This window comes from Pipistrellus hanaki (genome assembly GCF_964339955.1).
Source record: "Pipistrellus hanaki genome assembly, chromosome: 6".
In the NCBI taxonomy this organism is placed as follows: Eukaryota; Metazoa; Chordata; class Mammalia; order Chiroptera; family Vespertilionidae; genus Pipistrellus; species Pipistrellus hanaki.
The window spans coordinates 85685940-85829205 of NC_140508.1; the positions used below are offsets into that span (position 1 = coordinate 85685940).

Here is a 143266-nt window from a genome sequence, read left to right on the forward strand (position 1 = left end):
GATTTAAGAGAAGAAGGGAGAGGGAGAGATAGAAACATCAATAATGAGGTAATGAGAGAGAATCATTGATTGGCTGCCTCCTACATACCCCACGCTGGGGATGGAGCCCACAACCTGGGCATGTGACCTTGACCGGGAATCGAACCATGACCTCCGGTTAATAGGTCAACCCTCAACCACTGAGCCACCACGTCCAGGCTAGATTACTATGTATGGTCATGCTGAAAAGGTTCCAACCACTGAAAACAGTTGGGTTCAGGGTAGGTTTGTCTTGAGCCCCTCTAAATGAGGAATAAAATGTTTGTCCTATTTCCCAAAGAAATGATTAAGCAATGAGTCTTGAACAAGCCTTTTGCTGTAGTTTGCAGTCCTTTGCCAAGGTTAGTTCTAGAACCTACCTGTCCTGTGAAGAAATGTTTTCCAAATGTCATAAAGTGGCCTCTCAAACCTAGTGAACATATGCTCCAGATGGGAGCCATCTTGAACATGGGGCAGTGCTGGGTAGTTAGTGTGCTCACTGGCCGTTGGCTTTGCTTTGCACAGTGCAGGTCCCTGACTTGAGGTTTACTTCAAACATGGCTGCCTTGAATCAATATGTTGCCAGCCAGGCGGCTTCCCCACTCCTCATTCTTTACATCCCTGCGCTTATGTTTTAAATTTACCAATAAAGAATGAGCTTGGGAGCCCCTCAGGTCCCCCTCACCCTGACCTCAGGCTTTCCTTCTCCACCTAACCCCACCCCACCCACTCCACTGCACCCTGTGAGCCATGGAATTTCTTATTTTTAAAAACAACTAAAAAACTTGTTTCCCCCCCCCCCCCCGAGTTTCCTGAGGGCATTTTGCAATCCTAATGAGAACCATGGTGGCTGTCTAGCCATAACATTGGTCAGTCATAGGTGGAGACGGGCTCACCTACTTTTAATGTAGTTCTTTCAATATAGGAAAACAAAACAAAACAAACAAACAAACAAACAAAAAGCTACCAGAGAATGGGGAGACCATTAATTGAGAGACAGAACTAATGTTGCCATCATTCTGTAATCTTGGGTGAACTTCTGCTCCTGGATAAGTAAAAGTGAAATCTGAATTGTTCAAAACCACAATTATGCTGTCAAACAAGAATTTATATCTACTCATTTATTCCACAAGCGTTGATTGTCTAGATAAGTTACAATAGAAACTAGAATTTATAAGTCAAGGTCAAACTCTCACATGATATTGTCTGGCTGGAGTGGTTCAGTATATTGAGTGTTGTCCAGTGCACAGAATGGTTGACTGCTCAATTCCCGGTCAGGGCACATAGATAGGTTTCAGGTTCGATCCCTTTTGGGACACATACAGAAGCACGTGGTGGATGTTTCTTTCTCTTCTCCTCACATCAATGTTTCTCTCTCTCCCTCCCTCTGGATCCACCCCCATTTCCTCTCTCCAAGCATGTCCTTGGGTGAAGATTTTTTTTTAAATTCACATGATATCAATTAAAAGATTAGTATATTTTCATAGTAGGTTCCATGGTATAAAAGAAAGTATGGATATCATCAAAAGTGTAAATCAGTTAAGAGCTACCTGGATTAAAAGATAAAAGTAGATTTCACACAAATACAGAAGCTTGGTGAATGCAGTACTCTTTGGAGAGCTGGAAAACATGGAGAACAGAGATATAATATGTTAAATTTGTCTATAGTGTTAACACAAAAAATGACATGGCAAATCTAAAATGTAGAAATCTATGTACCAGCCTCATGGAAAACCCAGGTGTGCTCAGATGTATAAAAATATTAAGTGAATTCTGTTTGGTGTGTTAGTATTAAGTTATATGTTAGCCAGGACACACCAGGCATCTCACCAGGCTGTCCTGGGGAATATGACTGAGCTCCGAGGATGACCGATGCTCACAGTTCAGCGAGTCAGTGACCAGCCAGTGAGAAATGAGAGGGGAATGTGACTGCCATACCCAAGTTGAGGCAGTTAGTAGAAAGCAGCCACGCGTGTGTCACGGAGATGGTGGGAAACACATTGGTTAGTGAAGACATGCCTTGTTCTGACTCTCCTCAGGTGGCAGATCTTGCACTGGAACACTAGTGGTTCTTTTGGAAGACAACAATGACCACCCGCCACAGGTTGACAAGGACGTGACCATTTGTCAGCATGCTCAGGATTTTGCTGTTCTCTCACCGAATGATGCAGATGGGCCTGAGAATGGCCCACCTTTTGTATTCCTTCTGGATAATTCTGCCAACAAACAATGGACCTTAGGATCAAAGGATGGTGTGTAATTATGCTAAATCTTGTCATCAACAGAAACTTAAGATGGCGGCTGGTCTTAACTTTTACCTAATATCATGATAATAAATAAATATTCATTTTAGGAAGGTTTTTTTTTTAATTGATCCCCCCCCCCCCTCCAAAGAATAATACCTTGCTTTCCTTAAAGCAATAAGTAATGTATTTATGAAGTTTAGGATATATTTTGTTTTGGATATATTTTAAGAAAACATAAATTAATCTTAATATAATAGTTGAATAACATGTTAAGTATGGATTGTTCTAATATAAGCATAAACAATATCAATTATCCTTTTTATTTCAAGAATTCAAGTCATTTTTAAGAAAGAAAGAGGAATCACTAGAATTTTTCGTCTAAGCTAAATTCTGTGCCTCCTATTCCTCTTCCCTGCCCTAAGAACTCCAAGGCAGAATAATACTGCGGTCACATTAACAGATACTCTCTATCTTCTTTCCCCCCATTAGGTAAAACGGCCATTCTTCGTGCCAAGCAACACATGGATTATAACTATTACAGTGTGCCCATCACCATAAAAGACAGACACGGTCTTGCTGCAAAGCACGTGCTGTCGGTCAGAGTGTGTGACTGCACGACTCCGTCTGACTGCAGAATGACCAGCAAAGTGCGGGACCGAGATGCCAAGCTCCCCAATGTGATCCTCGGGAAATGGGCAATTCTCGCCATGGTGTTGGGTTCCGCACTGTTGTTATGTGAGTACACTTACCTACATTGTGTTAGCTGCGCGTTTTCTTACTATTTAGAAAATACATGCAGTTCTTTATATCGGTGACATGCATAGCCTTTGCTAAATGTACCCTTTTTATAATCTTGTATGTACTAGATAAGTTAGGGTTCTGAGTCACGGAAGAAAAAAAATGTGTCAATAAAAGCAGATTAGAATGATTTTCAGAGGGATAGCCACAGTTCTTCTAGTACTGTCTGTGAGACACTGGATAACCATTTCTTCTTCTTTGAGCTCTTTTTTCCAGATGTAAAACGAGAGGTTGGATACAATTAATGTTAAGATTCCCTCTCATATATAATATTAGTCTTTTAACCAACTAAGTGTACATAGTAGTGAGTGCACAAAAAGAATTCCTGAAAAGCGAATTATGAGTGTTCTTAGTGAAGCGATATAGCATACTCCAATGAGTGGAATGCGTGGAAATGGTCATATGGTGAGCCACTGAGGAAGACCAATACATGGAAAGATGCTAAGACATTGCCTTCTGCCAACTATTTTTAGAGCTATAAAAGCAATGGAAATTCCTGCCCACACTGCCCTCCCTCCCACCTCCCACCTCCCTTTTGTCCTTTTCTATAACTATACACAATCTATCTGCATTTATTAATATTCTGTTTTAATTTTATGACCCAAGGGTATCTCAGTTTATGAAATAAAAACCCTGATAGGTTGGTGTGTGTTTTTTTAAGTTCTGGAAAGAGAATTTTGAACAGCTGTATGATTCAAATGATTTAATATATATCAGCCTGAGAAATGATATTACTTACCTAAATATTTTTATTTTTTAGGTGCTCTGTTTACATGTTTCTGTGTTGCTACTAAGAGAACAGTGAAGAAATGCATTCCAGAAGACGTAGCCCAGCAAAACTTAATTGTGTCAAATACTGAGGGGCCTGGCGAGGAAGTAATGGTGAGCCATATTTCAGGGTTTTCACGTGTACGGTGATGCACTGATGACAGCTGATTACATAACAATCCTTTCTAATAAAAGAGTGATATGCACATTGACCATCACCCCAACACACAAGATGGCTGCCCCCATGTGGTCAAAGATCCTGCCCCCGTGTGGACACAAGATGGCCACCACAAGATGGCCAGCAGGGGAGGGCATTTGGGAGGGACTAGGCCTGCAAGGGAGGGCTTTTGGGGGCGATCAAGCTTGCAGGGGAGGCCAGTTAGGGGTGGCCAGGCCTGCAGGGGAGGGCACTTAGGGGCAATCGGGCTGGCAGGAGAGCAGTTAGGCATCAATCAGGCTGGCAGGGGAGTGGTTAGGGAGTGATCGGGCTGGCAGGTAGAAGCAGTTAGGGGCAATCAGGAAGGCAGGCAGGCGAGCAGTTGGGAGCCAGCAGTCCTGGATTGTGAGAGGGATATAGAGCCTAAACGGGCAGGCGGACATCCCTCGAGGGGTCCCATATTAGAGAGGGTGCAGGCTGGGCTGAGGGACACCTGGCCTCTAGTAGCAATAATACGACAACTGCTATTTATTGAGCGCTTGCTGTGCTAAGCGGAGCACCACGTGCCTTGCATGTATTAAGTCATTTAAACCCCATAGTTCTACTGCATTCACTTCCTGGGGCTGCCATAACCAAGTACCACAAATTGAGTGACAAACACGTTAGGAATTTATGGTTTCACAGTTCTGATTAGCAGTTAGGGTGCTGGCAGGGACACGTTCCCTCTGACGGAGCCTGAGAATTGCTGTCTTGGGCCTTTCAACGCCATTCTCCTTGTGTGCATGCGTGTCTCTGTCCAGATTTCACCTTAGAAGGGCCCTGCCCTCATGGAGGATGGCCTCACCTCAATTTAACCACCGTAGTGACACCCGAGTAGCCCCGCCTTCAGCTAGATCCTGTTCTGAGGCACTAAGAGTTAGGGCTTCAACATAAACATATTGGGGGCCACCACTCACCCCTAACCCCTACGCTAGGGGGTCCGTGATGGTCTTGGCTTAATGTATGGGGAGCTGAGAGGCCCAGGAGGAAGTGGCTTGCCTGGGGTGGGAGAGACATGAGCGTGAGCTGTTAGCTTCCATCAGAGTCACTCCTGTTCTAACCCTCCCTCTGTCTGTAGGAGGCAAACATCAGGCTCCCCACACAGACCTCCAACGTCTGCGACACCAGCATGTCTGTGGGCACTCTCGGGGGCCAGGGAGTCAAAACACAGCAGAGCTTTGAGATGGTCAAAGGCGGAAGCGGACACCAGACCTTGGACTCTGTCAAGGGGGCGGGGCAGGGCGTGCTGGAGCCTGGCAGATACACGTACACCGACTGGCACAGCTTTACCCAGCCCCGGCTTGGCGAGGTGAGTGCCGTGTCTTCGGTTCACGTTCCGTGAAGTTCACACAGCTTGTCAATCAGGACGTCCCCAAAGTTTTACTCTTCGCCCACCCTGAATTCATCGTCTCTTAGATGTTGAGTTATTAGAGACATGATGTCAAGTCCAATCCCAAAGGAAAAAAAGGATTTCGTGAAGTTTCCTTTTTTAAAATGAGGTTTGCAAAACTTTTATCTAGGAGTGGCTTATGCAGACACGTGTGGGAAGTGTACAAAGACCGATAGCATCTCCCCTAAATGTCACAAGGAAGGCCACCCGAGCGAGGCGTTTGTTGGAGAGCAGTGCCCACATCGTAAATGGTGACCATTTCTTAGCGTGCTGAGTCCTTCGCATGGTTATAAAGTCCTGGCTGTCAACATCAGTCGGATAAACTGTTAAACTTTTGTTTGGGGTTTTCAGTTTCTTGTTTTAGGTCCAGATTAATCAGCTGGTTAATATTAGCCAGTTTAATAGAATACTCAAAGTTACGGAGACCCATTTCAATGATACAAATGTTAAGTTCAAACGGAGCTAGTAGGTCGGATTGTGATAATGTGCAGCCTTAGTTTTTCCTCAATGTCTTCCCTGGCAGCAGTGATGTATTTGCTATATTTTGAGAATGACTGTAATACAGACCAACCATGTGCATTTTTTATATGTAGGAATCCATTAGAGGACACACTCTGATTAAAAATTAAACAGTAAAAGGTAAATCCAAGACATTCTTTTTTACGCTAATATGTTCAGGTGTCTTTAAAAAATAATAAACTGTGCTCTTCCCGCCGCAGAAGGTGTACCTGTGCGGACAAGACGAGGAGCACAGGCTCTGCGAGGACCAGGTGCGCGCCTACCACTACGAGGGCAGGGGCTCGGCGGCCGGCTCGGTGGGCTGCTGCAGCGACCGGCAGGAGGAGGAGGGGCTGGAGTTCCTGGACCACCTGGAGCCCAAGTTCCGCACGCTGGCCAAGACGTGTGTAAGGAAGTGAGGGGCCTGGCCCGGGTGCCCCCAAGGGTGCCGAGGAGGCGTTCGCTGGATGTGAACGTGACCCCGCACCTGCCGAGGCATCCATGTGTCTATCAGGGTAACTCCGATGCGTGATTGAGAACTTATTACACGTGCCACGCTCCCTCCCCGCCTTGTCTGACAGCCTCCCTCCCTCCGCCTTCTCTAGACGTCACCGCTTCCCGGGCCGCTGTCTCCCGTGGCCTGTACATTCCCCGCAGCATCTTTCCTTCCCTGTGTCCCGGGAGGGTGTGGGAGAGACAGCTGGGTACCTCGGAGTCCAATAAAAATGAGTTTTTATTTTAGATGACAATTAAACACTTTCTATCAAACCTGGGGAGACTTCTGCTTTCAGAGATGTTGTCTTTGGTGCCAGCGCGCTGCTGCTGGGCCCGGGGCTGGTGGTGGTGGGGTGGGTGGTGGGTGCAGCCTTCACTGGGGCACAGTGGCTGCCGGCGCTGTGCACTTGCAGGGTCTGGGCGTGGGGCCTTGGTCTCTGCCCTGTGAGTGCCTTCCAGCTTCCACAGCTCCTGGGGTGAGGGCAGTGGTCCGCAAACTCATTAGTCCACAGAGCCAAATATCAACAGCACAGTGATTGGAATTTCTTTTAAGAGCCACATTTTTTAACTTGAACTTCTTCTAACGCCACTTCTTCCAAATAGACTCACCCAGGCCGTGGTGTTTTGTGGAAGAGCCACACTGAAGGGGCCAAAGAGCTGCATGTGGCTCGAGAGCCGCAGTTTGCAGACCACGGGTTAGGGGGAGGGCGTGGAGCAGAACAAGTTCACAGCATCCGAACCACAGAGTTGACAGGGATCACACGAGAGAGTTTCCTGAAAGACTTGCAGCCTTGAGGCCGGGGGTGGGCTTAGACCCACACATCCATTCTGCCTGCTCGTCAGGACAGTCTAGTTGCCTCTAAGAATACAATCACCTTGGCAGAAGGCGCCCTCCCGTGTGGGCCACAGGCCCCGCTCTCAGGCCTGTGGGGGACAAGCCCTGCGGGCACTAGGCCTGCAGCTCGGACCCCCCGATATGCTGTGGACCGAGCAGCCATTCATTCCTGTTGGAGCGCGATGCTCAGCTCCATTGGCAATGACCTCTAGGGAGAGGGAAACCAGGAAGAAGGCATGTCCGGTGATTGCATGTTAAAAACGGAGATCCGTTAAAGCAACACCTACCAGACATTCATTGAATGATAGATGAGTGAACATGTAAATTAATAACTTATTTTAAATGCCTAATATTTTAATAGGATACTATATATTATTAATTTAGAAAGAAACCATGTATTTAAGTAGTATTTTAAAAGTTTTCTGTGCCAAACCATACATTTATAAGCAATAACAGCATACATCACACAGACATTTCTCAGTCAATAAAAACTGGTTTTTCATAAAACTCTAAACTAGGTAACTATTAATAACTGAGTGGTTAGTTTGTAAAATGTTTGTGATTAATTTCCTTACTCTCAGCAGTTCCTAATTAAAGGTGTTTCTTGGCATGAAATTGGATATTAGAGCAGAATAAAAAAGTAGTTTTAATAAGTAAGATCTTATTTCATAAGCTGTCCACACTCTATGATTTTATAGTCATTGGGAGGAAAATAATTTTGGAGGGAAATACAATTTCTGTAGTCTGACATACATGTTACTCTGACAATGATACCAGTTTTGAAATCCTAAAATGTAATATTAAAATTTTGGAAATATATCATATTATCATGATAAGTAATGCTCTTTAATGTAGGTGAGAATGTTTTCTGAACGGTTAAAATTTGCTAACCAAACATTAACTTATATGTGTTTGTCTATGTCTTCTTATTTCTTAACTTTGCTTCAATATGGACGAGAAAACTTATAGCTGAACATAAAGTACAGTTAAAGGCCAAAGAAAGATTGCTTGGTCACTGAAAGTATTGCCAGAATTATTAGAAAGTGTGGGAAATGAATTTGTACTAAGAAGTTTTGGCTACTAAAAATGTTCACAAATATCAGTGAAATTTATCTCACAGAGAAACTGTGACTGTTTTTTGATTTATGTAGGAAATTCATAGTCATTCTCTGTTTACACTCAAAATGAAATATTAATTGTATGATTGATGAAAATTTTGAAACTCTACTGGACTGTTTACAAATTTATTAAAACATTGTATTTTATGTATTATTTCATATAAATTAATTGTCAATAATTGAATCATTATCAATTATTTTTCTATAACTAACTCTATAGTTAGGTAAAATTAAATTTTCTTTTTCTTGATTCATGTAAAGAATTCCATGGAAACATCAAAATAGATGAAAATTCATATAATTATTATACATGAGCTTCGTTAAATACTGTCTTAACTTTACTGAGTTTTTAATTCCTCCTGAGTTTATTAAAATATTTTATAACACTGATATGTAGGCATATACCTACTTTTTAAAAATGGAATGTGCTATGCTATTTGGAAAATGTACACAATAGATATTTTGGAGTTGAGGTTTTTTATTATCCTAGAAAGGAAAAGCTGACTGCCTGTCTGTGGTGCGTTAGTTGTAAAGTCCTTTACTCGTTAAAAATCACCAGTTAGGTGAGGCAGTCAGGTAAACAATGTATGTCACTTCATATCTCTGGTCTCTTTTATCTGCTTTTCTAATAAATCTAAAGGAACTTGGCATTTGGCCAGACATTACATTTGTCTTTCTAATTATGTAGGAGAAAGAAAATATAACTACAGCAGGAGAAAGCATCACTAAGAATGGATAGACTCTTCTATACTATGGAAGGCCCAATAAAATTGAGCAAATACCATTTAAAAAAAAACAAAACTCTTTGAGAAGGATAATGTTGCATTAAAAAAACACAAAAAAACACACACCCTGACCTCAAATTCTTACTAACAATAAAATAATGACATTTTCTTTTTTTTTTTTTTAATATATTTTTATTGATTTTTTACAGAGAGGAGGAGAGAGGGATAGAGATCTAGAAACGTCAATGAGAGAGAAACACCGACCAGCTGCCTCTTGCACACCCCCTACCAGGGATGTGCCCGCAACCCATGTACATTCCCTTGACCGGAATCGAACCCGGGACCCTTCAGTCCGCAGACCGACGCTCTACCACTGAGCCAAACCGGTTTCGGCAATAATAACATTTTCAAATACATAGACTAATTTAAGTATATAAGAAACATTATAAAAACAAATGTGTAAAGTAGATTCATAATGCACAATTTGCAAAGATAGATCAAATTATTTAAAAACCTCTACTTCTCACAGTAAGTTTTTTGAAAGGAATAAAATGTCCTTAAACAAAACCAATTTGTAGAGTTGAAAGTTGTGTATTTCATAACTTTAGAGGGAAAACAATGAACAAGGATGGATTTCCTCTGTATTTGACCTGAGACAATACAGGGTCTTAAACTTTTTTTTTTATATAATATATTTTATTGATTTTGTACAGAGAGGAAGGGAGAGAGATAGAGAGTTAGAAACATCGATGAGAGAGAGTCATCAATCAGCTGCCTCTTGCACACCCCCTACTGGGGATATGCCCGCAACCAAGGTACATGCCCTTGACCGGAATCAAACCCGGGACCTTTCGGTCCCCAAGCCGATGCTCTATCCATTGAGCCAAACCGGTTTCGGCGGGTCTTAAACTTTTAAAAAATGTAGTTGTTATTGTGCAACAGTTACCTATTTACAGTCTTTTAATTTGCCCATGTTTAGGGACCTTTAAATATAGTAACATTGAATTATTAATTTAAAAGGAACGTCAAAGTTTTACCTTGATTTCACTCTAAAAATTCATGCAGAATTGTTTCCTGCCAGCTATAGTTCAAGAAAAGGAACTCTAACGCACGGTGGAACTCTGGCTTCGCCTCTGCTATAAAGTACACAGAACATTTTGGAATTTGGGGTGGATGACATTTACATAGGTCACTTATAAAAACGTAAAACCCAAACTCAGGAAGGTATTGTATTTTGTCGATAGTAGGTATTCTACAAGAGGGATCGCTTGCTGTTCTACCTATTTGAGATACCTCTTACCTATGTGAGATCCATGCTGAAATTCTTGAAATACGATTCCTGGATTGGTAGCCACAGCACCACCTGGGAACTTGTTAGAAATGTTAAATTCTTGGGTTCCACCCCCCAGATGCACGAAACAGGAAACTGAGGGTAAGGTTCTGGAGGTGTTGGTGAGGTCTCTGTACCACAGGCTCTTTGCCGCTCAGTGTTGTCCACATCCCCTGAGAGCTTGCGAGGAAAGGGAGTTCAGGCCCCACCTCAGACCAACGGAGCCAGAATCTACCTTTCGACAAGACCACACATAGAACTCTGTACAGAGGGGCCCCTGAGAGGAACCTGCAGAGTCTAACAGGAAACAACACAATCAGCCAATGAGAGCTAGGAACAGGTGGCCTCGGGCCGCAGGTCTACGGCCACTGTGTAGAGTGACCCAAGTTCAAGACCATCCTGCCTTTCACCACGCACAGAGCAGAACCCCCCACTCTGTCTTCTTATGTAGCCGGATACTGACTCTGAACGTTGTTTTTAAGCATGCCATACATTGGAGGGTATGACACAGAAGGCAAGCAAATTTAAGTAAAAGGCATGTTCGTTGTCACCCACCGAAGTAGAGAGGCTGACGTTGCAGAGAGGAGGGCGCTAGGGAAAGGTGCGTTTACTGGTACCATCTGTGGGAGAACCCTTCTCTCAGGGGGCAGGCTCCGATTGCCCAATGGCAAATGGGGAGCCAGGGGCAGTGGCAGTGGGAAGATGGTCCTGATCACCAGCCAGGCCTAGGGACCGTACCCATGCATGAATTCTGTGCATCGGGCCTCTAGTATAATATAAATATACATATAAATAATTATCACTATAGAAAATATTGATTAATATTACATATTAATTTCATATTGGTGTTTTAATGTTGAAGTTAAGGTTAGGAGGACACCTGTCACTGACAAACACATGTTTCTTGGTATTTTGTGGGACGGCGGCCGAGACCACGGGTTATCTACCCATGACCCCTAAGCTAGCTCTTTCTTAGAGGGGCGCTCTGATTTGACTCAGCGTGGCTGTGTGACCATAACCCCCCCTCCCCTTGTAGAACTCGCATGCTCCCCTTCCAGCTGTCCTGGAGGGTCGCAGCCTCTCGAGCGGGGCTTCTTCTCAGAGGCCTGGAGTGAATTCCTGTCTTACCTATGGCGATCCCAGTGCAGCCCCTGACTGGTTAATAATTAGCCTGTGATTATACTCAGCAAACATTTACTGAGGCTCTGCGGTGACAGGCATGGCTGTGGGCACTAACAGTAGACACCAAGGTGAGACCTCATGAGAATTACACTGTAATGCAGAGGGACAGATTCAGAGAGAAAAACAAGTAAAAGTCAAGAGAGAGGGTAGGATGGAGAGCTTTGCCGATGCCCCTACCAGCAGAAGAGCTGGTAAAACAGAATCTGGCTGTTCGGGCCACCAGGACGCAGCAGCCCCCCAGAAGCAGAGAGGCTGACTTTGCAGAGAGGAGGGCGCCAGGGGAAGGGGCGTTTATGTCTGTGGAGGAACCCACTGCCCCCTCCCCCTGTCCCCGGGGAGCATTTGAAGACACAAGGCCCAGGCCACTGCGAGGATCAGCAGGACCACGCGGAGGCCTCCTCTTGGGAAGGGAGACGGCGGCGGACCTTCCAGCCACCATGCGGGGCTGGAGAGACGACCTCAGAGACGGTGGGGGAGGGGGGGGCGTAGGGAGTTCCTCCAAGAGCTCTTGAGCCCTACCCCTTCGTGGGGCTGGGAGTGAGACAAAGGCAGACCCTCTGCTCCACAGGAAGGCCTCCCCCAGCCTCGTGGTGCAGGAAGCCAAGGCCTAACCCAGAGGACCCGCGGTCGCCCCCTTCCAAAGCCCCTCCCGCAGGCTCTCTCTCAGTGCAGGGCCTCCGAGAGGAAGGCAGGTGTTGGCCATTTGAATCAGGGCCTCGGGAAGGGCCTCTCCAGAAGGAGCCGCAGGAGCCAGACGTGAGGAGGAGAGGAGCACCAGGCTGCCTGAGGAGAGGGGTGCCCGTGGGAGCAGGGGGTCTGAGGAGTGAGTCCAGCACGTTCCAGGGAAGGGAAAGGGCTGATGGATGTGCTGTGGCCAGTGTGTGACGGAGGGAGGGAAAGGCTGATGTGAGGGAGGGAGGGAGGAAAAGGGCTGGTGCTGTGGCCAGTGTGAGGGGGAGGGAGGTAAAACTGGGGTCAGCGAGATGCAGGTGGAGGAAGGCCCTGGCACCCCTGGAAATACTCCGGGTTTGGTCTCAATGAGAGGAGAGGCAGTGACAGGGCATATTTTAAAGCCTTATATATTTTTGGAATAGCTCTGGTGGAGTTTGGGTAGAGAAATGTCATGCTCCAACTTATTTATTACCAGGGACAAACTGGTTTCTGGGTTGAAAACTGACTGAAGTACATAGTGTTGGCAGCTGAAAGCAATGACGAGTTTGTTTGCTGGTTTTTAATAACTCAGTGAGAGATGAACGTGTGTGTGCTGGACTGGATGAAGATGGTGGGAAGGGAGTGGGTTCCACGTATATTTCAAAGGTGAAGCTTAGAGGGTTTACTGACAGGTTGGATTTCGAGAAGACCCAAGGAAGTCTGCAGGTATTTTGGCTTAAATGACTGGAAGGATGGAGCTGCCATTAACTGGAAGGGAAAAGACTGAGGGGCGGGCATTTTGATGGAGAAGATCAGGAGCTCGGAACTGGGAAGATTAACTATGCAATGCCCACTAGACACATAAGGTGGTCGGTAGGAGCCCGGAGGTCAAGGGAGAGGCCTGGGGTAGAGCTTTAGAATTGCCGGTGGGAGCCTGAAGACCAGATGAAATCAATAGGGAGAGAGGGATAGATGGAACCAGAATTGAGACTCAACTACGGAGTCCTGGGGCAGTGCACTAGCAAGAGGTAAAGGAAGGAGGAGGAGTCAATTGCTGAGGCAGAGAAGGAAAACCGGAAACGAATGGAGCATGTGTTTCTGGGATGGTGCCCAGGCCTCTGCCATTAAGACAAGATGGTGAGGAATGGAGGAATGGCCACCAGACTCAGCCATGTGGGCACCTCAGCAAACTCTCTAAGACTGCGTTCCGGGAGGTGGGAGGAGAGGGGACCTGACCAAAAAGGGTTCCGCAGCGAAAGAGGACAGAAACTGAAGACAGTCCCTATCGACCAGCTCTCCCCAGAATATTTTTCTGTAAAGGCGAGCAGAGAAAAGGGGTGTCGTAGCTGGGGAGATAAATGGGACAGAGAGAGAGAGCGATTTCTGGTGTTTTTCTTTCTAAGTTTAGTTTGGTTTATATGCGACTGGGGGAGACAGAGGTGGATCCAATTGATGTAGGAAGGAAGGAGCAGAGCTGAGAGAGCACGTCCTTGAGCAGGTGGGAGGGGATGGGAATGAATGCCACGTGGAGCAGTTGCCCTTGGCCGCAGGCAGAGGCAGTTCTTCCGGGGCACTGAAGAGAGCCCGTGGACGTGGGACAGAGGCGAGCAGGTGGGTAGTGGGGAAGCTCACAGCAGTTCTCCGTGGTCATTCTGTTTTTTCTGTGAAACAGAAAGCTCCGTCAGTAACGCGAGTGAGTGCAGAGAGGATGCCAGGAGGTCTGAGCAGAGAGAGGGAGGGATGAAGACAGGGCCCAGGAGAATGGGGGAGTGAGTGGGTTTGGCGAACAGGATGACTGCGGGGCAGCATGGGGATCTACTGAAGACATTGACCACGCCTGTCAAGTGAGACTGCTGATCTTTATCTCCAGCCACATTAAGTCTTAAATGGGTGGTGGCTGGGAGGGTGGAGAGTTAGGTTTAATCAGGGAATGACTGACAAGAGAGAGCTTTCTATTTTTTTTATTTTTATTTTTTTTGTCAAACAGCTACAAAGGGATAGTTCATGATTTTTAGTATGCGCTTCTCTGATTTTTAAAAATATGCCTTGTAGGTGCTGAAATTCCTCTGTGTAGAATGCCTGGCTGCACTCTGCAGCCTGTTTTTTTTCCTTTTGAGGTTCCTGTCATGTTCTTACTGTGTGGAGGAGTTCCTGGAAATTACAGATATTATCTCCATCTTGGTTTAGTCATAACCAAGCTATTCTCCCCATCTATCACCTATTCGATTTATTCCTGGTGTTCTTTGTTGAATAGAAAGCCTGGACTTCAATGTAACTAAATGGATCTTTTTGTACCTTTTTTGGTAAATGCTTTTTGAGTTTTATTTCAGAAACCTCTGTCTACATCTGGGTCCCATGGATGTTATTCTATCTTGTCTGCCATTGACTTTGTCTCTTTCTTCACATGGGAGGTTGACCCACTGGGAAAGCACTGGCCATGTGTGTGAAGCAGGGGACCGGTTTTACTTTTTCTCATGATGACTGTTGTCCCCGCTACCACTCACGATCTCTTCTTTTCTCAGTGGGGTGTGCCACCGCAGTTTTATAAGTTCCCATGTATTCAGTGGCCTCTCTCTGGGTTCTAAGTTAGAATCCACCAGCTTCGTTGTCCATTTTTGTGCAAAGCCCGCACTGGGAATCCTTGGTAAACCCACTTCACATTTTAACTCATGTCCCAGCACGTGCCCTCCGTGCTTGGGAGCAAGTGTGGAACTTACACCCGGCCAATTGACCTAAGACATCATTTTATTAGTCATTCAAAATAACATTAAAGACAGAAAAAGCAAAAGCAAAGAATTACCTGCCCCCAAATACTCAGAAATCATTCATTCATTTGCTCACTCATTCACAATACTGATGAGGTGCCTGCTGTGTGCCAGGACTCAGGATGGATGGTGTAGGGGCACGGGGGTGGGCCAGAAAGGGCAGGTCGCTGCATGCATGAACATGGTCGAGTCCTTGCTGAGAAGCAAACATGGATCCAGTCACTACTCTCACCAATTGAGCTTTGTAATTGTGACTAGAAGTCTAAAGAAGAGACGGCTGCTTTTAAAGAGTACGATTTGACCTGATTAGAGAGGGTCTGACCGGCTCGGGAAAAAATAACGGTTGATAGTTACAGGACAGAAGAGTGCAGGCAGGTAACAGAGCACCTAGGAGGGGAGGGGCCCCCGAGGGCGAAGGCCTGAGAAAGCACAGGTGTGTTAAGTGTGGCGACGTGAGAAGCCAGACGGAGGGAAGCCTAGGCAGAGGCAGCAAGGGAAGAGGAAAGCAGGAGACCAAAGCCGCCGAAAACCAGCATGATCTAGATCGGGCTGGCTCACAGGAGAGTGAGCTTCTTGCCCCGAGGCCCAGATAAGAAGGGGACATTTCATAATCCATGAGCAGATCTTGACACACGACTTTTGCGTTGGTAGTATTTCATCCTTTGCAGAATGCTTCTGAAATTTCATTTTGCACCTACCTTGAGATTAAGCTCCTCTTTCAGACAGGAGTCAGCTTGATGTAAATCTCAGGTGGTGGGCACTTGTCCTACCCAATCTTTTAACACTTCCTCAGGCGCCTCCCTTGAGCAAGGGCCCTCTGTGTCTGGTTTGCCCAAGGTCAAGAACCATGCTGGCACACAGTAGGTGCTCGTTAAACACACGCCAAATTAATTAATTAGTAAAGCAAACATTTTTTAAAAATTGTACTTCTAAGAATATATTCATTCAGAGCACTCCTGGAGGATATCAACAGCATCTTTTAAGGCAGATGTGACCCTGGAAACCATCTCTGGGCATGTTCTGCGCAACTATCTACTAATAGTCATTCATCCGCCTGTTTCTAATGGCGTGTTTCTGCAGATCTTATTTAAGTAAAAATATATTATAATAAGAATTGAGCCGAAACCGGTTTGGCTCAATGGATAGAGCGCCGGCTTGGGGACTGAAGGGACCCGGGTTCGATTCCGGTCAAGGGCATGTACCTTGGTTGCGGGCATATCCCCAGTAGGGGGTGTGCAAGAGGCAGCTGATCGATGACTCTCATCGATGTTTCTAACTCTCTATCTCTCTCCCTTCCTCTCTGTACAAAATCAATAAAATATATTTAAAAAAAAGAATTGATTTATAGTTTATTTCACACTTTATTCCTACATAGTTCAAAAATATACTTTGAAAAGCAATGGAAGCTGATTTTGATGAGTATACTATGTTGTATCAAGGCCAACTTTGAAAAAAGAACTTCATAGAAATATAGACAGCATTAAAAATAAATATTTTTTTTACTGATCAAGGCCCCTCTTCCCTCCTCCCCCTTTGTAAAAGGATTCGTTACAAAATATTTGTGTACGTTTCAGCACAAATGGTGGCACCTCATCTTAGTGGACAGGTCATGTGTTTTTGTGAGCCGAGGTGGGGGTTGTCTGGGGTTGAGGGGAAAGGGAGGAGAGGGTTTGAGAGAGATCAGTGAATTGACACTGGCGGCCAGTCCTGGGCCTGGGCCTGAGGAGAGGAACTGGGGGTCAGGACGAGGGAGCTGTCCGAGGGAGGAGGGGGTGGGGAGTGTGAGTGCGCTGTGGAGAGATGCGTCAGACCTGGGGGAGCGCTTAGACTGTGCCAGGCTGTTCTGCATGGCTCCCATGTTAACACATCATTCAGTCTCTGAGAGGGCCACCCTCTGTGCTCTCTGTGTTGCAGGCATCAGACAGTGCCCTGCCTCCTCTCCCCTCAAGGTAACCAGACCAGGTCCTTTCCTCTGCTTTCCTCCTTGAGGTCTGTGTCTCACTCGCTTTTGGGCTCCACTCATTGTCATAGACCGCCACCGAGACAGACTTGCCCTAAAGATACAATGTCTGTAGAGTCCTCCCTCTCCCCTGTGGAGATCTCCCTCTCCCCCCTCCCACCCCACATCCAGGTCCAGCCGTGGGAGGACGGGAGGAATCAGGGAGCCCAGGGAGAGCTGCCCAGTACACATCATCGAGGATGGGAGTTTTTATTGTCTTTGATATGTTTAATTTCTACTTTTCGGAACTGGAAGATTGTGAAGCTAGGCCATTGATGTGCCCCACGGGCCCTTGGTGGCCATTGGCTCATCTCTTGAAGGACAGCTCTGGTTCTGACTTGCTTTCAGAAATGAGCACCCTGTCCCGCCAACCTTCTCAAAAACTCAGTCCCGAGGAGACTCGCCAGCTTAGTTTGAGGTGTGGGAGGGCCGCAGGCTGCATGGAGCTTCGTTCCCCTTATCTCACTTCGGAACGGGCCGCACTGGGGTCCGACAGGTGTCCGCGCAGCTCCAGGCACCGAGGGCGTCGCTCCGGCTTTGGGTCCCAGAGCACAGGGGCAGCCACAGCAAGTCAGCAGAGTCCCCTCCCCTTCCCCGCCAGCAGCCGTTCTTCTAGAAAAGTCCCCGGCCCACATTTCATCCTTTCTTCACATTTGCACCCACTGTTTCTAAATTGGATTGTGGGGGACTCCAGTGACCAGACGGCCGAATGGAAACCCCTTAGATAATGGGGCCCATGTCTACAGAGTACGTAGTGTGTGTTTCATTGAAAAGCTTCAGAACGCAGCAACAGCAAACATCACCATTCGGACAGCCCCAGTCCCGTACCTCGTGGGAAAGAGGAAAGCAACTACCTGAGATGGATTCTCTCTAAGGGCTCCCCACCCTCTTTTGGAATGGGGAAAGCGGAGCCGCCCTGGAAGGCGTCAGAAGTCAAAGGGGAGGCAAGCATTGGGACCGTCCCATTGTCAAAGGCTGTGACGCCAGCCTGAGTAAATTTCTAGCACTGAAAAAAAAAAAAAACTGGTTTGCGTCTCTATTTTGAGGAAAGCTGCCATTGAGAGATCATGATGTCATCAATAGGATGATGTGTTCCGATGATTTATAGAAAGAGGTTGTCAACTAGAGTCTCATGCTGATGACCCAGGCTTGTGCTATTAGCAAAGATTCAGTGATAAACAGCTCAGTACGTGGTTACTCACTAATAAAATAAAGCATGGGAACCCTATGGATGCGGGCCTGAGCTGAGTGCCATTCCTCACGAACTGCAGTCACTGTGCTCGGCGCCGCCTGCTCCTGGTTTTGTGCTGTGAGGGTGGTTCATGGGTTCAGGGACTGGAACGGTGTGAGTGTTTGGTTGGCGCTTCAAACAGGTTTCTCCAAACATCCTGGAGGAGACAGGAGAGGAGCGAAATGAGGTGGAACAGACCAGTTTCTCCTCTGTGGTCAGCGTTTCCTGGTTTGCAGAAGGATGAGTCAGGCACCTGTCACTGCATGGAGGGCTGAGAGTACCGGCTTTTGTGTGTTAATCTCCCCTGCTAAGTGCGCCCTAAATCATCGGCATAAGCACACTTCACTTCAGAACACCAACGTGTTCCCATCCTTTCCTCCTCTCTCTCTCCTCACCACACTCTGGTTTCGGGGTGGGAAAGAAGGCTCCATCCCCACCAGCTGCCCGGAGCCCCATCTAGGCGGTGAATGAGAAGCTGGTGGGTGGCTCCTTACGCTTTAATTGCGGAAAGGGCCGATTTTGGAGAAAACCAGCAGCCCCCATGTAGCCACCATCTGGGGCCTCAAAACAGTCCTTTTCCGTAGTACCCCGGCCTCGTCTCATTTCCCTGTGGCCTGGGTAAAAAGACGGGGTGGGGAACGTCGGCTTACAGCTATTCCTATGGAAAATATTGCAATCACTAATAATAATAACAATACAGAAATGAACTGGGTTTCACCTGCTCACATTGGTGAACAGACTTTTGCCCAGCCCCGTATATAATATATAGTTGTCTTTAACTTAGGCTCATTTTTTTGGTATCACTGTCCTATTGGCCATGAGATTTCCCAAAAAAACAAAACAAAACGAACAAACAAAACCCCCAACCAAACAAAAATAGCAACACACTCAGCTGGAATGAATCCTTTACACATGAAAGGCGGTGGGCGGCAGGAGGTCTGCTGGACGTTTGCACAAAGTTTGTGAACTAGAACCCCGGGTCCCCTGGGTTTGGTCTGAAGTTGTTACTAAGTCTGGCTGGAGCGGCTGCGCCCCCGTGGCTGCCCCCTGACCCGGGCAGGGCCTGGCGGTCCGGGCCGGTGCCCATGGGCCCGATGGGGATGGGCAGGGCCCCGCTAATCCGGGGCGGGCTTATGGGTGCGGCGGGAGGGGGAGCCGGGCAGGGGCGAGGCCGGCGGGGACCCACCTGGATCTCCGAGGCTGGACTGGGCACGGAGGCGGGGCCGCCACCACCGGGGCCGCGTCCGGAGCCCCACCCCGGGCGGCGGTAAAGCCCCGGGACTCCAGGCCCGCGCCCCAGAGGCCCCAGAGGAAGTCTGCGCCCCGATCGCTCCGCCGCCGCCTGCGCCCCGCCGGCCGTGCACCCCCCGGACCCCGGACCCCGGACCCCGGACCCCGGACCCCGGACCCCGTGCCGCCCGCAGCGCCCATGACGGCCGCCCCCGCCCCGCGCGGAGCCCCCCGGCTGCTGCTGGCCCTGGCGGTGAGTGTGGCCCCACCCGCTCCATCGGTCCCGGGGCGCGGGGCTCCGATCCCATCCCGGGCGCGGGGCTCCGATCCCATCCCGGGCGCGGGGCTCCGATCCCATCCCGGGCGCGGGGCGGGGACCGGGGAGCGCGGCCGCGGGGAGGGCAGCGGGCCGGGCGGGAGGCGGTGACCCCGCCGCGATCCCGGAGCGGAGGCGGCTCCGCGATGCGATCAGCGATCAGCGGGCACCGGGCCCGCGGGGAGCAGGGAGCGTGGCCTCCGGCGGAGCCCGGCCGCCCCGCCCGCCGCCCGCCGCCTCCGCGCGGGCCGGGCCCGGGGTGAGGGGGGCGGGCGCCGGGAGGAGCGGGGGCAGGTGCGCGGGGTCTGGACCCCGGCCGCCCCGCTCCGCCCCGGGGCGCGCTCCGGAGCCGACGTTTCCGTTCCCATTTCCATTTCCCTTTCCCCTTTCTGGTCCCCGGGGTGACCTCCGCCTTCGGGTTGGAGAAAAGACCCCAGATCCCGCTCCCGGGGCACCGGTGCCCCCGCTCCGCCCGCCCGGCCCGCCCAGCCCGGAGGAGGGTGCCCTCGGGGAGGAGGGCGCCCCGCGGGGAGGAGGGTGCCCGCCCGGAGGAGGGTGCCCCGCGGGGAGGAGGGTGCCCGCGGGGAGGAGGGTGCCCGCGGGGAGGAGGGTGCCCGCGGGGAGGAGGGCGCCCGCCCGGAGGAGGCTCCCCACGGGCTGAGCGCCTGGGGCTCCTAGGGGGAGAAGGGGGAGGAGGGAAAAGAGGGGGAGGAGGGGGAGGAGGGGGAGGAGGGGAAGGAGGAGGGCTGGGTGCACGGGGTGCAGCAGGCCTGGGGCCGGGAGGAGAAGCGCTAACCAGGCCCCTGGGGGAGGCGCTCCTCCGGGCTCCTCGGAGGCTCTGGCTTTGGTCTGAAGTCAAACCCAATGAATGGCAGACGGACCCTGGGAAGGTTGGAGGGAACTGGGGGCTGAAATACTGGGGCGGCCACCGCTCTCACTTTACAGAGAATCCCTCAGACTGTTAGGTGCTGAGATAGTGGTTGTTACTATGGGAAGGTCTTTAGAAGTTGTTACTAAGTCTATATTAGTTGTTACTAAGGGATTTTCCTCACCCCCATGGACCCCAAACCCTTCCCTGAACTCCTGGGTCCTTGTTCGTTTGTTTTGTTTTGTTTTGTTTTGTTTTGTTTTAAGGAAAAGGGATGGTTAGTCACTGGCAATAAATAGCATCGCCTTGTATGTGCCCCCACACAGAGCTGTCTGCATGCATCTCAGAGCCTTTTAGAAGAAAATGTGCGGTGAATAGATACATGGAATAACACCCATGTGGGTCCACTTAGCTTCACAGCAGGATAGACCAGAGGTGGGGTGGGTGGGGAGAGGGCAGGGGCCTGGGTGCCCCTCATTCACTGCCCTCTGGGGGAGCAAGGCCTGGGGTGGGGCCCTAAGTGGACCCAGGTCAAGCGGACCCAGGTCCTGGGCATCTGCAGAGCCAGGCCTCAGTGGCGGCCGTGGCTGTGGGCCCCGTGGGGAAGGTGCACAGAGGCTATTGGAGTCGGAGACATTATTCAATAAGCGTGACTCTGGACGCCCTTGACATTTCACGATCAAGAAATCCTTCCCCATTCCACCCTCTCCCCCTTCAACTCTGGCTGCTGCCCAAACACCATGGCGCTTCTCTCTCAAACCATCAGGTGGTTCATTGCCAAGTCCAGTCACTCCTCGCACAGCTCCGCCTTGGAGATGGGGCCTTGATTCTTGAAACGCACTGGTCTCTTCCCGGCCACTCAGAATCAGACCCCCATTCTGGGTCTTGTCCCTAAGACGTCCCACAGGTGCCTCCGTAGACCACATGTATGTTGTTAGCGTGGGTATCTCCACCGAACAGCAGGCCTTTAGTACGATGGCGGCACGCCTTATCCCCCAGACAATGCTGCTTTCCTCCTGGTGGCCTGTGTTTCAAACACCTCGTTTTTCTTTCCCCGCTGTTCCCCTCCTTCCATCCATCTTTCGGTCCCTTTAAACCCACATCCAGAAGTGTCTCCTGGTGCCTTTCCCTCTCACCATCACCTCGGCTCCTTCTCTTTGCCTTTGCACATAACGCCACGATGAATAAACCTTCACAGACGTTATCTCCTCTGTGGGGAGTGGAGCATGTTCATGGGATGGTTACTAGAAATGGGATTGCCAGATAACAGTATGAGCGACTTTGTACTTCTCACAGGTGTCTCCAGCTCCCTCTCCCCTCCAGGGAGGTTGTAGATGACTAGCCAGGAAGCTATTTTATAGCATATCATATCAGTGAGGAGATATATACACAGTACACCACACTGTGTGGAGGTGGCCTGAGGCCACAGGTCTTAATCTAGGCAGGCATCTGCCAAAAAGATAAAGCTGAATCCATAACTCATGCAGGGCACCGAGAAAATTCCAAACAGATGAGGGATATAATTATAACACATCTACCATACAGATATCAGAAGAAAACAGAAAGGATTTCTACTGAAATCTGGAGTAGGAATTTATGGCTCGGACTTCAAAAGCCATGTATTAAAATTGAGAAAATCAATTCCATTAAGACACACAGACACCAACACTTGTCCATGGCAGTCCACTATGCCAATGTCAGAGGCAACTGACAGGGTGGAGAAACACATTTCACGTCACATCTTAAAGGTTTAACGTAATGTATCGAGTGCTCTTCTGAACCAAGAACATGGACATGGAAAATTCCTATAAAGTAACAAAAATGGCCCATAAAAATGTCTCAATCTCATTCATAAGAAGAAAAGGTGACGTATAGTGAATCTCTTCTGATTTGGCCCACCTCCAGAAGTTTGACAGCTTGCTGTGTAGGCAACAATGTGAAGAAATTGAAAGTCCCCTGGCTGTTGAATGGGACAAAAATTGCTGCCTTTATGGACTGTAGACATGCAAAACTGAAGGTGTTTTACTTCTCCCTTTCCAGATCGGATGCATTGAATACCTTTCAGTTCTTCATATACGAATATCACATTATTTTTAATTTTTGAGACTGTAGGATCTTTTAATATGTGCTGAGGCTAATATCCTTCCGTTGCTTTTCTTTTTCATAATTTTCCTGTCTGTTCCTAATTATTGGTATTTTCTTATGGCCTTTGAAATTATCTTGTCTAGTTCCAAATATATATATACTGTTGGGATTTTTATTAGGACGATGAAATTTATAACAGTGAAAACCGATAAGTTTATGTTGTTTATTTTCCTTTTCCAAATAAAGATGTATCTGTTGCAAGTCCACTTCTGTGCCCTTGGGAAATATTTTCAGATTTTCCTCAAGTAGGTTTTCCATGTTTCTTATTAAATTTATCCCTAGGATTCTATTTTATTGCTTTTGGAAATGGTTTATTCTCTTCCATTATATTTACTTAGCTGGTTTTATTTATGTGAATGAATACTGATGGCTTCCTTATTTTAATTGTTATGGCTGCTCCTTTACTGAAATCCTCTTATTGTTCATGGGAATTCATTGGTTGGTTTACTGGGGTTTTCCAAGGTAATAGTCATATAAAATGCAAATAGAGATTTCCTCTTTTACTTCTTCCTTTCCAATTCCTATGCCATCCCCTATCTTCCTCTTGCCTGATGTACTTTAACTAGAGGCCCTGGGTACAGATTCATGCTCCTGGAAAGGAACTGTGAGTCACGAGGCTGCAGCAGGCACAGGGGCAGGTCTCAGCCCATCCTCCATGCCCCTTCCTGGCCCTTCTCGCCGTGGCTCCCAGTCCCCGGTCTTCTGGCAGCCTCACTCCCGCCACTGCCACTCCCACATGCTGATGGCACCAGCCTGGCTCACACCCACTGATGGCACGAAGCAATTCGGGCTGGCGCCAGCAGTAGGTACAAGCAGGGCCGGTGCTGTCAGTGGGTGTGAGTGGCGGCTGCTGCCCTGATCGCCCCTCAGGAGCAGGGGGGAGGTGGAGAAGCCCTCATGGGCGATTGGGGCCAGCAGCCGCCACCCGCACCTGCTGACAGCACTGAGTGATTGGGACCAGCACCCACTGCCGGCAGCAGGTGCAAATGCCCAGTAGGACCCCAGTGCACTGGAACAAAGAATTTTCAGTAACCACCAGAGGCTCGCCCTGATGACAGCGACCAGTGCCCTGCCTTGGTCTGATGCCCCCCGCTCACCTGCTCTACCATCCCACTGTGGCTGATGACTTTCATGTTCTGTGCTCTGCTGCCTGCTGCCGACGCCTGCCATGGTCTGTGCATTCCCCCCTGGTGGTCAGTGCATGCATAGTGACTAGTTGTCTGGTTGTCTTGTTGTTCTGCCATTCGGCCTATTTGCATATTCAGGTTTTAAATATATAGATGTAACATTAATGGTATACAATGGTCTTCAAAAGTCTGTTTTGTGGCTGAGTTTAGTGTGGCTGCCATTTGTGCTTTCCTATTTATGCTGTGATTATAATCTCTCTATATAAAAGCCTAAATGAACATTACGACCAGATGACCGACCAGAACGACAGGTAGACCAGTTGCTATGACATGCACTGACCACCAGGGGGCAGATGCTCAACACAGGAGCTCCCCCTGGTGGTCAGTGGGCTCCCACAGCCCCTTCCCTAGCCAGCAAACCTCATGTCCCTCCCCCTATCCAGAGGCCCGATCCTACATGAGGTTTCGAGACCTCGTGACTCCTGGCATGAGGTTCCTAGACCAAGCCAGTGACAGGAGTGTGTAAACCAGACCCCTGCAAGGGTCACTTTACCTCCAGCTCACCTCTCCGATGAAGGCTTTGTGTTTGGGCCCAGGCTAATGTGGGCGACACTTGTCTTATTTCTAAGGTGGACCATGTTTTGCTTTCACTCTTTTCCAGGGAATTAAAAAAAAAAAGTCAAATCTTTTCAGATCAGAAGTCATATCTAGTTACCACTCCATGTCCCTCCTTTGCCCTGTCTTTGCCTAAAGACATTTATTTCTTGCTAAATGCTTTAGGATGTCTCCGAAACAACGTATCCGTCATTTTCATTTTTGGCATGGGGGGTTTGTCTGACTGTCCTGGCTGCCTTTATTGGAAATGAAAATGGTTTCCCGGTTCCAATCCTCACCCAGGTCAGACTTACTTAGTCCAATGGGGAGGTTCTTATGTAATTTATCTGCTTAAAACCAGTCTTTGTCTGAGTCTCTATAGGAAATAAGACCCATGTGCTTGGCTAATGCTTTCAGGACCTGTCCACACCCACTTGCCTGAATACATTTTAAACGTCTGTTCTCTCATGCTGTATGCATTGGCTCTTCCAGATTTTCATGTTCAGGTCTGTGTTGTCTCTGAGCCTCTACACATGCCATTCCTCTGCCTGGAACATACAAACCCTGCTCCTTGTTGGCATGGATAACCATGCCGCCACTCTTCAGTGACATCACCGGGCTCTGACCCGGGGCTAGTGTCCCCGCTCTCCCATGGTGCCCTGTGCTTCCCTGTCACAGCCCTTTCCCTGCTTCACTGAAACTGCAGATATGCCTTGCCCTTGACTCGCGTGTTTTGTGAGGATCATGTTTATTGCTCTGTGTCTGATGCATGGTAGGCATTCCTAAATATTTGCTGAATACATCGATGAATGGGTGTACAGGACACTTATCCAAAGTATTTTCTTCATTCATTCTTCCCTTTGCCCCCGTTTTTACGTAGTCCAGGTGACCATCCTCCCTCTCTTAGAATCCTGCGATAGCGTCCGAACTGGTCTCCGTGCTTCCATCTTTGCTTCTCTGTAGCCCATTGTCACATAGCCACCGGAATGAGTCTGTGCAAATGAAGGATGATTTTGTGTAAATACTTGCCGGAATAGGCCTCTGCAGCTCCTACTCCTGATGCTGCTCCTCTCTGCTCTCAGTGAAGCCTGCACTCCTTCGTGGGGCCTTTTAGACCCTGTGTGATGTGCCCTGTCTTTAATATCGTCTCCTGTCACTCTTCCCGCACTGTGGGCTACTACGAGTGCCTCTGTTTTGTCCCCATAAAACTCAACCAGTTCCTTCCAGGACACCTGCTCTGCTGTGTCCGCGCAAAAGGCTCTTCCATTGCTGCACTGGTTGGTTTGCTTCCTCATTTCATTCACGCGTAGGGTCCTTCCGTTGTCGCTCTCCATGTCTTGTTTTGCTCCTTACGTTTATATCTTGGCCTCATGTGACCTTTGTGCATTTGTGTATTAACCTGTGGAGTGTCATTATGATGTCACCTCCATGAGGTCAAGGACTTTGCCTTGTTCATTGCTGTAGCCTTTGAACTCTGCCCAGCAGCTGGCAAGCAGCCCCTGAAGGTTGGTTGAAGGAGACAGTGGATGCTTCTTGCAATCCCCTGAGCGGGAGCCCTCAGCCATCGGCCTGCACCCCGGTTCTCTCTGGACTGTGCGGCCGGGACAATTCCGCCCATATTCTAACTCCCAGCCCCAACACGCTCTTCCTGGTGTCTGTCCCCAGTTTCAAGTGAAATATAGTTCTGTGTTACCTGATTCTTCACATGTCATTAAAATTAGATAAAGATTCTTCAATGTGTGTTGGAAGTAAAATTTTTTTAAAATATATTTTTATTGATTTCAGAGAGGAAGGGAGAGGGAGTGAGAGATAGAAACACCAAGGATGAGAGAGAGTCATTGATTGGCTGCCTCCTGCACGCCCCTTACTGGGGATCCAGTCCTCCACACAGGCAGGTGCCCTGACCGGAAATGGAACTGTAAACTTCTGGTTCCTAGGTTGTTGCTCAACCACTGAGCCACACCTGCCCGGCAGAAGTAAAATTTTTATTCAAATTTTGCTGATTTTAATTTATGTTTATAGACTTTATAAGTAATGCTGTAAATGTTACTTTCACTTATCTTGCATTTGGTCAAACTATAGAAGAAAAACTGCGTTTTTCAGAAGCATCCATTGTAAAATCTCAGAGAAAATGTCATTAAGTTGCAGTGTGTTCAAATATACATTATATTGGAATTGGTTGGTTCACCATAAATCACTAACTCATTAAAAATTTTTTTAAGTGAAATATTTTCTAAAATGACCTTAACTCTCCTTTATGAGAAGATGGACTTTCAAAATAAGTTAGTTTTTCAAGGGTGTTTTACATGGAAATGGGCCACCCCCAGGGCAGTGAGTCAGTGCTCCTCTTTAAAAGCACTGCTTTTTTGTTTTTTGTTTAATACATTATTATTGATTTCAGGGAGGAAGGGAGAGGGAGAGAGAGAGAGAGAAACATCAATGGTGAGAGAAAAACATTGACTAGCTGCCTCCTGCATGGCCCCTACTGGGGATCAAGCCCACAACCCAGACATGCACCCTTGACCGGAATCAAACCCAGTACCTTTCAGTGCACAGGCCTATGCTCTAGCCACTGAGCAACACCAGCTAGGGCGAAGCACTGGGGTTTTATTTAGGCTGTTTTATTTGATTTGGTACCACAGCTCAATTAGGAAATTGGCAATTAATAGAAACATTTTGCTGGCTCATTAATTTGTTTTTGTTTCTCTTTCCTATTTACACACCTGTGCTGCCTTCCTAATGGTTTCAGTGCTTGCTTGCTTGCATAGGCTGTCTTTGGTTCCTCAGTATACCACTGAGTTTGGGAAATTATTACTAACTTTATTTTATAGGATAGGACAGTGGTCGGTAAACTGCAGCTCATGAGCCACATGAGGCTCTTTGGCCCCTTGAGTGTGGCTCTTCCACAAAATACCACGTGCGGGCGTGCATGTACAATGCAATTGAAACTTCGTGGCCCATGCGCAGAAGTCAGTTTTCGGCTCTCAAAAGAAATTTCAATCGTTGTACTGTTGATATTTAGCTCTGTTGGCTAATGAGTTTGCCGACCACTGGGATAGGAGACAAAGCCCAAGATGGGAGGGATTCTCTGAGTGTACATTCTCTGTGAAGGAGTGAGCAAAATACATTATTATTGATTTCAGGGAGGAAGGGATTGTTTTCCGATGTTTTACTCCAGTGTAATTATGACCTTATTTTGTTAATTATATAAACTGATTTATAATTGTGCAAATTTATAATTTATATAAACATATATATATATATATATATATATATATATATTATATGCATTAAAAGTATTTTTAACTCAAATGTTGTATTGATTTTTAGATCTTCACATATGCCTGTGATGCTTGCAAAACAGTGACACTCCATGTTCCCTCCCAACTGGATGCTGGGAAATTCGTGGGTAGAGGTAAGACACTGCCCAAGTAGGTAGAAGTCTCATTTGTACAATCTTGTAAAGTGAGTGTAACTTTCAGAAGAATAACTGTGTTGGAACCAAGAGTTAGAACTAATATAGCACATTATCATTTATAATGCTTATGGTATAATTCCAATGAAAGGAATATATTTTTTTATTTAAAAACATGATTATATGAAATAGATAAACTGTTTACTTTGAGTAATAAAAATTATTAATATTTGCATTAATTGAAGGAGATGGTATATGTGTTAAAATGGTTCTATGAAATTGAGAAATTGTATTGAAACTATTTCCTAAGTTTAATGGTATTGTTTTTGGATTTTTGTCCTAAAACATTTTGGCATCTATTGACACTGATTTTCACATATTGTTTTTCAGTAATAAATTTTTTATATAACTCAACTGTATAAGAAAAAAAAAATCAGACCAATGAGAACACAGAATATGATGACCATTTACTAATAGACACAAAGAGTTCAACACGAATACCTTAATTCAATAACTGCTGATTTTAATTCTCTAGATTCTACTTATTTCACGTAATAAAAAAGCTTTTTTTGGTGTTAATTTAAATGTTCAAACAATGGGGTTTACATGCTTTTATATCAAGACAAACAGTGTATGTGTTAGCAGTGATGTGTGTGCTAATTTGTGTTTAGCACAACTTAGTTAACCAGAGTTTTGCATGTTCTTTTAAAAACAAAACGTTTAAAGTGTCAGTGTAGTTAGTTTTCCGTTGTTGCCCCCATGCGCACGTTGCTGCTAACACCACGCGTTAGCGTGTCCCCTCACCCGGCCGCCCTGCCCGCTGTGTTGCAGTGAACCTGGAGGAGTGCTTGCAGTCCGCCCAGCGAATCCACTCCAGTGACGCCGATTTCCGGGTCTCAGAAGACGGATCCGTCTACACGGCCAGTGCTGTTCTCTTTTCCTCCGCGAAGAGACATTTCACCATCTCCCTCTCCAACGCGCAGGAGCACGGAGACAAGAAAATACAGGTCCTTTTGGAGCATCAGACACAGGTACCGGACTCCAGAGGGAGGCGGAGGGAGGGAGTCCTTCAGGTCGCCCATTTCCGGGAACATGTGCAGTCAGAGCAGCGGAGGGACAGTGTGGCTGCCAAGGACGAAGCCCATGACACAATGGGTCCGCATTCCCACAGGAAAGGACTGTGCGCAGGGTCGGGAGGGGCAGTGATTTGGGACAGCCGAGAGCTGAGCTGAGCTATGACATAGGAGTGTGAGATCAGACACGAAAGAGCACTTTCTGCCCTCTCCGTAGAATCGATTTTAAAAGACGAGAGTTGGAACTGTATCTGGAGGCCTCTCGGGGCCTTAGACGGCATGGTCTTGAGGGTTAGGAAGGAGACGGCTACCAGGTTGTGGTTTGGACCTGACCTGTGCCTCTGACATGGTGAGGCCCAACTCGCAGTGCCTCCTGTCCAGCCCGGGCCGCTCTCCCTCAGCAGCTGGAGTTGTCACCGGTCTCCCCTCTCTCTGACCGCTCTCCCTGGCTCCTGGCTCTCCCTCCTGCTGGGGAGGGGAAGAAGTTCACACTGAGCCAAAGGGCACACAGCCCGCTCCCTCTCTCGGCGACCTCTCCCTCCATGGATTTGCAGGACAGGATGGCGAGAGTGATTTATTTCTCAGTGTTGCCTCTCCGCTGACAGTCCCATCTCTCTCCTTTCCATCCGCCCATCCCGTTATTTTCCCCAGAGGGCTGCTGCGTTGTTGCTTCATGATCGTGTTGTGGGGGTGATGTTTCACTTTATTTTCAGGCACAGCCCCGGTCACACACGTCCCCGCTGTCCCTAGGAGGGCAGAGAGATGCGTCATCAGCACTCCTGTGCTTGGGAGTGAAACGGCCTTGACTTTCTCCTCTATTTTCTCTAAATCCAGGCACTGCAGCCAAGCCACCCCGAGGAGAAGGTGCTGAGGCGGGCCAAGAGAAGGTGGGCTCCGATCCCGTGCTCGATGATGGAGAACTCGCTGGGGCCCTTCCCAATGTTCCTTCAGCAGGTAGGGTCCCTCCTTCCTGCTGGGCAGGGCTGTGCTTGCCACCGTGTTTTAAGTTTAGACAGTGAGTATTTAACACATAATGGCGTGTGACAGATGAATGAATAGGTATGTATATCAGGTGTTTAAATATATGGGGATAAATATGTGTCTTTATACATACATGTACTGTTTGCAGTTTTAGTCGTGCAGCAGCCATCATTAAAACTGTGAAGTCCAGTTAAGACTTTCAGACACATGGTTCCCTAAGGGATTTTCCCATCAACAAGGGGATCGACAAGAGGTGTGGTCTAGAACACTCCCAAACATCTCTGGTAGGGGGGGAAAAAAAAAAAAAGGTGAATATTGCTTGTTGAGAAAAGGCCAAATGCTGTGAAGGAAAAACACATACCCCTTCCTACTGCTTATCCCCAGATCCACTGCTTCCTCCACTGGATCCACTTTCTCTCTTTCTCTCTTTCTCTCTTTCTCCCTCTCCCTCTCTCTCTCCCTCTTTCTCTCTCTCTCTCTCTCTCTCTCTCTCTCTCTCTCTCTCTCTCTCTCCCTCCCTCCCTCCCTCCCTCCCTCCCTCCCTCCCTCCCTCTCCCTCTCTCTCTCTCTCTCTCTCTCTCTCTCTCTCTCTCTCTCTCTCTCTCTCTCTCTCTCTCTCTCCTTCCCTTCCACTGTCTCTAAAAATAAATGGAAAAGATATCTGCAAGTGAAGATTAACAACAGCAAGGAGAAGCAGCAAGATAATTTTTCATGCTCAGGATACTTTCTAAGAAAGGCAAAGTTGTAGATGTTTCACCCCCCATTTCCCTTAGTTATTCTGGAAAAGTTAGATGCTACTATGTTGTTTTCTTCACGCTTTGCTCTTGAAATTTCTCAGTTATCAGATGTCCTTATTATCTTTTGCTTTTCATTCTTACATCATAATAGAGAACAGTTAGCAATTTCAGTAAAAGTGGCAACTTTTACAACATGATTGTATAAATATATAGATGAAGATTTTGCTGAAATAAAATGCTGTATCGCGTATCTAATATCTGCCTTCTAGGTCCAATCGGACACATCCAACACGTACACCATATACTATTCCATCAGCGGACCCGGCGTGGACAAGGTGCCTCTGAACCTGTTCTATGTGGAGCGGAACACCGGGAACCTATTCTGTACGGGGCCTGTGGACCGCGAGCAGTACGAGTCCTTTGAGGTAAGCCGAACGTGGGCCTGTTGTCTCAGTGACCATTAAACTGGTCCATTTTGTTTCTCTATTCGTTTACCCTTTCTATCTTCTGAGTTTATCATTGAGGCATCCGATAGTGCAGGCTTGGCTTGAGACAAAAAGAATTTCATGGATTCTCTTAGAGAGTTCTTGGTGTCATAGTTTTACTGTTTTTGTTGTTTGTTTTTCAAAAAGAAAAAGGAGCCGAAACCGGTTTGGCTCAATGGATAGAGCGTCGGCTTGGGGACTGAAGGGACCCAGGTTCGATTCCGGTCAAGGGCATGTACCTTGGTTGCTGGCATATCCCCAGTAGGGGGTGTGCAAGAGGCAGCTGATCGATGACTCTCTCTCATCGATGTTTCTAGCTCTCTATCTCTCTCCCTTCCTCTCTGTACAAAATCAATAAAATATATTTAAAAAAAAGAAAAGAAAGAAAAAAGAAAAAGGAGTACCACTTCAAAAACAGTCATTGAGGTGACAGAAAAGCTCTGTGAGCCTCTTTCTGCGGGGGAGAGAGAGGTGGGAGGTGAGTGAAGTTTAGAATTGGGCTCCGGACTTTTGCAATGGGAGAAAATTAACTTGTGGTGAGCAAGGAAGGACTACGGACAGATTAGTCAGTCATTTCATCATCTGGGTGAGCTCCCTTGGAGGAATGAGAGGTAATAATGTAAGAATTTAACTTAATGTATTGATTTTCCAGCAGGATCTGGTCATTAGCTTGAATAAATTTTAATTAGTTTATATCTATTTTTACTAGTTAATTATTCACTAGTAGACCAAATTAACTGAACAGGCATTTATACTTTGAATTAAATATTTAGGGATACAATTGCTACAGTATGGCCTTCTAAACACCTGTGTTGTTCTGTTCTTTCTATGATCGTTGTCGTGAGAAGAACGTGCGTTGAAATTCATATTATAAAATCAAGAGAAATAAAGTGTATTGTCCACACAGCTTATAGCCATTCATTTGTTCTATTTGACATGCCCCCTTTTTTAAATAAAAAAGTTTATATGAAGACAGTTATCTAAATATAACCATCAATATGCCTAAAACCAAAATTAGTAGAAAATAAGGTAATATCTAAGTTAACAGCACATGGGAAATTTGGAGTCCTAAAGATTCAAAGTTGAAAAAGATCCAGAAAATTGTATTTAAAATTAATGCACCTAAAACTTAAACAAAACAAAACATAATCTTTGTTAAGACTGTTTGGGGGAAATAATATTAATAAAAACCATTATACTCTTGTACAGCAATAGTGAGGAAACCAGAATTATCTGTTATTACAATTTAAACATAGAGTGCTAGGCTACGTCATGATATCAACCGCCTTTTGTGGCCTTAAGGGTATGTTCATGTCCAGATATAATAACAAGTGGTAAGCCTCACACTGCAGTGCTGAACAGTGTCCAACTTACAGCCAACACTAGTGTGAACCATATTTTGATGGATTATTTTTGCTCTTCTTCTTTTACTCTCTTCACAGTTAGTGGCCTTCGCAGCAACTCCAGATGGCTACCACCCAGAATTCCCGCTTCCATTGAAAATCAAAATTGAGGATGAAAATGATAATTACCCCATTTTTACAAATTCAACGTACATATTTACAGTTGCTGAACATTCCAGAGTTGGTGAGTACCCACCCACTTTGACAATGTTTGGCAGCTTGGTGTGTCAATTCCAAAGTTCAGTTTTCCCCTTGTTGGGAGGCAGTGTGTCCTACTGGTAGGGAAGAGGGACTTCTCCTCAGGCTGCTCGGGGTGCGACTCTCTCTGCCTTTCACTAGCTCGCTGTGTGCTGGGACCCTGGGCAATTGCTAAAATGTTGACAAGTCTTGGTTTCCTTGTCTGTAACAGGGGATATCAATATGCAGGTTTGTCATGTAGATTAATCCCATCTAATAAAAGAGTGATATGCAAATTGACCATCATGCCAATACACAAGATGGCCACTCCCATGTGGTCAAAGATGGCTGCCCCCATGTGGACACAAGATGGCTGCCACAAGATGGCCTGCACGGGAGTGCAGATGGGGGTGATCAGGCCTGAATAGAAGGGCAGGTAGGGGTGATAAGGCTAACAGAGGAGGGCTGGTGGGGGTGACCAGGCCTGAAGGGGAGGGCAGTTAGGGGTGATCAGGCCAGCAGGGGAGGGCAGTTAGGAGCAATATGACTGGCAGGAGAGCAGTTTGGAGTTGATCAGTCTGAGAGGGGAGTGGTTAGGGGGTGATCAGGCTGGTAGGCAGGTGAGTGGTTGGGAGCCAGCAGTCTTGGATTGGAGAGGGTGCAGACTGGTCTGAGGGACACACACACACACACACACACACACACGTGCACAAATTTTGTGCACCGGGCCTCTAGTTGGAGCGTTATACACATGGAATGCCAAGCACAGTGTCCGAAAAGTAGGAATTCCTCCATAAATGTTACTTTGCCTTCTGGTGTAACTAACATTGCCAGGGAAGATGTGGAATCAGAATGGATAGGGGACAGTTTGGCTTGAAGAAGAATGTGTGAAATTAAAGAATCCTGTTAAGAGAAAGTACACCAAAAATAGTAAAAATCTTAGCCTTGATGGGATCTACTGATGTTCTATAGTGATTAAATGATTGACACTATTCTGGGCACAATCCTAAAGGTCATTGATAATAATAGAGATACTTTCTCATCTTGTGGGAATGGACCATGCTAGCTGGAAGAATGCAGTCTTTGAGTCTTCCTCTAGAAAGATCCAACTAAACCGAGAATTTTCAGAGAAAATGGACCTGTATGATCAATTTAAGAACAAGCTTACAGATAGAAAAAAGACTAAAGAATAATTAAAACTCTTCAGTCTAGAAATACAAAGATCATGAAGGAATAGTGTCAACATTTATAAAATTATTCATTGAATGCAGTAAATATGGATATGGTCACTGAATTCCAAAATGTTAGGCCACTGGGATACTGAAACGGAAGGGATGCTTCACCTAGAAATCCACAAACTGTTATTATAATAAAAACGATTATTACTCTGATTTATAAGTAAGTGTTCCAAAGCATTTTTGAAGTACATGGAAAGGAATGACATAAAGGGAAAGTTGAGCCCAGCTGGTATGGCTCAGTGGTTGAGCATCGACCTTTGAACCAAGAGGTCACAGTTTGATTCCTGGTCAGGGCACATGGCCAGGTTGGGACTCCATCCCCAGTGTGGGGTGTGCAGAAGGCAGCCGATCAATGGTTCTCTCTCTCTCTCAATGATGTTTCTATTTCTCTTTCCCTCTCCCTTCCTCTCTGGAATCAACAATAATACGTATGTGAAGGGAAAGTTGAGAATGTAAAAGTCTGGGCAGTTACAGAGGCTTTTCCCCTGTGTAGGCACCACCGTGGGACAGGTGTGTGCGACCGACAACGACGAGCCTGGCTCGCTGCACACGATGCTCAAGTACTCCATCGTGCAGCAGCTGCCGGCGGCCCCCACCCTGTTTTTCATGAACCCAACCACAGGCGTGATCACCACCACCACGTCTCAGCTGGACAGAGAGGTAACGCCGACACTCACCACGTGTTGTTCGCCATGTTAGTTCATGGCACCTGTAGTCAATGTGTTTTTGAACGGTATGTCATGAATCCAGTTTTCCAAACATTACCATTTGAAGCATGTTAAACTTCATGGTTGACAAAATGTCTTTCAAATGTACCCATCTGAATAACCACTGATGTCTTTCATCTGAAGACGGTAGCTTTTAAACACAACAGCAGCAGCTAGTTCAGCTCATAAGTCAATCACACGAGCACTTTTCCTTGAGAGGAACCGCCGACTGTGTTACTCAGCAGATGTGCCCCGTTCACACTTCCCATTTCTTCACATGGACTGTGGACTGAAATTTAATAAATTAATCATTTTTTCCCACCGCATCCACAAAGAAATTCCGCAGTGAAATTGGCACTTATTTGTCTTATTATTTATAAATTCATCTATGTTATTGTGAGTATGTGCCAGCGAAGAACACAATATCATTTCCTAGATAAATGCATGAATTCGTGTTATAGCTTTGCATCGTATGCAGAGTTTTCACAGGATTGATGTACTCAGGAAAAGCAGATTGTAAATCAGTCTCTCGAGTAGATTCTTCTGACAGAATCGGCTGAAGACGAACCAAGGAGTCTTGGGGCGGTTTTATCCAGTGGCTCTGGGGCCATTTCAGGCTCCCAGATTCCAGCTTCCCTCTGCTGCCTTCCGCCCTGGAAGGCCTTTGAACCCCGGAGGACAGCACAATTCTCATTTAGGCCCACAACACTGCATGTCTTCTCTTATCAACCATCTGGTTATTTCCAATAAGGCTTAGTTCACTACGAATAAAATGTATATTTCCTCCTGGAAGTCTACTAGAATGAGGTCTTTAAAATGTTTAATACAATAGGGCTGTTCTTTTCAAGCCAACCTGTGTGATTGGGTATGAGAGAGAAGTAAATCAGAAAAAAAAATTATGTATAAAGAGCATAGAGATTGACAGAAATTTTAGTTTTTAAGGAAATAAATGAAGATAAGGAAGTTTAAGAGTGATAGAATTAAGGGAAGAAGGTGGATATTCTAAATAGAAGGTTAGGATGGTTTTTCACATATTATTTTTTGTCTTACGAAAAGAGGGGAATTATGTAGGAATTATGCATTGTTATCATCTCTCTATATGTAAAAGCAAATATAGAGATACAAATTGTCTGCTTGGGAGTTTGATGGGGAGACCAGGAGCTCGCTTGCTTGCTATGACATGTGCTGACCAACAGGGGGTGGTGCAGAATGAAGGAAGGCCCTGGCTGGCAGCCGGAAGGGCCTGATCGGCCCTTATCCCCAGCCAGGCCTAGGGACCTTACCCGTGCACAGATTTTGTGCACCGATCCTCTAGTTGCTTTATAAAAGAGGAAACCTAGGTAAGGCAGTTGAACCTAATGTTTCAACTGCCTGCGATTACATTTTGTTATTTTGGGAGTTGAGAATAGAACCCAGGTCTTCTCATGTTCAGTCTGGAGGCATTCTTCTCCATGTTTATAATCTATGCCTCAATTACTTACCATAAATAAAACCACCACAAGGAGAAGCACATTTTTAACTAGTGGTAAGCTTTCTGCAATCTCTAATGAATAGAGATTCCTAAGAGCCAGATTCTATTTTCCTTGGAGACAACAAATGACATAGTTCCGACCCCCCTTTTCATGCTAATTTAATGATATTTTTATCAATGTAAATTCTTAAATGTAAGTGTTTAAAATCTCTCTTTTTTACAAAATGATATTCACGTCATCTGGCATGAGTCACTGCTATCTGTTTTTGAACATACAAGAATGTGCTTTGGGTGGGAGATAAAGATTTTGATTGATTAATAGGCAGTGTTAAATGTACTAAGACAGTGGTCGGCAAACTGCGGCTCTTTGGCCCCTTTAGTGTGGCTCTTCCACAAAATTAGGAGAACTCTAATTAAGTTAATAACCATGTACCTACCTGTATAGTTTAAGTTTAAAAAATTTGGCTCTCAAAAGAAATTTCAATTATTATACTGTTGATATTCGGCTTTGTTGACAAATGAGTTTGCTGACCACTGTACTAGGACTATATCTTTTCTTTCCATTGAGTAAATTTAAAACCAATTGATTCCCCCATCTAGGAGTAGCACTTTAAACCTGCGGAAACTGCTCTGCTTTCACGAACTAAGTGAATATTACTAGGGGGAGGGGATTATTCTTCTGCCAGCATTTGAAAGCAATGAACTTTATCAGCATCCCTCTTACATTCTTCAATGCAGGGGTAATGGTAAAGTGTAGAATAAGACTTTGTGTCTAGCCAAAACTGGTTTGGCTCAATGGATAGAGCGTCAGCTTGGGGACTGAAAGGTCCCGGGTTCGATTCCGGTCAAGGGCATGTACCTTGGTTGCGGGCATATCCCCAGTAGGGGGTGTGCAAGAGGCAGTTGATCGATGACTCTCTCATTGATGTTTCTAACTCTCCATTCCTCACTCCATTCCTCACTGTACAAAATCAATAAAATATATTTTTTTAAAATAAAATATTTTAAAAAAAAAAAGACTTCGTGTCTAATGCTGCTTTCGCTCAGCCATTGAATTCTTACGTTCCTTCCAGGTCCTGGACAAATACCAGTTGAATATAAAAGTGCAAGACATGAATGGCCAACATTTTGGCTTGCAGACCACTGCCACCTGCGTCATTCACATCGAAGATGTCAATGACCACCTGCCGACCTTCACACGCTCTTCTGTAAGTACGTGGTCTCCGCGGGAGCCTGGTGTCCGTGGCTGACAAGGCCCATGTACGTCCATGATTTCCAATGGAGGGTCCCCTGATGGCCATGGAGTGGAGTTTAAAACCATGGAAACACAGACCTTCGGAAATGGGAGGCAGGCTCTCATCACACGGTGTTCTGTTTTATGGGAGTGGCTAACTCTTTGTTTTGCTTGTGTTATTTTAGTATGTGGCGTTCGTGGAAGAAAATACAGTGGACGTGGAAATCTTGCGTGTCAGCGTGGAGGATAAGGATTTAATTAACACCGCTAATTGGAGAGCTGTGTATACCATTTTATCGGGCAATGAAAATGGACATTTTAAAATTGTAACGGATCCCAAAACCAATGAAGGGGTGCTGTGTGTGGTTAAGGTAAGAATAAGTTAGCAAATTAGTTGTTCGTGGATTAGGATATGATAGATCAGATTACTAGAGTTAATGAAAAGGAAGGGATTTTGATAAATGTAGGAATAACATAGATATATAGATAAATGTAAATGCTATGTTCTTCATATATAATGGGATGGATATGTCATTTTAGGAGCCTTTTTCTTTCAATGGAGGTATGACATAGCATTGCATCAGTTTTAGGGATACAACAAGATACTTGTATGTGTTGCAAAATGATCACCACAATAAAGTCAAGTTAGTATCTGACACCACACATACAAGAAATTTTTTCCTTATAAATTTTTTCTTGAGGACTTTCAAGATCCATGCTCCTAGCTGCTTTCAAATATGCAGTATGGGATTATTAACTCCAGTCACCATGCTGTTCATGACATCCCCATGATCCCCATGACCTACTGACTTGATAACAGAAATTTGTTCCTTTTGGCCAATCGACTCGATGGCCCATAAATAGCACTTTACATTTCAGAAACAACTCGTATCTCCATAAATCAATTAAAAATTGTGTTCACCTGCAGCTGGGGAGCGGGGTTTTTGTTGGTTTGGTTTGGTTTTACCGGTTTCACCAGACACTGAGTGAGGTGGACTGCCCTCCCCCCCTCATTTCTGGGCACGTGTTTGATAGTCTCCTGACCCTTCCCAGCACCACGCCAACACGGCTCCACATGTAAGGAGTCACACGTGCCCGTTGGCACCGCCCAGCATCCCGTGTCGGGGACTGATCTCCAGCTCTATTGCGTTTGCAGCCGCTGAACTATGAGGAGCGGCAGCAGCTGACCCTGCAAATCTCCGTGGCTAACGAAGCCCCGTACTACCAAGAAACGACCTCCAGGTCGGCCGTGAGCACGGCCACGGTCACGGTGAACGTGAAGAACCAGGACGAGGGCCCCGAGTGCGTCCCCCCGGTGCAGACAGTGCGGATTAAGGAGAACGCGCCCGTGAACACGAAGAGCAGCGGCTACAAAGCCTACAACCCGGACACCAAGGGCAGCAGCGGCATCCGGTTCGTATGGGTCCGAGCTCCTTACGTCTATAACTCACTGGACGCCGGGATCGTCACTTGGCTCATGATACGCTCTGTTATTTTAACTCCTGATGGGCAGGTACAAGAAAATCAATGACCCGAAAGGCTGGATCACGGTGGATGAGAACACGGGATCAATCACCACGTTCAGGAGCTTGGACAGGGAGGCCGAGTCCATCAGGAACGGGCTCTACAACGTCACCATCCTGGCCTCGGACGAAGGTCAGAGCGGTGTTCGCAGGCCGGCCGCGCACAGTTCCCGGCAGCGGGATGCGTTCCCGGTGCATCTCCCCCCCCTCCCCCCGGTGGCACTGACCGTCATGCAGACGTTTGTTGTACCTCTTCACTCCTGTCTGCTTTCTGACAGCACCCTCTGGTTTAGGTGTCAGGATAAAATAACAGTCCCGGAAACGCTTGGAACTTGAGTCACTTTTAAAAGTTGAGTATCCAGCCGAAACCGGTTTGGGTCAGTGGATAGAGCATCGGCCTGCCAACTGGAAGGTCATGGGTTCAGTTCCGGTCAAGGGCATGAACCTTGGTTGTGGGCACATCCCCAGCGGGGAGCGTGCAGGAGGCGGCTGTTTCTCTCTCATCGATGTTTCTATCTCTCCCTTCCTCTCTGTAAAAAATCAATAAAATATATATATTTTTAAAAAAGAAAATAAAAGTTAAGTACCCAGCTCCAATCAGTTTGGCTCAGTGGATAGAGTGTTGGCCTATGGACTAAGGGTCCCAAGTTCAATTCTGGTCAAGGGCAAAAAAGTTAAGTATTCATTAAATATTGAGAAAATGAACTTCAAGTTATGTAGTCCTATCTCTTATAATATTTCATTTGGCAGAAAAATTAATTATTGAGAGAACGTACTTATTGCCCCACTGCAAAATAAAAAACATATATATATATATATATATATATATATATATATATATATATATGTGTGTGTGTATGTATATATATATATATATATATATTTTAATATATTTTTTATTGATTTTGTACAGAGAGGAAGGGAGAGAGATAGAGAGTTAGAAACATCGATGAGAGAGAGTCAACGATCAGCTGCTTCTTGCACATCCCCTACTGGGGATATGCCCGCAACCAAGGTACATGCCCTTGACCGGAATCCAACCCGGGAACTTTCAGTCCCCATGCTGACGCTCTATCCATTGAGCTAAACCGGTTTCGGCAAAAAAAACCCAACCATATATTTTTAAAAGCCCTGTTCGTACTCTCTTCCTTTCTCCTTTTAAAAATTAGTCAAGGCTCACGTCCATAAGAGTTCCCAGGTCTATGGTAGCTGTATAGGGAGTAAATGACAAATCTCGATAGCAGTTACTGTCTGTGCGGCCCGTTTGAAAGGTGCCCGATAAACATTTCAATAAAAATGTCCGTGCGTAATTTCCTGGTGGAAACCCGAACGTTCCGTGCTGTGTTTGTATCGGATCTCACAGTCGGGAGAACGTGCACCGGGACGCTGGGGATCGTCCTGGAGGATGTGAATGACAACGGCCCGGTCATTCTGAGGAAGACGGCGGTGATCTGCAAGCCCACCATGTCCTCCACGGAGATCGTGGCCTTCGACCCCGACGACCCCATAAACGGCCCGCCCTTCACCTTCAGCCTGGAGGAGGACTCCAATCGAGACGCCCGGAGAGCGTGGGGACTGACCACAATTAACGGTACGGACGCCTAGACACGTGGCCCTTTTCGCCAGGAGGGTGTCTGAGATATGTTTTCCTTTTTAGTTTTTGGATTAAATTTCTTGGGGTGACAGTATCTGTTTCCGGTGTGCAATCCTAGTCTGATCTCCTCCCCCATCCTAACATGTCATTACCCTGCTCACCGAGGTGGCAGTGGGAGCCGCCATGAGGAAGGCAGGCTTCTCAGCGGTCATGTGGCAGGAATTGTACCTCCCCAGGGCTCATCTCCAATCCGTCTCCTGCCAGGGTTCCCTTAGGCCAGCGGTTGGCAAACCAAGGCTCTCTGAGCCACATGCGGCTCTTTGACCCCTTGAATGTTCTAGCGCCACTTCTTCTAAACAGACTCGCCCAGGCCGAAAACCCACTTCTGCACATGGGCCACGAAGTGTCCATCCCACTCTACTTGCACGCCCGAATGTGGTATTGTGTGGAAGAGCCACACTCAAGGGGCTGAAGAGCTGCATGTGGCTCGTGAGTCCCAGTTTGCCGACCACAGCCTTAGGTGTTAACGTGGATTCTCACGTTCATTCCCCTCCACATCCACACACCGTAGGGTGGTCTGTGCCATCACTGTGGTCTTCTGCTTGGGGTTCTCCCTGAACTTGGCTCCTCGTCTGTGCCTCTGCTGTTAAGCACAGTCACCGCTCTGCGACAAGGATGGGGAGAATTAAAGGGACCCTCTCCGTGCCCATGGCATCGCTGCCTCTGGCAGCTCCTCACCCTCCCGCAGCCGCTCTGTCTGCTGGCTGTCCCGCCCAGGCCAGATGCCCCGTCTCCCTGGCTCCTCTTTCGGGATGCAGACCAATAAAGCTGAGTGGGGTTTGTGTATAAAACGCCCTGGAAAGATCTTCAATCCCATGCTTTCAGCAATTCCTCCTCAACTTCTCACTGAGGCGAATTAAAAGGAGAAAGGGCCTGAGTAAAGGGAAAGGGAAAACAGATTGGAGGAAGAAAAATAAGGTCGTACAGAAGCCGTAGTGGCAAGTCAAGGCCCTGTGTCTGGAATCGTGTATAAAAGAAACACCACAAATGCTTCTATTAAACTAGAGGCCCAGTGCACGAATCCTGCACCCCAGGGTCTGGTGGGCGGGGGGACTGGCTGGGAGGTTGGTGGGCTGGCCCTGCCCCCTGCTTGAACTCCTGGTCGAGGGGGCAATTTGCATATTACCCTTTCATTAGGTAGGATTTGTCAGAGCTGTGATAAAAACCAATCTCTTAACAAGTCCCCTAGTTAGGAGAGGAAGACGTTATCCATGGACAGATAACTATTATTACAAAAACCAGACCTTTTTAAAGAGGCGACAGAGACAAACATTTACCCGCAGTAGGCTTCCAACCAAGGGCTGTAGGTTAGAACCGTTCGGTCCATTCACATCTGCCATCTCACAGCAGCTGCGCCATCCACCGGGGACACCATGTGCAGGGCATTGTGAGGTCTGTCCCGTCATAGCGACCAAGCCGTGACATGTGGTGACGCTTGGTTTTATTTCCTTGTTTTTTTTCAGATACTGCAGCACGACTTTACAACCAGAACGACGCTCCGTTTGGGCCGTATACGGTCCGCGTCCGAGTCACCGACAGGCACGGCCTGTCCAGCGTCACGCCCTTGAACGTCATCGTGTGTGACTGCATCACCGAGGACGACTGCTCGCTCCGCGGGGTCGCCAGGACCGGCGCCGGGGACTTCCGGCTGGGGAAGTGGGCCATCCTGGCCATCCTGCTGGGCATCGCCCTGCTGTTCTGTGAGTCCTGCTCGCACCCGGATCACAGCTCTTCCAGTAACTCTCCGGGCACGCGGGGAGGGCAGCGCTGTGTCTGTGGCTGTTCCTTCGGCTGATAGCTGGATGCCTATTTAACACGCAGATTTTTAAAAAATATATATTTTATTGATTTTTTACAGAGAGGAAGGGAGAGGGATAGAGAGCTAGAAACATCAATGAGAGAGAAACATCGATCAGCTGCCTCCTGCACACCCCCTACTGGGGATGTGCCCGCAACCAAGGTACATGCCCTTGACCAGAATCGAACCTGGGACCTTTCAGTCCACAGGCCGAAGCTCTACCACTGAGCCAAACCGGTTTCAGCTTAGCGTGCAGATTGAATGCACCAGTGAATGGGCCTGTATTTGTACTTCCGCTGGCATCTCAGCGTAAACAAAACTCAGCCCGGACCACAGCCCGCGGCGGGCCTCTGCCCCGTCTGTCTGCGGGGGCAGGCGTGTCTGTCCTGCACCTGGAGACCGGCCGCCCTGCATGCGTTTCCCGGAAAGCCGCCTCCCGTCCACATCAGACGCCCATGCCTCCCGCCGCGGTGCTCACTCAGGGACTCTCGCCCGCAGGCATCCTCTTCACCCTGGTCTGCGGGGCCACGGGGGCGGCCAAGAAGCCCAAGCCCCTTCCCGACGACCTGACCCAGCAGAACCTCATCGTGTCCAACACCGAGGCCCCCGGCGAAGACAAAGTGGTGAGTGGTTTGTCTTTATTGTTTAATTTAAATACTTCATGGGTTTCGAGAGAGAGAGAAAGGGAGAGGGGGAGAGAGAGAGACAAACAGGGATGTGAGAGCGGGTGGATCGTCTGTCTCCTGCACGCCCCACCCTGGAGATCAGGCCTGCCACTCTGGCGTGTGCCCTAACTGGGAATCCGCCTGGCAACCTTTCAGTGCACAGGACGGCAGGGCCCAACCCACTGAGCAACACTGGCCAGGACTGTCTTTTTTAAATAAATCCAAGGGATAAGTTGGCCTAACCAACGATCGTCATCTTTTTCTGAACAAAGTTCTTTTGAAACCAGGTAACTTGCTGTATAGAAACGTCATCGGTCCCATGGAACATGTAACATGGCATGGATTCGCGTGGCAAGAGGTGGCATTTCCGGTGGCCACACAGCGTTACTCAATAGTAACAGTCCCTGAGCCTGCTAGCATTACTTCCTATTTCAAGTGTTTCATGATTTCAACATTACATATCTATCTATATATATATTGAAACCGCTGTTTGTGTTGTAAAAAGGTTTTGATTAATTATTCACAGGTCATTAGCATAATTATTTTAATCTTATTTTTTGGCAACAGCACTAACCTGACTATAAGCTTTGATCCCCACGGGAAGGACTCCAGTGGAGTCTCTCTGGCTCTCCTGTGGGCTGGGAAGGAGTCTCGGGTCTCGTACATGAAACAGCAAGGCCAGCGAGTGACTGCTGGGCCCCGACTTTGATTTCTCGCCTAATACGTCCATGAGGAACAAGTACATTCCCTGCCAAAGGCATAATCCGTGGTTGGAGCTGGAGAGATTTAGAAAACAAAAGGAGGGTGGTGTCAAGGAGGATGTGGGGGGAGATGAAACTTGGGGTTCTCTCTAACAACACAACGTAGCAAATCAGGGCAAGCTCTGGTGGCCTTCTTTTCCCGGCCGATGTAATTTTATTTATTTAGATTGCCAAGGTTCATGATTGCAGCTAAAATTCTTTTTGTTGTTAATCCTCACCCAAATATATTTTCCATTGATTTTTAGAGAGAGTGGAAGGGAGGGGGGGGAGAGAGAGAGAGAGAGAGAGAGAGAGAGAGAGAGAGAGAGACTTCCATGTGAGAGAGACACATAGAATGGTACCTGCCCACACGTGCCCAGGCCACAGCTAAGATTCCTCTAGGGCCACTTTAGCTCTGTCGTTCTTGTTTTGGTTGAAGGGGAAGCAGCTTTGAAACGGAATGAAAATCCCGGTCCTCGTCTCTGTTTCCCCAGTCTGGTGGCGGGAGTGGCGTAGACTAAGCAGGGGAAGCGTGTGTGAGACACAGTCCCGGCGTCCTGGCTGCAGGCAGGAGGCGCTGGGAGGCTTTAGCAGACGAAGCTGGGCAGCCTTGGACGAAGTGTCTAAGGACAGGACCCCGTCAGCTTTCTGATTTGTCTCAGGGTCCGGGCCGCTCAACCCCTGCATTGTGTGGCTTGCCTCGGACACCACTGAGCCTGTGATTGCAATAGCTGAGCCTCAGGGCTGCCAGGCAGGCTCAGCTCCTGCTCTCAGAGAGCTCACCTCCTGGCACAGAGACTCAGGCCTTATCCGCATGCTTCTTGTTCTTGTTCTTCTTCTTCTTGTTCTTGTTGTTGTTGTTGTTCTTCCTCCTCCTCCTCCTCCTCCTCCTCCTCCTCCTCCTCCTCCTCCTCCTCCTCCTCCTCCTCCTCTTCTTCTTCTTCTTCTTCTTCTTCTTCTTCTTCTTCTTCTTCTTCTTCGTCTCCTCTGTGGCCGCTGACGCAGTCTGTTTTGTTGCAGTATTCCACCAACGGCTTCACCCACACCGCGGGGACAGGGGTCTGTGGCACCATGGGACCCGGGCTGATCCACGGAGGGCAGGAGACCATCGAGATGGTGAAGGGGCACCAGACCTTGGACTCGTGCCGGGGGCAGCATCACGTGCTGGAGGCCTGCGGGCCGGGCCGCGTGGAGGTGGACACCTGCAGAGGTGCCCACTCCGAGTGGCGCAGCTTCACCCAGCCCCGCCTCGGCGAGGTGCGTTTCCCCGAGCCGCCCGCACGCCCACCGATTCCTCCGCAGCTTCCTACATGATTTCGATCCAATGGCCTGACTGAACCTAGTTCTTAACGATTAGTCTAAAGCGGAAAGCTGCTTTCCTTCATTTTGATTTCGTTCTGCCAAGTGGGTCCTGGTTTCACATGTTGCTTGGTTTTTAGTTCTTACCGAAATCATGTGAGATATAATATTTAAATTACCATCCTCACAGCATCGTGTTTATATTTCCCATGTGGGCGCTCGTGGCTTACAAATCAAAAGGGTGATCTCAGACGATCCCAGCCACACTGTCACCAGGCCTCTCTGGAAAGATCTGTTCATACGTCCATTGGGACCATTTAAGACTGTGGTCAGCAAACTGTGACTCTCAAGCCACATGCGGCTCTTTGGCCCCTTGAGTGTGGCTCTTCCACAAAATACCATGACCTGGGCGAGTCTATTTGGAAGAAGTGGTGTTAGAAGAAGTTTAAGTTTAAAAAATGTGGCTCTCCAAAGACATGTCAGTGGTTGTGCTGTTGCTCTTTGGCTCTGTGACTAATGAATTTGCCGACCACTGATTTAAGGGATGCATTTTGCGTGAGCCAACATTTTTAAAGGGAAAGTGAGGGTCCCTTGAAATGAGCTCTTGTATCCTTGTGTCCCCTGGGTGGCTTTTAGAAACATGCTATGTCATGACTGTACAGTGTGATGTGTGATAGAGACCAATCATGTGCATTTCTTACATGTAGGAATCGATTAGAGGACACACTCTGATTAAAAATTAAACAATCGAAGGTAAATCAAAGCCCTTTTTTCACGTTGGTAAGTCTTGGTGTTTAAAAAGCCAATACTAAGAGGCGTTGTGTCCCCCTTGGCAGAAAGTGCAGCTGTGCGACCAGGACGATGGTCAGGGGCACGCCCAGGACTACGTGCTCCCCTACCGCTACGAGGGCCAGGGCTCCGTGGCCGGCTCCGTGGGCTGCTGCAGCGACCGGCAGGAGGAGGACCGCCTGGACTTCCTGGACCACCTGGAGCCCAAATTTAGGACACTCGCAGAAGCATGCGTGAAGAGATGAGTGCATCCGACGCGTCTACCAACACCAGCGGCTGTATCACCTTTTCTGCCTTCCTTTTTTTAAAAATTAAGTTAAAGACCAGGGTTGGGGTTTTTGTTGGTTTTTTGTTTTTTGTTTTGTTTTTCAATAGAGGACACTGTGCTTGAGCTGGGGCTACCCTTTTGTTCTGATGTGATGTCTTGAGGAAAATGCGGTGAGGGAGAGATGCTGTGAGTGAGTGAGTGCACTCATTTCTCAGTTCTTCACGTGGTTTTTCAGTTACTTGTCTTCCACCCCAAGAGACCTACAGAGACAGAAATATTAAGGAAGTCTGTGTTATTGTTTACATGCTGGTGTAACGACAACAGCCAAGTTACAGTGCAATGAACACGAATGTAAGTCTTTATCGTAGGCTAACGTGTTACCTAACAGAAACACTGTGGAGGCCGTGCTTTAACGGGATCTCCTGTTACCTAGTTCATTCATTGTTGTGTGGTGCTGAAGACTGTGGTGCTCCTAACCACTCAAAGGCATATATATATATATATATATATATATATATATATATATATATATATATATACTGCATTATTGGTGTTTTTTCTTCTTACACCAAGACCTTTCTTCACGATGCAAAGGGAGATTCCCAACCAGGCGCTGACTGTTATATTCCGTTTTGGTGGAGTGGAGTTTCTAGGTTGTTTTCTATGTGAAATTTTGCACTGAGTCTGCGTTTGCCTCTGTTTCCTCCTTGTCAGCAAAAGTTAAGTTTAAAAAGTGCTTTAAGAATGTATTTTTATTCTTGCAAAGTTTTGTGTTCTCTCTCTCTCTCTCTCTCTCTCTCTCTCTCTCTCTCTTTCTCTTTCTCTCTTTTTCTCTCTCCTCCTTTCTCCTCCTCTCTTTCTCTCCCTCTCCTCCTCTCTTTTCCATTTCTTTCTCTTTTCCTCCTTTCTCTCTTTCTCTCCTCTTTTTTTTTTAATTATTTCTTGGGTTGGATAATTCAATATATTTTTAAAAGCTATCTCTTTCTTATTCTCTTGTAAAGTGAGTTATTCTGTTTCTGTTTTATGTGAAGACATGCATTCTTAGTTTTCCTTGAAATCAATGTTACGTTGACTTTATTGTTTCAAATATCTTGGTGATTACTTCATTATCTCTTCAACAAAGAACATTTAATTTTGTCTTTGAAATTGTAGAAATGTGTGTGTGTGTGTGTTTTATTAGATACAACTTTCTATGTTAACAAAAGGAATAGTGTAATTAAAATTGGGTTGTGGCCATTTTGTATATAATAGAATATTTATAGTTCTATATTTAGTGCGAGGATACTGTTTATAAATGCCAAATAGTGATGTTTTTTCAAATAAGCTTTGAAATACAGGGACTGGGAGAGCTCTGTGGGAACATATATTGTATAGCTTTTTGAATGACTTGGTTTGTCATAGCTATGTGCTTGTGTAGTTATTTTTTTACTATTTTAAGATTACAGTTCTTAATAATGTAGAGAAAACTATTTAAATTTTGAAATAATGAGACAAAGTTAAATTTTATAGTCAACCAAATTCCAGGCCAGGTTTCACAGGTTTCTATATATGCTAATCATGTGGACATTTTAAGTGCTTTTCTAACCTTTGTGACTGTGAAGTCATATGCCTATCTTGAATTCACAAGGTTGGCTTATAACAATTGTTTTTAAGGATTAACATTTGATAATTATTCAATAATTGGTTTACCTTTTCCATGGTTTCATTACTGCCAGTCAAATATACTATTTTTAATGAACTACATATGAATTTCTTGTATAGTATTGGTTATGATATAGTATTGGTTATGATAAATCAAGTAGTTTTGAAAATTAGCATGAGGTTGTTAATCACATGTGCGATATGAGAATTTACTTGCGGGGTTTTGTTTTCTTATTTAAAGAAATGAGTCGGTTTCTTTAGAATCCTGTTCTATATTTTTTAGAATTTTAGAGTTTGATTTGGAAATTCATTGTTATTATTTTCTAAAGACTGTGATACTATGGGCTATTGTTAAGTTGTATAATTTCTCTGTGTCTTTTTTTTTTCCATCATAAAATGGGGAATAATAATAGAACTTCTTTCTTAGAGTGACTGTAAGACATTTGAATAAAAAAAAAAAATGGGTTTTAAGCATGAATGTCGTACCCTTAAAAGACACTCCTAATAATATGAAATGATTTTAAGTAAGTCACATGTACAACCTGTGTCATGTTAACAAACATCGATTAGGAAAATAAGATAATGGGAAGGTTTGGGGTCAATGTTTTTTTGTTTTTCACTTTAGAATGTTGTCAGTTGAGTATGTCTCTCTTCATAGTGCTGGCTTGGTAACCTGGTATTACACGTTCAGTAGTTCCGAACATACTAGTACATTGCAGATTGCCGAGGCATGGGCAGGATTGGTGAGCCTCAACTACCATGGAACAAATAAGATGGGAAGAAGTGCCTCCCCTTCTTACATGGGCATGAATGCCAAGGCCCTAGGAAGGTGTGTGGTGAGGCTCCTCCAGCTGCCTGAGAGAGGGCTGGCCTCAGAGGCCAGCATGGGCCTGCCGGGAGTTTACCTCTCTTTGGCAGCCCCCCTGCGGGGTGCAGAGGCTCCGGGGAGAGTGCCTTATGCAGACCTCCCCTTCCCTGCCCCTCCCCGCTCCCCTTCCTAGCTTCCGGATTTCAGAAGTCCCTTCTGCTCTGAGTCTAGTTCCCTCCCTTGTCTGGCCTGTTGGAGGGAGGTGGAGGGGTCCGCTTCCTACTCTTGTTATCAGAGTGTGAAGAGTTGCACAGAGTCACCACTCTGTGTGTGTGTGTGTGTGTGTGTGTGTGTGTGGTGTGTGTGTGTGTGTGTGTGTGTGAGTGTGTGTGTATGTGGGGTGTGTGTGTGTGTGTGTGTGTGCTGCTGCTGCAGTGTGATGGGAGAGGGGCTGTGGTTGGGTAACCATCACTCCAGTCTCCACTTTGCTCTGCAGCTGACACCTGGCCTGATGCTGCATCCTCCAGAGGGCATCTTACTGCAATGGCCTTGGCCTTGGGAGCTCCAGGGCTGACTGGCTTCCAGGGACTCAGGAAGCTGTATCTTACCCACAAACCACCATCCTGAGGTTGTGGTAAATCTTGAGACTCAAAGGAAAAGCAGATAAAATTACTAATCAACCTTAGATCGCCTCAGGAGGCAAATAGCATTCAGACCCCTAGAGGCTTTGCCTGAGAAATGGGCGGTGCTGTTTCAGCAGGAAAGCGATAGGGATTGGCTGGTAGCTCAGTGCAGCCCGTCTTAGGATCTCCCTGTAATCGCCTTTTTTCTTTTCTTTCATTTTTTCTTTTTTTTTGGATCTGACTTTGACAACAGGGTTCCCCCAGTCTCCATTTCCAGCCTTTCCCTGGGCTCCGCATTGAACTCTTGACACCGGATGTTGCCCTGGTCAGCCCTTAGGCAGGTGACATCCTGAGGACAATGGACTTCCCCCTGCGTGTGGCTAGAGACATCGCATGTCCAACCTCCTAGTAAATGAAACTCTGAGGGTTACATGATGCCCGCTTAGACCTCGGTTCTGCTTTGGCCTGAACGACTACACCTGCCAGGATTGACCTGAACAGTCCGTTTTCCTGTAGAGCTTCATGAAATGTATAAATCAGGCCTTGCCTCCCTCTTCTAAGTGCTTCCATGGCTCTTTAGGAACAGATGGGGTTAACATAGAAGCCAAACTCTTTAACAAAGGCTGTGAGATTTTTTTAAAAATTGTTGCTTCTTTTTACCACTTCATGTGCCAGCACCTCTCGCTTCACTGCAGCTCCCCCGGCTTCCCTGTTCCCTGGACCCACTGAGCTGGTGCTCCCTGCCAGGGCTCACCCTTCTGTTCCCTCCGCCTGGACGGCTCTTCCTCCAGAGCACTGGTCCCCTCTGTCCTTCCCGTCTCCAACCAGAGGCCACGGCTGGGGAACGCTTTCCCGCCCGGCCTCTACAACATACCACTGCCCAGGCTACCTTGTTAGGGCAGAAATCAGGCTGGGGGTGGGTGGGTGGGGGGAGTAGGGTGGGGGGAGGAAGCATCAAACCAGACATACTCGGAGGTTCGGAAAAGAACGGTTTTATTTGCACTGGTGCCGGCTCAGTGGAGTCTCCTCCAGAGGCTGAACAAAGCGGGTTTGGCGTTTTCCCCCCCCAGGCTCTTTGTCTCCCATCGATGGCACATACATACGTGCTAGACATTCTTTCTATGTTGCATGGTAAGCTTCTGGGAATCGGTTGCAGTTTGGCGAGGAGGGCCGTCACTGGAGACAGGTTGACTGGCAGTGGCCCCAGGGCACTGGCACAGAGGCAGAGGCAGCCAGCGGATTGCAGCGGCTGAGGCGTGGCCATGGGGATGCCAGCAGGGAGGGGCCGGCCCTCTAACTGTAAACTACGTGGGTGTGGGATGGTGTGATCTTCCTGAAAGAGGCATGAAAGGAAACATGTAGCGTCAGGAATCATGTCTTCACCACGGTCAGTTACCTGTGGCGTAAGAACATTTACATCCTGTCAGCCAAGAGGGTGGGATGGGAAGGCAAACAAGGAGAGAAAGCATGAGCTAAAGGGAAAGATTCAAAAACAAAAAATAAAACACCAGCCCTAACTGGTTTGGCTCTGGATTAGAGCCTAGGCCTGCAGACTGAAGGGTCCCAGGTTCGATTCCGGGCAAGGGCATGTACCTTGGTTGGGGGCACATCCCCAGTGGGAGGTGTGCAGGAGTCAGCTGATGGATGTTTCTCTCTCATCAATGTTTCTAACTCTCTATCCCTCTCCCTTCCTCTCTGTAAAAAAATCAATAAAATATATTTAAATAAAATAAAATAAAATAAAATAAAAACACCAAGTAGAGGTAGCTACCGGTATCTGACAGAGAAGTAGGGCTTTTCCCCAACACTGGCATCAACTCCGGACTCATAAGCTCTTGCAGTGAGTACTTGCCAGAAGCCCCTGTCTTTGTGTCATGTTTCCTGGGCAGGGATGCGAAAAGCCTTCCCAAACAGCTAGCTCTTGCTACCCAAATGGGAAAAGAATCCCAAAATAATAGGGGATCTTTTCCTTTTCCCCAATAGCCGTGCCACCAAAGTAAATGGTGAGAACGGTGCCTATTGCCAACAGAGGGGAATCGGAGTAACATGGGTAGTTGATCTGGAAACAATCTAAAACGCCAAGCCCAAGGGTGAAATGTTCTTGTCCTTGAGATGGGAAAGTACGACCACTGGAAGCTTGCTAGCCATGAACATTTTGAACTTCACTGAGGACGGGAAACCTTGAGATATGAATGCGCGTGTGGGAGGAATACTTGCTTGACATATACTTCCACGGATTTATTGGAATCAAGGCATAAAAATCGACCATCATGGCCAGGAACTACAGTCTATATCCTTGTGCCCAGTAGGTACGAACCTAAGGAAATACACAAAAACCAGCCTTAAGCCGTTTTGTGAAAGTACATACTAGATGGCTCCTACAGATGCTATAACAAGGGCTCACCCACGGGGAATGGAGACATCACCTCTCACTCAAAAGGACACTTAACAAATGAAGAACCTGCATCTCTGGGAAACTTCAAGGTCTGAATTCTCCCAAATTGGTCTCCCGATTTCATTGTATCTCTGTCATCCTATTTCAAGATGAGTAAAGAACCCCCTAAAAGGAATGGAGGAGAGGAACATGTTAGAGGTTCTCGCTCAAATTTGGAGAGAAAGCCTGGCACAGGCCTGGCCAGTTGCCACCCCACATACCGCCTTCTGTGAGCAGGTGCGTTTGGAAAGCTGTCCCTGGGAGAGGCTGGAGGAGAAAGGCTCCGAGCACTTGGTTCCCAGGGGAGGATGTGGATGTTCCCATAGGGGATGTGGCAGAGAATAAGGTGTCCTATGACTCACCTTATGTCATGAGTTGTGCCTGCTCATCACTTTGCAGGGCCTCTCTGGAGAAAGAGAACCGGACTTCCAGTGCACCCCGTGGTGACAAAGGAGAAGGTGAGATTGGGCGACATATGTGTCCAGGATCCTGGGATTACTACAGGAAGGCCGGTCACCACGCGGGAGAAAAGATGCCGTAGCTGTACCCATGGTGCTTGCCATGCCCAGCTTCCTTTTGTCCACCCACCCTGGGCTGACGGGAGTGGGAGGAGGCAGTGCACAGACTCTGCTAGAGCTTTGGGACAAACAGTACAGCGGGTGAGATCAGATCATCGTTGGACGATGGAGAAGCCATTCCAGATAACATCTGGTTTGCATGTTGTCTTGAGCAGGAAGCAACCTTTCTGGAACATGCATGCCTACTGGGCGTGTTATCAGCACCTCATTTTTTTAAAGTTCAGGCAGGACCCCTCTATTTGGGCTGTTCAGCCGAACAGGTATCGGATGTCGCCTTACAGAGACATGCGCAAGTGGAGACGAAAGACCAGATTGCCAGGGAGGGAAGTGTGCAGCTTACGACACTGAAAGGTATACAAGGAAGTGTGGTGCTTGAGAGCAAAGCAAGAGAAGAGCCACCTGTGGAGGCACAGGCCTGCTCCACAGCTGATGGGAAGAAGCCACTCCGCAGAGAGGCAGAGGGCCTGGGCACAGGGCGGGCTGAAAGGACAAGATGCGTCAAGATGAGAAGTCTTATTTATTTGTTTGTTTATTTTTATTTATTTAAAAAAATCCTTTTTGCTGAAACCGGTTTGGCTCAGTGGATGGAGCGTCTGAAAGGCCCCAGGTTCGATTCCGGTCAAGGGCATGTACATTGGTTGCAGGCACATCCCTGGTAGGAGGTGTGCAGGAGGCAGCTGGCTGATGTTTCTCTCTCATAGACGTTTCTAGCTCTCTATCCCTCTCCCTTCCTCTCTATGGAAAATCAATAAAATATTTTTTTTAAAAAATTTTTTTGGTTAATATTATTATGTATATCCTGCCCCCCATTGACCTCATCCAGCCCACCCCGCCCCCGCCCCAGGCCTTCACCACCCTATTGTGTGTCCCTGGGCTGTCATTATATGCATACCAGGTCTTAGATTGATCACCTTCCCCACCCCCCTGCCCCCAACTCCCTCTGAGATTCCACAGTCAGAGGAGAGTGAGTCTTGAATAAATAAAATTAGTGAATAGTAACAATGAAATAATCAGCACACATACATTTCTAAATGCTGAATTAAATAACCCGTGCCCAGGAGGAGCTTGGGAAAGACTGCCTCTGCTGCTGAGCTGGTGGGTAGGCATGGGAGCAGCAGGAGCTGCCTCCTCCCCCGGCTGCTGGGGAGGGACGGCCCCCCAAACCCTGGACAGAAAGGAGGCTGAGGCGATAGGCAGTGAATCAGTGGGGGGGGGGGGGGGGGGTGAGTGGCACCTGGGATCTGGGAGGCAGCCCGCTCACACCTGTACCCTTGGCGCTTGCGCAAGGCCCTGGAGCAGACAGCTGGGCACAAACAGCTCTGGGACTTGAGAACATCAGGACAGAGGCCAGCCTCACCCTGTGGGAGGAGGCTCCCTCCCAGGGAGCCAGCGGGGAGGGTTGGAGATGATTCTGCGATGTGGAGGACTGAAAATTCTCCCTGTGGCAGGCCTGAACCAGAGGGGAGGGTTGGAGATGATGCTGAGATGTGGAGGACTGAAAATTCTCCCTGTGGCAGGCCTGAACCAGAGGGGAGGGTTGGAGATGATCTAAGAGGAGGAGGATTGAAAATTCACTGTCAGGCCTTTGTGACTCCCATACTGTAAGGAGTTATCACTCACACAATAACCTTTTGTTTCTGTGTGGAAATCACCATGCCCGCTGGGCCTGGGAGAAGTCACTGGGAGACAGACCACACCCCCCTCCTTAAAAGGCCCTTTTGGCAGAAGACAGCACTTGGGTGAGGGCACCTGAGGATCCTCATGGGGCAGAGGAGAGCTTGGTGACAGTTCTCACACCCCAGCGGGGGACAAGGACAGCCGGAGAGCTCCTTTCTCAGCCCACACACCCTGTCCGCATTAGACTGCTGTCAGGGTGTGACTCCAGGGGGATAATTCTGAATTTGAGAAGCTCACAAGGTCTGAATTTGGTATGGTGGTTGCCCAGGGGACAGGGACAGGCCACACCTCTGCGGAGGGAGGGAGTTTTCTCCTGAAGGGAATGGAAGGTCCCCCTGTCAATCACTCTGGGCAGACACTGCTCCCAGGTGAGAACTGGGGAAGCAGCCGGAGGGGGAGGGAGGAAAACTTCTCCTGCCTGAGAGGCCAGGGGTCATTTTGGCTAGACTTGTTCTCACTGTCTGGACCACTTCCCTGGGGGTGGGCATAGCCCTTCAGGGGGCGTGGGGGGGGGGGCTGGCCATGGGGCGGCGGGAGAGGGGAGGGGCGGGGATTCTGGCATGGCCTTGTTCTGGGCGGAATGCACTGACTAGTATAGGTTCCTCTTGACTTCCGCTTTCCTCTATCCCCAAGTTTCCAGCGGAGTTTTCAAATGGCCAAGACATGGCTGTTCTCGGGGTGCTCTGGGAAGGTGGCGGAGGGCCTCTAGTCACACCTGGGACAGGGGGACAGGGAGTGGCAGAGGCCCCCAAAGGAGGGAGCAGTGGTGGGTGAGAGAATCCAGCTGCCACCTAAGGGAGGAAGGGAGGGAGGGAGGGAGGGAGGAAGGGGGGGAGGGAGGGGGGGAGGGAGGCCTCTCTAAAGGGCACGTGGTTACCGCCAGGGCAGCCCAGGTCTGGAACCTGCAGCGCTCCTGGCATCTGAGTGCACATTGTACAGTGTGCCCCACTGTTGTCCCAAGTGAGTTGTTCCATGACTATTCCTTGTCCCGTGTGTCCTGAATAGCATCCTGAAGGTGGTTCTGCGCTGCCTTCTCGTGGCAGAACTCCTTTTGTGAAACAGGAACTGTTCAGTCTTTTCCTTGGTCTTAAGCTCCTTTTCATCCCGTTCCATTTTCATGACTGGCACCTTCCCGGCGAACACCATGAGCTGCTCTGGCTGTGTTTCTTAGGGGTCTGTGTGGATCACTGGCCACCCCCAGCGCAGGGGAGCGCTGAGGTGCGGGGGCGAGACCAGCACCTGCGGCCTCCTCGGGCCTGGCAGCTGCACTCAGTGGGCCAGGGGTCAGCCCCGCCTCCTGAGGCCCTGGCCCAGCTTCCTGCTGGGCACCCAGAACCTTCCTATGCGCCTGCTTGCTTCCTACTGAGCACTGTGCAACTCACCTGCACTCATTCCTGAGGTTCTGTACCTTCTCCTAAGATCACTTCCCATTTCTGATCCTTTATTGTTGCTGCCCTTTTGCCTCAAACTAAGAAAGTAACAGGGAAAATAAGATTTTTTTTTTACCTCTATCTTTTAGCAGTGATTTCAAGTGACTTTGCATTTGGGGGTTAGGGTATTAAAATAAAGAGATTTCAGAAAAACTTGTATGCTTTATGATGGCTCATAATGACTTAAAATTAATTCCAGTTTTAATTATGTTCAAACTGAAGTTCATGTTTGTTTGTTTGTTTTTAATACTTTTTCAATGATTTCAGAGAGGAAGGGAGAGGGAGTGCTGGAAACATCAATTATGAGACGGAATCATGGATCGGCTGCCTCCTGCACACCCCACACCGGGGATCGAGCCCACAGCCCGGGCATGCGCCCTGACCAGGAATCCACCTGTGACCTCCTGGGTCATAGGTCCACGCTCAACCACTGAGCCATGCCACATTGGCCCACCAGCCAGGCTGAAACTCGTGTTTTAAATAAATTTGCAAACACTCATTTAAAATTATAATTTACATGAGAAAAAGTAAAGCAATTTAAATTTATCTCCAAGTCATATTTATGTGATAATTTTAATTGCTTGTAAAAATTTTCTCTAAGTTATAAAAATGCCTTGCTTTTTATTAAGACTTAGACTAATATTCTCACGATGGGCAAACATGTGCTACAACACAGGCAATTTTAAGATAATTACTAATACTATGTCCAGTTATTATTTCTTATTTATACTGCAGCTAGAATCTTGCAGTACAAATAAAAGCACTCCGAATGTTCTTTGTAACATTATTTCTGGAGTATATGTTGATAACTTTTATTTTGTAGCAGCAAAAAATGAAAGCTTAGGGGACAGTCAGGAGGTTTAACCTGGAGCTAATGGGCTTAACTACCTTCCTCTTTCACGGCACAGATGAGACAAGCAGCTGCTAGCTATCTTAGAGTTTCAGTCTCTGGGAAGACAAAAATAACCAGGTCAGACTCGCTCTAGTAGAGAAGGTTAAAATCACTGAAAACTAGGACTGCTTAGAACGAAGAGAAACATTTCAAAGTAGCTTATTCCTTAAGCATTCAGGGAAAGCAGTGTCAATGCATACACAGGCTCATTGGTGAAACAGTTCATTACCTCACCCGGAGTGAAAATTCTCTCACTGTAGCTATGTAACAGGTATGCAGCTATGTATAGGGCAGTGGTCGGCAAACTCATTAGTCACCAGAGCCAAATGTCCACAGGACATTGAAATTTCTTTGGACAGCCAAAAACCAGTTTCTGTGCATGGGCCAGGAAGTTTAAATCGCACTGTATGTGCGTGCCCGAGTGCCCACACGTGGTATTTTGTGGAAGAGCCACACTCAAGGGGCCAAAGAGCCGCATGTGGCTCGTGAGCTGCAGTTTGCCGACCACTGGTATAGGGTATAAAACCCCCACACATTTAACTAGCTAACCAAGACTTAAAAGTAAGAATATACTAACACATGTTCTGCTCATTGACACACGATAGTCAATAGGTAGGTCTCCTTTAGGGTCCAGAGTTTTAGGCTGTAGAGTTTCCTTTGACCATACACGGAGTGATGCTAAATGTAATGACTAAACCACTGATTGGCATACTTTTGAGAAAAACGAGTTCTTTCTTAGAAGGCTCCTTGTAAGGTGACCAGACATCCGGATTTTTAACAATTTGTCCTGCGTCCCGCGGTGAAAATCGGGGCTTTTTAAAACTGCTGCGAATTTGGAAACAGCCTCGGTGATTGGATCAAAAAACTATGGTGCAGCTACACAATGGAATACTATGCTGCCATAAAAAAGAAGGAATTCTCATCATTTGCAGCAACCTGGATGGAATTGGAGAACATCATGCTGAGTGAAATAAGCCAATCAATGAAAGAGAAACACCACATGACCTCACTCACTTATGGATAATAAAGAACATTATAAACTGATGAACCAAAAGATGGATATAGAGACAGTAAAGCAACAAGCAGATTGTCAAATTACAGCGGGGAGGGGAGGGAGATCTGGGGGAGATAAGAGATCAACCGAAGGGCTTGTGTGCATGCATATAAGCAAAACCAATGGATGAAAAACTCTGGCGCGCGGGGGGGGGGGGGGGAGAGCATGTATGGGCGTGGGGGGGGGGGCAATGGAAAGATATGTACACATATAATACCTTAATAAAAAATAAATAAAAAAACCGCCGCGGGACGCAGGACAAATTGTTAAAAATCGGGACTGTCCCGCCAAAAGCGGGACGTCTGGTCACCTTATCCTTGGGCCCTAAGCAGCACCCCTGTGCGGGCGCTTGGGGTGGTCAGAGGGCAGAATCCCCTTTCTTTGGCACACGTGCCAGCCTCCTGTGCCACTGGGGACCCTGTGCCTCCATTAGGGGCAGCTGCTGGGGGAGAACATGGGGCATTCTGGAGGAGAAGCCAGCAGACGCGCCCAGAACCTCGCCCACCGGGAGGCCAGGGGAACCGTCCCGCACCCAGGGGGACCGTCCCGCACCCAGGGGAACCGTCCCGCACCCAGGGGGACCGTCCCGCACCCAGGGGAACCGTCCCGCACCCAGGGGAACCGTCCCCGCACCCCGGGGCGCCCGTCCTCGCCCCCAGGGGCACCGTCCCCGCACCCAGGGGGACCGTCCCGCACCCCGGGGCGCTGTGGGCGGACCCGCCCGGAACAGGGAAAGGGGCGGGAGGGGAGGAGGCGCCCGCCGGGGCGGAGGGCTGGGCGGCGATGACACTGGGAAGCGGGGCGGGGCGGGGCGGGGCGGCGGCTCTGTCCCACCCCGGCCCGGGCCCCGGGCCCCGCAGACACACCGCAGAGAGGAGCCGCTCACCCGCCTGCCGCTCCCGCCCGTCCCGCCGCCAATGGCCGCCGCCGCGCCCCCCATGGCCCTGCGCGGGGCGCCCCGCCGCCTGCTGCTGGCCCTGGCGGTGAGGGGGGGGGACCCGGAGGGGAGGGAGGGAAAGCGCCCCCCAAAGACCGGGAGCCGCCGAGCCCCGACCTCCGAGGCGGCGGGAGGGGGGGATGCGGTCCGGTGGACGGGCCGGGACCCGGTGCGGGGCGGATGGAGGGGGCGCGGGGCGGATGGAGGGGGCGCGGGGCGGACGGAGGGGCCGCGGGGCGGACGGAGGGGCCGCGGGGCGGACGGAGGGGCCGCGGGGCGGACGGAGGGGCCGCGGGGCGGACGGAGGGGACGCGGGGCGGACGGAGGGGACGCGGCCCCGCTCCTCCCCGCGCGCCGCCCCCGGGGCTGAGGCTCCCTCTCCGGTCCGGGCGGCGCTGGCTTCGGCCTGGGGTCTGGTCTGCGGTGGGCGGGGGCGTTGGGAGCGCGCCCAGGGCACAGGTCTGGGTGGGGTTAGAAGCCCAGACGCCCACCCTAGCCTGGGGTGTCCTGGGTCCTGGGCCCGGGAACCCTGAGACCCACCCAGCACGGGGTCTGCCTGGAGAGGCCTTGGGGCGCTGGGGGGACTGGGAGACATCCCCAAAACCCGGAGCCCCAGGGAGGCGGGTGCATGGGGACCTGCTGGGAGAGGGGCTGGGGAGCCATCCGAGGCTCCGGGCCCCACGGACTGATGGGCCCCGGGGAGAGCTCCCTGGCCCCCGGGTAGCTTGACTTTGGCTGCTCCCTGCCCCCCCGCAGGCAGAGGGGCCCCAGCTTTGCCCGCTCTTTGAAGGAATGAGCTATGAATATTGGGGTGATAGTTATGATCGCGAGCCACATGCGGCTCTTTGGCCTCTTGAGGGTGGCTCTTCCACAAAACACCACGGCCTGGGCGAGTCTATTTTGAAGACATGGTGTTAGAAGAAGTTTAAGTTTAAAACCTGTGGCTCTCCAAAGAGATGTCCATGGTGTGCTGTTGGTATTTGGCTCTGCTGAAGAATGAGTTTGCGGACCACGGATAAGGCACAGTTGTGGGCAAAGAATCATGCAAACGCGGGCATCGGCTGCCAGGCCGCTGTTCCAGCACATGCCCCAGCGACCCTGCCTCCTGACAGCGAACTGCGCGCAGCGTGTGCCTGTGGGCACAGCGGGCCCAGCCTCCTGTGTGGGCGCCATGGGGGCTCTGGGTGCTGGTGTCTGCTGAGAGGCAGGGCCCAGAGCGGGGCCAGCAGAGGAGGTTTCTGGTTCCCAGATTCCTCCGCTGGCCGGAGGGCAGGGCAGGGCGCAGGGCGCTGGCCCGGTGCAGGGTGGGGGGTATTGGGGCGCGGCAGGCAAGAAGATGCCTGCACCCGGAGATAGCATCAGCCGCGGGATAGACGCTCCGGAGGCTGCTGTGAGAACAGTTCGCTGCGTCCAGGGGAAGCGGGCGGCTGGGCTTCTCACAGGGAGTGCTGGGGAGAGCCTATGGGATCCTCCTTCCAAACCCGGGTCAGGAGCGCCCTCGCTCTGTCCAGGTGGGTCAGCGAAGACCTCTCCTGGCCACACCAGTCTGGACTTCCTTCTGACTCCTCCGATAGCAACTTTTCAGGCTATTACATTGCCATCACCCGGGAGAAGCAGTTTTCATTTAAAAATATATATATATATTTTATTGATTTTTTTTTACAGAGAGGAAGAGAGAGGAATAGAGAGTTAAGAAACATCGATGAGAGAGAATCATCGATCAGCTGCCTCCTGCACACCCCCCACTGGGGATGTGCCCTCAATCAAGATACATGCCCTTGACCGGAATCAAACGTGGGACCCTTCAGTCCTCAGGCCGAGGCTCTATCCACTGAGCCAAACCGGTCAGGGCCACAGTTTTCATTTTATGGCTTCCTTAATGGGGCGCTCACACAATCCCACGTTTGAAGTGAGCTCTTCAAAGCACCACACGGAGGCTTTGAACCTCAGCCTTCCCACCCAGCGGAGTCCCGGGCGGGGGAGTCTTTCCATGTGCACTGTCCTCCCGTGTCCCCTTGTCCTCCGCACACAAAGGAAAGAGGGAACACGGAGAGGGGGAGATTCCTCACGAAGCAAAAGGGATGGTGCACACGGATGTGCGTTAGTTCAGTTCTGAGATGTCTATCCAGTTGCAAATACTAACATTCTTTTAAATATGTGCTTACTATTGCTCACCGTATACAACCTGCCTTGGGCATTACATTGTTATCTTTTATCTATTAGAAATAGGGTGTAATGGGACACGGTTAACCCACCTTTTGGCTAACAACGGCTCTTCTTCAAAAGGAAGGGAACGTGTTGCTGTTTTATAGCACACCATGTTTTTACCTTGTTTTCCCCCGGAACTGTGAATTCTGCCCGAAGCCTGTGTTGACAAACTGGCATTCTACCTTTCCAGATTTTATAATGTTCATGAAAGAGAACGTGGACCGTGGCCCCTTTCCCAGAAAGACTTTTTTTTTTTTGTGGTTGTTGTTTACAACAATGGATATAGTCATCTTTTTAAAGTAAAAATGGGCATGATCCTGTTATTTTTTGCCCTAATGAAAAAAAGCTTAGGGCAAATAAAGGAAGCAAATGAGAACTGGTTCATAGTGAAGCCGAGATCTTAAGGAAGTCAAAGTTTCAGTGTGCATTCAGCTCTATATATTTAGATCAGTGCATTATCCGCTACCTTTTCCAAAGGAGGTTGTTGCTGTTCACACTGAGACACTGCGAGATCCTGAATCACTCTGAATCACAAATGCCCCTAAGCCCAGGCACATTTTGGGCTCTGTTGTAATTCCTTTGGCAGTTGACATTCCATATATGGCACCTGACTTGTGGTTAATCATCCTTCTCATTTAACTGGAATCCCATCTTAGAGTTTGCTAGAAAAAAATTCAGTAGAATCATCTCAGCCCTGAGATTACACAGGTAAACTTTACAAGTTACCTTTGATAGGATAAGAATCTGAAAGATGATGTTTTCACTTTGCAGAAGGTGCTATAACAGAAAAAGTTATGAACTTAAAATTCCATAACTATTCTGCTAAGTCAAGACAATATCTTTATTTATTTATTTTTAAACTACAAATCTTTTTTTAAAAAAAATATATGTTATTGATTTTTTTACAGAGAGGAAGGGAGAGGGATAGAGAGTTAGAAACATCAATGAGAGAGAATCATCGATCAGCTGCCTCTTGCACACCCCCTACCAAGGTACATGCCGTTGACCAGAATTGAACCTGGGACCTCTCAGTCTGAAGGCTGACGCTCTATCTACTGAGCCAAACTAGTCAGGGCTACTTAAACTGCTTTTTCCTTCATTAAAAAGGGTGTTCTTTTAGAAGCCCACCTTGTACATTCATTCACTGTAAAACTGAACAACATGCAAAAGTGGTACAATCTCAAATAGCATCTTTCGTCCTCACTCTCCTTTTGGCATTAGCTTTTCTATCAGTATTTAATGATTTGTATGATAAGCTTTTTATCATACGATTAATGAAATTGGACAGTACTGTAATATGAACCAAGGCGATTTATTTTCCCAGACTACAGTAGGTTAATCATTTTAAAACATTTAAATTGTTATATTTTGATTTAAAGTTGTTTGCAACTCTAGGGTATGTAAGTCAGATATTTAAAGTTGTCCTGAAGTTTCTCCATTAAAAGAGAGATTTTGTAATTCAAATAGCCAACCCATAATTCACCAATCTTTTAAAAAAAAGTCTTTTTGAATGCTGCAGTTTTTATTGGGAGTGCTTTTATATAAAAGTTATTTTTAAAAATTTCTTCAAAGGTCATTACTTCATCATTGCTAACCTAATTATGCCTTCGCATTTTTTACTTTATTTTCAATAACATATCCAGTCCCCATACATATAGTATCAAATCATTTTTATTTTCAAAAAGCAAGAAATAATTGAAATCTGTATATGAAATCTGTATATGGATTTCACCCCTTTACAAACGATATTAGTGAATTAATTGGATGTTCTTTCTCATGAGGTACTATACAACAGTGAAAATGAACTACTGCTATATACTCAGCATGCATACATTTCACAAACATAGTTTGAGCAAAGAAATCCACAATAAGCATGTGACTGCATATATTGAAAAGCCAAAAATTTGGCAAAATACACGTGTATCTTTTTGAAGGAGGGAAGGAAATGTAGATGGGAGAGGCCTTGAAGAGAACAGTAATGTTTTATTTTATAACAATGAAGGAGGGTGTTCTAGTTTTCATTTTATTGTTTTAAAAGGTGCCTATTTATGCTACATATAGTCTTCTGTATTTATATTTTAGAAAGAACATTAAAAAATAAACAAGCAATAGAGAGATAAACAAAGCCAAACATGCTTTGAAATATAAACCTTGCTATGATTGAGCAAGTGAAAAACAGGGAGGCACAAATCAAACAATATTGAGAATAAAAGGAGGCATACTCATCAAGAGGACACATGTTTTAAAAATTAAGTGAAAGTATTAATAGATGATTCCAATTAATTTGAAAACAGAGTTGGGCAATTTCTTACAGAATTCAAATAGCCAACATGGACTCCAGGGGTAAACAAAGTCTACACAGACTTAGAACCATTGAGACACTGAATTAGGAGCCACGCACATGCTTCCCTCCCATCCATCAGGCCCAGACCTGTGATCGGTGCATTCCTCCATAATTACTTGGAGCAGGTAATTTGTATCTTATATAAGCCATTTCAGAGGACAGAAAAAAGCTAACTCACTTTATGGGGATTGTATGAAGTTGAGAAGGTGTAGCTTGATCTTATTTATGGACATATACTTAAAATACTAAAATAGCAGGAAACGAAACCAATAATGTCTTAAAGATCACCATGCCCTATAAGGTTTGTCACAGGAGTGGAATGACGGTTTCACATCAGGACATCTATTATTGTATTTTAACATATAGTAATATATTCAGAGAGAGAGAAGATCATACATTTGTTTCAAAATAAGTGGGTCGCTATCTTTATTGTTATAAAAATCCTGAGCAAACTAGGGATCTAAGGGAATAACCCTTCTTAATATAGTGAAGCCTGCCTACCATGAATGAATGTGTGGATGACAGGAAAAGAGAAGTACTCAAAACTAATGGTGAGCTGCTAAAACCGTTCTCTTTGAAGTGAGAAACAATCCCATGTTGGTCCCTATAACTGCTTTTAGCCAGCCATCTCCTGAGGTCCTCACCGGCACAGTAAAAGTCTAATTGCCGTTTTTGCCTGCTGTAGGATTAGCTTCCTGGGACATCCAGCGCTGTCTGGACAAACTGCTAGAGCTAATAAAAGTAAGCACGTTTTGCCGAAACCGGTTTGGCTCAGTGGCTAGAGCTTTGGCCTGTGGACTGAAGGGTCCCAGGTTCGATTCCGGTCAAGGGCATGTACCTTGGTGGCAGGCACATCCCCAGAAGGGGGTGGGCAAGAGGCAGCTAATCAATGTTTCTCATCGGTGTGTCTAACTCTCTATCCCTCTCTCTTCCTCTCTGTAAAAAAATCAGTAAAATCTATTAAAAAAAAAAAAAAGTAACCTCGTTTTCTGGATGAAACAAATCTAAAAGGATTTTGATCAGCTGATCATGAAAAAGTTGTGGAAGAGTAGGAGGCTGAACAAAACAAACCAGATGAGAGGGATTGAGGTCACCGGAACACATACCATGTTTATTTTGGTCTTCGGGTCCTTTGCATTTCCACAAGGATTAATGTTTAATTGCTGCAAAATAGATAGGTAGATAGATAGATAGATAGATAGATAGATAGATAAAAATGAAGTAAAGCTATTTGGGATTTTGATGGAAATGGTGTTGCATCATAGGACTGTGTCTTCTGATGTATGAAGATGACACTGATGTATGAAGATGACATATCTGTTGTTTGCTTGCGCATTCAGATATTTTTATTGCTCGTGCACAGGAATGCCATTGGCTCGGGTACTTTGGTCTTACGTTCTGCAAACTTGCTCCACTCATTTGTTATTCATGTTATTGTGGGGTGGACTTCTTAGGATTTCCTATGCGCAAGGTCAGACCATCTGCAAACAGACGAGTTTACTTCCTTTCCAACCTGATGCCTTCAGTTTGTGTTCTCTGTAGTTCCCTGGCTGGCCGAGCTCCGCGCAGTGCTGAGTGGAGGGGTGAGAGGGGGCGTTCGATTGTCCCCCAGGTCAGAGGGCAGCGGCCCTCCGCAGAGTGGGTGTGATGGTAGCTGTAGGTTTTCCACAGATGCCCTTCTCCGGTAGAGCAAGGTCCCTTTTCTTCCTAGTTTGTTCATTATAAATGGGTGTCGAGTTTTGCCAATTGCTCGTTTTACATCTGTTGAGATGATCACGTCCTTTTATTCTGTTTTTAAAAAATCCTGTATTAAGGTAAGATTTCCATACACAAAGCTGTGTGTGTTTAATGGTGCCGCCTGATGAGTTAGATAAGTGTAAATCCGTGACCTCATCACCTCTGTCTGTGCCATAAACATAGCCAACACGTTCACAAGTTTCCTCCCACCCTCATCATTGTTATTTAATAGTGAGTGTACAGTACGGCATTGTTAGCTGTGAGCACTGTGCTATGAACATCTCTAGGACTTATTTCCATTGCGTAAGTAAAGCCTTGTTCTTTATTCTGCACCTTATTCATGCAGCCTTTTTACTTTATTTTCATTCTAGGTCTTCAGTTTTGCGTGTGAAGCCTGCGAAAAGGTGATTTTCCATACGCCTTCCACACTAGAGGCAGACAGACTGGTGGGCAGAGGTGAGTAGTGTGAAAACAGTGTTTTTAGGACAGAAATGTGGCTTACCTGCCCTGGAAAGAGCAGCTGGCCTGACCTGGGCATTGCGGGATCAGCCTGCATAGTTGTAACTAGAGACAATGGGAGATAATGTAAATACATGCTTCTGCTCTGCATGCCTGCACTGAGTTTGAGTTGAATGCTCAGGGTCCAAGCCTTGTGTCTGTGGTCATTCGGGCTTTGAGAGTCTAACACGTACATGCAGACTTACATGTAGAAAGAGCCCTGCATGGCTGTAGGACTGCAGCTCTGGAGAAGGAGAGGTAAGGCACTGGCGATCAGGGCAGGTTATCAATACCGGGCTGCCTCCCGGAGCACCGCAAGGGGAGCCACTCCATCAACACAGAACCCAGCCCTTGGCTTCTGAGGAGTTAGGGAGCCTCAGACGTTCCCAGTAGCTGAGAAGCTTGGCCCAGGCCGACATTCTCTGTGGTACAAGGAATATTGTAGGAAAGTGTCATGATAGGTTTTAAAATATATATTTTATTGATTTCAGAGAGGAAGAGAGAGATAGAAACATCAATGATGAGAGAATCATTGATCGGCTGCCTCCTGCACACCCCACACTGGGGATTGAGCCTGCAACCCAGGCATGTGCCCTGACCAGGAATTGAATTGTGACCTCCTGGTTCATGGGTCGATGTTCAACCACTGAGGCATGCCAGCCAGGCATGTCATGATGTCTTAAAAAAGAGAGATATGACTCTTTCTAGAGATACCAAATAATTTTTCAACAGAGTATACCATTTATGGTTATAGTGCCTCATTTAACTTTATTAAACAAACTAGAGACCCTGTGTACGGATTCATGCACCAGTGGGATCCCTCAGCCTGGCCTGCGAGATCAGGCTGAAACCGGCTCTCTGACATCCCCTGAGGGGTCAGAGAGAGATACAGGAGGTTGGCCAGTTGGGGAGGAACCCTAGGAGGACTCCAGGGCACATCTGGCCCATCTCACTCAGTCCTGATTGGCTAGACCCCAGCAGCAAGCTAAGCTACCAGTTGGAGCATCTACCGCCTGGTCGTCAGTGCACATCATAGCGAGCAGTTGGGTGAGCTTAGCATATCATTAACCTATCATACTTCAATTGGCTGAAGGGATGACTGGACACTTAGCATATTAGGCTTTTATTATATAGGATGTCCCTATTGTTCCTGTGGGGAGGAAGAAAGGCCCTGCTGTAGAGAGTGGCCAGGGGTGTTCCTCTCGGGAAAGAGACCAGAGCTTATCGTTGTGCTAAAAATGCTGAGATGAGAGAAAGAGGTCATTGCTCCTAAAGACGGGCACGTCTTTCTGACTGTGCACTCCCATTTAGGATGAGAGAGAGCGGGATGCCTGGGCAGCGTGGATTCTCTGTGAGGTTATCACTTCCGTGAGGAGCAGTGTGCCAGCCTGGTTCTGGGAAGGCAGGCAGCTGAAGAATGGGGTGGATTTGATATTTTGATCTCGGTATCCAAACACCTAAAGGAATAAATACTTCTCTTGCTTGCTCTTTATTAGAGGGCCACATTCCCAGAGAAAGAAGACCCCTTGTGGCCTTTTGGTGGGAGGTTTGCGAAACTACGAACACGGAGAGGACTGGGAGCTCTGGGGGTGGGGAGGTGATGGTGGGGGGCTGGGGAGAGTGCCCATGGGAAGAATTCGAAGGTACATTTGACTTTTCCTGACGTGACTGCTTTCCTAACTCACACCTGCCTGGCTGTGTAGGCTGAGCTTCTGTATATTGACTCAGGTGTGTGTGGGCGTGTAGGCCAGCTCTGTCAGACCGCAGACACACACCTGTTTCCTAGGAAGGTTCCTTTCATAGCCATGGGGAAGCATGGGAAGTCTTAAAAACCCCTCCCTCACACACATATACCATCAGGAGTGTTTTTAGCTGAAAGAACATTACCCTTTAAAAAATATGCAGGTGAAGAGATTGCTTATATGTTTGTTACATGCACGGTGGCTGGTCTGTCTCTGCTGTATGGCTTTGAAGATGACTTAGAAATCAGTTGCCACATTTCCTTCTGTTTGCGTGCCTTTCTGCTTTGCCACGTGACTGTGTCTACACGCAGTGAACTTGGTGGAGTGCCTCAGGTCTGCCGACCGTGTCCAGTCCAGCGATCCTGCCTTCAGAGTTTTCCGGGACGGCTCCGTCTACACGGCCGGCTCCGTGGTGGTAGTCGATGGGAGGTCCTTCACCATCTGGCTCTCCGACACGAGGACACAGGCCCAGGAGCAGATCACTGTGGTCCTGCAGCCGCAGAGGAAGGTATGGGTGCACTGAGATTCCCACGCACGGCTTCCTTTTCAGTAAATATACATGGTTTTCAAACCGCAAAGAGAACCAAAGGTTACATAGGATATTTCCTCTCCTTTGCTCTTTCTCCTCCTCCTCTTCCTTCTCCTCCTCCTCCTCCTCCTCCTCCTCTTCCTCCTCCTCCTCCTCCTCCTTCTTCTTCTTCTTCTCCTTCCCCTCCTCCTTCTTCTCCTTACCTTCCTCCTCCTTCTCCTTCCCCTCCTCCTCCTCCTCTTCCTAGTCCTCCTCCTCCTTCTCCTCCTTCTCTTCCTCCTTCTCCTCCTTCTCTTCCTCCTCCTCCTCCTCCTCCTTTTCCTCCTCCTCCTCTTCCTCCCACTCCTCCTCCTCCTGCTCCTCCTTCTTTTACATATTTTTATTGATGTCAGAAAAGAAGGAAAAGGGAGAGAAAGTTAGAAACAACAACGATGAGAGATAATCATTGACTGGCTGCCTCCTGCACCACCCCCTACTGAAGATCAAACCCACAACCCTGGCATGTGCCCTTGACTGGAATCAAACCTGGGACCCTTCAGTTCACAGGCTGATGATCTATCCACTGAGCCAAACCAACTAGGGCTGCTCTTTCTTCTAACGGTGTGTTTCCTTTCTCTCCCCCTCTCCCCTTTCCGAGCACTGCTAAAACGGGGGTTCTGCTTTGTTGAATCTAAATGACCCCTCCCCTGTGAAGACTTCTGCTGCTGCTAAGGCCGATTTGGGCTGAAGTATATTCTTTTTCCTTGCTCTGGTTCACCTAAGAGTTTGAAGTTTTAGCAGAAAGAACAACTAAGAGCTGCATAAGAACTAAGGGGAGCCCTAGCCAGTTTGGCTCAGTGGATAGAGTGTTGGCCTGTGGATTGAAGGGTCCCAGCCAAGGGCACATACCTGGGTTGTGGTCTGGATCTCCAGTAGGGGGCGTGCAGGAGGCAGCAGATCAAAGATTCTCTCTCATCAATAAAAATATACATATATTAAAAAAAAAAAAAGAACTAAGGGGCAGAGATGCTCCCTCACCTGAGCGGTGGGTGGTCAGCGTTAAGAAGGCATGCGCAGGGAAACTCCAGTTTCTGAAACCTGCACCACCTGGATACACTCTCTCTTCCCCTCCAAAGGAAGAGGCCTTATTGTCTGGTCTGCATGGAAATGTTTGAGCCTGACCCTCCAGGGAGGCGTCAGGAGTATGGGCTGTCCGTTATCTTACCCCAGCGCGGGTTGGGATGCTTTTGTTTATGAATTTTCTCTCTACATGCAGGGCCTGAGGAAAAGACACGCTAGAGAAACAGTGCTCCGGCGCGCCAAGAGGCGGTGGGCGCCCATCCCCTGCTCCATGCAGGAGAACTCCCTGGGCCCGTTCCCTCTGTTTCTTCAGCAGGTAGGTTTGCATGCCTCTCACTGGGCGTGTTTTAACTCCAAAATCTGTTTTATATATTCCAATTTAATCATTCTTTAAACATTTTTTTAAAAAAACAACAGGTTTGATTGAAGATATTCATAAAGCCGTAAGGGTAATAAAAGTGAGTAAAGTGAGAAAAATCACTAAAATCTATACTAATAAAAGCATGATATGCTAATTAGACCAGACAGCTGAACGACCTTCTGGATATCATTTTGGATGTCCTTCTGGACAAAGCCAGGGAGGCTAGGGCCGAGGCAGAAGTCGTTAGGGGCTGTCAGGCTCGCAGGGGAGTGGTTAGGGGCAATCAAGCAGGCAGAGGCAGTTGGGGCAAACAGGCAGGCAGGTGAGCGGTTAGGGGTGATGAGGCAGGCAGGAGTATGTTTCTACTGTGTTTGTTAGTTTGTTAAATTCTACATATGCGTGAATGTGTCTTTCTCTGACTGGCCTGTTTCACTTAGCATCATAATCTCCAGGTCCATCCACGCCACTGCAGAAGTGAGATTTCCTTCTGTTTTCACGGCTGAGCAGTATTTTATTGTGTCCACGTACTGCAGTGTTTTGTTCTTCCCCAAAGAGAGGAAAGGAGAGAGGGAGAGTTAGCCTCCCACACGCACTTCACAAGGAATCAAACACGTCACCTGGGCATGTGCCCTGACCGGGGATCAAACTTGACACCTTTCAGTGTCCGGGACTATGAGCCACAGTGCAGCCAGGACGATGGCAGCTTTCTATCCACTCACTGCTAAGTAGCCAGTGCAGGATACCAGCTTCCTCCGAGAAGCTGTCTCCTCAGCTCCCGCCTCTGCACGCACAGCCAGCCCCTGGCCGAGCCTGCTGGCTGGATCTTCAATTCTCTCCAGAGTCTAACACTCGTCACCACCTTGCTGCGGTGCCAGCCCAGCAAACTGTCACTCTCCTCTGAATTACCTCAGCAACTTCCTAAACCAGTGGTTCTCAACCTTCCTAACGCTGCTGCCCTTTCATACAGTTCTCACGTGGTGGTGACCCCCAACCATAACATTATTTTCGTTGCTACTTCATGACTAACTGTGATTTTGCTCCTGTTATGAATTATAATGTAAATATCTGTGTTTTCCCACGGTCTTAGGTGGCCCCTGTGAAAGGGGTCTCGGCCCACAGGTGGAGAACTGCTGTCAGGGGTCACATAAGACCATGGGAAAACACCGATATTTGCATTACGATTCATCACAGTAGCAAAATCACAGTTATGAAACAGCAACGAAAATAATTTTATGGTTGGGAGTCACCACCACATGAGGAGCTGTATTAAAGGGTCGAGGCATTGGGGAAGGTTGAGAACCACTGCTTTAAATGGCCTTCCTGTTTCTTCCCTGTGTATCTATCCAAGTCTAGTTTTAACAATGGTCAAGTATTATCTTTAAAAAATGTAAGTCAGATATCATCTCTTCATCTGACGCCAAGCAAGAGGGCCCCATGACTGCATCCCCCTCCATCTCCTCCTCTTCCCCAGTTTCCCCAGCCTCAGCGCCTTGTTCCTGCTCCTGGCACACCCCGCCCTGGTCCCACTGACTTCCTGCTCCCTCCACCGAGAATCTTCCCTGTTTATCCTAGAGCTCATTCTTTCCATCTTTGTCCCTCCTCTCCGCAGGGACATTGCAGGGGGCATCCCTTCTCTATGGATGAGAGTCCCAGGAGGCCTCACTCTTGCCAACAGTCAGCATTATTGTTCTTTTCCTTCTTTGCCAAATCACACAATATAAAGTTATGCCCATTGCGTGTAGTTAGATTTTCTTTGGTTTCTGTTTGTGCTGAACATTGTTTTCATTAAATTTGAGCCGTTAAAAAAACCTTTTGCCAAATGCTTTTTACGCTTTGTGTGTTGATGAAGTGACAAATGATGGTTTTATTAAAGTTGTCTCTTTAAAATAACAATATAGCCCTGACTGGTTTGGATCAGTGGATAGAGCATTGGCCTGCGGACTGAAGGGTCCCAGGTTTGATTTCGGTCAAGGGCATGTACCTTGGTTGCAGGCACATCACCAGTAGGAGGTGTGTGGGAGGCAGCTGATCAATGTTTCTCTCTCATCGATATTTCTGACTCTCTATCCCTCTCCCTTCCTCTCTGTAAAGAAATCAATAAAAGTATATTAAAAATAAAATGAAATAACAATATGAACACATAAGCTGAATTTTTAAAACACGAGCATTTTAACAGAATTTAACTTCTTATGTCTATATTTTTTCCTTCCAGGTTCAGTCCGATGCAGCCCAGAACTATACCATCTTCTACTCAATCAGTGGACGTGGCGTTGACCAAGAACCTTTAAACTTGTTTTTCATAGAAAAAGACACTGGAAATCTGTATTGTACTCGGCCGGTGGATCGGGAAGAATATGATGTTTTTGATGTAGGCATTTGATGGGTATACGTGACTTTAAATGACTGAACTATGTTTCTTCTGGTACTCTCCTCTTTCCTGTCTTCTGGCATTCTCTTCTTAGAGGGCATCTGAAGTAAAGGAGATAAATGATGCAGTATTTTGGAATATTTCTACTTTTTATGTCAGCTGCTGGTGGCGGTATGGTTTTCTCTCTCCGGGACTTGGCCACGGTCTGTCCTCTTCTGCTCTGATCACTTCTCTTGTCTTCCTTCCACTTATATGCTCTCTGACCATGTCTGAGTACTAGCTACAAAAGCAAAAGTCAGAGACTAAACTCAAACAAAGTTACTAAGCCAGCGTGCTGACGTGGATGAGCTTACAGTCGCTGGGGAATAACTGAGGCCATGTTCAGTGTAATGTGGTCAGTGCTGTGGGGTCCTGTGGTCATCCATGCGGTGCAGGGACTATGATTCCCCAAGAAAAAAGGGGTGTTCTTCCTAGAAGAAGGAAGAGATCTGGGTGAACAAATGTGACTGATGTCCACCACATGGCATTTATCAGTTTTTTGGTTAGAAAATTATCAACTCAGCGTTGTAGTCACATGCTGAATCGGAATACATTCTATTTGGCATTATAATGCCCTTAGTTTCATAGCAACACAGAAACTGGCAAATGGATTTTGTTGGAAAAACTCTTAAAGTATGTGATCCATGAGGTAAAACAGTGAAAGAGCATGGCATTGTCAGGATTGGAAACCACTGCTTTATTTGGGAGAAGTAGGGATTTTTCTCATTCCCCTGAGTTTGTCTTCTCAGCTTTCTGATGGTGGAGTGAATACAGATGATAATCCAAGCTTCTTATTCATATTGAACTTCTCAATCAAATCTACAGGGTTGCCCATGACTTCCTTGTACTCAAACTTTATTTGAAGTGCAGACATTTCTACCAATTGCTGAATAGTCTTTACTCTATTTAGAGCGTTTCTCCGTTTGATACTTGGATGATTAAAAGAGAAATTAAGTGGTTTATTCTTGAAAACATTTGTAAGGCAGGTGGTAGATAGAGCATAGTGTCTCTCTTGCTAGAACCTTATACCAATGGCCTCTGACCTCGCTTCTCCCTGTCTCCCAGCTGATTGCCTATGCGTCCACCGCAGACGGGTACTCAGCCGACTTACCTCTCCCGCTGCCCATCCGAGTGGAGGATGAGAATGACAACCACCCCGTTTTCACAGAGCAAGTTTATAGCTTTGAAGTTCCAGAAAGCACTAAACTGGGTAAGACAATATTTTTTTGGGAGAAACTTTTTTGTGAATGTTTTCTTTGGCCATTTATATTATCGTATATAATAAAAGGGTAATATGCAAATTGACCAAACAGCGAACGACCAGTCGCTATGACGCACACTGACCACCAGGGGGCAGATGCTCAATGCTGGAGCTGTCTCCTGGTGGTCAGTGCGCTCCCACAGGGGGAGTGTCGCAGGAGCCACTAAGCTGGCAGTCAGACAACCCTCAAGGGCTCTCTACAGAATGTTGTGCACCAGGCCTCTAGTTTTTTTATGAAATGTATGTTCATTTCCTTTGTTCTTTTCTTTCCTTTGGTGTTTGTATGTTTCCTAATTATTTATTTATCTACTTCAAAGTGTTCTTTACATATTAAGGATAGTAACTTGTCACTTTGCGAATATTTTCTGTCAATTGTTTCTTCTCAATTTTACTAACGCCCCTTTAGGCAGTAGAATAGTTCAGGTCTTTCATTTAGTTAAATTTACCCGTATTAGACCTAGACTAGCCTTTTCCCTTAAGGCTTTATGGTACATTTAAAAGTAAAATATATTATGTTAAATATGTTTGTGTACATTTTTTGAGATAACCAGTTTTTCATATTTAAGGCCAATCATCCGGAGATGATATTGGACCGGAATCTATTCACAGAATACATTTAATCCCATCAAACACTAACAGTGAATATCTTAGAGGACAGTAGAGAAGATTTATGCATTAACAATATGATACCAACTACTTCTAAAGGCAGATGACAGTTATTCACGCTATGTACCGTATTTGGTTTTCATACTTTATTTCATCTTATCATTATGGGGGTTTACCAATATTCTCCCCTCCAAGCAGAGAACATGCAGAACAGAATAGGCAATTTGCCTTTCAGCATAACCATTATTGCTTGTCTCATTTTTGGTTCTTATATTTCCAGTAGGACATGATCTCACTCATCTAGGGGAAATGGTGAACAACCTAGACTGATGAACAAGAACAGACCCAGAGACAAGGAACCGTGGGTCTGACTGTCGGACCTCAGGGGGAGGGTGGGGATAAAAGGGAGAGATCAGCTGAAACCAGTTTGGCTCAGTGGTAGAGCATTGGTCTGCGGACTGAAAGGTCCCGGGTTCGATTCCGGTCAAGGGCATGTACCTTGGTTATGGGCACATCCCCGGTGAAGGATGTGCAGGGGGCAGCTGGTCAATGTTTCTCTCTCATTGACGTTTACTGGCTCTCTAGCTCTCTCCCTTCCTCTCTGTAAAAAATCAATTATATATATATATATATATATATATATATATATATATATATATATATATATATATATATATAGGAGAGATCAACCAAAGGACCTGTGTGCACACATATGAGCCTAACCAGTGGTCAAGGACCACAGGGGGGTGGGGCATGTGTGGGGAGGGTTTTGGGATGGGAATGGGGGGATGAGGACAAATATGTGATACCTTAATCAGTAAAGAAATTTAAACAAAACAAAAAAACAAAACTAAAATCAGCATAGGTATTTTTATTAGGTTTTATTTAGGGAGGTGTTGAAGACAGCCACTGGTGGTACAGTTTTTTAAAGCTCTTCTTTCTATTGTTTCTTCTCTTAAAACTACCGCCTTCTGACTCCCACCGTCATTGTTAGCACGTGAGGAGGGCAGACACTCCGAAGCATACTTCACAAGGCTGCAAAGGGAACACTTCTTTGTTTTTTTTACACCAGGCACTTCTGTGGGGCAGGTTTGTGCCACAGACCGCGACGAGCCGGACACGATGCACACGCGCCTCAAGTACAGCATCCTGTCGCAGACGCCCCGCTCCCCCGGGCTCTTCGCCGTGCACCCCAGCACCGGGGCCCTCACTCTGGTGGCCCAGAATCTGGACCGAGAGGTAGTTTCCTCGCTGTGTGGGCGTCTTCCTCCAGGGCTGGAGGTCCCTCTGCTCCCCCGCCCACTGCCCTTGGCTCTTCCTGGGATTGAGTTCTCATGTTATTATTTTATTTCGGCGTAAGATAATAGGAATTCCCGGCCATTAATCTGGTGTGTATATGACTTCTGTTTCTTGAAGCAAGAGAAGCCATAGGGAATAGAAACACAGATCAACTGGCATTTAGAAGCGGGGCGGGGGCGGGGGGACACACACACAATCCATTTCTTATGGAAGTTATTATTATCAGTATATTTTTCTTGTGTGTGTCTAGTGGGTTCTAGCTCCATCACGGACCCAGTTCCTGGAAAGGACAATTTGTTTTTGTTTTATTCATGAGGATAGCCCATATCCAGTTAGAGAGATGTCTGTTTCTTTTTTCTTTTTAAAATTTGATTGTTGAAAATGTTATGAGCTTTTTATCTAGAAAGGATTAGTTGAGGTAAGGTTTATTAAAAATATGCAACATTATTTGGATAACAGTAATAGCATATTGTGATATATATAGTATGCTGTATTCAAATGCTTTGTGCATAATTTTATTTGATTTTAATAGTTTCCTTGTTTGACTAGACAGGTGTTACATTCAACCTGTAAGGAGAAATGTGACAGTCGGAAAGATTGTTTATTGAGTTGATTTTGTTAGCCTATATCTAACTAGGCCAACAAATTCATTATTTACTGAGCTGATTAATCAATTTCATATGTAAAGTAGTTTTATTGGAACACTCAAATGCTTCCCACTGCAACTAGAATAACATAAGGATCGATATGAGGGGGAGAGATATTAAAAAGAAGACATCAGCCAAAACCGGTTTGGCTCAGTGGATAGAGCATTGGCCTGTGGACTGAAAGGTCCCAGGTTCGATTCTGGTCAAGGGCATGTACCTTGGTTGGGGGGTGTGCAGGAGGCAGCTAATTAATGATTCTCTCTCATCGATGTTTCTAACTCTCTGTCCCTCTCTCTTCCTCTCTGTAAAAAATCAATAAAATATATTTTTTTTAAAAAAAGACATCAATGTGATATGACGCCAAAGAAAAAGGGAGGGATAGTGAGAACTTTTAAAAAGAAATCAAAAGTAGAACAGATATTTCATTATTTTTTAATGCATTTGTGGCATTAGAGATTTTATATAATAAAGCACATAATGGTAATAATAAATGGGAAAGTGTGAAGGGAACAATAGGAACATATTTTTTCTGTCTGTTTAATATGTAGAAATGATGTGATAATTAAGAGAAAACAAGGATTTCTCCTCATTGTTTCAGACTGAAAAATGAGACTCAGAAAAGATAATTTAAGGATACAAAGTTTATAAGATACAGCTTTGGGGGTGGGAGGGGAAGTAGAGGGGCAAACCCAGGTCTGCTTGCCTGATCAAAAAAATCCTCTAACAGAACTTTATGGGGAATAACAGGAAATAAAGAAATGAACAAGAGAGGTAAAGACACAGAGCCTCTGGGTGGAGCATTTTGGGGTGGGATGTTGAATAATGTAGAGGGAGATAAGTAAGAGGAACCTGAAAATGAGCCAGGGAAATAGCAAAAGAAGAAAACTTAAAACAATCAGTGGCTAAAGAATCGTTAGACAGGAGAGAAAGGCAACCGAGATGGTTGTGTCACAAACTCATGACTCCATCTCACCTTCAACACACCAGCTGTGAAATCCATTCCCAGAAGTCTCGGTGATTTCCTAATTGCCAAGTCCAACTTAAGTCTCTGTTGTCAATTCCTGAAACTCCCATTCCTTGGATTTCTTGTTTTTCTCCTGCTACTTTGGCTTTTTGTGTTTGGTGTCCTTTGCTTAGTCTTCTTCCCCTTTATTTCCTCAGCCCTTGAAATGCTATTGCTCCTTATATCCTCAAATCTCATATTCCACCTCTTCTAGCTATCTATTCCTGCCATAACTTCAACCACCGTCTACACACTGGTGATTCCAGATTGGTCCTTCTGACTGTGATCTCTCCCATGAGTAAGGGCCCCATACCACGGTGGCTTCTGGACCTCTTCCTTAGATCTCCCAGAGGCATGGAACGTTCAGTATATGCCAAAGAAAACTCCTTGCCCCTCCTTGCGAACTTGCTCGTCTTCACTTCCTCAGAGACCGGCCTCTTCTCCTGAATTTTCTGTTTGGGTTGGTGATACCCATGTCTGCCTATCCATCCAAGTAGGACATCTGTACATCATTGTCAACCCTTCTTTCCCTCTTCACTTGTGTACAGAATCTGCTCTCATTCTGACTCCCACCTAACTTCCCTGTTGCCTTTATTCTCTCTCCTCACTGCTCAGGCCTCCGATTAGGACCACACATGTTAGACTGTTTTAGGAGTTCTTTAACTGGGTTCTTTAGCTTCCAGATCAGCTTACTCGAAATTCTGCTCAATCTTCTTCAAAAATATTCTTTCAAAAACTCAAAATGCTCTTAAATTGTGCTACCTCTGTGACTTCAAGACAGTCTTTCTCTTACCACTTGCTATGTAAAGCATAAGACTGTGGTTATAGCTCCTTAGAGGGTCTTTAGGACACTAGGCCTTTTACTTTGAGGAAGAGGGGAGATACTGGAGGGTTTCAAAAAATAAAGCTTAAGTCTAGCATGGCTGGTATGGCTCAGTGGTTGAGTGTTGGCCTATGAACCAGGAAGTCATGGTTCAATTCCTAGTCAGGACACATGCCTGGATTGCTAGATCAGTCCCCAGTAGGGAGTGTGCTGGAGGCAGCCAATCAATGATTCTCTCTCATCGATGTTTCTATCTCTCCCTCCCTCTCCCTTCCTCTCTGAAATCAATTATAACATATTTTAAAGCATAAATCTAATTTCTTAGTATAACTCTTTGTAATTTAACCTCTGCTTACCTTTTCAGCTTTATCCCTGTCTACCAGATTCTTAGAGTATATGCACATATGGAAATAAAAGCATGAATACACACAAATAGAAGAGTATACAATTAAAATGTCATTTATAAATCTGAACAAAGTTGTAAAAAACTAATTAAATATTTGCTTTGTTTTAAGGTTGTTGACAAGTATGAATTGATAATGAAAGTACAAGACATGGATGGTCAATTTTTTGGATTGGTGGGTACCTCGACTTGCACTATAACAGTAACAGATTCAAATGACAATCCACCTGTTTTCAGACAAAATGCTGTAAGTATATTTCCAAAATCTATCTTTGTCCATTGGCACTTGTTATTTTATCTGAATTAATAAATATTTATCATGCCTTGAAATGTATATGCTTATTTTTTTAATAAAATTAAATAGTAGACATATAAATCTATCTTATTTGTTCATAGTATTATTTATATTACTGACCTTTTGTTAAAGATCTGTAACATTAGTCTTCATTTGTGATGAAATTCTTTTCATTCAAAAGATGTCTTCCTGAAACAATACTATTTGAGATTCATAGTTTTAAAATAACCTAAGGAAAAATGATAAGAACAAGTGCTTTTGGAGTAGAAGATATATTTTACTTTTTTTGTAAAGGTTTTCTTTTTTTTTTTTTTTTAAACATATTTATTGATTTTTTTACAGAGAGGAAGGGAGAGGGATAGAGAGTTAGAAACATCGATGAGAAAGAAACATCGATGAGCTGCCTGCCTCCTGCACACCCCCTGACTGGGGATGTGCCTATAACCAAGGTACATGCCCTTGCCCGGAATCCATCCAGGGACCCTTCAGTCCGCAGGCCAAGGCTCTATCCACTGAGGCAAACCGGTTAGGGCATAAAAGTTTTCTTTATTACAATATTTTTAATGCAGCCTCTCCGTTTCAGTATGAAGCATCAGTAGAGGAAAATACATACAACGTGGAAATCTTACGACTGTCCGTGGAAGATAAGGATTTAAAGAACAGTGCCAACTGGAGAGCCAACTTTACCATTTTAAAGGGCAATGAAAACGGGAATTTCAAAATCAGCACAGACAAGGACACTAACGAAGGCGTTCTGTGTGTTGTCAAGGTACAGTAATAATAGATAACGGACAACTTGGCAAGCTAACAGATTTTAACAAACTAACGGTTTAATCAGCTAAGTAGCTTCAGTTGAGGGAACGTAGTCCCTTTAGTCCTACTGTTCTCCCCTAATGCCCGCCTTTCTTCTATAATTTATGTGCCCGTTATTAGTCTCCTAACTTATGCTTGCACATGCTCACGTGTAAGGATCTCCATACCCCGATGGGCTGCTCATTCCATATGTAGAGAGCTCCGATTCCCAGAGGTCTTTGCTGGGCCTACGTTCCTCTCCTCATAGCCCACGTCTGTGTCCTGCGTTTTGATGCTAACCCTACACCGAACAGCATCATTCCCTTTCGAAGGCTGTTATGTCTACGTGAGACTTACCTTCTCCAAGATGAACATCCCCAGTGCCCTTTAAGTGTTCATCCCGTGGAACAAGTGAGCCTTTTATGATCAGTAAAAAGTACATACGGTAACAATGACCTCTGCCTCTGTAGTAGCTATTCAATATAATAATGAAAATGAAAACATTCAATAAACCCAAGGATATTATTAGTACATTTTAAAAGTATTAACATAGCTATAATTTTTCATAGAAAGATGGCTTTCGTCTTTAAAGAAAAAATAACTTTTCTGGAACCGTCGAGCATGAGTCGATACAGGATTTAGCAGAGTCCTGGGGGAGCGTCCCATCTCAGTTTGCTTGTTGGCCTCTGTTTCAGCAGCAGCAGGACATGTGGGCTTCACTTCATACAGAGGGCATTTCACTTCATACAACACTTTCTAGGGAGTTGTTAGCCTCTCAGTGCAGAATGGAGCTATTTTTGAACAATTTATTTCAATTGATGAAACAAAAAGACACCCCATGGTGGAAGAGAACTCATGCTTTTTTCATCAATCATTGGTTTCATCCCAGCAGATTTCTGACCTCGCAGAGTTTTAAGCCACTAAGATAATAGCCGTCTGAAGCCTTGAAAAATGACATAAAAGATTCGGAGGCTTTAGTGAGCAGGTGGCCCTGGCTGGACTAACTGCCCCTCCTCCCGGGCAGCGGCTGTTGCCTCAGTTTCCATCTACTTCCCGTTGTCAGCAGGTGCCCCGCCTGTCTGCACGCTCATCCCAGCGCACGTAATGTGTGAGACAGTGTTCATTAGCAACAAATAAACAGATATCAGCGCATTGTCCCTCTTGACTCTCTAGTTTCTGGGATAGATAAAAATCAAAAGCACTCCACAGGTTTTAAGATTCTGATATTCTCTTGAATTCTTAGTGGACTCATGATGAGGTTAGTTTCTCAGTCTAATACCTCGGAGTGGGGAAGATAGTACTCTTCAGTTTTGACTTTGTTCCATGTTCAGCCAGGATTTTTTTTCTTTTTTATTGAATTTATTAGGATGGCATTGGTTAATGAAATTGTATAGGCCTCATGGGTACAATTGTATAATACATCATCTCTATATTATATTGTATGTTTGCTACCCAAGTCAAGTCTCCTTCCCTCCCCTTTACTCAGCTATCTCCCTCCACTCCCTTCCCCTCAGGCAATCACTGTGCTGTGAACCGTGTCTATGAGTTTGTTTTCCTTAATCTCTTCACCCAGCCCCGAAACCCCCATACCCTCTGACAGCTGACAGTCTGTTCTCTGCACCTATGAGTCTGTTTCTATTATGTTACTTTATTTTGTTTATTAGTTTCCACATATGAGTGAAATCATAGGGTACTTGTCTTTCTCTGGCTGTCAGCCAGGATTATTTTTATAAATTGAAGATTATCAAAGGAAAAGTGTTTCAACTTTTTGTGTAGAATAGTGTGTTATTGGTTTTTCTTGATTTCTTATCTGAAAGTCAATTATAGTGAGAGGATTGATTTAAGCAATTTTAGAGGCTGGTGAACCAGTTAAGCAGCATAGAGTAGCAGAGCAAGTATAGTGTGGTGATTAAGGAAATGAACCCAAGCCAGACCACCTGGCATCAAACTCCAGCTCAGACGAGACTCTCTGAGCTGTGGGAAAATCAGTTCATCTCCTCTACTTTCTTGCTCTGAAAAAACGGGATAATTATAATAAAGCACCATTAAGCATGTTTTGTTACTCTTACTCAACTTTGTTTACACAGTGAGAATTTCTTGGAGTAAACTACAGACAGTGCCAAAGTACAATTCTCAAACTGTCAAAACATAATTTTTATAAAATTAGTGAGCGTGGGTAAAAAAGCTCTGCTTAGCTTTTAATGAAGGAACCAGCAAAAAGACAGCAGATTCCTAAGAAGAAATGAGATCCAGGGTGGGTTTTGAGAAAAGGAGAAGCTGAAAGACGATTGCTCAGTTATATGCCTGATAGAAATGATATTCATGCTTCAAAACACGTATTGCATCTTTTCAATTTTGTTTAAGTCGACATCTAATTTTATAAGAACTGTCAAGTGTCTGGGCCCAAGTCAATAGTAAATAGTAAGTCAAACAAGGTTCTATTCTTTATAGCTGAGTCAGATGACTGGTATGCTGGTCTGTCGGTGCACTAAAGCAAGGCCATACGACAATGTCATTTTTTTATTTTTTTTGCATTATCTCCCAGTTCAGAATACTATTTTTAGTGAGAACAAAGCATACAAGTATTTAAAGAATTGCTTTTTCATAATCCTAAAGCCCCTGCAAGAACTGTGGGCCTGCTCTGGCTAAAGGCCTGGTGTATAATTCCTCCCTCTTCAGCAAAGGGCAGAAGTCAATATTGACCAACCTGGAGGCAGGAGAATGTGGGCACTGTTCATGCTGACACAAGTCCCCATGCTGTTTGAGGCGCCAGATGTGTTGCCCACTCAGACTGAGACACGTGTGTTCCTTCCCAAAGCCCCTGGATTACGAAGAAAACCAGAAAGTGGTCCTGGAAATTGGGGTGGCCAACGAAGCCCCTTTCACCAGAGACCTGGCGCTCAGGACGCCCGCGAACAGAGCGGTGGTCACGGTCCACGTGCAGAACCAGGACGAGGGGCCCGAGTGCAAGCCCGCCGCCCAGCACGTGCGGATCCGGGAGAACTTGGCCGTGGGGTCCAGGATGAATGGCTACAAGGCCTACGACCCCGAGACCAAGAGCAGCAGCGGGATAAGGTACAGCGGCATCGGAGACCCCGTCCTGACACGCACCGGAAGCCATGGGGACAGGACTCATTCTAATACCCGTTAGACTGCCATCTAATGACGTTCTCTATTCACAGGTACAAAAAGCTGCACGATCCCAACGGGTGGATCGCCATTGATGAAATTTCGGGGTCCATCCAGACTTCCAAAATTCTGGACAGGGAGACCTCCGCCCCCAGGAATGAGCTATACAACGTCACAGTCCTGGCCATAGACCAAGGTAAACAAAGTCTGCCTCCCGTGTTTACTGAGAGAACCCGAGGGCAATGCGCCTTTCCCTGTGCAGCATTGTTCCTGTGATAAGTAGACCGAATGCTCGGAAATCGCCTTAAAGACTCTGTTCCAGCTCCTCTTAACCAACCAGGGGAACGCACTCGGAAACAGGAGCCGTGTCTGGTTAAAAACGTGTCCCCCACATGGCAGGCTGTGAGGGCCGACGGGCCATGTTAGGGGACACAAGTGCGACTGAGGCCCAGGGCCAAGGAAGAGGCCCCCAGGCTCTCCTGGAACGCTTCACGTCACTTTTGTGCACGTTTCAAATCTATCTTTCTTGTTGGAAGTATTACAGATGTCCCACTTTTCCCCCATTGACCCTTTCTCCCTCCTCCCGTCCCTTTCCCAGGCCTCCCCCACTGTTGTCTGTGCCCATGAACTGTGCATATATGCATATAAGTTCTTTGTTAATCTCCTCTTCTTCCCCCCTCTCCCCAACTGCCTTCTCTCTGAGAATCCTCAGTCCGTGGCATGCTTCCCTGTCTCTGGATCTATCTTGTTCCTCAGTTAAACTTGTGCATTCAATTCCACATGTGTGAGAGGTCCTGTGATTCTTATCTGACTGGCTTATGTCACATAACATACTCTCCAGGTCCCTCCATGCTGTCTCAAAGGGTAAGAGATCCTTCTTAAAAAGAAAAAAGAAAAAGAAAAAGAAAAAGGATAGCTGCATAGTATTCCATGTATAAATGTAACTTCAAATTGAGACTCTCAATAGCCTAGCTGACTTTTGGGTAAAAATGATTCTTTCTTTGAATTCTGTTTTCTAAAGTAACCCAGAACTTATCAACCCTGTTTTATCTTTAAATAATTTGTGATGCTTAAAAAATATCTCAAGGTATAGACACACCTCAGCCCAGCTGAACCACAATCCCTGGGTGGGAGCCTGGACATCATCGGTGTAAAAACTGCCTCGGTGGTTTTAATGTGTTCTGGGATTGGAATACTTTTTCTGTGCTTATGTCACTTCTCAGGGGGACCCAAGGAAATGGAGTTCAAATTCAGACCTTTATTTTTTTTTGTTTGGTAATAACTTTGGTAAAAGTTTATGGGCAGTTGTGTCTGTTATTATCAACAGTAGTACTCATGATGTGCAGGTTTCATTTATCCATATACTAGAGGCCTGGGCACAAAATTCATGCAAGAGGGGGCCTTCCTTCCCCAGCTGCCAGCACCTGCTTCTCTCTGGCACCTGGAACCCGGGCTGCTTCCCGCCTCCGACTGCCCAGGCACCTGGGACCCGGGCTGCTTCCCTCCAGCTGTTGGCAGATACCCAGGACCTGGGTTTCCCTCCGGCCCTGGCTTCACCTGGAAAGACGTCTGGTCTAATTAGCATGTTACCCTTTTATTATATAGGATGTTCTTATTTATCATTTCTTTTAATAACCAGGAGTTTATTTAAAAACCATCCGATTTAGAATCTACTTGATTTTTTTTTTTCTTAAGAAACTAGAAAAGACATTAAAAATCACGCCAAACCTTTCCCTTCTTCCCAGATAACAAATCGTGCACTGGAACGCTTGTGGTGAGCATCGAAGACGTGAATGACAACGCGCCAGAAATACGTCCAGATTACGTGACAATTTGCAAGCCGAAGATGGGGTACACTGACATTTCAGCTTTCGACGCCGACGAGCCTATCCACGGGGCCCCGTTTTACTTCAGCCTGGCAAACCCGACTCCAGAAGTCAACAAGATATGGACCCTCTCCAAAGTTAACGGTATTCCCTCAAACTCACTTAGATGCCCGGGAGCAGCGGAGAACGGGCGTACTTGGTTACTCACATGAAACATGTACCACTGATTCATATTAACATATTTTAAAAGCCTAACAGGCTTTTGTAGGGGGCCTATATTATATATTGTACACAAAATGAGACATAATTTTCATGGTGGCAAAATTTACTTTTCCAATGAAGACAAAACTGATTTGTTAAAATGTCGGGCAGCTTATCACTAATGTGTTGCTGTTTTTAAGCAACTGCAGTGCGGGGAAGAGAGGAGGGAAGGGGGCAGTGTGGATGTGGTTGGGAGCCAGCTCTGGAAGTGAGGAGTTGGGGTATGGGTCAAGCACTCGGTGGTGGTTTGGAAGGGAACGTGTCGGGTATGGACAGAGGCCTGGTGGCTGGAGCCTCAGGGCAGAGTCTGGGATTGGTTTCTGGGGAGCATGGTCTGTCTGTGTTTCAGCCATGACTCACTGCCTCTTGGTTGTAGGTCATGTTCTCTCGCATACTTGGACTTTCCTGTAGGCTGTTCCTACTGCCTAGAATACCTCTCTTCCCATATCTTATCTTGATATTAAGTCAAGCTAGTTATCAAGCATCTACTACCTCGCAGGCACTGTTGCGGACCCTGGGATGTGTATAGAGATTAGTAAGGAAGACACGATTCCACACGTCTAAGAAGTCTTTCTGGAAGTAGAAGCAGGGACACTGTGACCTTTTGCTGCTTTTATTACAGCACTTTTCAGTGGCACTGTCATCTGTTTACGTTTCTCCTGCAATGTACACATGAGTTTCTCAAGACATCTGCCATCTATTTTTGCATTTCAGTACCTAGCCCAGTGCTTAGCAGACACTCATCCTTTAATAAAAGTTTGTTGAATCCCTAATTCATTGATATATGTGCGTGAGAGAAGGAAAACACTGGGGTCGTAAGGAAATCCGTGCTGCTGGGGTTCAGAAAGCTCTCGTTGGAGTGCTGTGAGAGCGGGCGGAAGGAGGGCGGATCTGGAAGTGATGAGCCCATGGACCAGGCCAAGGAGAATGGCCTTAGCGCTAGTTAGTAGTGACCCCAGGTATGCACTGGAGTGTTTACAGGCAACACTGTGTCCAGATTTATGTCGGAAACAGGTGACGTGGTGACACTCAGGAGGCAATTTGAAGAGCGCAGAGTGGAGTGGCGAGGAGAGTCCGAGGCTGGTGCGCTCGGGGGTGAGTGAGCAGGACGAGGGCTCCGCTGCAGCCTTGAGGGCAGCGGGATGGAAGGGTCTTACCTCAGGCACCGGGTGCTTCTGAGGGGCCACGTGAACCCGCGTGGCGACTCACGTTCCTCTCAAAGCTGCCGTGAGGAGGTGCAGCCAACATGCTGCCGATCCCCTAGTTATCACCGTGCCTGTAGGCACAGCTTAGAAAGCACAGACTCCTGTGCGTGTTATGCTTTGTCCGTCCACTCAGTGTGTTGCAAAAACTCAGCAAGGCTGTCATTGCAGTTGAAAATGTGTAGAGCTTTTGGTCGATTGGTGGTCCGATCATTAAACTAAGGTATCGAGACTGCTGGGGGAAAGATCACAGTTGACATACATGTACTGTTGTGATATAGAGAGAGGGCTGTTTTTGTGATATTGATTAGCTTCTGGTATTGAGATTACTTTCAGAGGCAGGGCAAGGACCACAAAGGGTCCATTGTGTTTTGAAAAATGTCCTTTTAATGGACAGGTAGGTATGAGGAGGTAAATGGATTTGAGGATGTGAGCTTAAAACATCCCTTGTTTGTGACTGTGTGTGTTAATGTTCTATGAGTGTCATACACTGGCACTACAGAAAGATGCTTGAAATGTTTGTTAAAGTCAAGAGGGAAAGGTGGGTGAGGGGGAGTGGGAAGAGATTAACCAAATAACTTGTATGCATATGCATAACCCATGCACACAGATGATAGTGAGGTGAAGGCGGGGGTGGGGATGGGGGGAGTCTGGTACAAGGTGGAGGGGATCAATGGGGGAAAAAGAAGACAACTGTAATACTTTAAACAGTAACAATTTCTTAAAAAGCCAATCTAGCATTATTAGTTTGTAAAAAAGAGAACAAGTAAGGAACTATGAAGTATTGTTGAAATGCTACTGGGTCACTCCAATGCCAAATTCTTTCCTTAAGCTTCTCTCTAAACAGTTACAATGAGCAACACATGTGCAGTAAGGTTAGTGCTTGGAAAAGTTGAAGATAGCCATCCATTTTTATTTATATTTACTAGAGGCCTGGTGCATGAAATTCGTGCATGGGGGATGAGGGAAGGTTGTCCCTCAGCCCAGCCTGCACCCTCTCCAATCTGGGACCCCTCGAGGGATGTCCAACTGCCCCGTTAGGCCCTCTCACAATCCAGGACTGCTGGCTCCCAACTGCTCACTTGCCTGCCTTTCTGATTGCCCCTAACCACTTCTGCCTGCCAGCCTGATCACCCCTACCCATTCCCCTGCCAGCCTGATCAACGCCTAACTGCTCCCTGCCAGCCTGTTTTCCCCTAACTGCCCTCCCCTGCAGGCCTGGTCCCGCCCCCCCCCCCCGCCCCCCCGCAACTGCTCTCCCCTGCAGGCCTGGGTCCCCCCTAACTGCCCTTCCCTGCAGGCCCGGTTGCCCCCAACTCCCCTTCTATGCCAGCCTGGTCACCCCTAACTGCCCTCCCCTGCAGTCCTGGTTCCTTCCAACTGCCCTCCCCTGCTGGCCATCTTGTGGTGGCCATCTTGTGTCCACATGGAGGCAGCCATCTTGTGTGTTGGAGTGGTGGTCAATCTGCATATTACTCCGTTATTAGATAGGATGTGGCAGATAGCTCCTTACAAACAGGCGTGGTGAGACACATGTTCGTCACCTTGTGATTCTCTCATTGCAGATACAGCTGCCCGTCTTTCCTATCAGAAGAATGCCGAGGTGAAGGAATATTATATCCCGGTGATGGTGAGAGACAGAGCAGGGCAGTCTGCCACCAAAACCCTGCGCGTGAACCTGTGCGACTGCACGCACCCCAGCCAGTGTCAGGTCATGGCCAGGAGCGCAGGCGCGTCGCTGGGGAAGTGGGCCATCCTGGCCATCCTGCTGGGCCTGGCGCTGCTTTCCTGTAAGTCCCCTTCTGCACCGAAACCTTAAGTACATAGTGAACATCCGAGTGTGGGAGGAGGCCCTCAAAGAGCGGTCCTGTCCAACCATCCCCAGGTCCCCTTCACAGATTCCTCTCCTGTTGTTATCCCAGTTCTGATCGGCTTGTTCTGTGAGAGGAGCAGGATCCATTTTGAGATGAAAGATTTTCGTTTTGGGTAGAACTCTCTTTTTTTAATATACTTTCAGAGAGGAAGGAAAAGGGAGAGATAGAAACATTTATGATGAGAGGGAATCAGTGATTGGTTGCCTCCTGCACGCCACATACTAGGGATCAAGCCCGCAACTCAGGCATGCACCCTGATCAGGAACTGAACCAGGGCCTCCTAGTTCCTAGGTCGATGCCCAACCACTGAGTCACACTGGCCTGAAAGAACTCCTTTTTTTTTTTTAAATGTTAATTTTCACCTGAGGATATTTTCCCCCCACATATTTTTAGAGAGAGTGAAAGGGAGGGAGGGAAGGTGAGACACATCGATTTATTGCCTCCTGCATGAGCCCCCACTGGGCCAGGGATCGAACCTGCAACCCAGGTACCTGCCCTCGACCAGGAATCAAACTCAGACCTTTTGGTGTGTGGCTGTTGCTCTATCCACTGATCCACACCAGCCAGGGCTTGGACAGAACTCTTGAACCTGCCTCAGATGGTGCTAAGTCTGCCAATGTGGAATTTTATTTCCTGATCCTGGTTGGATCCGATTCATTAACAGCAGCAAAATCATAGTTATGAAGCAGCAACGAAAATAATTTTACGGTTGGGGGTCACCGCACCATGAGGAGCTGTATAAAAGGTCCGCGGCATTAGGGAGGTTCAGAACCACTGACTTAGAAGGTCAAGGTGATTCAGGGGACACCCTGGTTAGCGCCTGTATTTGTCTCCTGTGCACCCGAGGAGAGAAGGTAAACAAGAGATGGGTGTTTCATTCTATGGACGTTCAACTTTCCATACCCCCGTTTGTCTCGCGCGCAGCCGTACTGCTGACGTTAGTGTGCGGGGTCGTCGGGGCCAGGAAGAAGAAAGGTTTCCCCGAGGACCTGGCGCAGCAAAACCTAATTATATCCAACACCGAGGCTCCTGGCGATGACAAGGTGGTAAGTCATCTTCTTACGTGAACGTTTACCTCTGAGCATCTCCCGTAACCTCTCAGCTTGTCCTCATGAAGGTAAAGTTACTTGGACATCAAGAAGCTTAGGGATGGTTCTCAGTGGGTAAGGTCTTGCAGGCATGAGAGTTCACATAACAAGTATATCCTGGCAGTATTCCAACATGCATGCGGTGACGTTTACGTCCCTGGCTAGACCAGATGCGTTGTTTCGGTTGTCTTTCTCCCACTCTCTCCTGTTGCCATTTAAAACTTGTTCTTTGGGGTGGTACGTTTATTATAACAACAGTCTGTTTGATTGCTCTCTGCAATATATATTTCCAGAGATTATTTTTTTCTTTGACTATTGATAATAGGAAAAATCACTTGCTGAAAACTCTGAAGATAAATGAAGAAAATGTCCCAGTGTGTGTGTGTGTGTGTGTGTGTGTGTGTGTGTGTGTTGGAAGATGGGGCAGGGAGTTGGAAGATGGGGTGGTACTGGGAAGGTAAATCTGGAGTCACTGACACATTGAAGGGTCTGTGGTTCCCGGGAGAGGAAACTGGGAAGCACCTGGAGGGGGGTGGCAGGAACAGAGTAGAGAGAATGTAGAACGGCACTGGGCTCAGCTTCCACGTTAGTTTATTTTCAGTTCTCCTCTCATTCACTTAGAGATATGATCGATGAGCATGTTTTTATGGTGACAACATTATACTATCAACATTTGAAAGTCAGGATTTTTTAGGTAATAGAAATGTACTGTAGCAGCAACCCTCGGTAAAAAATATAGACCAGCAGTGCCACCAAATGGCTACTTCTCAGTTCTCTTTTTCCATATTTTCCTGAGGCAGTGAGAGAGTAGGTGTGACTTTTATAGAACCAGTTCGGGTTCAGTAAGTCATTTGAACTTGAAAATCCTCCATTTTAGTCAGAGGCTCTGCATATTACATGTAGAAAGCTAGATGGCTGAGAAGATGGCACAGGACAGCCGGGTGGTGATGGGAGATCTTGTCATGACCGTAACGGTTTATAATCAGAACTGGCCCCTGAGGTGACCACTACAACTGAACTTCTCACCTGTGTTGAACTTCTCCCGTTCCCTCTGTATCTCTCTTTTTTTTGAAACTGGACTCGATTTCCCTATGATATTACCTCCTATTCCCTCAGTTCTCCGTGGAAATTCTCTTGGTAAAGATCACGGTGGTCACTTTTTTTTTTTTTTTTTTTTTTTTTTACTAGAATTCCCTGGTGCTACCTCAATTTGACAAGTTCTCATCCTACTTTGAGTTTTTTTTTTTTTCCTACTTTGATCAATGGCCTCTACCACACTCCTTTGCATGGCTTGAGTCATGCCTCCTTGGGTCCCTCTATTGGCGATTTCGGATGGATTGTCGCTCTAATGCCTGTATGCCCCCCTCGGAATGGGCTTCGCTTGTGGTTTTATTCCCAGCCCTCTTGTCCTTTAGTCTACAGTCTTCTCTGGCTGATGGCATTTATTCCTGGGCCTTCAACTACCACTGTAGGGGAAAGGACTCCCCAAATTCCACCTCCAGTTCAGATGTCACACCTGAGCTCCAGATCCCCACATTTACATACGCATCTTGGACGTCCCACAAGTTTACCAAGTCCAAAGTGGAATGGCTTACACACCCATCTCCCTATGGCACCTCCTTCTGCCCTGTTTCCAGGTGAATTGTACCGTCAGGCTAGTTGCACAGCTGAGCACTTAGCAGTTATTCCTGACCCTTTGCTGCCGCCCCCATCTAACCACCACTGAGCTCTCCATGGCGTTCGTCAACTTCTTTTATCTTTAATTTTAAATATATTTTTCTCTGTTGATAGTATCACAGATATCTCCCATCCCCCCTCTTTACCTCCCAATCCCGACACACACACACCCGGGCCTTCACTACCCTCTTTCCTCGACTTCTTTTAATCACCCCTGCTTCTACTCTGGCGTAGGTCCTTATCATTTCCCACCTAGAATGATCTGTTAGCCTTTCTGATCTCCAGGACGCTAGTCTTTCTTATTTGTCTTTCACATGATTGTCTAGAATGATTAAAAGAATATGCTTCTCCCAGTTATGGAAGCCCTTCTTTGAGTCCTTGTAGGCTTAGGATCGTCTACATGTTTCCGGCTGGCCTGGAGGTCTTCATGCCCTCTGGCCTTTCATGGCCTTCCAGTTCCCTCTCTCTCTGTCTGAACTCTGTGTGGAAGACAGTCTCAACAGGCTGAAGGCGAGAACCCCCAAAGCATCCTTTGCTCTGGAGTCTAGGGCCCGGACCCTCCTGTCGGTGGCCATTCTCACTCCCATTCCCAGTGAGAGTCCTCCAGCTCGGTTCTCCAGGTCTGCTGCAGCGAACCTCTCCGGATTTGCACTCTGATGGTCTTTCTCTGTGCTCCTGTAGCATTCTGTGTTCACCCCTCTGTCAGAATAGTCACATTCCTCAAGTCATCATCTATGTCTGTCTTACTGGAGTAAGGACTTCTCGGAACCACTGAACACCGTGGTCGTCTTTGCTTCTCTAGACTGAACACATCATTGGAAAGTGATAGGTGTCTTCATGAATGAATAAATGACGGAATGCGTGAATTAAAGGTTGAGTAAATGTTCGTTCTCCCTTGCCTTCTGGTGATTTGACTGGGAACCCATGTTCTCCTGAGATGAATGATCTCTTTTCATTTCATTTCAGTGTTCTGCCAATGGGTTTATGACCCAGACAGTCAACAACTCCAACAACGGCTTCTGTGGCACCATGGGACCGGGCATGAAAAACGGGGGGCTGGAAACCATTGAGATGGTGAAAGGCGGACACCATACCCTGGACTCCTGCCGCGGCCACCACCACACGCTGGACTCCCGGGTAGGACACGCAGACATGGACACCTCCAGATACACGTACTCCGAGTGGCACAGCTTCACACAGCCCCGCCTGCGCGAGGTGAGCTTCCCTGGGTGACTCCCGCTGTTAAATGTCTGAGAGGAGAACAATAGGAACTTGAGATTAACATGTACACTGAGTGGCAAGATTATTATGATCTCTGAGTGCATAATTATCTGGCCACTCAGAGTGTGTGTGTGTGTGTGTGTGTGTGTGCATGAATTTGTGCATGGGTGGGATCTGGCCAGCCTGGCCAGGGGGAGGGGACATGGGTGGTTGGCCAGCCTGCCTGCTGGCCAAACTGGTTGAGGGGAAAATTTGCATATTAGCCTTTTATTATATATCGATAGGATATACACTGAGTGGCCTGGTGATTATGCGTTCAGAGATCATCATAATCTGGCCACTCAGTGTATTTTTTAAGAAACCGCTTCACCATATTCGTCATGGTTTCCTCTTTCCTTCTCCCTCTCTGGTTCTGGTTCTCTTCAATTATGTTACATTATTTAATGTAAAAGGGATTTTACTTCATCCTTCATATTCTCTTAATTTCTAAAATCTCATGACCCCTGCAGGTTTTTCATATCCCTCCCTGATGTTTCAATTTAGTTTTAGGTGAGTGTTCACCTCACAAGCTCTTTTAATAGAAAAAAAAAAAAATCTCATTTCTCACAATCACAAAACTCCCCAAATCAAATCTCCACTTCTCTGTGGAAACCAAGCATCCGTACACAATTCTAGGATCCATGTGGGGCAATACGATCTGTCTGAATGGTTTTTAATGTACAAAGCCCCACGCAGGTGTAACGTGTGTCAATCCCGGTGGCACCTTCGAATTCCCGGGGAGCTTTTAAAGAATGACGCTTGGCCTGAAAGATTCTGAGGTTTTGGTTTGGCATTTTTGCCCCCCTTTCGCGCCCCCCCGCCCCCCCCCCCCCGCACTCCCATCCCCCCACCCCTCCTGAGCTCCTCAGGGGGGCTCCCAGAGTAGCCCAGGGGGAGAAGCACTGGGCGGGATGCTCCCTCGGACTGAGCTTCCACATCTTTGAGGAGAGGGTACCAGGGCCCTGAACACCAACACCAGGCCGGAAAGCTCTTCGTCCTTCGAGGGAAGGCACATGGGCCACGTTCTGTGATACAGCTGTAGCTTATCATATGTCATAGCACGTTTTTGTGTTGCTTTTTCTCCATGAAATCCAAGCGTTAATCTTATCCCCCCGTTTCTAGAAGGTCAGTTTCACGTACTATCGGGGTGGGGAGAGGCGAAGCTTAAGAAGCATTCGTAGTGTGACCTCAGGTAATGGATGGGGGGCTGCAGGGTCACGAAGGAAGACGCTGATTACACAAGACAGGACAGCGAGCTCGGGTTCGAGAGGGCAGCAGGCGAGGAGGGGGCAGGCGCAGGAGTGTGGCCGGCCAGCAGACAGGCCAGGGAGACGGGGAGGAAAGCGTGGCTCCGTCCCCAGGCCAGGTTTGTGCAATGTGAGTGACGCTGTTTTAAACTTTATCGAAATGTTTTGTGCATTTCTCTTTTGTCTTGTTTGGACCATCTTGTAAACTTGATTTTGAAGCCAATCAGGTTATGCTTACCTACTTTTTTTTTCTTCTGTTAATGTTAAAAGTATTACATATGTCCCTCTTCTCTCTCCTCCCTCCCCATAGACCACTTCTAACCCTACTTTCTAACTGCACATAGTACATAGCGATTTTAATTAGCATCTATTGTTTGTTTACTATGTGCTGGGCAGAAGAAGAATATTTTTTATGTTTTTGCTTTTTTTAAAAATCACCATTTATCCCTCCTATACCCTCTTCCACCTCCACCACCTTCCTTCCCCCAGCAATCTCCACTCTGCTGTCTGTGTCCTTCAGTTCTCTCGCTCTCTCTCTTTATTTTTCTCAATCCTCCCCCCCACCCCCCAACACTCCCACCAGCGCTGTCTACCCACACTCTCTCTGTTGGCATGCGCTCCTCCTTCGGCATTTAAAACCGGCCCCGCGAGGCAGCCGCTGGCTAGTTCAGACTGGAGAAGAGGGAGCCAGCACGATTCCCTCCTGGTTGGTAAGGCCAGAGGCGGGACTCCCACCAGGCCTGTCTGGCCACTCAAGCTCCAGTGCCTACCCACCTGCATGGGGTCCCGTTCTGCGGACTGGCCCGGCCTCAGCTATGCACTGTGGGGTGAGCATGGAAGGGCAGTGTAAATGTACTTACGTATGACATTTATGTACATCGTTTTACATGCGTGCGGGCTATCGGAAATGTGAACTGTGCTGACTTTCGGGTGTGGCTGTGACACAGACCAATCATGTGCATTTTTTGTGTGTAGGACTCCGTTAGAGGACACACTGGTTAAAAATTAAACCTAAAAGGTAAATAACAACTCTATTTCCTGTTTCTATGCTGGTGTGCGTAAAGCAGTAATGCAACGGCTTCGCTTTGCTCTGCAGAAGCTGCACCTGTACAACCAGAACGAAGACCACCTCTCCTCCCAGGACTACGTGCTCAGCTACCACTACGAGGGCCGGGGGTCCCCGGGGGGCTCGGTGGGCTGCTGCAGCGACAAGCAGGACGAGGAGGGCCTGGACTTCCTCAACCAGCTGGGGTCTAAGTTCACCGCCTTGGCCGAAGCGTGCACCAAGAGATAAACGTGGCAGCGCACCCACCATTCCCGGGTTTGGCCCGGCATTCTGGAGGTTTCCAAAAGGAATGCCGTCAAGTTCAATTTCAGGGTCTAAATATTCACATGTGACTGTATATGACTTTTTCTAAAATTTGAATTATGCTAATTGCCCATTCGTACTTTTCAGGCAAGTTATTGCGTATCCTTTCCCTCAGGTGCACATGTGGAAACCGATTTCACTTTTTTGAGAGCTGAGTCAATAGCCAAGGAGCAACTCTTGTGCGAGAGCGTTGGAATCGGAGTCCATACAGGATCTGCTCTCCTTCACAGAAGTTACCCAATGAGTATGTTGGCTAAATATTAGTCTGACAATAGCTAAGCGGTGTTTGGTTGAATATGGCAGAGCTGAAATTCTGTTGTTCCAAATTAGATTTCAGTGGGATAGGGTTATTTCAAACACGATGGCAAATTTGTTGGATTTCTATTTTTTTATTTTTATATTTTAGCTCTAAAAGGCAGTAGTACCTAGTCAGTAGCCCCTACAATTTCTGGATTTCTGTTTTCTTCCGGTTAGCAACAGGAGAATGAAGAGCAGTCTTATCTATTCGGTTGCCCTAATAAAGGTCTCAAAATACAGAGCCATAACTTTCAACTGCCCTAAAAAAGTGTGCACCAAAAACTTGTGATTTTATGCTTTCGCACATGTGTTTTTGTGTTTATAAAGGATTATTCTGAGGAATAAGTTTCCTCATTCTCAAGAAACAAAATTATATTCACTATATACAGTGTTATTGCCAGTATTGTAATGAATTTAAAATACTAAAAATCTTTCATTCAGATCATAATCCCAAATCTTAACTTTTTTTTTCTTTCTGAGATTCAGGACTACTACTGAAAACTTGCCATATTGGGAAAATGTTGCTTTTCTTCTCTTGAGCATTGTACTTTTATATTTTCATGTGCGACTTTAGCACATATGGCTCCTATATCCTCTGTGGTAGTCATTTGAAATCATTATGCTTCGATGGATTATGGGTAATGCCTTGTAATCTGAAAAAGAAAAAAAAGACGCCTCTCATAGTGATAAGTAGCAATGAGAACTAAACATGCATTTTCATTCACTGCCATTTTCAAATAGAGCGTATCACCCCATTTTAAGGCAGGTAGATATTACAAAATGTCAAGAATCAGAAGAATAGAGGAAAACTTAACCCCTAGGTGGAATTTAATGTCCTTTAAGATGTTTAATGTAACACTTCCTAGCTTTGTGTATGGGACACTTCAAGACAGTGACATTCCAAACACCAAATGGTGAATACATAATTCATGCCCAATCTAATCACACTGATGTATACTTGCTTCAAGTGACAATTTAAAAACTGAACTAGAAATATGGAGCAAAAGTAGGTTTATAGTTGTAATGCAAATAAATACCAGAGTAATTAGTAAATAATGCCAATACAAGAATAAGCTGTGCATTGCACATACAAATATAAACCTTTATTTACTATCACCAACAGAAGGACATTTTGGAAGAAAAATAAACTTAACCTTACAAATTTTGCAGCTATGAATTGGGACCTATTCCCCCCCCCCCAAATTCTTCCTTAGACTGTGGGGCAGGAAGACTGAGAGCCCATGACATGAAGTGGCAGTGTGCTATAGGAATGTCATTTGAACTAACCATACATGTATGTGTGTGTGTATATGGGGACTATCATTTACATGTAGTATTCTTTCCTTATATGTGTAAGTTGGAAATTACGCTGTTTTAGTATAAAAATATATATATATTTTTAAGGCTTTCATTTTTCCAGCTCTTAAATTTTTAATGTAAATGGACAGATTGTTTTTTTCTTGTTTTTACAAAGAAGCAGTTAACTGCCTGTATAAAATGCAATGGTGTTTGCTATTAAAATAGTTACTTTACTTTTAAAGAAACGTGGCAGGTTAAAATAGCAAAAATTGGATGTGTGAGGTAATATTTACAAATAAAGGATGTAATAAAACAATGCTAACTTAATTTCTTGTCTGCTGTTTTCAGAGATTAAGTTATTCATGGTAAATATGTTATAGAATTGTGCTTAAGGCTGGCATGGAAAGAGAGATTCTCAGTAATGCATTGTATTACTGGAGAATATTTTAGAGAATGGGTAATTATCAAATTATCAATGCTATTAATATATAGTATGCTATTTGGGGAAGATTACCAGTTGGGACAAATGATTATCATATCTATATCTATCAGTCTATCATCTCTATATCTGTCTAGTTATCTAGCAATTGATTTTGAGTAAAGAAGGTTTGAGGGCAGTTGTCATTTCAGAGTGCAACAAGCAATATTCCAACCTTGATTCTGCCACTTATGGGACATATAACTTCCCAGCTTAGTTACAACTGAATTATGGTGCTGTGCGCATCACAGCGAATCATTACCCAGATTTGTGTGTGCCTGCGCATATGTGTGTGTGTGTATGTGTGTGTGTGTGTGTGTGTGTGTGTGAGAGAGAGAGAGAGAGAGAGAGAGAGTAAGCACACTTCCTGGCAAATGTAGGGCTGACCACGTCAAAAATCTATGAGTTGTATCAATAGCTTTAAATTCTAGTATAATTTGAACTTCAATTTTAGGAACTTTTATTGTGATCATTATTTTTGTGTGTAAAGATTTGGCTTCAAAAATGTAAAATTCATGTGTGTGTGTGAGAGTGTGTGAGTGTGTGTGTGATATGAGTGTGTGTGTTTGTGTGTGTGAGTGTGAGTGAGTGTGAGTGAGTGTGAGTGTGTGTGCATGTGTGTGAAAATCAAGTGCAAGAAAGCAAAAATAAATCTGATGATTGTGCCGCACTAGCACAGCCAGGTTTGGTGATCCTGAGAGGGGTGGTGAAGGATTAAGAAAAGACAGACAAGAGAAGAAAGCTGGGGACAGGTGGGACACTGCTCTCTGATGGAGAGACTGCATCATGACCTGTAAGCCCAGTCTTTATTTTATACCAGATTCCACGAGGCAAAGTAAGGACGTGCTTACAACCTTCTCATGGGTTTCAAATCTACTCAATCGCACACACCTGATTGAGCTTTTTTTACTTGCTGCACCTCCCACAGCCCATATCACTCAGCCACGTGAGACCACAGGTTCGGACCATAAGATCAGGATTACAGCCATAGCCTTTGGCTATAATTGTGCTGGGTGGGCTTTGCATGTGGCTTTGCCAGGAGAGGACCATGCCCTCTAGGATGGGGTTGCCGGGGCCGGGGGAGGAGAAGTGGGGAGTCTCAGTCACAGGAGATGAGAAGCTCTAGGGCTCTCCTGGGCAGCACTGTGCTGGAGGCAGCACCACTCTCTGCACACACGGCCGGCCGTCGGGGGCGCTCTCCTGTGATGCCTGCTACACACTGGGACCAAGGAGACACGCCTCCTCCATCCGGGACACACTGGCTGCTGGTGTTCTCGGGGAGGGAGGCTGCGTGCATGCTCAGGTGGGAGAGGCTGGCTCTGGGCCTGTGCCTCGGGCTCCCCGCGTCCCTGGCTGCTTGTCAGGCATCTGAGGACAGCGGGGGACACACCCTGCAGGCCCAGCCCCTCCCGGTGCTGGCAGTGCCAGCCGGGCCTGCACAGACACGTGGGCAGCTCGGGAAGCGTGCTGCTGTTACAGGACTCCAAAGGCTGAGGCCCTTCGGAAGCCACGCTGAGAACCGCCTAGTGAACGCTGGCTGGCCGGAGGCCTGCGACCCCCACCCCCCGCAGGGGGTCATTGCCTCCTGGGCAGAGCGGCCTCAGTGGGAGGAACAGGTGCCCGCGGGATTCCCTTACTCCAGGGGAAGCTCAGAGAGTAATAGGGTTTTTCTGGGTGTTTGTTACTCAATTCCCACTTAATTTTTTTATTTTATTGGTTTTACTCCTTCCTTTTCAAAATATAGCCAGGTAAGCACAGGCTGTGTGGTATCAGCATGCATACAGTTGTTCTGTGGAAAGGCAGATTGTGTTTTTACCTTCGTGTGTCACTGCCCGTCGAGAAGCCAGTGGGAGCCTGTGGGGTTACACTGCATCACTGGCCATGGCCTCGAGCTGAGACATCGGCATACGGCTCACGGACAGTGCGAGTTTCTATGACATGATGTGACCGGTCCCCAGGTGACGTGCCATTTCTCAGATTCCTAAGACATTGACATGTATGGGTTGCTTTTACAAAATATATTTTTATTGATTTCAGAGAGGAAGGGAAAGTGAGAGAGAGAGAGAGAGAGAGAGAGAGAGGCATCAACAATGAGAGAGAATCATTGATCAGCTGCCTCCTGCCCTCCCCTTACTGGGGATTGAGCCCGTAACCCAGGCATGAGCCCTTGATCAGAATTGAGAACCTGGAATCCTTCAGTCCACAGGCCTATGCTCTATCCACTGAGCCAATCTGGCTAGGGCTGGGTTTTATTCTTAATGTGAATCATCGTAGACAAACTAAAGCAGATCCTGTATAATGGTAATAAGGTTATTTGGGGAAATGCAAGAAAATGGCTTTAGAATATTTGCCCTAGAAGGAGAGAAAACAAAGTAGAAAAAAAGGTGATGAGAATTTTATGAGAACCAAATTGGCTTAGTCACATTTTTAGTCTGTGATTCTAACTTGGGAAAGCTGGTATACCTGATCCACAATGAGAATGGTGTCTCAGAATTCAATATGAATAGTTTCGTCAGTTTAATTTTCAGTTCACTGGATTCTTCAAAAGGAAGCCTCACTCACCTCACCTTCCTGGTCAGAAAGATTATACAGGGTGGGCAAAGGGAGTTCCCAGTTGTAATACAAGCAAATAATACAATAACCCTATATAATAAAAGTGTAGCATGCAAATTGTCCCCTCAACTGGGAGTTGTCCGGGAGTTCAACCAGGGGGTGGGGCCAGCCGGGAGAAGGAAGGGAGTACCTGGCAGCAGGCAGCTACTAGAAACCCTACCAGTGCACAAATTTCATGCACTGGGCCTCTAGTTAATAAGTAATACAAGATTAAACTCTGTGTTTCATGTACTCACAACTATACACCTGCTTTGCCAACCCCGTTTGTCATTTAAAAGAAATTTTTTTCATTTCTTTCCCCTCTTCTTTCTTCAGTGTCTTCTTCTAAATGTCCTTCCCCTCCTCAGTTTCTTCCTTTCCCTCATCTCTCCTTCTCCGTCTTCCATTCTGTCTTATTCCAGTGGATTCCTGATTTGGAACTGAGTTTGCCTCTCAGCTTTGCCACTTGCAGATGCCCTCCTTTGCATGCCAGCATAGACGCCCCTGGGAGGGGTTTTGGAATACCACAAAGGCACGATAAAAGGCATGAACCAGCACGAGCTTCCAGCTGCCAATATCAGGCTCAGCATCCAGTTCCTCTCCCAACACAGGGAATCTCACGTGTGTCCTAACAAGTCTTCCCAGCTGGGAGACGGAGCAGGTTCAGATCCGTGTGTGCCCTCCAGCCAGCACCACTGCCTCTGAATGCCTGGTCTCCACCCTGAATCATCCTCTGAAAAACAGAGCCGGCATGTCCTTGCAGTTTTCCCTCTTGACTTGGGCCCTCTGTACTCCACAGTCCAGGTTTTCTCTTCATCTCTGCACCAACAGCCTTACCCTTTTACATACGGATAAGAAAGGGGAGAGGCATAAATGTCTATGCTCCAGGGTCTATGAGATAAATATATAGAATCATCCTCTTCATTGATTAAATTTGACAACTTATTTAACTTTTATTATAAAACTAGAGGCCCAAAAATTCGTGCAAAGAGCTGCCCACCCCCTCCCCCGACTGCCACGGCAGCTGCCTCTGCGGCCGCCGGGGCCTCTGCCTCCCCCGCACCACGGTGGCTTCATCCGGAAGGACATCTGGAAGGATGTCTGGTCTAACTAGCATATTATGCTTTTATTATTATGGACAAAAATAATCTCCAACAGGTTACTGGCATCCCCTATGGATGGACTTAGAGGGTATTGTGCTAAGTGGAATAAGTTAGTCAGAGAGAGGAAAATGCCACATGATTTCACTTACATGTGGAATCTAAAGAACAAAATAAATGAACAAACAAAACTGAAACAGGCTCATAGAAACAGAGAGTGGACTGATGGCTGCCAGAGGGAAGGGGGTTGGAAGGATGGGTCAAAGGGGAAAAGGATTAAAAAGTATGAATTGGTAGTTACAAAGCAGTCACAGGGCTACAAAACAGCAGAGGGAATACAGTCCATGCTATTGCAAAAACTACGGTGCCAGGTGGATACTGGAAATATTGATGGGAACACTTTGTAAAGTCTATGATTATTTACCCACTGTGCTGTACACCGGAAACTAATACAAAATAATATTGAATGTACATTGTAATGAAAAAACACAATCTGAAGGAAAAAGAGCGGAGGACACATCCAATTGTTTTACTCCAGGGCAAACTTCACTTTTGAGTTTGTTTATGTGTTCAAATAACAAGTTTATTTAGATAATTTCAGGAAGGCATTAAACATGACTGGTGTATGTACACTGGTAATTAATCCATTTCATGTGTTCTTAAAATTCTATCTATTCCGATGTCAGCTATACCTGAACTCAGAGTTAACGTCCCCTTACCGTACCTCCCCGCTTCTCTGTTCAAAATCAAACCCTTTATTCCACACTCTGTGAGGCTCAGCGCATTCATGTGGCCGGAGAGCTATTTATAAGTGCTTTCCTCTGGCTGCTGCTGCTGCTGCTTCTACCAAACACGAGTCAAATAAATGCACTTGAGATGGTTTCTAGGAGAAAATTAATTTATTTCTCAGACCTTGCCAAACTTATGTGAAAATCTCAGTTTGGGGTTATGGCCTATTTTTCTAACATTCTATTCACGGCTAATAAAGTTAAGATTTAAGGACAGAGATCAATCTAAGTGGTGCTTTTCCCTGACCTTTTATTATCGACCTAAAATAACACTTGCTGAACATACAGATATTGTCCACACTCATTTCACACGTCTGTTGATCATATGCCTTAATTTCTTCCTTTGTAAAATCAGGGCAATTCCTGCATTTTGGGGAATCAACTGGATGTTTTTTTCCCAAGCAAAATTGTGTATTTTACTATTTATGCTATGGCCCTTGATGCGTGTGCCCTGACGGGAATCAAACCTGGGACCCCTCAGTCTAAAGGCTGATGCTTTATCCACTGAGCCAAACCAGCCAGGGCTGGTACTGGATTAGATGCCCTTAGCATGTATCTGTGAGACCAAGGAGGGAGCCGGTAAGAAGTGTGGGTTCTCCCTCCCTCTCCACAGCATCATGGCCTTGGTGCTGGTGGGGACACGCTGGGGCCGGGAGGGAGCAGAGGCAGAGCAGTGGCTGCAGGTGCCCGAATCCGTGGGCGTGTGCTCGAGGGAAGGCGGGTCTGAATGGCTGTTTCTTGGGCTAAGCTCCAGGAAAACATTCTGTGTGTAATTATTGGCTTAACATTTATTTTCTCCTCTAGATGCTCCAGGAGACAGCAAATAGGTAACTATTGCTTAATATTTATTTCTCCTCACTCACATAGAACAAGGCACTGAGTGGGTATTTTAAAAGTGTCTGTTAAATAAGTGACATTTAACTATTTTTAAGGCTGAAGTAGGCACATGCCATCGCGCAGGGAACTGGCCACAGGTTTAATTTTAGCTGCTTGCACTTGCTGATATAGAATGCCGATGGTTTCTCCTGAAAGGCCCTGTGACTGGCACTCACTTGACAGGACTGATAAGTTTGTAAATGAAATGCATGTGAGCCACCGGGGGAAACATATACAAATAAGTGTATAAAAATAAGTCAAACAGCTAACCCTCTAAAACAGCAAACTCTTATGCATACTTGGAGGCACTCAGTACATTTAGAAAATTGATGAAATGAAAACCAAACAGAAGATTTCGCAAATAAAATGCTGCTCACAAATGATATTTGTAAAATCATATGTTCATCTGAGTTCGGAAAATCTACTTTAAAATCCTATTTCTGTATGTAATGACAGCATACCTTTCAGCCAAATGTCCATTCTATTTTGGTCCAAACTGTGATTTAAAAAACGACCACTAGGTGGCAACATATATTAAGTTAATTTTCACAGGTAGGTCCACATTGCTGCACAGTTTCCACACATAAAAAGTCTTGCTTTAGATAAATTGAATTATTTACATAATTTAAGATACATCTACATATAAATATATTACACACATTGTAATATACAAATCCTGTATCACTGAAACATACACTTAAAACCTTTGTGAACAACTAGAGGCCTGGTGCACAAAATTCATGCACTCGGAGGAGGGCCCCTCAGCCTGGCCTGCGCCCTCCCACAGTCCAGGAGCCCTCGAGGGATGTCCGACTGCTGGCTTAGGCCCGCTCCCTACTCCGGCAGATGGACATCCTTAGAGCTGCCACCACCGCCGCTGTGCTCGCTGGCTGAGCCGGGCTTCTGGCTGAGTGGCACTCTCCCTGCGGGAGCACACTGACCACCAGGGGGCAGCTCCTGCATTGAGCAGGATCAGGCCAAAACTAGCTCTCCGACACCCCCTGAGGGGGCCTGGATTGTGAGAGGGCACAGGCCAGGCCAAGGGACCCCACTGGTGAATGATAGGGGATGCGGGAGGTTGGCCAGCCAGGGAGGGACTGCAGAAGGGCTCCAGGCTGTGTCCCACCTGTCTCCCTCAGTCCCGATCGGCCAGACCCCAGCAGCAAGCTAACCGAATGGTCAGAGTGTCTGCACCCTGGTGGCCAGTGCACATCACAGCAAGCAGTTGAGCAGCCTTAGCATATCATTAGCATAATTATGCTTTGATTGGTTGAACAGACGACCAGACACTTAGCATGGTAGGCTTTTATTATATAGGATGTCATCCCAATAAATTTTTAAAATAGGGAAGGAGAAAAAAGAAAAAAAGATGTATATGAGAAACTTAAAAAATTGGGTTAAATTATTGCCTCAAGATTTTTGGAGTTTGATAGGACTTTTTCAATGCCGGTTGACAACTGAGTTGGATGTTCAGTATTTGTGATGCCAAAATGCCAGTTTTGTATGCGAGAGGCATGAGGGATCTTGAAACGTAATCCTAATGTTTAGATTCCTCTGTTCTAAGTCAGCATTTCTGAGTGCCGGTTAACAGCGGGGTTTAAAAAGCTGGATTTATAACACTCAGTGGACGTTTCAGAGATGTAATGCGTTAGTGGTTAGTTAGATCTTCTTTCTGAAAGGAGTGTGTGAAATTCCTGAAAATTCCTTTTCTGTGGCATTTCCTGGGGAGCAGCCCTCCCAGCGTCTGAGGGTAGGCTCTGTCCACAGTGAGAATCTCCAAGCATGGCAAATAACGCCATTGGCAGTGACCGTAGGCATGTGAGAAAACATAAAGCACATGGGAAGTAACAAACTATACGGGGTGGGGCTACTCATCTGAACCAATTTTTGGAAAGACTGCAATGACTAAACTTCAAAAAGTACCTAACATTTGTTGGCCAGCTCACCCACTTTGAAGGGAAATTGTACCCCGTTCTGCCAGAAGGTGATAGAATATTACACGTTCTGCATTGATGAGCCGAGATAACCTCGTAGGATCAGTCTGGACTCTTACACTTTCTTTTTTCCTTTTGGGAGAGCGGGAAATGGGGCCACCAACAGAAAACCAGGGCTTGGTTTCTAGGAGGCAAATGCTGAGACTTTCATGGACAGGTCTTTCCCACCTTCCCGAAGCTCTAACATTTCCCTCTGCACATTAATGTCCACACAAATGACACTGACCCTCCAAGACACCACCCCATGGAAGATAGAGTCTGGTATGGTTTCCACTGGACGGGACTGGGAAATCACTGGGTGAGGTGTTACTGCAGCCACAGGGTGGACTACATACTCCACACACCTCCCCCAGGAATGAATTCATTACCAGCTCTGCGTGAGGCACCAGAAACATGCCTCTGATCAGCGCTGCTGGGTAATTTTGAATTAAGGGATCTCTTTTGACTTACCGTCCTCTGCTGCCATCTGGTGGTTACTGGGGGAATAAATCAAGTGGAGAAATCTAATGTTGACAAAAAAATGGTGTGAGCCATCTGCTTCTGTGGAACACTAGAAATAAGGGACTCCAGCAGACACGTGCCTCTGTCTCCGGGAAGCATTATGGTCGGTGGCGTTCTTTCATTTACTTTCTGTATCTCCCGCCTCTCTGAAATTGGCTGAGCTTACCGTGGTTGTTGCATAATGGATGAAGGGAAAGGTTTCCTGAGAGGTCTTCGCAGTTCTGAGATATCACTGTCGCCCATCCGAAAATATTCCGTGGGAGGAGGGAGGAAGGACACCCATTTCCCCCTTAATTTTCGCTTGATCACGAGAAGTCGTTCCTTTCTGAGCACTTGTCTACAGTGGGTTTTGAAAAATATCCATCAGATCCTCCCGGTAATGAAAAGGCGATAGCCAAGCGGCAGGGAGCAGGCTGATTGATTCTCCACCGCGACTGCTTCAGGTTTTATCTTTTTTTCATCTTAATGAAACCCGGTGCTCTTATGCAAGTGGTTCTGCCAGGACCTGCCCCATAATCTGCCCTGTGATGGAGCGGAGGTCTCTGAGGCGATGCAGTGCAGAAACACTTCCATTTACTCACAGCAGATCACGAGTTAGCTTCTTTTAAAACGGGGAGCTTTGGATCATCTGTTTACAATTTTTAAAACCACTTACTTGCTCCTTCAGAGTTATTTATAATGAAATATATTGAATGTATAGTATATTAAAGATTACCCTTAATAATATTATGACAATTGAATTGTCAAACCAATTGAAATTATTAGTCACTGTATACCAACCAATAATTTTTTATTCACATTTTTATCCTATATAATAAAAGCTTAATATGCAAATCGACTGGTGGGTGGAATGACTGGTGGAATGACAGGTGGAATGACCAGTCGTTATAATGTGCACTGACCACCAGGGGGCAGACGCTCAATGCAGGAGCTGCCCCCGGTTCGCAGTCCCCAGGCCAGCCAAGGGGGGTGCCAGTGGGACCCTGGATCGCCCTGCCCATCACCCTGCCAGTTGCCCCACAGATCGGCCCTGATTGCCAGCCAGGCCTGGGGACCCACCCAGGCACACCTTCCTGCCCCGGACCTCTAGTTTCACAAAAAGAAAAGCAATGAGGTGTAATGTGGAGATCAAAGTCACAGAAAAAAACTGAAGTGAAAATTAAAACTCTTTATATTGGTTTAGCATTATGTTTAGCTACTCATTCATATAGCTCTTGACATTGCATTTTTTTTTTAACATTAACTACTGCAAGTTTCTTATTAAATATTTATTTTTGGCCCCTTTATGCTGCAATATAAACAAGCCATGGCTTTTCCTAATCACAGGAGAAGGCACGCTGCTAATTTGTTGACGTTTGGTACCATTTCTACCTTCCAATTACCTACCAAATAAGGATATAATTAATCACAGATTACTGTGTTAGAAATCTGCTCAGGTAAACATTCCTGCTAATAAGCCTTCTATCTTTGTATTGCATGTTGAAATTAGTAAACATATCAAAATGATGTTATCTTGTCAATTACTAGAGGCCCGGTGCACGAAATTCACACATGGGTGGGGTCCCTAGGCCTGGCTGGCCCTCAGGGCCAATCTGGGGGGTGACCAGCTGGGTGATTGGGGCCCCCACTTACATTAGGTTTGGCCTGGCACCACCTGCTCACTGGCCCTGCCCCCGCCATTGCCGCCCATCAAGGCCTGCGGGCTGGAGGCAGCTCCTGCTGGTGGTCAGTGCGCATCATAGTGACCAGTAGTTCTGCCGTTCGGTCAATTTGCATATTAGGCTTTTATATCGATAGATAAGTGCACTATTACAGTCATCGCTTAAAATTATACTCAACTTCCTTCCCTAGGAGAGAAAAAAAAAACTATATGCATAACAAATGAATATCAAATGAAAAAGGTAAACAACAGCTTGCTAAATAAATACCATAAAGCAACTCTCCATCAAAGCCTCCGTAATTACTTCGTGGAACAGGCTTAACACAGCCATTAATTAATTTTTCCAAATGAATTATGCCAGCCAGATATTCTTTCCTCATTAAGGTTTCGTTATTTCATTAATGGATAACAAAGCAGCACTCGGGTCTTTGTCCTGACAGCTGCGTATGAATGCGCTAACCCTGAACTGAGCGTGCTTCCGGTCGTAGTCAGGTTGGGACCCATCGCATCCCTTTCCCAGCCAGGGTCCCCTGGAGCTCCCGCTGCTTCCCGTGAGCGCTGCTCGCTGAGAACAGCAGGAAGGGGCCGCAGTCCCTCTGCCTCCCCCCACGCCTCCATCCCGCCACGCACCCCATAAGGTCCTCACGTTGCCCTTTGACCTTCTAAAGGGGCGACCAGCGCCTCACCTAGAACGCTGGTCCCAGTGCTGATGGATGTGAAGGGACGCTTAATGCTAATGAGGGCGCAGTAGTGACTGTAGCTGAGGTTTCAGAGGACATGCTGGTTTCAGAATTCACACTCACGTTAGTTCTGTAAGCGAATACACACAGGCAGGTGTGACCGCTTCCTTTTCACAAGACACACGTGTGTCTGAAGAGCACGGCACCCATCGTGCTCTGGCTGCTGCATGGAAACACAGCGTACTGGTTTCAGAACCCAGCTTATGTGCCCAGGAGATAAGACAGACAGGGGTCCAGAATCCTGGCACGGAGGGAGAGGTCATGGCAGTGAGGGGTGTCTGCTGGGCCAGTGACCTTACAGGAAGGCTACAGGGTCGGACACTTGGTGGTGGTTGACATCCAGAAAGATGGTCTATGTTGTATGTGTGGGAGGAGGTGAAGCTGAGAGCACCCCAGCATGGTCATGGACACAAGGACTCTTTAACAGCTAGTGGCATTCCCATGTGCGCTACATGAAGGAGCCACTGGAACCTGAGACCCTTCAGTCAGCAGGCCAACACTCGACTGAGACTGAGACAAACCGGCCAGGGCCCTGCTCTTTCTTAATAATTTACCAACAACTGTCCTCGGTTCAGGGCATGTTGATGTATATTAATTCTGCGTCTGAGATCTAGACAGTTTCAGTGAATTTATATTCAAGCACCTCCTCCCAGCGGTACGTGCGACCACTGATGATCTTAAAGCGTGTGTTTCTGCTCCAGGAAAGAGGAACCATCCGTCATCTGCTCACTGATCGCTGCAGTGTAGACACGGGCGTCCGGAATTGCGCCGAGGGAGTCCAAATGACCACTGAGAACCACCTAATTTAAATGGCCTTTCACGACTGAACGATTGCTTTGTTCGCAGCGATATAAAAGCCAGAAAAGGATAATCAGCCAGACAAAAAGCGAGTTCAGGGCAGAAGGAAAGGAGTGTATTGTTGCTCACATTGCAATCAATTTTAGTAGCTTTTAGTCTTTCAGAATTATTGAAATTAAAAGTGAGAAAATGTTTAAATTCATTTTAAGTTCTAGTAATAGCAATGGTACAATGTATTAAGGATAGATGTTATTAGTTCCTGTAATTAGTCCACATTTATCACAGTAATTACGAACTTGCCATTGTGTTTGCTGTTACATTAATTTGATTATAAATGCCAAAAATGGTTTTAGCCAAATACATTTGGTCTGAGGCAGTTCTATTGAAACTTCATGATTTGTTACAATACTAATTAGTAATCATTATAAAGCATCGTTAATACTAAAAAAAGGAACAACTGTTAAGTCTAAGGTATTCCAATTTATTAGATAGCTAATTGTCGTTTATATTGGCATGGATAATGTAGCTTGAAATTAGGGCTTCGGGGAAAAGATGTCTCATCTTAGGCTGTTTTGACTCCGGAGAAATACTTTCTTGTTTGTGAAGCAAACAACACATAGCAATAATCTATGCTTCTCCTCGTCTGATCACTCATGGACATTCACGCACTGACCCCCTCCAACGGTGCTGTCCGTCCCCAGAGCGGCCAGTCAGAAAGGGGGGGTTGGTCTGGATGTGAAAGACTTCCTGTAGCAGAGGGGACACAGGCAGCGTGTCCGTGCTGCTATGGTGGCACCTGTGTAAGTGAGACTGTGTAGAGGTGTTGGTCGTTTGGCCCCAGAGCGAGGGCGGTGGGCAGGAACAGACACTCCCAGGGCCCAAAGCCCCGGACGCGTAGAAAAGAGCAAAACGAGGAAAACCAGCCCTAACTGGTTTCTTCAGTGGATAGAGCATCGGCCTGCGGACTGAAAGGTTCCAGGTTCGATTCCGGTCAAGGGCATGTACCTTGGTTGCGGACACATCCCCAGTTGGGGTGTGCAGGAGGCAGCTGATCGATGTTTCTCTCTCATCGACGTTTCTAGCTCTCTATCCCTCTCCCTTCCTCTCTGTAAAAAAACAATAAAATACATATTTTTTTTAAAAAGAATGACAAGGAATGGTTGTTTGTGTGCCTTCTCTCTAATAAATGCTTTTGAATATGAGAATGCAGTTTGCAAGGTGTCTATTTTAAAATGCAGTCGGCTGGCGAGGTTGTGTGGGAATCTGACAGCCATCACGGCCCTCCAATAATTAAAGGCCACGGATACCAGCAGGAGAGAGTGCAACAGAAAGGACCCACCACACTGGCGTGGCTAAACCCACAGCACGCCGTCTGTCCTGGGAAAATGCCACACGTGGGACGGCCAGAAACTACAGGAAGGTGTTGTCTCATGGTCCTGGGAGCTTGGCGTCCAGAACCAAGGTGTTGATCTCCTGAGCCTGTGGGGAGCCCTCCCGCCTCTCCCAGCCTCCAGGGAGCAGGGGCGGGGGGAGAGGGAGGGGGTGTAAGCAGTCTTTGGTTTGCAGATGCTTCACTCCAGGCCTCTGTCCCCCTCAGCCTTCTCCTTGGGCATCTTGGTCTTCACGTGACTGTCTTCTTCTTCTTCTTCTTTTTTTTTTTTTTTTTTTAATATATTTTATTGATTTTTTACAGAGAGGAAGGGAGAGGGATAGAGAGCTAGAAAAGTCAATGAGAGAGAAACATCGACCAGCTGCCTCCTGCACACCCCCTACTGGGGATGTGCCCACAACCAATGTACATGCCCTTGACCTGAATCAAACCCGGGACCTTTCAGTCCGCAGACCGACGCTCTACCACTGAGCCAAACTGGTTTCGGCATGACTGTCTTCTTATAAGGACGCCATTGATATTGGGTTAGAGGCCCCGCCTGCTCCACGTGACCTCATCTTAGCCAATGACATCTTCAATGACCCTGTTTCTAAAGAAGTTCTGGGATTTAAGACCGCAGGGTATCTCGCCGGGGAGGGGAGACACACTCCGCCCCTTACAGAGTCTGTTTGTGAGGGTGACCATCTGCGTTTCGGGTCTCAACGACAGCTGATTTGTAACGATTGAAACAAGAGTTTATTTTGTTTGTTTGTTTGTTTGTTTCTCTGAAGTAACACATGCCGGACTCTCAGCCCTTGCTGTGAGTAAGGGTTCGGCCTGACGATAAGGCAGACACGAGGCGGTGAAAATGCACAGTCACTGTCCTGAGGGAGGACCGTGCTCATTATGATGGAGCACAAAACTTAGAAAGGAAAATAATTGCCATGGAGTGTTACCGTTTTATTGAACAGTTTTTTAAAAACCACACTTTGCCCTGGATTCCAAAATGCTCTGAGCTCCCATTACAAATTCCCATTTCTCCTGGGAAGAAAGTAAAACTTTTTAGAAGCTCAGCTCAGAGCAAAGCAGGCTAGAAGCCCAGCAAGGTGACTCAGCAAGAACACAGCAAAGTGACTCAGCAAGGACACAGGAAGGTGACTCAGCAAGGTGACTCAGCAGTTAGGGAGCAGGGTGGAAGCAGAGCGGCCTCAGTTGTCAGCGCCCACATTTCTGTGCCGCGGGAAGCAGTCAGGACTGTGGGCCTCAAAGACGAAAGCAGGGCAGTTGGGCAGTTGCATTTTTGTTTTCACTGACAGATCAAGTCATGTTCCACGTCCTTTACCAACAAAGCATTTTCCTCTGAAATACAATTTCTAATCAGCTTAATGCTTCGTAATTCCGCTTTCCTGGGCACTTAGCTTCAGAAGTCAGGGCGGCACATTCGTTTCCTACGGAGAGAAAAAAACCAGGAACAGCAGTAACAATGACAGAACTTCCGTTTGCTCCCAGCAGCACAGGTGAGGGGGCCAGGGGAGGTTTGGGAACAGCTTTGGGCCCCAGGACTGAACCGTGGGTTGCAGCAGGCAGGGTCCTGGTGACGAGCTCCTCGGTATTCTGTGGAAGAGCCACACTCAAGGGGCCAAGGAGCCGCAGTTTGCCAACCCCGGGTCTGGGCCTTCAAAACAAAGGGCGCTCTTCCTACGTGATCCAGTGGTTGCGCGCCTTGGTATTTCCCGGAAAACGTAGGTGAACATAAAACCTGCACAGGGATGTTCGTAGCAGCTCTGTTCCTAATTGCCAACGTTTGGAAGCAGCTGACATCCCCAACCAAGATGTCTGTCAGCAGGTGAGAGAAAAAAGGGGTGGTGGCACATGATTCAGTGCTAAGAGGAAATGCAGATTGCCAAGTAGAAGAAGCCAATTGGGAAAGGCTTCCACTGATGTGGCATTCTGGGGGAAAAAATAAAACCATGGAATGATTCAAAAGATCTGTGGTTGGCAGGACAGGGTGGAGGAAGGACAACTGGGCTGAGCACAGAGGATTTTAGGGCAGAAAAAGTTCTGCCGTTCTAAGGATGGGCATGTGCCATCACACATGTGTCCCCACCTGTAGAGCATGCACCAAAAGCAGACCCTGAGGTGCAGGATGGACTCGGGGCGACGGTGGTGTCTCAGTGTTGAGTTCTTGGTAACTAATGTACCGTTCTGTGCGTGATGATAATGGGGGAAGTTATGCATGCAGGGGCAGGAAGTATATGGGAATTCTTTGTATTTTTCTCTTAGGTTTGTGGTAAATCTAGAATTCTCTAAAAAAAAGAAAATCTTTTTTAAAAAAAGCAACCTTATGCTAATTGTGAAATAGACAATAAGGCTGCTAACGCCTGGCAATTCCTTCAGGTTTTTTACTGGGTTTTAATTTTAGGTCAGAAAAGTTGAGTCTAATTAAAAAATATATATATTTTTATTGATCTCAGAGAGGAAGGGAGAGGGAGAGAGAGATAGAAACATCAAGGATAAGAAGGAATCGTTGATAGGTTGCTCTCCACTGGGGATTGAACCTGCATCTGGGCATGTGCCCTGACCGGTAATTGAACCGTGACCTCCTAATTTATAGGTCAATGCTCAACCCCTGAGCCACGCCGGCCAGGTGAGTCTAATTTCAATGTATCCAGTATCTCACCAAATGCAAACAATTTCACTAATTTTAAAAATGGACTTATTCCACTGTTGGCTCTAGCATTGTCAGTAACAGTCAAATGAAATAGAAGATTTGACCTTAAAATGTAAGCCTAAAGCCTTCTTTTAAATTTATCATATATATGATATATATGATATATAGTGTGTGTGTGTGTGTGTGTGTGTGTGTAATTCTATCTCTTAACTCCGAACTTAAAACTTAAAGTGTAAGAGGATGTATCTAAGTTATAAAACTTTAATTTACATACATTTGCTTTGGAGTGGGCAACTTCTCTAAAAATGAAATATGTCTGTAAATGTTGGCCAACATCATGCGCTGCTGAGGCTGCAATGGGTTATCTGCTTTGTAGGAGAGAAGAAACTTACGGGCAGGGCATTTATCCCTCTTGGAGAATGCACACTTGTTTTTTCTTTTTTGGCCTAAGGGTCCTTGGCATTACAAGGCATATATTTGATCAGAACCTCTACTATAAAACCTCTGTTCTAAGCGAGTGCTTTATAAAGGGAATGCCTGAGTGTCTGTATCTTAAAGTCAGAAATGAAGACGCTACGCTATTTCAGGGTATCTGTCTGCTCAGTATGGAACTGAAAATAAAATAACGAGGGGCTTATGGCTTCTCCGAAGAGTAAAGATGAAAACCGAAAGCAGGATGAGAACGGGCCAAGCAAAAGTGTCCTCAAAGGGGCACCGGAATTGGCTGACCCAAGGCACAGGCGCCAGTGCTGTGCAGTCTTCGCAAAAAGGGTCTGCTGGTGGGGTGGGGCTGGACACTAAAACGGGGCGGTTACACCATTTCCCAAGGAGTGAAAAAGCGGAACCCTTTGTGAGAACATCGTTACATTTTCAAGATGGTGAAGGAGGAGTGAGGAGTTCACGCCTGGGTGGCTGTGTGAGTGCCGGGCTGGGTCCTGGGTGACTGTGTGAGTGCCCGGGCTGCAGGCAGGGCTGGGCAGGGCTGGTCCCTGTGGGAGTGCCCGGGCTGCAGGCAGGGCTGGGCAGGGCTGGGCAGGGCTGGGCAGGGCCGGGTGGCTGTGTGAGTGCCTGGGCTGCAGGCAGGGCTGGGCAGGGCTGGGCAGGGCTGGGTCCATGTGAGTGCCCGGGCTGCGGGCAGGGCTGGGTAGGGCTGGGCAGGGCTGGGTCCCTGTGTGAGTGCCCGGGCTGCAGGCAGGGCTGGGCAGGGCTGGCAGGGCTGGGTCCCTGTGGGAGTGCCCGGGCTGCAGGCAGGGCTGGGCAGGGCTGGCAGGGCTGGGTCCCTGTGGGAGTGCCCGGGCTGCAGGCAGGGCTGGGCAGGGCTGGGCAGGGCGGTGCAGAAGCCGTTGGGTTGAACGGGAGAGTTTCTGTCCTGGAATGAGATGAGCTATCAGGGAAAGAGAGGCGATTTTGCTGGCCTCGGCATTTGCAGGCGTTTTGCAGAATTAGCGATTAGCAGTTTCTCTCCTAGACTGCAGACAGTTTTTGGGAGTGTGATGGACTAGGGCAGGAACGGAAAGTATTGCTTAAGAGGATGAAGCCGGTATTAATGGGGCTGGGAGGTGAACTGGAACAGGTAAAAGCCTGAAGCCAGAATAACAAAAGCGAAGGCTGTTTCAATAGCCCAGGAGCCAGGAAGAGAAGGTGGGAACCAGCGCCCTGTCAGAGGACACGGAAGCATAGATGCTGTGGGGAGACCGGACCCTCTCTCACCCGGCACCCCAGGACTCAGCAATCCACTCCCGGGTGCCCCAGGGACGCGAGGACACGGGTCTGCAGGTAAAAAGCTTACGCATGCGTGTCCCAGCAGCAGCGGGAAGTGGAAACCACCATGTCCATCCCTGCTGAACACTGAACCAACGGAGGCAGATCCATGCCAGGGAACGGTGTCCGGCAGGAAGGGGAGGAGGTGCTGCCACCTGCTCCGAGGCAGGCGGACCTGGGAGACGTTCTGCTCAGCGGCAGAGCCTGACCCGAAGGCCGCCATGTGTGCCTCCACTTACCGGGACTGTCCAGAGCGGGCAGCTGCTCAGAGGCAGGAAGCAAGCTACTGTCTGCCAGGGGCTGGGAGGAGTGAAACGGGGAGAGAGGGCTCCCGGGCACGTGGCTTCTCTCGGGGGTGACTTCACTGTGAAAGCGGATGGTGGTGCCGGCTGCACGATTCTGAGTCTTATAGAAACCACTGAATCATTTACATAAAATGGAGACTTTTATGGTGTGTGGACTCTTTCCCAATAAACCCTTAATTTCAAAAATAAGTTATTCAAGAGTTACATTGTACACTTTATTTATTTTTATTATCATTAAAATATATTTTTTATTGATTTTTTTTAAAGAGAGGAAGGGAGAGGGATAGAGAGCTAGAAACATCGATGAGAGAGAAACATTAACCAGCTGCCTCCTGCACCTTCCCCCCCCCCCCCCGCCAACCCCCCCCCCCCCCCCCCCGAGGATGTGCCTACAACCAACATACATGTCCCTGACTGGAATGGACAGTGTTGTCCACAGGCCAACACTCCTTCCACTGAGCCAAACTGGTTTCAGCACACTGTAAACTTTAAATATATGTACTTTATTACATTTCCATTATATCTCAACAAAACTGTTTTAAAAACCTTTAAAAATGTGTATATAAAAATTCTGAGTAAAAAAAAAAATAAAGTTTTGAAGTGCAAAACGTGTTAAACTATTTGTAAACATGAGTATATGGGTACGGAGAGGATTCGGAAAGAGACAAGGCTGAGGTTACTGTTTGGAACATTCCTCTGTGCCCTGGAGCTTTGTTCTGTTTGCTGATGTGAAGACCTGAGACACAGAGAAACGGCAGTGCTTGCTGGTGTGAGTGTGTGATTGATTGCAGGGAGCAGGGACTGAGTGGGACACAGTGCTGTGTGGACAGCATGAATGGGTGCTGTTAGCAGACGTGGAGGAGGTCCTTTTAACACGGTACATGACGAAGGGAGAGGAGGCTGTCTTTCCTGCGCATTGGTGAATCTCCAGGACCACCGCAGGGCAGACAAAAAACTGACATGAGGGCTGCATCCAGTCTGCCACACTGGGTTTGCTAGGACCTATGGCTTAGGAATGGTTGACAAAAAGCATAGAAGGAAAAGGAGTAATTCATGACATGAAAATCACACAAAATTAAAATTTCTGCATCCAAACGTAGCTTTATTACAACACAGCCGTGCCAGCACTGTTTCTGAGCTACAGTGGCAGAGTTGAATAGTTGCAAAGAACACATGGACCTACAAAGTCTGAAACACCATCTGGGTTTTACAAGAATAGTTGCAACGGTGCCCTCTTGTGGACATCCTGAGGACAACACCCTGGAAAAGAAGTTGCCATAGTGCCCTCTTGTGGACATTCGGAGAACTGCAACACCTCCCTTACTAGGGTGCAGTTCTGAGAAAGTCCAGAAGGGGGCACTTTTGCCACACTTCCCTGAAGGGCAAGAACCCTCTAGGTCTCTCATTTTTTTTTTCAAACTCCCAGAATTCATTAATAGGATGCTGTTTATCAGAATGTCCACAAGAGGGCACTATTGCAAATCAGTCCCTTACTAGCTTGCTGTTCTCAGAATGTAAAGTTTGTTGGTTTCCGATTTGTTGATTCAAAAGATTATTTGTTGAGTGAAGGGATGAAGGGAAAGGGGGCTGGACTATGGAAGGGTAACACCTTTTGTTTGTGAGATAGTTTGAGATTCCAGAGGATCATTGATCAACCAATACCTACCAGAAATTAAGAGAAGGAGCATTGGTGCAGGAGAGAGGGACTTGGGGATAATGCCCATACAACGGCAGCAATGAAATCACTAAGATATATATAAATATATCATATATATATAATATATATATATATATATATATATATATATATTGTTTTAAAGCTAGAGAAATGAAGAACTAGACTACGGGAGTGTACTCTTCATGGCAGTGGGGAGGGTAAGAGGGAGATCAGAGGTGGAAAAGGACGCGATGACAATGGGAGGGTGCTTGACAACAGCAGCCACAGGGGAGGGGGAGTGTTTCGGGATGGTTAGTGTTCTTGGTGTCCGCGCCGCGATTATGCAGCTATTAGTGGTCCGGAGAATGAAGCTGTTTTACAGCAGAGGAGGCAGCTATAACGTGCGAATGAGAATACCAGTAAAGCAATTTTACTAAATACGATATTGGCTAAAGCGCTGAGCATTTAAAAAGCCATTTCAAACAGCGATTATGTGGAAAGCCCCGGATGGGTTGATGCTGCGTCCACCCGAGCGTGTTTGGATCAGCCCAGCACAGACACACAGGCAGCGGCGAGCGTTAGACACACACTGTCCGATCATGTCTTCCTCTCTCAGACAGCACATCCGGCTTCTATTCCCTCACATTCAGAATGTCAGAGTGATGGCGCACACCTTACCCACTCCCGGAAGGAGATAAATACTTCCACTCAAACGGAAGACATCTTCCCAACTGAATCGTTGCCGCTATTGGATCCCTGACAATAAGTGGTTCGATGACGACAAAGTCTGACTTTGGCCATCACGCCTGTTTCTGGGCTGTTCACCGGGCCTGTACTGCAGGAGGTCATTAACGGCCCTGAGGTCTGTGGGCGGGCGGAGACCCTGACGGAGCTGTGTATGTCCAACATCTTGTGTTTGCCTTTTCCCAGCGAATGAGAGCAAGTCCCTGTGGACCCGGAGACATTTAAACCCATATTTTACCTCCTGCCATACCCTCTCCCCCTCCCTGACCCCACCTCCCAGCACCCTCTCCCCCTCCCTGACCCCACCTCCCGGCACCCTCTCCCCCTCCCTGACCCCACCTCCCAGCACCCTGTCCCCCTCCCTGACCCCACCTCCCGGCACCCTCTCCCCCTCCCTGACCCCACCTCCCAGCACCCTCTCCCCCTCCCTGACCCCACCTCCCAGCACCCTCTCCCCCTCCCTGACCCCACCTCCCGGCACCCTCTCCCTCCCTGACCCCACCTCCCGGCACCCTCTCCCCCTCCCTGACCCCACCTCCCAGCACCCTCTCCCCCTCCCTGACCCCACCTCCCAGCACCCTCTCCCTCTCTCTGATAGAACGCTCCTTCTGTGCCATAGCCATGGGGAGCGTTTATTGCCCCAGGCGAAGGCAGTTGCGTTCTCACTCTTACTGGCTAACCTCCAGGCCGGCGGTGGACGCTGTCCCTGGCGCCAAAGCACCTGTTAGACAGCGGTCACCCTCACCCAAGTGCTCACCTGTGTCTTTCCCTTGGTTCTTGGATGCACACAGGTGCCAGCATGTTCTGTTACAGTGCCACCTATCAAAGCAGCTGTGGGGCCCTGGCCGGTTCGGCTCGGTGGATAGAGCATTGGCCTGTAGATTGAAGGGTCCCAGGTTCGATCCCAGTCAAGGTCAAAGGCATGGACCTTGGGTACCTTGGTGGCCAGCTCCTCCCTGGGCCCTGGGCCTGGTCAGGAGGCAACCAATCGATGGTGTTTTTGTCATTCCCTCTCTCGTCCACTCTCTCTCAAAGTCAATGGGAAAATAGTCTCGGGTGAGCATTAAAAAAAATGTAAGAATGAGCATTCTTGAAAGGTCTTTTCATTTCTTTTGATTATATTGTATCTTAGCATTTTCACCCCAGACCCATTAGGGGCAGTAGAATACAACAGAAAAGACCGACTTATAAATACACAATATTTTTTCATAAAACCACTTAGTCCAACGCGATTTGCCAAGAAGATGAATACTTCAGAAATCTGTTTCACTGGGAATCAATAAGCATGTCAAATGCAGTAACTGCAGGAGAGAGAGTGGCACTCATCAAAAGCAACGCTTTTAAGATGGGAGACACAGACTTCACAATGGCTCGTTACTGACACGAGGCCGTCTGTTTTTAATATTAATATTAATAGCATCACATTTCATCTTGTCCACGGCTCCCTCTGCGGAGGCTCTCGGAGTCCGCGCCCCATGTGGGGCGATGTGATTGTCTTATTTCTCTAAGCACCTGCTCCACTCCATGGCCCCACCCTGGGACTTGCTGGGGCTCCAGACACCTAAGTGGTAGGAGCCGTAGGGCCGTGGTCGGCAAACTGAGGCTCGTGAGCCACATGCAGCTCTTTGGCCCCTTGAGCGTGGCTCTTCCACAAAATACCTGGGCGAGAATACTTTGAGAAGTGGCGTTAAAAGAAGCTGACATTTTAAAAATGTGGCTCTCAAAAGAAATTCAGTCTTTGGCTCTGCGGACTGAGGAGTTTGCTGACCACGGGCGGAGAGAGCCAGACGAAGGGCACTCGCCCATTGGGCTCTCCCTGGCGCTGGCATCCATGCTGAGCCCCGAGCTGGAGGAGACTGGCTGCTCTGACAGCTCCGGGGCCAGGGCCACACAGGGCGCTGGAGTCGCAGCTGTGGCTCGTCCTTGGCCGTGAGCGTTGAGAGGGCTCCCGCCTGAGATCCGGGCTGGGCCCGCTCTGCACCTCCCCTCGGTCCCGGGCCCTCCAGGCGGGCGGAGGCTGGCAGCCGGGCAGAGGGCTGAGGCTGAGCGTGTGGCTCGTGCCAAATGCCGCTCTCTGCTGGGGTCCGGGCTGTGCCCCTTGGCCTCTGGGTGCCGGGCCAGCCCTGCAGCCTCTGCCCTGTGGCTGGGCCTGTGGCTGAGCCCAGTGTGAACCCGGGTCCGAGGCCAGGAGCCGCCTGGGTGGCAGCAGGTGCTGGGACAGCAGGCTCTGTGTGGGCCACGCGGTGACTCAGGGCGGCTGGACACTGGGGTCTCTGGCTTGTCCCGTCCTCCGCCGTCTGTGCCTCGCTCCTTTGCTGTTTGCATCCACAGCGTTTCCGGTGATGACCTGTGACCTGTGACCTTGGCGGAAGCAGCCCCTCTGAGTCCTGCGGGCCCAGCGCCATCCAGCCGGGTGCCTGGCCCAGCGGCCGCGGGAGTCTCTGGCCCGGAGTGGCCTCCACGTCCCAGCCGGGGCGATGGGGACAATGTGAGCTATTCCTGCGCTGTAATCGGAATTGCATCTCTGTGTTGTTTCCTCTCCAGAAAAGTGTCTTTTCCAAAATAGATTTTAATTAGAGCGTGATTGCAAACGGCTGCTTGTGTTTTGAGATACATATTTTCCTCCTTCCTTCTGACGCCGCTGGGAAGAGCCCGGCAGTGGGGCTCACAGACTGCAGGGCGGATGTGAGCGATGCTCCTCATCTTATTCTGAGGGCGACACCCCGGCTCTCTGGCTCTGAGGAGGGCTGATGAGCACATCCGAAGTTCTTAAAGTTAAACAACCCAAACGCTGAGAAATGTCAGAGGAAAGAGCCATCCTTCTTCATTTTATTTTATTTATTTTTTGGCACTGTACCCCTGGCACAGATATCAGGCTATTTCCATTATATAATATATTATTCACCAAGGTCAAAGGGTAAAGTCCTAGGAGGAGGGTGAAGCATGTGCTAAAACAGTGGTCGGCAAACTCATGAGTCAACAGAGCCAAATATCCACAGCACAACCACTGAAATTTCTTTTGAGAGCCCAAGTTTTTATTTTATTTATTTTTAACATTTTTAAAAAATATATTTTTATTTAGTTTTTAGAGAGAAAGAGAGAGGGATAGAGAGTTAGAAACATCGATGAGAGAGAATCATCGATCAGCTGCCTTTTGCATACCCCCTACTGGGGAGGTGCCGGCAACCAAGGTACCTGCCCTTGACAGGAATCGAACCGGGGACCTGTCAGTCCGCAGGTTGACGCTCTATCCACTGAGCCACACCGGTTTCGGCGAGAGCCAAAGTTTTTAAACTTAAACTTCTTCCAAAGCCACTTCTTCAACATAGACTCGCGCAGGCCGTGGTGTTTTGTGGAAGAGCCACACTCAAGGGGCTGGAGAGCCGCCTGTGGCTCTTGAGCCGCAGTTTGCCGACCACGGCGCTAAAAGAAGCTTTGGTCCTGGGGAGGAGAGTGAGGCCTCTGGTGGCGAAGGCGCCTTGGGGCCACGGGTTTGCCTCTGAGGTCTGCGCTCTGGACAGCTGGATGTGCTGAAACTGACCTGGGTGCTGGGGAAAGACAGGGTGTGTCAGTCACAGGAACACACCTGGGACATGAGATGTCGGGGGACCCCTTTGTGAAGTCCATGAGTCCTGGCTACTCTGCAGACACTAGTACTGACCAGTGTGGAATGTAAGTTGGGATTGAGAAGTAAAATTGAAAAAAAAAAAAAAGAGTGGCCTGACGATGGTGCATAAAATGGATTTAAATCAAAAGAAGCCGGAGGCTACCCGGCCGGATGGACACGTGACGCAGCAGTCCCGGTGTGAGGGGTGAGACCCGAATACGGCTGGTGCTGACGGGACGAAGATGAAGCCATAGACACAGAGCCGGAGGAAGGAAGGGTGTGGGGAGCGGCCAGGGTCCAGCCTCGGGCTCACCGTGGCAGAGCCACAAACGAGTTGCAGCCTGAGGGCAGAGCTCTCCCAGCGTAATTAAGCCTGACCTTGTCGCCTCCCCAGTTCCTTCCTGAGTAGCTACTGGGCTGTGGGAGGTGCAGCAAGTGCTGCCAAAACAAGGACATCTGTACACACGTTAGCCCATGTCACCAGACTCTGAAATTAAAGCCGAGGGTTGCAGGCTGGGTTCTTCTGTGTCCTCATCCAGGCATGGGAGATCCACTGGGCCCCAGCCGTATTCTCTTTGTCTGTCTTCTTTAATCCTTCCCCGCCCCTTCTCAGGCTCACCCGTGGCGGTGCTGGCGAGGTCCAGAAAAGGGAGGGAGGTGCTGTTTCAGGTGACACTTATTTGGGTTTAAATTCTGTCTCTGACACTTAGACTTTATACGAAGCCTTGGACACATCGATATCTCTCCCTCTCCCCCCTCCCCTTCTCTCCTTCTCCCCCTGCCTCCCTCCTTCCACTTCCTCTAAAAATCAATGGAAAAATATCCTCAGGTGAGGGTTAAAAACAACAAAATGGTTGTTGAATGGATAATTATACTGATCTCTCTGAAGGACGATCATAAATAAAGGGATTTGATGATTGCTTGGGACACATGGATGGCAGGTGAAAAGTTCCCTGCATCAAGAAGCTTGGCATTTGCAGTCATGTCCATCCAGCTGGCAGCTCTACGAGCGGCCTACAGACTGAGTGCAGGACCCTCTCACGCCAGCTGCGAAGCACATGCAAGGAATTGAGCACGGAACAGTTCCCATCCCTAGATGAGCTCCTTCCTGCGGCTCTTCCATCCCATGTGGCTGTGAGGCTTCCCGTGCGGCCCCAGTAAGAGGGCTTGTGAGGGTGAGAATATGCACATTAATTAAAAAATGGAAGATGTTACTCCTATTCCAACTCTAACACGTATTACCTAAGTGACAGCTGCCAGACAGGCCGTCTGAACTTTGATTTCATTGTTGATAAACGCATGTCAATATGCTTTACATCACGAGGCAGAAGTTTGCTATGAAGATCTGTATTTTGTAAAAAGAAGCATAAAGCGCATTACGATTAGCCTGGGAATAATAAAATTATCCTACGCGGAAGAGATAAATTGCACCAAGTGGATTGTGTTTAAATGAGAAATGAGACGTTCAATTTTATTATAAAAAAATCAAATACTAACTTTAAGAATTGGAAGTGACAAATTGCAATCTTAAGGCATTATTTTATTCTCTTCAGAAAGATTTTCAATCCTGAGATTTAATTAGAATTATGGATTGTCCTGGTTTTCCGACGTTATAAACGGCCTCTATCATGTGAACAGTATTAGGCACAGTCTAGAAATTATTCCACATCTGCCTGATGCAAATGACTGCTAATGCCTACACGAGACATTTTATCATGAAAACATGCCCTGGGTGGAATAAGTCAGGCTTTCTGACAAAATACATATTCTACATCAGTACGCTTTGCAAAGAGTCTGGACCCCACGTGTCAAAGACATAAGCGTGTCAAGTAATCGTTTAAATGGATCACAACACGCAGTTATTATCCGTCAACTATCTATTGATCCCAAGAAGAAGATGGCTGGAGGATGTTTTAAGTATGCAACGCCAACATTCTTTTGCCATGCATGTAACTCCCGGTCACTTCCTGGAGCAATTAAGGCTGGAATGAATGTTTAGGCGTGTGAAAGCATATAATTGATATCTTGAAGGGGGAAAAATCTTAGCGATGACTAACATAGGATTTGAAAAAGCATTTTTTGCCAATGGATAGGCAAAGTAGCCTGCGGCCCACCCAAACCTGGCTTTAGCTGGTGTGCACATGTGGACTCACATGTTGGGGTGCGAATGTCCCATGGGCGGCGCTCTGGGAAGAGGGGTGCTTCTTTCCTTCATCAGCCCATGCACAGCCTCTGAGCGCCGGCTCCGGTGTGCACGGCCTCTGAGCGCCAGCTTCGGTGTGCACGGCCTCTGAGCGCCAGCTCCGGTGTGCACGGCCTCTGAGCACAGGCTCCGGTGTGCACGGCCTCTGAGCACAGCTCCGGTGTGCACAGCCTCTGAGCACCAGGTCCGGTGTGCACAGTCTCTGAGCGCCAGCTCCGATGTGCACGGCCTCTGAGCACCGGCTCCGGTGTGCATGGGGATTTGGAAGGACTCAGGGTTCTGGTCCCGCTGGACCGGCCTCGGGGCTGGGCTGTGTTGGGGAGAAGAGGGGCGGGGACCTGAGCTGGACATGGCACTGGGGTGAGCACTGAGGAGGAGGCACGCACCAGGGAGCTGGTGGTTTGCTGTCGGAGCTGGACCCCATGGAGGGGGTGGGTGCACCCGTGGCAAATGCAGAGGAAGCGGCCCAGCAGCCTCAGGGGACAAAAAGGAGGCGAAGTCTCCAAAGCAGACTCAGCCTCTGGGGAGGCCAGGAGAGTAGGTGCCCGTCCTCCGGAAGTCACCAAGGCCACGGCCTTCAGGTCCAGGACGCAGGACGCAGGGATGGCGAGCACGGAAGCAGGTGCCGGGTCCTCGGGGGGAGCCTGGGCTGAGGACGTCGGTTTTCCATGTGTGTGCTCTCCCCCGGGAGCTGCACTGGCTGTTGGGAAGGGGTGATTATATGACACTTCCCCTCCAGTGGCTGCTCACGGGTTTGACGTTGACATGGTCTTCTGAATGGCATCTTCCTTCACAGTGTGAATTTCACAGCAGGGCGTGCACAGGATTGCTAGCAGATGTGTTATCTAACTAGAGGCCCAGTGCATGAAATTCGTGTGTGTGTGTTTGGGGGGGGGGGTTTCCCCTCAGCCTGGCCTGCACCCTCTTGCAGTCCGGGATCCCTCTGGGGATGTCTGGCAATCACAATGCTTCCTATCTCATCCCCGGCTTCTGGCTGAGCGGCGCTCCCCCTGTGGGAGCACACTGACCACCAGGGGGCAGCCCCTGCCTTGAGCATCTTCCCTCTAGTGGTCAGTGTGTGTCATAGCGACCCGTTGTTCCCATTTGTAATATTATCTTTCAGAAGAAGGTGCTATTTGAAAACTAAAGGAGCAAAACAAGTAGCATGGTGAATTAGTCACATAATAGGACATCTCTTGCATCTTTCCATTTTCCTTTTGAAATGCAATGGATACGATTTGAATTTTACGGTGATGCAAAACCACCTCTGCAGAATCGTACACATGAAAGCTTAAAAGCATTTGGGTCCGTTTTATTTTATTTTTTATTATTATTATTTTTAAAAAATACATTTTATTAATTTTTCACAGAGAGGAAGGGAGAGGGATAGAGAGCTAGAAACATCGATGAGAGAGATACATCGACCAGCTGCCTCCTGCACACCTCCCACCGGGGATGTGCCCGCAACCAAGACACATGCCCTTGACCAGAATCGAACCTGGGACCTTTCAGTCTGCAAACCGATGCTCTATCCACTGAGCCACACCGATCTCGGGTTTTGGGGTCCATTTTAAAATGCAGGAACGTCCTGTGGTTGGGGGGCTGAGGACCTGGGGAAGCCACACCCCTGGGCCGCCTGTGGGAGGTCATTTCAAGCGGCTCAGCAGAGGGTCCTTCTTCCTCTGGGCCCCGCCCAGCAGCAGGAGCTCCGTGTGGGTCCACACAGGGCCCTCTGTCACAGGCTTCCGGTGGTAAATGCGGGAGCACCACCATTTAGTTTTTATGCAATCTCACCCTCCGTTGTCTTTTCAGAGCCTGTCTTCTACCGACGGCTACTGACAGCTGCTGTTATCCCCGCACGTGCCCGGAGGAAAGTCTGAAATGTGCTCAGATTTTATCTACTCAGGCTCAAGTTCTGGACAGGCTGCCCTTAAACAAAACACTTGCAGCAGGTGGTGGGATTAAGATCTGTAGCTCGGGGCACTGCGCAAGTTGCTAAGGAGACGCGGTGGGATACAGGATAACATCTCTAAGAGCAGCTTTTAGAATAAAAGTTGTTGGGAAAGTGTAGAGCAGAAAACAAAGAAGATGGAGCTTCTGTTTAGGCCCATTTATTTTTTATTTTTAAAATATATTTTATTGATTTTTTTACAGAGAGGAAGAGAGAGGGATCGAGAGTTAGAAACATCGATGAGAGAGAGTCATCAACCAGCTGCCTCTTGCACACCCCCTACTGGGGATGTACTCGCAACCAAGGCACATGCCCTGGACCGGAATCGAACCAGGGACCTTTCACTCTGCAGGCCAATGCTCTATCCACTGAGCCAAACCGGTTTCAGCTAGGCCCATTTATTAATGGTCAACAGCACCAGATGCTACCAGCGAGGTGAGACCTCGGTGCTTGAGTTTGGCTGAGAAAGAATGCAGAGTCAATACCTCGAATGCAGGCAAAGGGCTGTTTAGGAAGTCAAAGAGGCAAAGAGGCAGAAGTGAGCCGGCTGGGCTGCGTTGCTCAGGAGGCAACAGAAAGGCCCTTGTGATTCAGGGGGAGAAAGCAAAGGTCCACACCTCACACCTTGAGGGAAGAAAGAGGGGTGGCAGAGTCCATTCTGTAGGCAAGTCAGAATTCCCCTTCTCTGATCCACGTTTCTCTCTCATCGATGTTTCTAACTCTTTCTCTCCCCTCCTATTTGTAGAAAAATCAATCAAATAAATTTAAAAAATAAAAAGAAAATTATTAAAATGTTATAAGTAAAATTATTATAAAATATATACCAATGGTAATAAGATCATCATTGTTACCATATCTGTAAGTATTGAAGAGTAAAAGAGTACTTTAGAGAATATTTAGAAAAAAAAAACAACACCCCAATATCTTACTATTTTTTTAATACTTTCAGAACATATTAGCTCCTCTGGAATGTTCAACTAGCTAACAAATATAATGATTGAATTCCTGTATAGAGATAACTGATATATAACCAAAGCATTAAAATTAGGTCAAACTTCATTTCTAATTAAAAAAATATTTTTATTGATTTCAGAGAGTAAAGGGGAGGGAGAGAGAGATAGAAACATCAATGATGAGAGGGAATCATTGACAGGCTGCCTCCAGCAGGCCCCACCCAGGGGACTGAGCCTGCAACCAGGCACCAAACCCAGACCTTCTGGTTCCTGCTGGAAGCCTATCATTGTTTTAATAATAAAGAGCTGTGGATGGAATCCGGAGGGCTGGTCAACCTGAATTGCTCTAAAGCAGTGTTTCCCAAACTTCTCTCATGATGAGAATCACCTGGTGGAGTTGTTAAAACACAGATTCCTGAATCCCAACTAAGAAGTGCTAAACTAGAATTTTTGAGAACATATAGGTAAAATTGCATACCTAACTTAGTGCTCTGTATATAACATCTGTCTTAGAGCACTAGTTAAGTATACAATTTTATCTATGTGTTCCCAAAAATTCTAGTTTAGCACTTCTTAGTTGGGATTCAGGAATCTGTGTTTTAACAACTCCACCAGGTGATTCTCATCATGAGAGAAGGTTGGGAAACACTGCTCTAAAGGGTCAGAGCTAATTACTAGATATTGGTAATTGAAGCAGCCCCCACCTGTTAGTCCTAAATTCACTGACTGGCTTTGATTGGAGTTTCCTGCCCAGGGCATACGGGTGTATCCTATCATTTTAATCTCAATAAAAGGGATGGGAAAGCCAGAGGGAGGAGTAGTTCTCCCACTAGAATACCACCTGGCCCCCTTTTCCCAAATTAAATCTTTTCTAAAGTCTCTTTTCAAGGTGACCAGACGTCCTGCTTTTGGCGGGACAGTCACGATTTTTAACAAAATGTCCCGTGTCCCACGGAGTTTTAAAACAGTCCCTATTTTTGAACACTGCGGGACGCAGGACAAATTGTAAAAATAGGGACTGTACTGCTAAAAGCAGGAAGTCTCGTCACCTTACTTTTCATTTGTGTGTGGCCTTCTCCAGAACTCGAACCCTGAACCGGAACCCTAAATCACACGGGGTGTGAAAGGGGCTTCCACAGGTTCCTAGGTCAACGCTCAACCACTAAGCCAGGCGGGCCAGGCTCTCATTTTTAATCAGAATGTCTTACTCAGAAACACTTACGGAAATGTTGCAGTGCAGAGTGCCTGAGATGTAAACATGGCTACACCCATTGGCATACAATCCTGACATTTACGCAAACACCCTTTTTATTTTGTTTTGTTTTAATCTTTGCTTTTATTTGATCACCATTGATAACCATAGTCAGAAAACAAAATGATTGGATAAAATAGTTTGGACCTTTAACTTTGATAACAGCATCTAAAGACCAGGAGCTACATTAATGCCATTTGACTGTCCATCTTATTGACATTCGTTTAAAATTTTTACTTTGACGTGAAAGGTTCCCTGGATACAACATGATGAAACGTGTCTATACATTTAACAAGTGCTCTCACATCCCATGAGGCGATGCCATTGGAGTCCAGTCAACCCAACCTGCCTTCTAAATATCCTCAGTATTTCCCGTTTTCACTCGGTACCGCTTCTCAGTGCAGAGAAGTAGAAGCGAGCTGGGCTCACTCTGGCAGCTGGGGGAGGCAAGGGCAGGCCTGGCTGGATCGGTGCGTCTGCTCCTGCCACCTCTGATCCTCACAGCCTTGGCTTCACGCTGCTTCCTGCAGGGACTTTGCATCGCAGGGTGACCGTCGCGTGCAGGGGCCATCTGTGTCCTTGTGTTGGGATGGCGTGTTCTCCAGGAGAGCTCCTGGCCAGCCGAGGCCTGGCGAAGCGGGCCCGCTTATAGGAGGGCCCTTTTCCACAGGACACAGTAAACATGCTACGCCCTGCCGCGTGAGCACTGCCTTCGTGGTCATCCTGGCTCCCTATTGCCAGGATACAGTCTTTGGAAGGCATTTAAGGATCTTTTCTGCCACTATGCAACCTACGATTCGTCTTCTTTGTCAGAGAACCTTGTAGATGCTAGGCAAGTGTTAATGGCTAGGTTAGCTTTCACTGTTACTCTTTTCACTGGATTGCCTTTTGTTTTAATGTTTAGGAACACTCGACTCACCTGCTTCTAATCAGTCTTGTCCTCTTTCTCTAGCTGCATTCTGGCCCTTTTCCTGACTGGTGTATGGTCATCAACTCGGTAATTAATGTATTGCTGCTCTCATCGAGGGGTAGCATTTGCCGTTATCACTCAATAACACGGTCAGTCCTGTTAAAAAGGTGACATAGTTTGCCTTTTCAAACTGACTGCCCGGGCAGGGCTCATTGCCTCTCGTACCAATGGATCCTGGGCCGAGCGTTGGGCATTTCTTTCCCGTCATCTCAGGGACGCGGACAGTTCTGGAAGCCGGGGAGAGTTTTCCATTAGCCTGCAAAGCGAACTGTCCTGTGCAAGCGCTTTGTTTGCATCAAGATTGCTCCGAGTCTCTATGACTTTTAAAAACATGCCTCTCCCCGCACGGCCCCCTATGTTGTCCCTTTGTGACTAGCCACCCATTGGCCTGGGGCACAAACCTGGATCCTATTTTAATCAAATCATTCCATTGTTAATAAACGTGAGTGTCCTATATGATTTACTTTAATTGTAATGTTTCTCTTTTCTTTACAAACACAAATTCAAATGGTGATAAAGTCCTAATGAGGGAGGGGCTTCTTTATGTGGTTTCAATCAAACCCCTCCCCCCTGCACCAGGCGATCTATTTCTTAGTCCCCAAAGCTCTCCCTGTTCACTTGGCTCATTATGAATGAGGGGCAAACCCCTGTGTGTCCATCTGGTTGCCAGGAAACGACGGGTGTGCTTAGGAAGTGGTTGAACCCAGCACTCACTTCCGCCAGGGCAGGTGACTGCGGAGGGACAGTCATGGAGCCTGACACCTGGGTGACGTTATTACATGTTCTTGAAATAAGACAGCACACGACGTTAATGCTCCGTTCATTTTAGGAAACTCTGTGTCAGGTGACTTCATAAGCCATTTTCTGTAAGAGCCATTAAATCAACTCAGACAGGCCTCTCTGAGCGAGTTGACACAATTAATATGACTTTATTAACCAGCCAAAATGTTTTCCTTCCGGGAAACCTGACGGGACCCGGGCCCAGCGGTACCTGGCCACGGGCAAAGTGGAGCCGCGTCTCCCGGCGTGTCCCCGGCCTCGTCCCCGGGGGTGCAGGCCCAGTGAGTCTCCATTGCAGGCAGGGTCCGAGGCCGGGGAGCTGAGCCACCTCAGGCCCAGGACAGTGACAATTAATAACTTCTGTGGAGTCCCCAATCAGTTCCAAGCCCTGGGCAAACATCACAAAAAGCACTAGGATGCACCTGGTCCGTTTGTGCCTCTGGAGGCTGGTAGTCTCGGCGAGGAGCGGTCACTGCGGGGCCAGCAGGGTGAGAGCAGGAGCCACGCCGGCGCCTGTCTGAGCTGCACGGAGACTGTGGCCAGGCTCCAGGGAAGGCACGGCTGCCGCTGGATACCAGAAGCCGAATCTCCCCGCTCCTAAGAAGCACTGACTCACTGCTTCTTGGATCTCAGTCCTTCATGGCTTGTAATGTCTGTCCCCATTCAGTTTAATCCAGCCAACATTTAAAAGCATATGCCGCCATGTGTGATATGCCTTGTTGGGTCTCATTGCTGCCATATGGTAAATAGAGTTTTAGCTTTATGCTCAAATAATTATTATCCTTTCTTTTCCCATTTATCTGTTGTCGTTGTCTCAATCTCTGTCTTTCTACATACACACACTGCTACACACACACACACACACACACACACACATATATATATATATATATATATATATATATATATATATATGGGCACACACATAGGTAATATGGCTGTTGATGAGAACAAAAAGATGATGATAGTATAGAGGAAGGAGAAGTTATGGATAAGAAATTTAAATTCTATGATAAGAGAAATAAATGTATGTTGTTGTTTAGAAAACCCCCTCATATCAATGTGAATTACAATGGGGCAGATGTAATAAATGGGTAATATTCCAATTGACTGAACAGTGGGATGACCACCACAGGGCAGACACAACATAGGAGCTGACCCCTGGTGGTCAGTGTGCTCCCACAGGGGGAGTGCTGCTCAGCCAGAAGCTGGGCTGATGGCTGGCAAATGCAGAGGCTGTGGTGAGAGCCTCTCCCACGTCCCTGGCAGAGCTAAGGATGTCCGACTGCTGGGTTATAGGGCCTACGCAGTCAGTCGGACACCCCCCATGGGTCCCCGGACTGCTAAAGGGAGCAGGCCTGGCTGAGGGGGTTCCCTCCTCCCGCTGAGTGCACAAATGTCGCGCACTGGGCATCTAGTGCCGTATTTTTCGGACCATAAGACGCACTTTTTTCCCCCCAGAAGTGGGGGGAAAAAGTCCCTGCGTCTTATGGTCCAAATATAGCCTACACATATACTGTAAAAAAAAAGTTTTTTTACTTGCCCGGCTCTGTGTGGTCTCTGTGTGCTTGCCCGGCTCTAAAATGGTTCTAAATGCTGCTGTTTACTTTACAGGGTTGATTACATGTGTTTATGACTGTGATGTTGGGTTTTAATGCACATAAAATATTTTAGGACACTATTTGTTTCAGAATCTTTTTTTCTTCATTTCCCTTCTCTAAAAACTGGTGCGTCTTATGGTCCGGTGCGTCTTATGGTCCGAAAAATACGGTACATTTATAAGCAATATCAGCAGAACAATGAATCAGAAGCTGACCTATTGAAAGCAGAAGAGCACATGGGTATCTAAATGATGGTAACAGAGGGGTGTGGGCTGTGGACAACAGGCGAGTGAGAGAAGGTCTGCAGTAGCTGCTGTACCAGGCTGGCTCAGAGCGAGCCAGGCTTCATGCATCTTATGGGACATGGTTCTTCTAACAATCCTACGACCTAGCACTTAGATTCTGATTTTGTAGGTAAAGAAACAGCTTTGAGTGATTTGCTTGGCCAGAAACTAATTCTGAGATTACAAAGAAGCTTTAATGAGTGAGAAGTTGTGGTGCTACTTAGAGCGTCCGGTGGGCAAAGAATTTATTTACAGAGATTCCTGGAGGGAAAGAGGAGAAGCAACTGTCTGGTGCTGCTAATTGCAGCGGATTAAGCCTGGATGCGGAGTTGTAACATGAATGTTAAGCAGAGACCTTCGAGGAAGAAGGGTCTTTGGGGGAAGAGAATGAAAACCATCTGAAGAGACGTGAATGTTTTGTATTCTCCTCTATGCTCTCTGTGTGTGTTCTCAGCTCTCTCTCACACTACGGCCAAGTAGCATTGTGTCTGGCAAGTGGTCGGCCGAATGATACCGTCGATGATCAAAGGATTATGAAAACTATTGGGGAGAACTCAGGGGTCAGTCCTGTGCTACTAACGGTGGGAATAATCAAGTCTTAGTCAAGTCTTCCTTCATCCCGGAAACAGGGAAATTGTACCGGGTTCAACAAAAGAGTGAGCTGAGTACTTCCTTTCTCCATGTCCCCAGATGCCATTCATCCCGGCTCAGGGCGGGCCCGAGCTCAGCCGAATTTCTTCCACCTCTGGTGTCTCTAGGAGTTATTGTCAATGACACTAATAGCAACATAAAACAGATTGCGGGACGGCCTCATTCCCAGCCTGATTTATTTGGAAAAAAGCTCCAGATCCAACTCTTCTGATGCAGAGCAGTTGTAAAGTTCAAGGAGTTAGTGTGATTTGGAAAAGTGGATAACTTTCAGAACTCTCAATTATCTACCCAGCTCCGTGTAAATAGTCAAATTCTTCAATTGTTGCTATTTGCCCAGAAATTTTCACGCCAGCGGACAGAATACTGGCTGGGATGTGCAGAAGCTGTCAGAGAAAACAGGGGTCAACCCAAAGTGATCCTCATTTTCAGGGATTGGTGAGAGAAGAGAGCTTATAGCAATCTGAGCACACTTGGCTAAATTTTATGTCTTCACTTAGGTCATCTTTCGAGAGTACACGTTTCCTTGATACTTTAAGACTCTCCGAGAATCTGGGATTAGACTACAAATTACTTTATTCCCCCAGAGGCTGGAGGAATTCACTGTCAGCAACGCTCTCTGCATGCGCTGTGTGAGGCCTCCGGCTGTGCAGGCAGAGTCCCCACTTCCTCACGGCCGGGGAGGAGCCAGGCGGATGGAAGGCGAGTCCAATCACTCTCACGTTTGGGAACGTGATGTCTGAGAGATGTGCTGACAACAGGACGTTGTCCTGTTCCGTCCCCTGCTCTATCCCCGGAGCTCGGAACACTGCTCAGCACGGAGAGGCGGTCTGCCCGGGCTAGCTCTTGCGGATAATCAAGTGAACACGTCACAGGGAGCGGTCCAGGGTGGCCTCAGCTTACAGCTCCTGAGGCTCTGACATCACCGCAGACTCTGAGGACGGCATAGAGATGCGGTCTTAACGACACAGCCCGACAGAATGTTAAACTGTGCGTCAGCAGCAAGAAACCAAATGGTTTTCTGAGTTTCATGAGTCATTTTCGTTAATGGAAGGTAAACTATTTTGAACTATTATCCTCTAGAAAATCTCTGAGAGTGAAAAAAATAATCTAAATGTCGCAGGCCTCCCACAGGCATCACGTGGTCTAGGGCTGGGAATACCCAAAAGGGAGATTTTGACTTGAGAAAGCTAGTGCTCCTAATCAATTAGAAAATAATAATAATCTACAGGAATAAAAGAGAAAAATGCTAATGGACCGTACCTTCCCAATGCCCACAGCTAATCAGAGTGAGTATGCAAATTAATCCAACTAAGATGTTGGTTAATTTGCATGCGCTGAGGGAGGAGTGAATACGACAGCATAGAAGGAAGAGGGAGGGAAAGGGGAAAGCAAGGTGCTGCTGGAGGGAAAGCCTGGGTGGTATGTGCAGCTGCAGAGGTGGGTGGTGGTGGGCGGTGGCGGGTGGTGGCGGGCGGTGGCAGGTGGGACGGTAGAGTGGGGTGGGGCATGCAGCAGCATGCCCTGCCCACCCTGCCCTCAGCAGCAGGAGAGGTGGGGGGGTGGGGGGGTGGGGGGGTGGGAGAGGTGGGGGTGGGGGTGGGAGAGGTGGCCATGGAGGAAGGGAAACCCGCCAGAAGCCCTGTTCATGCAGGAATCTCCCTGCCACGGCCCCTAGTGATAAAAAAGATGGAACCGAGATGGAGCCTGTTCCAAAGGATAATGCTGAGATTTCTTTCACTAGGACATGTCCTGACGCTCTGATTTTTTTCCCTGGCCTCTTTGGTCACTATTTCTCTTACGGATTGTACCTACCTCACACACAACTCAGCGATGTGTACACTGGCCCTCGTCCCTGCAAGCTCCCGGCAGGAGTTCCGTGTGGATGTTCCCACGGAACCAGCACTGTGCTGCCCACCAAGTGCCCACTCACTGTCAGGCGGCCGGGCGGGCTGTGAGGGATGGTGTCAGTGGCAGCAGTGGGCTGTAGGTGCCTCCCTGACACCACCCAATGTGACCCTGACAATGACCACGTGGCAGGCGAAGTGGGAGGGGGTCAGAGTGGGACAGGGAGGCGTGTGGTGTCCCTCCCCGCAGAGCACACGGTAAGCGATCGCCGCCAGCCTGGCTGCTCCCAGCCCCAGGAAGCTCTGCTTTTCCGTGGTGACTCGGGCCTCCCGGTGCTGGGGTTTGGCCCGGTCCCAGGGTGCGTGTGGAAACCTGTTCTTCTCTCTGAGCCTTTCTTAGGCATTGGGGAGTGATCTGTTTTTTTTTTTTTTTCTTTCATTTTGGATGTTTGGCTGGAGGAGAAATCATAGGTACAGCATCCATGGAAATAGGAATTTTGACTCAAAATGGTTAGGCATGCAGAGAGTTGTCATGGCTGAATGCTGTCCCCTCTTTCAGCTCCTTGAGGTAAATACAGCCATGACCTAGCTTGCCCTGAGTGAAGGAACGTGTTGTTTGCGACCTGTTACTCACGCTCTCTCTCTCTTTTTTTTTGTTAATTGCCAACCATCATGAAGCGATGTCAGTCTCACTTAGGAAATGCTTTAAGGACACTTAATACAAATGCATGCTGCTTTCCTTTTCTTTCCAACCCACATTCATGTTGTATCGTTGTAGAATCTACTAGCTTTTAACTCCAGTAATGATTATGAGAGCACCCGTCTGTGAGGAAATACGGGATCACAGACCCGCCAATCTGCCGCCCGGTTTGGTGCTGGTGGGGATTCTGTTCACCGCCTTACCCTCCTTCATGGGGACCACGGCCGCCCTGCGGCCTGTGGACACTCAGGCCTCATTTCACAGACGGCCATGTTGCCGTCATGCTTATGACGGAGGAGGACCAACACCGGCCGAGTGGGTCTGCCTCAGCCTCTGGGGGCCTCTGCTCACTCACAGGGCTCCTGCTTGGCCTCCCGACCCTCCAGCGTGCAAGGAGCTGTGGTGATCCTCCAGGCTCTGAGCTCCCTGAATTTCAAAAAAAAAAAAAAAAAAAAATTAAATAATAATTATAAAATAAATAAATAAAAAAGAAAAAAATTGAGCTCCCATTTATTTAAACCACTTGACCCGACTTTCCTCATAATCTCATTGTACATGAGTAATCCCTCATTTCTCTTCTCAAATGACTCACATTTTCCTTCTTCATGGCAAAGGAACATTTCCTGGCAGATGTTCCGAACAAAAACCATGAATTATTTGAAATAATTCGGAGGATATTCCAAAGTGGTAGCTCAGATATTTGAGCAAATACCCAAAGAAGAAACAGGAGAAGCACTTTCAGTACTCAATTACTTGATTTACAGAAGGTTGGAACGGTAGGAAGGAATGTATCCTATATAATAAAAGCACAATATGCAAATCAATGAAACTGCAGAAGGACTGGTTGACTGGTTGCTATGATGCACACTGACCACCAGGGGGCAGACACTCAATGCAGCAGGTATTCCCAGCCCACAGGCCTCAGGCCAGCCAAGGCAGGTGAGAGCAGGGCCCCTGATTGCCCTGCAGAGGAAGGCGACCAGCAGCAGTGGAAGGGGGAGGGCTGCACCAGGTCAGCAGAGGCCCCCTGATGGCTCCACTGGTCTCCCCCCAGATTGGGCCTGCTCACCAGCCAGGCCTAGGGACACTACCGGCGCATGAATTTCATGCACCGGCCATCTAGTGCAATATAAATAAAAATTGGCATGTGTCCTTTTAAGGACTTTGAAAAGCACTGGCCTGCATGGCTCAGTGGTTGACTATGGACCCATCAACCAGGATGCTCCTCAAATGGATTCGCCTAAAGGACCTTCCGGAAAGTCACCTCCATAAGCGCGGGGGATGCTCTGTCAGGCAGCTCCTCCGTCACGGACGAGCTTCCCGCATTTCTCATGCTGCCCCGTGCGCGTGGCCCGTGTGGAGAGGAAGCCCGCTCCTCCTGGTGCTGTTCTCACAGCGGCGGCCGCCTGGGGTCCAGCGGGTCAGTGCACTGGTCGGCAAACTCATTAGTCAACAGAGCCAACTACCAACAGGACAACGACTGACATTTCTTTGGAGAGCCAAATCTTTAAAACTCAAACTTCTAACACCACTTCTTCAAAACAGACTCACCCAGGCCATGGTATTTTGTGGAAGAGCCACACTCAAGGGGCCAAAGAGCCACATGTGGCTCGAGAGCCGCGGTTTGCCGACCACGGGGTCAGTGTGAGTGCCATGCTTCCTCAGCTCCGATGGTCCTCTTGCTCTTCGAAAGGACGCTCCCTGGGGCAGGCTGAGGACAGGCCAGGCTCCTGGGAGAGCCCTGCAGGGGATGGCTTAGGACGGCTGGTTTCAGGTCCCAGTGCCCAGCCTCGCTGCCCTGAGGGTGAGATCTTCTAAGAAGCCCCTGAAGCAGCCTCCCCTCCGGGAGGAACCGGTCCTTGCTGCATCTACCTCACTGCTGCGGCCCAGGGCCACCTGGACTCCTGCTGCGCCTCCCCAGCACTCTCCTGCACTGCCTTCCTGACAGCACTCAGGGGTTGTCTGCTTTAGGAGCAAATGGGCTTTTGTTCTAGTTGCTCGGGGCATCAGCTGGCTCCCCTGTGAGCTGGAGGGCAGAGGGCATCAGCTGGCTCCCCTCTGAGCTGGCGGGCAGAGGGCATCAGCTGGCTCCCTCTGAGCTGGCGGGCAGAGGGCATCAGCTGGCTCCCCTCTGAGCTGGAGGGCAGAGGGCATCAGCTGGCTCCCCTGTGAGCTGGAGGGCAGAGGGCATCAGCTGGCTCCCGTCTGAGCTGGAGGGCAGAGGGCATCAGCTGGCTCCCTCTGAGCTGGCGGGCAGAGGGCATCAGCTGGCTCCCCTCTGAGCTGGCGGGCAGAGGGCATCGGCTGGCTCCCCTCTGAGCTGGAGGGCAGAGGGCATCAGCTGGCTCCCGTCTGAGCTGGAGGGCAGAGGGCATCAGCTGGCTCCCTCTGAGCTGGAGGGCAGAGGGCATCAGTTGGCTCCCTCTGAGCTGGAGGGCAGAGGGCATCGGCTGGCTCCCCTCTGAGCTGGAGGGCAGAAGGGTGGCATCTGTCTCACAGAGCCCTCTGCCGGGCAGGGCTAGGCGCTGAGGGGCTGTGGTGTTACCCATCTAGACCTCCCAGCTAGGATGTCTCCCGTGTGGTAACATTCAGATGAAGGCGACTCCAAGATTCCAGCTATGGGTTTCCAAACCATCCCATGTGCACCGAACTAGAACTCACTCTTCCTTTCTGCGAACCCCACGAAGTTGGAGGATTTCTGGGGGAAGAACAGATAAAGCATGTCCCGGGTGGGAGCTGTGAGGCTCGCCCCGTGTGCCAGTCTCGGCGGAACTGTTTAGCTGTCTGTCCTAAATGTGCTGAGTAAGAGTGTGACAAATGGCTTGGCCTTCCCTGAAGTGCCGGGAAGGAGCAAAGGGACTGGGATCAGGTGCCCAGGCCCCCAGTAGGCGGCCACCTGCACGGATGGACGGCGCTGCGGACAGCAGATGGCGCTGTTGGTCAACAGCAAACCTTCTCCCTGGGCTTCCTGTCAAACTCACCATCAGCTCATCACAGTCCTTCTTCAAGGAAAAGGATAAAATCCCGGGCAACCGGGCCTTCTGCTGGCACGACCGGCAGTGACTTCTCTGCTCAAAGCCGGCCTGAAGGGTGCGCTGACCACCTTTCTCTCCCTCTTTGTTTAGGGTTAATTCTGGGTGTGTTTTGTGGTAGATGGTGACCTCCTTTGGAGGAGAGCTGAGACAAGCAGAGGATCTTAATGAGCAGTAATTGTAAACTCGAGTTGTTCCTCTGAACTTGAGAATAGCTGTTCCCCTTTTACAAAACCCCCCTATTTCTTCCGGGTGGGAGGGGATTTGCATCTCAGTCTGATGGGGATGACCAGCATAGAGGCCTGCGGTTAGAAGCAGACTCTGGCACCAGATTGTCCGTCTTTTAAATCAGGTCCCGCCATTTTCTGGTTTCTTTCCTATGCCTCAGTTTCTCGTTTGTGAACAACGAAAGTACCAGCGCCCTAGCCATTTTGGCTCAGTGGATAGAGTGTCAGCCTGCGGACTGAAGAGTCCCAGGTTCGATTTTGGTCAAGGGCACATGCCTGGGGTTGCAGGCTTGATCCCCAGTTGGGGGCATGCAGGAGGCGGCCGAGCAACGATTCTCTCTCATCATTGATGTTTCTATCTCTCTCTCTCTCTCCCTTCCTCTCCGAAATCAATAAAAATATATTTTAAAAAAAGTGACTCATGGGGTTGTAGATAGCCAATCGGTTTACCTAGGGGAAGCGTGATGAAAAGGACCTGCTAGTAGGGAATGTGCAAAATGTGCCACCACTGCCCCGTCTCCTCGGGAGGGCTGTGACCGCTGCACACCGAGGAAGCTGTCCAGCAAGGGTGCCTTCATTCCGATGGAGCCCAAACTAGGCCAGGGCCTGCCCTTCGGGGAATATGCCCTGGACCTCGGTCATCACAGGAGCTAGTTCTGTCATCACAGGTGCTAGGAGGGATGAGCGTGTCCATGATGGAAACAGCCTGCCGCTTACCAACAGGCTCAGTGAGCCTGTGCACCTAACCAGGCCTGTCAGTGACTTTCCCAGCAGAAGTACGTACTGTTAGAAAGAAAATAATAGATGTCTGGTTATGCTGGGATCTTCGTATGCCTACGTGGACGTGCACATGCGATCTTATACACTAAGACGAAAACAGAGACAAGGCGTGTGAATAGTGAAGATCCTTCCCAGCGAGTTGTCGAATCTGATACTTTCCCCGCAGAATCCCCCGGGGTAACTGTTTTCTCCAAATAGTGTCTCCGAAGAGGACCCTCTTAGGCTTATGTTCTTGGCTTTTGTCTATTTCTGACCCCATTTTTTGGTGCATTTGTGTTTGAGGTAGGCTTTGTGGCTTTCTTTAGTGATTTAAAAAGTATAATTCCTTCACCTACTTCCCAATTTTAGAAATTTACTTTTATAGGCCAGGAAGAAGGTATGTTTATGCTAGATTACATCGTGTAAGGGGACTAGGAGCTCTATAGAGGAGAACATTTGTACATGTTACCTATTGATAAGCTAAGACTTTATTTATGAGTCTCCTCAATCGTCTGGATGGAACAACTTGCCTGGACTATGTGTTGCCATAACACTCTCCTCTGTTTCTTATCTTGAGTAGAAGAGCATTTCTATGGACTAATTGCAGCTCCGGCTTTATCGCCATTGCTGTGAGCAAGTTCGCCTCTGTGTGCATAACATTTAGCAAGGTGTTGATAGCAGGTACTCAATTGTATTTACTGAATGAATGAAAGAAAGAAATGAGTGTGAAAAGGTGATCGAGTGTGTGTGTGTGTGTGTATGTGTGTGTGTGTGTGTGTGTGTGTGTGTATGAGAGGGAGAGAGAGAGAGAGAGAGAGAGAGGGAGAGGAAACTGGCATTGGAGGCTAAAGATTGTCACGTGGGCTCCAAAGGAAAGGCACGTACACTGGCTTGTCTGATTTGCCTCAAGAATTTCATCAAGGGATGTGGGTGTGAAACCCGCTGCTGGTTTCTGGAGCTTCAGTGAGTGTGGAGGAGTGTGGGGGAGTTCAGTTTTTCCTGGGGAAAGCACGGATGCTTGGCATTTGTGGAGAGCTAGGAGAACAATTAGCTCATGGTAGGTTACAGACTCCACACTAGGACATACCACATTCTTTTCAAGCATGTCTTTGGGGGACATTTTTGGTTTGTGTTTTGGACAGTTATTGTCATAAAAGCAGGTGCACAGTGAAAATGTTTGGTTGATCTGGTTCCAGAATTTCAGAGGTTGTGCAGTGCTCACTAGCAACACACATCTCTTCAGGGGGAAAAAAAATCGGTTATTTAAGAAGGAAATAACACATTTTTCTTCAATTTATGTGTGGATATCATTTAAAATGTCTACGGAGTTGTTAGCACATAAGTACTTCAGTTTTTTTTACAGCGTACTACATGGAACCACTAGGCATTTCTTTTGGCCTCAAGACCCTGGTGAGAAATCACAGAGACACTAGGGCTGTGGGCTGAGAAAGTCTGGGACCTCTGCTCAGGGTCATGCACAGGACACTAGGAACAGGGCCTCCACGGGAGAGAGCTGGTGTTTCGAAGGCGGGGTGCTGCCAGTGTTATGGTTTGATTCCCGACTATTGATCTGCAAATGAAGGTCAGGACAGATCATTCAATAGAGACCTCCAATTCACATTCATGTGGAGGTGAAAATTTTAACTGTATTATTGTTTACTAGAATTATTGCTCCATGAGATTTGGTTTTATTTCTTCACAGACCATAAAGTCTTCCCAATGGAATATTTTAAAATCAGCAATGGATCCAATAGTACGGAATCTTGACGCATGCCAGGCAAGTTAAAGTAATTTCTAAACTTTCCTTTAAAAATATAGGGCAATGCTTCATCGTACCCTTCTTTTTAATGCCACTGCCGAATTCAAAGCAAGGGCAGCAGCATTGTTTTACTGAGTCTCAGCTGTAGTTGATGTTAGCCTTTTGTCAGACCTACATAACATAAAATAAATAAATATAGAAATATCACGTGTTATTATGACTTTGGGCAGCAGTCAACCCCGAGCTTTTGATTTTTCTTAGTTTATACAACTAATTAACAATCTAACTTGATAGCAGGTTCTTCCCCCCCTCCTGTATCTCATTTTAAGGAAAGATCATAATTCAAGAGACTTCGGAAAAAGTGTAATTCCAGATTTCAGATTCCCATCTTAATAAAAATGCTATTTAGTGACCTCAATTTTAACAAAAGCTTTCAGTTGCCCCTCTAAAAGCACCATCCATATTTGCTGCTTGCTTATAGACGTAGGGAATATTTGCAGGGCCTGCATATTAATCTTGTGATTTTCTCTACTTGAAAAGAAATAGCATATGCAGGCGTCCATCCGAAGGCAGGATTTTCCCTTGATGAATAGCTCATCTCCCTTCTCTAGCAGTGCCAAGTACTTTTGTTCTTTATTTGCCGCAGATGCTTATGATAAAAAATTAAATTACTGCTCATCCTTTCAATACGGTCTCCTCAGAGGATCTCCGCGGAAGAACAAACATTTAAAAGAGGATGCAGAAGGTTTAGTTTTATACACAGCCCTGCTCTATTATTCATTGCAATGCATTTTTAATGTTCGTGGAGGAAGAGGGAAATATATGTTAATTTCTAAGGCGAGACAGGCGGTGATTGAGAGAATGATAGATTCAGAGGCTGGAGTCGTGTGCATGATAATGAAATAAATCCTCTCTCTTCCAAATCCTGATTTTTTTTTTTTTTCCTTCTGTATGTGGGAAGAAAATCTACTCGGGTTTCTGGGTGAAAAATCTCAAGACATAAACTCCAATGGCTAATGTGCCTCAGACTCTTCATATTTTCAGTTGAGAAAAAGTTCACCAGAGCAAGATTATCACAAACAAAAACAACACAAACAAAAACAGGACAGAAAAGGAAGCTCTGGCTGTCAATATAACTGATAGGATTTTGCTATTTCCTTTATGAGGTTCTGGCTCACAGCTCACCAAGTTATTTTACATTTCTCAACACATTTTGCTCTCTTGTTGTTCACCCATCAGCCAATTATTTTTCCAATAAATAATTAGGTGAAGAGATTTATGTGAGCAATCTTTCAACTCTTAAAACCTGATGCTGTTCCTATGAGCACAAAGAATGAATACCGTGTCTTATTTTGTCTATGAATCGCCAAGGCTAATGGTTTTCTTTGTGTCCTGTTCTCTTGGAATTCAACCATTTATCTTCAATCCAAAAGAATCACAGCATCTGGTGAGGAATCGATTTACAAACTTCTCACAATGTGCGAGAACAGATTACAATTTATGGACTCTTTTCTCCAAGCTCCCGTAAGAGTCTCCGCTCCGGATACAGGGACGGGCAATGTTGTTCGATGTGAACAAAAGAGAGTAAGAGCACAGGAGTTCTATTTTCTCAGGTTCTCCAACACCTCGTTCAATCTGTTGTCACCAGAAATCACGCATTTTGCATTTAGGGAGAATGAATGTGTGAACAAAACGACAACAAAAACCCTGTTTTGTGGAGAACGGTCTGTTCTTTGTTGTCTACCGAAGACCAGGTAGTAATTCCGTCGGTGGTTACAGAAAAGGAGAGGGCATTTTCCATCTTCTTTTGTTGAGGATAGATGAGGGGGAGGGGGAAGGCTACCTATTTAGAAAAACATATGTGGAGTATGAACTGTGTTTTCAAAATGTTGAATTTTATAACCACAGAACCAAAAACAATATGCTCTAGCCCTGGCCAGGTTGGCTCAGTGGATAGAGCATCAACCTGTGGACCGAAGATCCCCCGGTTTGATTCCAGTCAAGGGCATGAACCTCAGTTGCAGGCTCCTGTCCATCCTGGGCCCTGGTCAGGGCATGTTCAGGAGGAAGCTAATCGATGTGTTTTTTTCACATCAATATTTCTCTCTGTCTTTCCCTCTCTTACACTCTCTCGAAAAATCAATGGAAAAGTATCCTCGGGTGAGGATTTAAAAAAAAAACAACCCACTTCAACCTTCCCCAATATGCTCTATTATATAACTCTTAACCTCAATGTAAAGCATCTTATATAATTCAAATTTTTCATGTAATCACACTGTGTTAACACTTCTTTTTCTCAGTTCTTTCCTATATATTAATGTAAAACTGGAAATACCCACTGTTTAGGGAAAATATAGGTTTATTTCAGTGCCCTCGCAAGAGATGCTACTTTTAGAGCCTTACCTCGGTGATTGCATTCTGGACATGTAGTGGTCTTATTTTTACTTCCCCATTTCATAATGACTATCCCCATAGCAACGAGGCGGCTTTGACCAAAATGAAAAGACATTCATTATACGTGGCTACCTACAATGAATTATGATAAACAAGACACACACCAATGCCGAGTAAATGATCATGAAATTCAAATTATCAGTCACCATCAAAGACTAACGAAACCAATCACCAGGAACACGTTGTTTTGTCTCATCCATTTGCACTTCCTTGTTTTCTTCCGTCCTATGGCCAAGGCACCTAGATGCTTTATTAGTTTAAACGACAGAAACCTGGGATTCTAGGAGCAGCGTTTCTATTAAAAAAAATTGCTCCTGTTTTCTAAATCGGCGCAAATTAGATCGGATGGGGAGGTGTGCTTTCCGTGGAGGAGAAGCGGTTAATGTGCCGGAGGCCGCCAGCGTTTCCTTAGCGCGGCCCCTCTGCCTGCGCCTCCCAGGCCCTGCTCATGGGCAGGAACTGTGCGCCGGAGGCAGGGTGCTGTCCTGGCTCAGACACCCCTGAACCTGCCATTTCCTCGTCACCGTTCCTATGATCTGAAGTCATGGACTTAAAAATCCTGGCGCTCATTGCTTTTGCCTTAAAAACGGAGTTTCTTCCAGGAGTCAGTCAGGAGTTGTGTATATCTTTCAGCACAATGTCTGACCTGTGAACACTGCCCAGAAAGGTTAACTGTGATAATGATGGTGCCAGCGGTGGGATCATAATGCTCTCCCTGTCCGTGGATCTGCTCCTTCCCCACCTCACACGATATTTGGTGGCGTGAGAGTCCAATTTCTGAATCCTGTCCTTTCAAGTACGTTTATCAGATTAAGTACAAAAAATAGATCTGTCTTGCTTTGCCACGCATGGCATGTGGCCATATAACTTTGCTTCAGTGTCGCCATCTAATAATATTTCGAATTTCTAACCTACTTATCTTGTGAAAATATTCACATGTGAAAAATTAACTGATCTTTTTTGCCTACAAAACTTATTTGTTATTTGCAATGGCAAAACATTACTTTGAACTGATCGTGACTCTTAAGTGCCGCCAGCCCCTTGCTGCCTGTGAAGCGTGCTCTGAACTCGGGGTCACCCCCATGGCTGACCTTGCTCACTCTGGCTCTGCTCCTGCCCAGGGGAGACTCGCTGCTGGGAAGAAGCCAGCCTCCGGTACCCAGCACAGGCCCCCGGGCCTCAGGGGGGAGAAGGGCCCTGCGATCAGCTCCATTCACAGAACCGCACCCCGGCCCTCTGTGGGTGGCGGGCCATCCCATGTTGCAGGTAACAGAGACAGATTTCAAGAGTTTGTGCAATGAGGGATAACAACACCGATGTGGGCAGAGCCAGCAGGAAATAGCAAAGTCCAACAGCCGCAAGGAAAGCAGACTGTCCTGTGCCTGGCAGGTTTCTTGTGCTCATTTGTCACTATTGGTGGGGTCAAAGTTCACACTCTTAGCTGCTGCTCCAATGCCGCTGTTCAGCAATATTTTGAGTCAACTTCCCCGAGACCCTGTTTTGTTTTGCTTTGTTTTCTGTTTCAAAACCTACACTTTCCTCGAGCTTTAATCTCACTTCTGCTCGTCTCACACCTAGCAGAGGTCCCTGGGTAATACTTTACTAAGAAAATGGAAGAAAACGAGAAAAAAAAAAATTAGTCTTTTTTCCTTTTTACAAAACTTCTATGTAGCAACATCCTCACGTCTCCACTGAAATCTATAATCATCTTTTCTCATTCCTCCCTTCCTTTTGTCTCTACATCTAAGGGGAGCGAGTCTGCTCACCTATCCTCTGGATCTCATTCTGTTTACCTTCACTGGGCCTGCTCGATCCCTACACATCCTCCAATGTTCTCTCTGCGCCTATAAACATTTTCAGACCCATTTCTCCAAACCAAACCAAGCCGAACTCAAACAACACAGAAGCCATCTGCACCACACCCAGAGCCGCTCACTGCCCGTCTCTCACAGAGACAGCCCGCTGCTCTCCACCCTTCCCTGAACACGTTTCTTTTTTTTTGTTTGTTTGTTTTTTATTTTTATTATTATTATTTTTTAATATATTTTATTGATTTTTTTTTGCCCCCCTCCCTCCCTCCCACACATCCCCTCCCTAGGTGCCCGTCAGCAGATGATTAGATCCAAAAACTATGGTACATCTACACAATGGAATACTATTCTGCCATAAAAAAGAAGGAATTCTCAACATTTGCAGCAACCTGGATGGAATTGGAGAACATCATGCTGAGTGAAATAAGCCAATCAATGAAAGAGAAACACCACATGACCTCACTCATTTGTGGATGATAAAGAACATTATAAACCGATGAACCAAAAGATAGATATAGAAACAGTATATCAACAAGTAGACTGTCAAATTACAGCGGGGAGGGGAGGAAGATCTGGGGGAGATAATAGATCAACCGAAGGACTTGTATACATGCATATAAGTAAAACCAATGGACATGAACACGTTTCTTAAAATAATCGTAACGTTTCATGCCCACACATGCTCTTCTCCATCCCATCCTTGCACACCCCAGGATCTGACCTTGTCCTGCAACCATCTACCCAACTCACTGTCACAGTCCAACAGGGCCTTCCTGTAGGTAGTGCACAGTCAACACACAGCGTTCCAGGGACATCAACTGATTGTTTTGGCTTGGTCACGGCAGGGAGCCTGGGGATTGCTGCCGGATGAGTCGTATAGACCTTTCATTGAGAAGAGCCTTGCATTTGGTTAATATTTTGGGCTATTTTCTGAAAGAACTGGGAATGCATGAAGGGATTGTTAACACAGGGGTTATGACATAAGAAACAGCTCTGTGAAAAATATATGAACACAGACAACACTGTAGACTTATCAGTTTGGAAACTATTGCAGCCATGCAGACAAGAGGAAATTATTTTGAACAAAAACAATAGCAGTGAGAAATTAGGGGGAGAAATAATTGGTATGAAGTATTTATTTAGTTTTAAAAATTTCTATTATGTAAAATGTCAAACATATAGAAAGGTAGAGAGAATGATATGATACAGGAAGTAGGATGCCTTGAGCTTTGTTCTTCTTTCTCATGACTCCGATCCCGGCTGCTACTGCTCTAGGTCTGGCAGCCATCATGTCTTACTTGTGTTTTCGCACCAATCTTTCAACTGGTCTTCTGCTTCAAATCTTGCCCTCCCACTAAACCCATCCTACAACTAGCAGGCAGAGTCGTTGGTAAAAACTTAACTGGAATAGATACCCACAGCTGAAAACATTCCGGCGCCTTTTGTTGCACTCAGAACAAGTCCAAGTGCTGCCGCAGAGCCTGCAGATCCGTCCTTCATTATGTGACTCATGCTCAGCTGTCTTCTCCGACCTCATCACCCACAAATTTCCCTCCACCCTCTCTGCTCCGGGCACCCTGGCCTTTCTTGGCCTC

The 143266-nt window shown here is 47.1% G+C and overlaps 3 protein-coding genes across 7 annotated transcripts in view; all 3 read left to right on the forward strand.

The window, feature by feature from the left end:
- Positions 1-6663, forward strand: part of DSC1 (desmocollin 1) — a 20732-nt gene extending 14069 nt beyond the window's left edge. Inside the window, exons 12-17 of one of the 2 annotated variants that reach the window (XM_084887548.1) lie at positions 2058-2270; positions 2754-2999; positions 3823-3944; positions 5105-5335; positions 6010-6055; positions 6136-6225. In XM_084887548.1, coding sequence (XP_084743674.1) covers positions 2058-2270; positions 2754-2999; positions 3823-3944; positions 5105-5335; positions 6010-6045 — 848 coding nt within the window. In that variant the 3' untranslated portion in view covers positions 6046-6055; positions 6136-6225. Of the gene's footprint in view, positions 1-2057; positions 2271-2753; positions 3000-3822; positions 3945-5104; positions 5336-6009; positions 6056-6135 lie in introns of both variants that reach the window. The other variant, XM_084887547.1, reaches the window with a different exon arrangement.
- Positions 6664-19397: 12734 nt separating this feature from the next.
- On the forward strand, positions 19398-46687 carry DSC2 (desmocollin 2). Of its 2 annotated transcripts, XM_084887546.1 has the most exons (17): positions 19398-19728; positions 27856-27940; positions 28772-28971; positions 29848-29967; positions 31001-31156; positions 32659-32803; positions 34528-34694; positions 37286-37420; positions 37632-37817; positions 38603-38859; positions 38960-39102; positions 40333-40560; positions 42087-42323; positions 42920-43044; positions 44847-45083; positions 45833-45878; positions 45962-46090. In XM_084887546.1, exons 1-16 carry the CDS (start codon positions 19675-19677, stop codon positions 45866-45868), a joined length of 2511 nt encoding a protein of 836 aa, XP_084743672.1. In that variant the 5' UTR covers positions 19398-19674; the 3' UTR covers positions 45869-45878; positions 45962-46090. The 2 variants fall into 2 exon arrangements, with proteins under 2 accessions (XP_084743672.1, XP_084743671.1); XM_084887545.1 differs by lacking the exon at positions 45833-45878 and having other exon boundaries at positions 45962-46687.
- An 11496-nt stretch (positions 46688-58183) lies between these two features.
- LOC311624388 (desmocollin-3-like) lies at positions 58184-94172 on the forward strand. 3 transcript variants are annotated; one of them, XM_084887542.1, is made up of 17 exons: positions 58184-58302; positions 64917-65001; positions 67097-67293; positions 68570-68689; positions 70947-71102; positions 72207-72351; positions 74081-74247; positions 77296-77430; positions 78062-78247; positions 81089-81345; positions 81453-81595; positions 83145-83369; positions 86254-86478; positions 87487-87608; positions 90294-90542; positions 92810-92852; positions 92931-94172. In XM_084887542.1, exons 1-16 carry the CDS (start codon positions 58237-58239, stop codon positions 92834-92836), a joined length of 2505 nt encoding a protein of 834 aa, XP_084743668.1. In that variant the 5' UTR covers positions 58184-58236; the 3' UTR covers positions 92837-92852; positions 92931-94172. The 3 variants fall into 3 exon arrangements, with proteins under 3 accessions (XP_084743668.1, XP_084743667.1, XP_084743669.1); XM_084887541.1 differs by lacking the exon at positions 92810-92852; XM_084887543.1 differs by lacking the exon at positions 92810-92852 and having other exon boundaries at positions 92902-93006.
- The last annotated feature ends 49094 nt before the right edge of the window (positions 94173-143266 follow it).

Coding starts and splice junctions, on each gene's coding strand:
- DSC2 (XM_084887545.1), top strand. CDS start 19,675: ATGACGGCCGCCCCCGCCCCGCGCGGAGCCCCCCGGCTGCTGCTGGCC. Junction 32,804..34,527: donor TGCTGAACATTCCAGAGTTG/GTGAGTACCCAC, acceptor TCCCCTGTGTAG/GCACCACCGTGGGACAGGTG. Junction 37,818..38,602: donor GGGTGCTGTGTGTGGTTAAG/GTAAGAATAAGT, acceptor TTGCGTTTGCAG/CCGCTGAACTATGAGGAGCG.
- LOC311624388 (XM_084887541.1), top strand. CDS start 58,237: ATGGCCGCCGCCGCGCCCCCCATGGCCCTGCGCGGGGCGCCCCGCCGC. Junction 78,248..81,088: donor GCGTTCTGTGTGTTGTCAAG/GTACAGTAATAA, acceptor TCCTTCCCAAAG/CCCCTGGATTACGAAGAAAA. Junction 87,609..90,293: donor CTCCTGGCGATGACAAGGTG/GTAAGTCATCTT, acceptor ATTTCATTTCAG/TGTTCTGCCAATGGGTTTAT.